Raw genomic sequence first — 144179 nt, 5'->3', positions numbered from 1 at the left:
AGAACTAGGAAAATTGGTTAGAAATATTACCAAGAGGGTTATTTGGGTTTGGCATAAGGAAAAACTTCCCAAACACTAGATTGCTTTGATAAACAATAGGCTCTCCATTTTAAAGGAAAGCTAGATAATTATTTAGAAGCTTTCTGTGTAGATATATTTTGAATTAGATAGCTGCTGAAATCATAGATCTCCGATTTAGAACAAAAAGGAATTTTTGAAGTGATCTAGCCTAGTTTCCTCATTTTATATATGAAGAAACTGAGATCCAAAGTCAATTAATTAACATTAATTAAGTACCTACTATGTGCCCAAGGTCAAACAGATAGTAGGAGGATTTGAACCGTGGCTCTCTCTGTCTCTAATTCTAGTACTCTTTCTTCTACCAATTTTACAACATTCTCTGACATTCTCTGACTCTGACATTCTGGATTCCATATTCAAATATTATCTGGTTCTCTTCAGTTCAAAAATTCATTAAAAAAACCCTATATGTTTCAGGTGAGATATACATTGCAGCCTCTAGTGGTGGAAGGTAACTTTTCTGTCCCTGTATCTTCTTCCCCAGGGCTCTGTCTGTAGTACATACCACTATTCTATTTCTGGACATCTATTCCATTTCCATCTTCAATTCTTGCAGCTGTCTTCCCACTGAAATTCCTGACAGCCACCCCCAAGTTATTCCCTGTCATCGAGTTCTTCTACCTCCCACTGACACTGACCTTATCATAAACTGCCCCCGTGATGTTCTTCCTTTTGGGCAAACACACCCACCTGGAACTTCCCCTCCTAAATGGGGAGGAGTGAGGTGACTCCTTTCCCTAGCTGGGTCCACCCAGGAAATGGGTAGGAGAGGGTGCTAGTGTCATGGAAAAATCTCTGGAGACCTGGACTTAAGTCATACTTCCCCCCTTGAATTGCTATATGATCTTGGAATATCACTTTGGCCTTCTGAATCTCATTTTCTTATCTATAAAATGAAATTAATAATGCTTACCTTGTTTTTCCTATAAATCAATCATGGGTAATGACCACTGCAACCTGTTAAAATTTCAGAAATGTGAAATTCTTCTTATCATTGTCATATCATTATTCCTCTACTAGCAAACAGAGACTAGAGCATTTCACACTGCATCCAGGAATGAGAGCCTGATCTAGATTCTCTAAAGGCAATAATAGATCCTCTTATGTTTCATCTTTCATAACAAATCCTCCTTCATCAGAGCAGGTATCATGAATGTGCCGCTAGAGATAAATTTCAGAGTGTGACCTTCATTAATTAAATTTTGTGCCAGGTTACTCTATTGGCTAATACTGGACTTGCAGCTAGTAAAGTTCCCAGGTCTTCTGCTGCTTTATAACTGAGGAGCAAGCATGAGAAAATGCATGAGCAAATTGAGTTTATGATCTTAAGGAGCTTATTTTATAGAAGGTGATGTTCATAGTTAGAACTAATAGAATAGACTAGTCATAGCCAGAAGAATGTCACAACTAGAAAAGACATTAGTGCATAGAATGTTAGATCATGGATAAAATAATGACAGAAATAGAAGGGACCTGAGAACACAGAACATACAATAGATGAAGTGAGAAGGGACCTTAGAACATAGAATCAGGGTTGAAACAGGATTAGAACATGGAACATAGACTATTAAAAATAAGTTGGAGTCAGCTGATTCAGACCAGTTCTAATGGTTTTGTGATTAAAAAGAGCCATTTGCACTTAAAGAAAGGACTGTGGGGACTGAATGTGGACTTCAATACAGTATTTTCACTTTTTTGTTGTTGTTTGCTTGCATTTTATTTTCTTTTTCTTTTTTCCCTTTTTTTTGATCCGATTTTTCTTGTGCAGCACGATAATTGTGGAAATATATATAGAAGAATTGCACATGTTTAACATATGTTGTATTACTTGCTGTCTAGAGGAGAGGGTGAGGGGAATGAGGGAAAATTTTTGGAATACAAGGTTTTAAAGGATGAATGTTGAAAATTATCTATGCATATATTTTGAAAATAAAATAAAAAGCTTTAATAAAAAATTAAACAAACAAAAACCAATAGAAAAAATTGGAACTTAGAAATGATCAAGTTTAGACTTGTCATTTTAAATGTAAAAGAAAACCGAATAAACATTTGTATAGCACCACTTTGTGCTAGTGTTTTATAATTACTCTTTCATTTGATCCTCTCAACAACCTTGCTCAGTAGATGCTATTATTACTCCAATTTTACAGTTGAGGAAACTGAGGCAAAGGCAGATTAAGAGACTTTTTTGGGACCACTCAGATAGTAAGTGTCTGAAATTAAATTTGAACTCAGTCTTCTTGATGCCAGTGAAGTACCCTGTGCCTCCAAATGCAGAGAGGTAACTTGTCAAGTAAGTCATAGCCAGGTTTCCTGACAAACAATCTAGAGGACTTAACTCTTTCATTTTTCTTCCTTTCATTAACATTTTAAATGATATTTTCTTTTCCCTCAATTACATGTAAAGTTTTTTACATTAATTAAAAAATGTTTTAGTTCCAATTTTTTTCCCCTCTATCCTTTTTCTTTTCCTTCCTTCAGATTATAAGCAAATTGAGATAGGGTATACATGTGCAATCATAAAAGGCAAATTTTCATATCAGTTATGTTATGAAGGAAAACAGACCAACCCCCCCAAATTCCCCCCAACAATAAACATACAAAATAAAGAAAGTGAAAAAATAGTATGCTTCAATCTGCATTCAGATGCCATCACTGAAATCATGAGTTCTTTGGAATTGGCTTAGAGCATTGTATTTTTTTTTAAGTTTTGCAAGACATTTTTCTTACCATTAGTAATTTTTATTTATCAGTATCTCAGGTAACTGACATGGTTTGAAAATATGGTTCTTAGAATTCTTTGTTTCATTTAAGTATTGAAAATGAATTAAAATACATGGGGTAATTAGGTTTATAATAACCTTTGGATCTAATCTGGTTTCTTATTCTTTGTATCACCCATTAAAATTTTAAACATGTTCAATAATTATTTTTGAAAGAATAAATGAATAAATAATATGTTGAGATCCTACAGAACCCTTTAATCTATGCATATTCATTTTGCTTTGTTATATATTTTAAAAATATAATACTTTACAAATAAAAATACTGCTTTTCTGATTTATTTACCTAAACATTACTTCTACTTACCTCTCATCTGACATCTCCAGCAGACTTTTATTTTTTTTTTATTTTTTTTAACTTTTTTTTTATTTAGATTTTTTTTTTATAATATTATCCCTTGTATTCATTTTTCCAAATTATCCCCCCCCTCTCTCCACTCCCTCCCCTTGATGACAGGCAATCCCATACATTTTACATGTGTTACAAGATAACCTAGATAAAATATATGTGTGTAAATACCATTTTCTTGTTGCATATTAAGTATTAGATTCCAAAGGTACAAGTAACCTGGGCAGATAGACAGTAGTGCTAACAATTTACATTCACTTCCCAGTGTTCCTTCTCTGGGTATAGTTATTTCTGTCCAGCAGACTTTTAAACAGCTTAAACTGGACATCTTCATTTAAGACTAGATCATTATGAATGATACATTTTAAATGCAATATATTCCCAAATGAGCACACTATTTTTTTCTCTTGAAACCCTTTTCTCTTTCTAACTTCCCTATTATTCTAATTATCATTATCATTATCAGGAGGCATTATCATCCTCCTGTTTACCCATACCTCTTACCTATGTGACATCAAGTTCTTGCTCTTACTTATCTCCCATTTACCATCTATTGTGAAGTCATGTTAATTCTATCTTACTCATATCTCCTCACCTTTTCTCCTCTGCTAGTACTCCCAAAGTCATACTGGTGGAGAACCATATTACCTCATGTCTGCACTATTGAAATAATCTCCCCATCTGCTATTTGGTCTTCTCACTTTAAATTTCTCCCCATTCTGGTCAATCATCTGTTTAATTACCAAAGTAGTCTTTTAAAAATATCTTATTCCCCTCCCATTACACAATAAAAACAATTTTAAACATTTAAATAATTTTTGAGTCCAAAATTCTCTATTGTCCTCCTTTTCCTCCCCTACAATCAATCTGATATGTTATACATGTTCAGTCATGCAAAACAAGTTTCCACATTTGCCATGTTGCAAAAGAAAACACAGACAAAAATCCCAAGAAAAATAAAAAAAAGAAAAGAAAAGAAAATCTGATCTGCATATAGACTCCACCAGTTCTTTGGAGATATATAATATTTTTCATCATAAGTCCTTGTATCATTGTATTACTGAGAATAGCTAAGTCATTCATAGTTCTTCATTGTATAGAGTAACAGCAATACTGTTATCTCCTGGTTCTCCTCACTTCACTCAGCATCTTTCCGGGTTTTTCTGAGAGCATCCTGCTCATCATTTCTTATGGCATAATATTATTCCATCACAATCATATGACAGCTTGTTCAGCCATTTCCCATTGATGAGCATCTCCTCAATATCCATTTATTTTTGACACCACAAAAAGAGCTGCCATAAATATTTTTGAACAAATAAGTTTTTTCCCTAATAGTTTTCTACTTTTCCAAATATATGCAAAGATAGTTTTCAGCATTCACCTTTGCAAAAATTCATGTTTCAAATTTTTCTTCCTCTCTCCTTTACTATCCCTCACAGAAACACAGCAAACAATTTGATAAGATTAAAACTGTATAATTATTCTAACATATTTCCATATTCATTGTGCTGTGCAAGAAAATCATATCAAAAGAAAAAAATGAGAAAGAAAAACAAAAACAAGCAAGCAAACAGCAACAAAACAAAAAGGTGAAGATACTATGCTTTGATCCACATTCACTCTCCATAGTCCTCTCTTTGGATGCAGATGGCACTTTCCCTCCCAAATCTATTGGGATTTCCTTATTGAAAAGAGCCAAGTCTATCATAGGTGATCATCACATAATCTTGTTGTTATTGTGTACAATGTTCTCTTGGTTTTGTTCCCTTTACTCAGCATCAGTTCATGTAAATCTTCCCAGGGTTTTCTGAAATCAGCCTGCAAATCATTTCTTTTTCTTTTCTTTTCTTTCTTTCTTTCTTTCTTTCTTTCTTTTCTTTTCTTTTCTTTTTTTTCCTCTGAGGCTGGGGTTAAGTGACTTGCCCAGGGTCACATAGCTAGGAAGTGTTAAGTGTCTGAGACCAGACTTGAACTCAGGTCCTCCTGAATTCAAGGCTGGTGCTCCTGCTCATCATTTCTTATGAAAGAATAATATTTCATTACTTTCATATACCATGACTTAACCAGCCATTCCCCAACTGATGGGCATCCACTAATTTTCCAGTTTCTTGACATTACAAAAAGGGCTTTCACAAACTTTTTCATATGTGGGTCTTTTCTACTCTTTTATAATCTCTTTGGAATCTTTTTGGGATTATAGCCTCAGTAGTGGTATTTCTGGATCAAAGGGTATGAAGTTTTATAATCCTTTGGGCATAGTTCCAAATTTCTCCCCAGAATAGTTGGATTAGTTCACAAATCTTTCAAGAGTATACTCCAATTTCCCACATTCTATCTAATTGTTATTTTTTTTCTGCCATATTAGGTAATTTGATAGGTATGATGTAGTATGTAAGAGTTGTTTTCATTTGCATTTCTCTAATCAATAGTGATTCAGAGCATTTTTGTATGATTATACATATCTCTGATTTTTTATTTGAAAACTGTTGATTCATATTCTTTATCAATTGTGGAATGACTTGTATTTTTATAAATTTAATTCAATTCTCTAAATATTTGAAAAATTAGGCTTTTATTAGATACTTTGCTGTAAAAGAAAATTCTCTCCCAGCTTTCTGTTTTTTTTTTTTTTTTTTCTGTCTGAACTTGTTTGTATTGGTTTGTTTGTACAAAACATTTTAAATGTAATAAAATCAAAATTGTCCATTTTTTATCTTCCAATGCTCTCTATTTTTTGTTTGGTCACAAATGCTTTTCTCCAAAGATATGATAGGTAAAGTATTTCTTTCTTATCTTATTTGTCTAAAGTATCACTCTTTATGTATGTCTTGTATCCATTTTGATCTTATCTGGGTATAAGAATCTGATACATACTGTTTTGCATTTTTCATAGCAGTTTTTTTTTATCAAATAGTGAGTTCTTGGCCCCCAAATTTGGATCTTTGGGTTTATCAATCACTAGATTGGTATGGCCATTTGCCAATGCATCTTACATATCTAATATATTCCATTGATCTGTCCCTCTATTTCTTAGCCAGTACCAGATTATTTTATGATTACTAAGACAGCTTGAAACCTAACACAGTTAGATCACCTTTCTTCACATTTAAAAAAAATTAATTCCTTTTACATTCTTTACCTTTTGTTTTTCTAGATGAATTTTGTTATTATTTTTTCTAAGATAATTTTTTTGTATGTTAATTGGAATGACTCTGGATAAGTAAATTAATTTAGGTAGAGCTGTCATTATTTCCTAGTTGTTTAGATCTGATTTTATTTGTGTGAAAGTATTTTGTAATTGTGCTTTTATAGTTTCTAGGATTGTCTTGGCAAGTATGTTTTCAAGTATTTTATATTTTTATGATTATTTTAAATGGAATTTCTCTTTTTATATCTAGCTGCTTATTTTGCTGATAATACATAAAAGTGCTGATGATTTGTGGTAGTATATTTTATATCCTACAACTTTGCTAAGATTGTTAATTATACTATCCTATTATCTTTAAATGATGACAATTTTATGTCCTCATTACCTATTTTAATTCTTTCAATTTCTTTTTCTTCTCTTATTCTTATAACTAACATTTCTTGTACAATATTGACTAGAAGTAGTGATATGAGGCATTCTTGCTTCATTCCTGATCTTATTGTGAAGGCTTTAACCTTATATAGTAAAATTACAAATCTTGTTTGCTAATGGTTTTAGATGGAAACTACTTATTGTTTTAAGAAAATGTCCACTTATTCCTTGCTGTTCAGTATTTTTAATTGGAATGGATGTAATACTCTGTCAAAATATTTTTTCTAAATCTATTGATATAATCATATGATTTCTATTGGTTTTGTTATTAATGTGATGAATTATATGAATTGTTTTCCTAACATGGAACCAGCTCTGCATTCCTGATATAAATCCCACCTGGTCATAGTATATGATCCTTGAGATATATTGCTATAATCTCCTTGATAGAATTTATTTAAAAATTTTAATCAAAATTCATAGGGAGAGTTTATAATTTTCTTTCTCTTCATAGTTTACCTATTTGCACCATATTTATAGTGTAAAAGGAATTTGGCAGGATTCCTTCTTTGCCTATTTTATATAGTTTATGTAGTATTAAAATTGTACTTTAAATGTTTAGTAGAATTAATTTGTGAATCTATCTAGCCCTAGAAATTTTCCTTTAGGGAATTAGTTTATTGATGACCTATTCAATTTCCTTTTCTAAGATGGGGGTTATTAAATTCTTCTATTTCTTCTTCTGTTAATCTGGCCAATTTGTATTATATTGTAACTATTCATGCATTTAACTCAGATTGTCAGATTTAGTAGCATAGAATTAGCTCCTAATAATTGCTTTGATTTCCTCTTCATTGATCGCGAATTTACCCTTTTCATTTTTGGTTAATTGGTTTTCTTTTTAATCACATTAATGAGTAGTTTATCTATTTCATTGTTTTTTCCCCATAGAACCAACTTCTAGTTTTATTTATTAGTTCAATAATTTTCTTACTTTTATTTATTAATTTCTCCTTTGATTTACAGGATTTCCATTTTGGTCTTTAACTGGCTATTTTTAATTTGCTTTTTTTCTAGTTTTTTTTTTTTTAATTGCATGCCTGATTCATTGAACTGCTCCTTTTTTATTTTATTGACATAAGCATTTAGAGATATAAATTTCTTCCTAAATGCTGCTTTGATTGCATCTCACAAATTTGGGTATATTGACTGTTTATTGCCATTCTCTTTAATGAAATTATTGGTTGTTTCTATCACTTGTTCTTTAGGATTAGATTATTTAGTTTCCAACTAATTTTTAGTCTATCTTTCCATGATCCCTTATTGAATATATTTTTTATTGTGTTATAATATGAAAATGATGCATATAATAGTTTTGCATTTGATTGTGAGATTTTCATGCCCTCATACATGATCAATTTTTATGTAGGTGTTATATAATATTGAAAAAAGGATGTATTTCTTTCTCTCCCCATTCAGTTTTCTTCAGAGGTCTAACATCTCTAACTTTTCTTTTCTTTTCTTTTTTTTTTTTTTTTTCCCCCCTGAGGCTGGGGTTAAGTGACTTGCCCAGGGTCACACAGCTAGGAAGTGTTAAGTGTCTGAGACCAGATTTGAACTCAGGTCCTCCTGAATTCAAGGCTAGTGCTCAATCCACTGCGTCATCTAGCTGCCCCCATGTCTAACTTTTCTATAATTCTATTCACCTCCTAAAATTCTTTCTTGTTTATTTTTTGGTTAGATATCATCTACCATGTTTGTGTTTCTATTTAACAGTCCTGTTTTCAGAAACATGAAAAGTATAATATGGGCAGCATTGGGGGAGGAAACACCCAGAATTACTCCAAAATGAAAATTATGAAAAGTTATATAATGTCTCCCTGAAGGAGGGACAGAATACGCAGGAAAATGAAGACCAGAAATCCTCTGCTCTCTCTCTTCCTTTTAGAAACTGTGAGTCTCTGATTTTAATAATCTGGTCGATATAGTGGGTGGCATCATATCTTTGCAGTACATAGATGGCATTGTGATGCATAGCAGTAATTATGTGCAAGTGCAGCATAAGAACATCCAGGCCACAGCATCAATTATGACACCTCTGGCTCAGTCAGTTATCTTCACCACAGGTCAGGGTCATCTGTTATAAGGTTGTTAAGAGGTTATTACCCTTGTGAGTTCAGTTTGCCTCAGGGCCAGGTGCAATTTCAAGAATTGTCCAATAATACCATTCATAGTTGCCTGTTCTACTAGTTAGGACCTTGCTCTTCATAGGATCTATGTTCTATATGGAAGGATTACAAATTTTCATCCCTTTAGAAGCTTCTGTGGAGGAATTGACTGTACTCTTTTTAAAAAAAAATTTTAATTACTAATTTTAACTGGTGCTGTATAGACAATTTCATCTTTCCCTTATTGCCAAAAATCAAGGCATCTTCCAACACTATGAACATTTAAGCTCTTCCTTGAGTCAATAAACATGTATTAAGTGCCTACTATGTGCCCGGGCACCATGCTAGGTGTTGAGGACACAAAGAAAAGCAAAAGAAAGTTCTTGGTCTCAAGGAGCTCTAATGGGAAGGGAGAAAACATGTGAACAATTATGTACAAATAAGATATATGCAAGATCAACTGCAATGTTTAATATGGGGAAGATACTATCATTAAGAGAGATCAGGAATGGCTTCTTATATAAGGTAGTATTGTAGCTGAAATTTAAAGGAAATAAGGACAACCATGATGGAGATGAGGAAGGAGAGAATTCACTTTCTTGGAAGTTGTCTAGTGATCACTATTGGTATTGGTAGGATTGGGGAAGGGTCTAATGAATTTTCCAGATTACATTAAGGAAAGTGTTTTCAGGGACTCTTCTTTTCCTTTGCTCATGTCAGGGACCATTTGGAATACTGCATAGCTGCCATAATACTAATAACATGACCTATACCATTACTTGTTTGGGCCCATGCTGCTGTTCACTCTCCTGTCTATGCACCTGATTCATGCTGCTAAGGGGTTCACTCTACAGCTTGCCATTGTGAGTACATCTGCTACTATCCATTTGGTTAGGAGTAGTTGAGCTAAGAAATATCCTTTTATGCCCAGGCCAAATTGTCCCTTGTGTTGTCTTGCTTGGTCCCTTCTTCTGGGCCAAGGCCTCCTATATGCATCCACCTATGCCGAAGCTTAGTCATTGATGAGGTATGAATACTATCCTAACTGTGTTGGATGAGAATTCTGGCCCCTTGTACTGACCCAGTACTTCTGGGACTGAGAGTTGCAAGCATTGATCCTGCTAAGTCTGAATGCTACAAATGATGCTTCCCTGTGCTGGGCTGAATACTTCCCTTGGATGCTGCTACTATCTCCTCCTCCATGCTAAAATCTAAAATGAGATCCACTTTCCAATGACCCCCTTCATTTATTTCTTATTATGAATGCCAAAAGAAAGTCACAGTTTACAGGAATGAGAGTATAAATTAGCTTTTTCCTTTTGGCTCTGTTTCTGACTCAGCTGCCTTCTCATCCTGAAACTTCCCTTAGAGTTGGAAGCCTCCCACCCTGAAATATCCTTGTTTTCCTAAAGCTTGTCACTGTGAAACATCTCTCAGATATACTGCCCCACCTTCATGCTTAATTTCATGGTGTCTTTGATTTTGGGGAGGACCTTCTTTTTCCTTCCTGTTCTCCTCCCTCACTTTCAATTCCCTTTTGTGTATTATCTTCAGATATCTTTTTGTATTATCTATCAGAACCTATTTCCTTGTGGACATGGACTGTCATTCTTTTTTTCTTTTGTTCATATCCCCAGTACTTAACACAGTTCCTGACATATTAATCTGTCCTTCAGTTGGTCAAACTATATGCCCCCATGTAGGCCTGGTAGTCTGTCTACTGACACACCTAGCTGCCCATCTGACAAATAGTAAGATCTTTCAGGGGTTCTCAAACTATGGCCCACAGGCCAGATGCAACTCGCTAAGGACATTTATGTGGCCCGCAGGGTTATGGCAAATGGGCTGAGGGGCCAAGATAGAGTGTGAGTTTTTGTTTTTACTATAGTCCGGCCCTCCTACAGTCTGAGGGACAGTGAACTGGCCCCTTATTTAAAAAGTTTGAGGACTACTGGATAAATGCTGGTTGTCTTACTGTGGCCCTCCCTTAAAACTTTAAAGCCAATGTGTAACTCCTCCTTTTTCCCATCAACCCAATTAAGAGGGATGTATTTAGCATATCTCTCTATAACCTCAATTCCACGAAGATAGCATGACCTGTGCTTGGTAAAACTAGAATGATTTCTTGATGTCTTCTCTCATTCTATGATGGATTAAGGGCTATGGCCTAATTCTGAGAGCATCAGGTTGGAGGTCAGTTGACACAGAATCTCTTCCTGGTTTATTCATTTATATGTCTGTATATATTGTATTCTTTACTAAACTCATAGGAATCTAAAGATAGAAAGGACCTTAAAGGTGATTTAGTCAAATAACTTCATTTTACATATTAGGAAGCTGAAATTTAGAGAATTTAAATGGCTCTCCTAATGTTATAAAGGAGTCAACAGGAGAGTTGAGATTGATTCCAAAACCATTGCTCTTGTCATTATATTTAGCTGTCTTCATTCTGTACTTTAAATGTTAAAGAAAAATAAGATCAACATTGAGAAGAAGAACATGAGATATTTAGGAGAAAGAGTACTTTATGAATTAGTTTTTTTGTTATGGATGTAAGAGTGTTGTAGGTGGGACACTAATATGTGGAAATGTAGAGATACACATCATTATTAAGTATGTGTGGTAGCTACAACCATGGGAGGTGGCCTAAAGGGATGAAAATAAATTTGTACTTGGAATGAAGAGATAGATTTTTGTTCTGGCTCTGACACTAACTTTGAAACTCAAACTTAAGCCAAGTTCCTTCTTTTCTTGTCATCCCAATTTCCACATTTGTACATTGAGGGCATTGAACCAAATAATTCTTAAGGTACCGTAAGGTGATGTTCTAATCCTAATGTCCTTCCTTATACTTTTTACATTCTGTGTTCTAGCATTCAAAAATGCTATTGATTTCTGTTGTCTATCTTCTACAAGCTCTTGAAGAGCAAATATTTTATGTTTTAAAGTCCCTTCCATCTTTGATATTCTCTGTTTTGTGCTCAAAGGTGTTCTCCCAACTCTAATAGTCTCTGTTTCATACTGTGAGATATTTCTCATCCCTGACATTTTATGTTCTATGTTCTAAGATCCTCCCCAGCTCACTTTCAAAGATCCTTCTCAGATCTCATATATTCATCTAGTTATAGATGAGGATTCATCTAGTTATAGATGAGGATTCATCTATTTATAACATTCTAGATTCTAGTTTCTAACCATTTCTATTTTAAAAGCCCATGACAGGGGCAGCTAGGTGGTGTAATAGATAGAGCACCATCCCTGAAATCAGGAGGACCTGAGTTCAAATTTGGCCTCAGACACTTAATACTAACCTAGCTGTGTGACCCTAGGCAAGTCACTTAACCCCAATTGCCTCAGGGGGGAAAAAAGCATGTGACAATCTAGAATTTTTCTGTCTTTGACATTCCATGTTCTAAGCCCTCTTCCATAATTTACATGCTATATTTTTCTTTCTAAGTCTCTTTTCACCTTTGATATTATTTTCTTTTCCCTATCTTCTATATTTTGAAATCCTTTCTAGTTCTGATAGTCTATGTTTTACATTCTGATAATTTATGCATTAATGATCTTAGGAGTTTAACAACCTGTGTTTTAAAATTCTTTCTGTCTTTTGATTCTTTAGGTTCTAAGCCCCCTTTAAGTTATTATAGTTAATTTTCTTTGGTCTAAGATTTCATTTTCTGTTATGGAATATTATTGCTCTGTAAGAAATGACCAGCAGGACAAATACAAAGAGGTTTGGAAAGACTTACATCAACTGATGCTGAGTGAAATGAACAGAACCAGAAGATCTCTGTACACATCAATGCTGTATGAAGATGTATTCTGATGGAAGTGGATATCTTCAACATAAAGAAGAGCCAACTCACTTCCAGTTGATTAATGCTGGACAGAAACAACTACACCCAGAGAAGGAACACTGGGACATGAATATAAATTGTTAGCACTACTGTCTATCTACCCAGGTTACTTATACCTTCGGAAGCTAATAATTAATGTGCAACAAGAAAATTGGATTTACACACATATATTGTATCTAGGTTATGCTGTAACACGTGTAAAATGTATGGGATTGCCTGTCATCTAGGGGAGGGAGTAGAGAGAAGGAGGGGATAATTTGGAAAAATGATTCCAAGGGATAATGTTATAAAAAATTAATCATGCATATATACTGTCAAAAATTTTATAATAAAGTGATTTTGTTTTCAATAAAAAAAATAAAGTTCAAAGCTCTGAGGGAAAAGAAAAAAAAAGATTTCATCTTCTAAGAGTGCTTATAACTATAATGCTCTATAATTTTATAATAATTAAATATATAATGTTTTTCTTTACCTTTATATCTTTGAGATAAAGCCTTATCACAGCTTCTAGTTCCTATTTGATCCTGGATAAGCAACTTCAAAGCTTGTTTGCATTGATAACATTATTCCACTGTTTCATTGACATTTGGTTCTCATTTATCTTATTCCTAAAAATGTGTTTAACTTCCAAGAGTCTTCTGAACATTAAGTTTCTGTGTGCATATCCTACCACAATTTCTTAGAATTAAAGTTTAGGGATTTTGACCTACATTAGTTTCTATGGGATGACAACAAAACCAGGAGAACACAGAGAGTTTACATGACAAGTCTAGGCAAATGGCATTTTATAATGAGATTGTGTAATTTTTTTTTCCTCCCCTCAGGCTGGCTCATTGTATTATAGACCCTCCCACCTCCAGAATTCTTCTTGCTTGAGTGAGAGATGTTACTCACTTGGGTCACAGTTCAGAATTGATTAACAAAGAAATAAAAAAGAGGACTCTTGTCTGTTTTGAAGATTTCTTCTATCTTTCTGTATTGTCATATTGCTTGGTTTTATGATGATCAACTCATATATTTGTAAAATGTTAAAGCTGAAAGGGACCTTCAGACTTAGCTGAACAGAGCTATAAACAGAACTGCAAAGAGCTTTAAAAACAGAATGTATTGGAAGAGTTCCTACAAAAATCAATAAATACCAGAGATCTAAAGGGTCTCAGAATATAGAATTTTTTCCTTTAGAATATAGAATGGTAGGGCTAGATGACTTAGAATTTTAGAATACAGAAGGTTAGAATTTGGAGGGACCTAAGAAATCATTAAGTCCAAATCCCTTATGATGTAGCAAAGATAACTGAATCCTAGGAAGAAAAGTGATTGATCCAAGATCATTGAGTGAATTAATAACACACCTAGGGCTAATGCTAATGAGGGAAGCCCGGAAACTCTTTCCCTTTTTCTCTCTCTCCGACTTGGGGGTGAGCCATGAGATAAAGCACTTGAGAAGCTTCTAGAAGGAGAGTTTATGCTCCAACCCTGCCTCTGTGAAAGACCCACCCCAGGGAATCAAGATAAAGTGGTTTATCTTGGTGGGACTAGTTGAAATAATCTCATGTAGCTGGAGATCTAGATTTCTATTGACCCCTATTGAGCTAAAAATTGGTTCAAAATCACTCCCACTCAGTGGTCTCATCTAGGCCTGGGGACAGTGATAGCATGGAGGGACTCAGATTTCCTTATAAAAATGGCAATTTTAAACCCATTTTTTTTGTAGAGGACCTAGCATGCCTTGCCAAGGAACCTCTCTCTCCCCTTGGCATGAGCTGCAACCCTCTGCCCACTGAAATGATATTCTCTTTGAGTGTTACTGGCTCTTTATCTCTCTCTCTCTCTCCTATTTCCCTAATAATCACCTCTCTATAGGGATTTCTCTGCTAGAAACACTCTCTTTCTCTCTCTCTGCCAGGACTCCTCCACTATAAATTTTATATCCCTCTGCTGGGACCTTGTCACCAAGGAATTCAGTCTTTCAAGCAAAGGATGACTTCCCAATGTCAATAATAAACTTCTTTTGCCACTCTAGCTTTTCGGGTTGGTAAATTCCTTTACAAAGGATCTCTGCACCAACCAAAGGGGTTCCCACAACTCCTTGACTTGTGCCGAACCTCATCATTTGGGGACACAACACTGAACCTCTTCATTTGGCTCTCTGATCACTGGAAATCAAGAGGCGCTGAACATCTTCAATGCCTCTCAGTCTCTTGCTCTTTTTACTAGAATAATCTAACTCCACTTACCCTACATAATGTAGTCTCATTCTTCTGAGAATCAAAGTATTTTCCTTCTAATGTTTGTATTTCTGTAATAATAATAATATATTATAATTATACTACATAATATACTATATACATAAATAAAATATACTATATAAAATAGTATAATAATAATATAATAATTGACACATATAGTATTTTGAAGTTTGCAAAATGCTTTATAAAAGTTATCTCATTTGAGTTTAATAATTACCCTGTTAGATAAATGTAACAGATTTATTTCCCCCATTTTGTAGATGACAAAGTGGAATCTAAGGAGAGGTGAAATGACTTGGTCATGGTCATATAATTGGTTTCAAAGGTAGGATTTAAATTACTCTCTTGACTCTAGATGCTTCTACACCACATACTGTACAACTGCACTATTTGCACAGTTATTCTTAATGGATTGACAGCCAGAAAAATGCTCTTCTAAAATCTTCCTTTTTATAGGCATATGGTGTGCAAAATATCTTATTTATAATAGTTACCTTTGATGCTTCCCAGATTTGGCTCCCATCTATTAGGGCCTGAGAAACTGTAAACTGGGAACCTGTCCTGTCAGGAGCTTGGAAGTTAGACACTGGGGAAAAGAAATTTAACATGAGAAAACAGAATGAGAATTTCCTGAAATAACTCTGAGCTGTGAATCCAGAGCACTGAATTCTAATAGAGAAATGCATCTAATTTGCTGTGTGAACTTGAGCAACTGATTTCTATATTCTGGGTTTTAGTTTTCTGTGATACTTCTGACCTATGAGTCCTTGGTCAAGACATTGACCTCCATTGCACCTCAGTAAAAAAAGGAGTTTTGATTATAGTCCATTCAATGGAATACACATTAATTAGATGTCTAAAATATGTATAAGGCACAGTGCTATGATGATACCAGCACAAAAAATAAATCATTCCTGACCTCAAGGAAATTCTACTTAGGGCTAGGGGATGGAAAGAAAGAGCTACAATATGTGCTGAAGTAAAGAAACTATATATATATATATTTCCTATATATCTATATCAAATTTCTATCAATCTACAAAGCAGCAAAAAGTGTTGTTAAGAGGGAAAGGTGGTTAATGACTAGGTAGATCAGAAGAAGCCTCATATAATTATGGGGAGGAAGTTAGGGATCCTAATCAATCAGCTGATAAGCACTTATTAAGTACCTATTATGTACCAGATACTCTGCTAGATTCTGGTGATACAAAGAAAGGCAAAAGATAGTCCCTGTCCTCAAGGAGCTTCTGATAGGCAGAGATGAAGATCTAGGCTTTTCTAAATATGGGGAGTGGGCCTTGTGCAAAAGTAGACAAGGAAGATGAAGTTTTATGTTCAGAGAATAGCAGGTCAGTTTGGAATGAGGAGTATGTGAGGGAGTAAAATAAAAGGGAACTGGACAATTTGGTGAAGACCATATTGTGGAAAGTTTTAAGTGAAAGGCTAAGGATTTTGTATTTAAGAATGATATCAGCATTAATTTAAAACTGAAATAGATCTTTGAGATCTGCTAGTTCAATTTCCTTATTTTACAGATGGAAAAAATGAGTCAGAAACTTGTCCAACAATACAAAGATAGAAAATTGCATAACCAGAATTTGAATTCAGTTCTTTCAATGCCAAACCCAAGTCTCTTTGTACTATAGTACCGCTTACCTAGAGGCAATTGAGAAGCACAGAAGAGTTTTTAGTAAAGAAATGGTGCAGTCAGTGTTGTGTTTTAGTAATAACAATATGGCAGCTGTGTGAGGAATAAATTGGAGAGGGAAAGACTGGAGGCAGAAAAGCCAATTATGAAGCTATTGCAATAGTCCAGGAAAGAGGTGATGAGGGCTTGAACTAGAGAAAAGGCCATGTCAGAGAAGAGAAGGAGACCAATATGAGAATTGTGGAGAGCCAGGCCCTAAAACTTGGTAAATTTTTAGATGTAGTAACTGAGAGAAACAGAGTCAAAGAAGATTATAATATTAGGAACCTGCATGAAAGAAAGGCTTATAATAAATAACCTCTTGCTTTCCTTTCAGTGATAGCTCTTTAATGCTATAATTTTTATTTTGGAAAAGGAGTGATTTTAAAACTGGGACAAATCAGAATTGCTAAGAGATGGAGTATTATTTTCACAAAATTACCTAAGAGACACTGAAGATTTTTGAAATATCATGGACTGTGATCAGATTTGTGTGTGATACTGTGTTTATGGTACTGTAGGTGAAGAAAGTTGGAATGCTTACAGATTAGAGGCAGGTTGATGAGGAAAGTAGACATTCATTGTTTATGCACATTTTACATATAGACAACCTTTTCAATTTCCCTAGTATTACAATTTTATTAATTTTCATTCCTTAAACACTTCACTGTTTATTTGTCCTCATCATGTACATTGTGGAAAGGAAATAAAGTTTTTTTTTTTTTTTTAAAGACTTTCATCAGAACATAAAGTATAGTAGTTCAATCTGAATTAGAAAGGCTTTGGATATGTTCCTGGTAGAAGGCTGTGTCTGTTATTCAAGATTAAGCTAAACACTAAGAGTCCTCTTTGTCTGTTTGTCTGTCTCTCTATCTGTCTTCAAAAAAATAGACTATCTGTTAAGGTATGGGGATGGGCTGGTGTTATTTTTGCCAGTAAAGAAATTGTGGATTTTTTTGGGTGTTTAAGAGTGTGAGTTCTGATGTTTAATATAAAGATTCACATTATCCTTCTTGTTAAATACTTCATAATTTTATGGTGTTGAGGACTAATAAAGAAGAAAAGGAGAATCTATAAGTAATAGGAAAATTTCTAGACTTGAATTCTAGACATATAGGTTTTTTGTTTTTGTTCTATAACTTATTAGCCATGTGACCTTGCTTAAGTCACTTTATTTTATGGAAATTCAATTTTTTAAATCTATAAAATGGAGTCATTCAGTACCATGATTAGTAATCAAATGTTGACGTTATGAAAATTTAAAAATGACAAAGCCCCTGTGATGACAGTGTACATTTTATTTTAGTAAGATATACAAAGATCATGTGATGTGATTTGAAATCACTTGTGTCTGAAATATATTTGAAATCAAAGAAACTGAGTTCCATTCTTGCTTCTTTTACTTACTATGTAACCTTGTTTTTCTAACTCCTGAAGATTATCTCATAAAAAAAAATGAAAAGATTTGGATAATATATTTTTGAATGTTTCTTCCTATGCAGCCAGATGGCACAGTGGATAGAGTGCTGGCCTTAGAATCAGGAGAACTCATTTTCTTGAATTCAAATCTGACCTCAGAAACTTACCAGTCATTTGACCCTGGGTAACTCAATTAATTCCCTTTGCCTCTGTTTCTGCATCTGTAAAATGAGCCAGAAAAAGAAATGGAAATTCCTTCAGTGTTTTGCCAACAAAACTCCAAATAGGATCACAAAGTGTTGAACATGACTGAAAAATAACTGAATAACAACAACAATGTTCCTTCTAGCTCTAAGTAAGGCTCATGATCCTATGAATCCTATAAAGGTTAGGAAAAATGATGAAGTATAACCAAAAGGTTAGAATGGCCTTTGAAATTTCATCCATGAAGTACATCCAAGGGGGTATAAAACTGCATGCCTTTTGGTCCAGCAATGCCACTACTGGGTCTGTGTCCTGAAGAAATTATAAAAGAGGGAAGAGAATCCACAACTGTAAAAAGGTTTGTAGCAGCTCTTTTTGCAGTGACAAGAAACTGAGAATTGAGTGGATGCACATAAATTGGGGAATGGATGAATGATTTACAGTATATTAATATAATAGAATATTATTGTTCTATCAAAATAATGAGCAACATGATTTCAAAAAAGCCTGGAAAGACTTACATGAACTGATGCTAAGTGAAATGAGCTTCAGAACTAAGAGAACATTTTACACAGTAACAGGAAGATTATGTGATAATCAACTGTGAAAGACTTGGCTCTTTTCAATAATGAGATGATTAAGACAATCCCAATAAATTTAGGATGGAAATTACCATCTGCATCCAGAGAGAACTATGGAGACTGAATGTAAATCTACACATGCTATGTTCACTTTTTTCTCTTTCTTTTTTTTTTGCCTTGTTAGTTTTCCCCTTTTGTTCTGATTTTTCTTTCCCAACATGATTCATCTGGAAATATGTAAAAAAATGAATGTACATGTATAACAAAAAATATTTCTTTACATGTAACTGGGGAAAATAAGAATTAAGAAAATTAAAAGGAAAAAATGTCATCCACGGATGTAAACTAGATAAGGGAATCAAGATAGTATTCAAGGAAAAAAAAAGATAGTATTTAAGGAAGAGCAGCCACCTAAATTGCCTGTAAAAGGAGGTAAAGGTTTAATCACGTGGAGATAAGGAGAGATTAGGGAAAAGTCATTTCTATTCACTAGAGAACTTGTAAAAAAAGAAAAAAGCACAATAAGATTGGGAAATGACAAATAGTTCAACTTTACTGTAATAAATAATCCTAAAAAACTAAATTGGGGCCAGATTTCTGATGGTCTTGAATTGTATGTAGATGAATTGTTGTTTTATACTATAAGAAATAGGAAGCTATAGAAAGTTTCTGAGCAGGTAGTCAAAGCTGTATATCATATGAAACATAATGTATATTATATTGAAATTTGGCAGAAATGAGTGCTGAATTTGAGTCAGAGGGCCTGAGATCAAATCAGAGGAAATCATTTAATTTCTTTAGATCTTCCTTAACTCATCTGTAAGATGAGAAGTTTGGACCAGCCATTCTACTTTTTGGATAGCTCTGTAATGAAGTTCTTATCCCTACTTCAATTCTTCACCACTTCCAAGTCATATTGTCTATCATGTTGTCTCCACTTCAGTCAAGCTTTTCATCAGTCTTTCATCAGAATTTAGCTATGATAAGTAAACTTTTGTCTTACTTTACACAAAACCAAACCATTATATTACTCCAAATCATGCTGCTACATATCTATATCTCTAGATGTAATTTCCTATACACCATTTCCCATCTTCTTCTTTCTCACTGTATGTGTTTTAGTCATTATTCAGTCATTTTTCAGCTGTCCAAGTTTCTGTAACCTCTTTCGGTCCTTTCTTGACAAAGATATTGGAGTAATTTGCCATTTTCTTCTCCCACTCATTTTACAGGTGAGGAAACTGAGGCAAATGGGATTAAATAATTTGCTCAGGGTCGCACAGCTAATAAGTATCAGAGGTCAGTTTTAAACTTAGGTTTTCCTGCCTTCAGAACTTTTACTCTATTCAAAGCATCACCATCATGCTATGATATTTGTAAACTTCATACGGATGTGTGGTACGGAAATGGTGAAGGGTCACCATTTAATAAAAAAGCTGGAGAGAGCTCTAGAGAAAAGCAAAGTTTATTGTACATTCTCGCGAGAAGGGCGTCCCACTCTTCGAGTAGACTATCGAAGAGAGGAAGGGCCTCCTGTGGGCAGGACAGCACCTTTAATCCCTAACGCAAAACACCCCCTCCCACCACTGACCCTCATCCTCATTGGCTGAGAGTCTTACATTCTAAACACGAGATCTACCCATGAAATTGAACTTGACCAATAAGTACATAGTTGCCCATATTTGGATGAAATAGGGAGATATCATAGGAGGGGAAGGCAATGCCCTTCAGAGTCCTTCAGGCCTACTCGAACTCTGAAGTAGATGAAGCCTTACTCAATTTTCACAACTGTCTTGAAAGATCTCACCTCATCTCATTCAGTCCCTCCTCTTATTTTGTACACTGAGATCTCTTCAAATTTTTGTAACATAATTTCACATTCCCTATTAATTCCTCACTTCCTTCTGGTTTCTGTTGGCCTTGGGCCACCGGCTCCACCCTTACCCTTTTAACAGCATCTATTTAACAGACCCTTCAGCTTTCTCTTCCAACCTGATCATTCCAGATGATGAGTTTTGGACAATTCTGGTTATTAATCTGATCAAACAAGGGATGTAGATAGGGAATAATATAACACCACTAAAAGCTATAAGGCCCAACCAAAGGAGCTGCTTCCACCAGCTTCCCAAACCAGGACCATCTAGAAGTATTGAACAGTGAGGTCCAAGTCTGTACAGGAACATGAGCAAGTTTCCTAATGTTCTTAGTGATTTCCTTCACTAGATTACCATTGTTACCAATCTTTATACAACATGTGGATAAATTTAGTTTAGCACAAACTCTCCCTTCCTCAGCCAACAAGTAATCCAGCACAAGTCTATGTTGAAAAATAGCCTCTCTGGTTTGAGTAGCTTCATCAGCCAAAAGATGTAGTGCCTCAGCTGTCTGATTGGTGATAATCTCTACAACTGCCTGAAGCCTAATTATCCTGTTCAACATGTATATTGGAGTTCTATATCCCCAACTTCCATCTTGAGCCCAGGTCGCTGGCCCATACTCTTTGATTATTCTTTCTGGAGGCCAGGCCTCACCCCAACCATTTGCATCTTCAGTCCAAGTGATGGAGTTATCTAAATTCCGTTTCTCCCTTCCCAAATTATCATACAACTGAATCCCTAAATATTGGTTTGCCTGTTCGGGAAGAAAGAAAACTTTTGGCCTTATTAGTCCAATATAACAATTCCCTGTCCAATTAAGAGGCAGATGAGTATAGGCAGTTAAACCACAGATCCAATAATGACCCTTTAGAGCAGGTTGTTCCCTTGGAAATATGTCTGAGCTATTCCTTGTAAAAGGGTAATATTGTTGGTCTCTCGTCCCTAGGGGGCTTCCCCCACAAAGGGGTCATATTGGCATTTCCATAAACCTTGCTCTTTTCTCCAACTACAATTGGCAACTGGCCACTGGCCTGTTAGATTAGAGGTACTCCAAAATGTGGAAAACAGAGTCCCATGTTGCCCGGGTGTCCCTGGGGTGACATTATACCAACCCAATTGGTAACTGTACCCAATGTATATGTTCCCTTTCCTCTTATTCTCTTTTATACATCTCAATACATCCCATTCTACTTCACTACACTCAGCAGTAGTGACTTGTTGATAGCAATATCCCTGCTCTCCTATTTCTGGGAGAACATCCAAGGTACAGTCTTTCTAGTCCTTCCCACACTTCAATTGAGGATTCCTCCCCGTATCCCGCCAATATTTAGACATTTTTGTACAGTCAATTGTCTTTGGCCTCAGGTCTGTTCTCGAATAGGTCCACTCACAAACACTATTTCCCAGCTTCAAACCTCGTCCTGTCTGATTTAAGCAGTATTTCCCTTTCCTATCTTTGGTCAATGACCACTGATGTTTCTCTTCTAAATTCCAGAAACCGGTCCCATTATGAATTTGGGATCTGTTGCTAAGGATCCAGGCTGGGCTTAGGGGGACAGGTACCCATGGCCATTGGTTCAATTGTTGGGATCCACCACAGATCCAACAATTTGATAAGTTAAATGTCCTCCCTATATTCTGCATGAGCAGGAGAAATTGGTTCTCATCTCTAGAAGGTCATAAGGAAATAGATAAACCCAAAGCTTAGGGAGAGCCTCATAATGTTCAACTATTATAACACCGTGAAGTTAAGGTGAACTTCCCAAAGGAAAATATATCAAATCACAAACAGGCAAAGAGACCCAAAGTAAGAAAAGTCATACAGTTACAATTCCCATTCAGTGGAGGTCCCCTCCTCTTATGTAATTGGAGGTCTCCCCTGTCTTCAACTGTCCACTCTGATAAAGGTGGCGCCACAGGTCCTTTTGTCCTGGTGTGGTGTGTCCAGCCTCGTTCCTGGGTGCGAATCGCAGTATCTGAAGTCAGTATCACTTGGTAGGGTCCGTCCCAGCACGGAGTCAGCTTCTCGTCCTTCCAGGAACGGATCAGCACCCAATCACCAACCTGAATTCTACGAACAGGGAAACCTAGAGGAGGAGTCTGAGCTATTAGCCCTTTTTGTTGAAGTCCTTGCAAATGTTCCAGCAATGATTTAACATATCTCTTAACAAACAAATCCTTAGTTTCTAAAATAGGGTCCCAGTCTCCCTTAGGATAAGCCTGGAAAGCATGACCATACAATAATTCATAAGGTGAAAGCCCAATATCTCTACGTGGCTTGGTCCTGATTCTAACCAGAGCGAGAGGAAGGCATTTCGTCCAAGGTAGTTGGGTCTCTAAAGAAAACTTAGTCAACTGCCGTTTTATTTCTTGGTTCATCCTTTCTCCGTTCCCAGAAGAGGGAGGATGCCAAGGGGTATGGAGATCCCAAGTGATTTCTAAGGCCCTAATCAGATTCTGCAATACCTGGGCAGAAAAATGTGTTCCCTGACCCGAGTCTATCCTCTCCACCATTCCGTACCCAGGAATAATTTGTTCTAGTAAGACCTTACTTACTGTCGAGGCAGTTGCTCGGCCTGACGGGAATGCCTCCACCCATGAGGTCAGATGGTCCACTATGACCAGCAAGAACTCGACCCACTGGTGGCAGCTCAGTAAAGTCCACCTGGATGCTTTGGAATAGTCTGATTCCAGGAGGTCGTCCCCCTTTTGGAAGCTGGCGTTGGGCAGCCCTGTTAGTCCTTCGACAAACAAGACAATCGTCCACCAGTTGTCGAGCCATAGTATATAGGCCGGGGGAAACATACCTTGTCAGTATAGCATCACACAGGTTTTGGACATCCCAATGGCTGCCCTGGTGCAGTTGCTGAAGGACTTGCCTCATACTTGCTTTGGTCAGTACCTCTCTGCCGTCAGGTAAGAGCCATCATCCTTCCGAGTTCTCAACTGCTCCGAGAGTTGAGGCTTTCTCTTTTTCCTCCTGAGTAAAACTAGGAGAGGGTAGACTAGGGGGAAGTACAGGTATCAAAGCCATTATATGAGAGATTTCCTGATCTCCGGCTCCCTTGGCCTCCCGGTCTGCTAATCTATTTCCCCTTACCTCAAAAGAATTTCCCATCTGATGTCTCTTTACATGTATTACTGCTATATTCCTAGGAGTCAGAATGTTTTCCAGTATCTCTCTGACTAGTGTATGATGAACCAGTTCTTTACCTTTACTGTTTACATATCCTCTTTCCTCCCAAATCCTCCCAAATACATGCACCACACCCCAGGCATATTTAGAATCAGTATATATATTCCCATCTTGGTCACACAATAATTTTAACGCTTGATTTAAAGCATACAATTCACAGCAATTCACAAGTTTGAGCAGACCAATGGGCAGGTAGACTGCCCTTGGTAACAGTGGAAGTTCTAACAAACCCATTTCTTTTCCCATTTACCATCCTAGAAGAACCATACATAAATTCTAAACAAATATTTATCATAACCTTGTGTTGATAACAATAAGGAATTTGTCCCAATGAGTTTATATCCAAGTAGATCTTTCATAAATGAACATTATTCATACAAATCAGTTTGTTTTTAAAAACATCCAATGCAAATACAATCATATACAGAATGTCTAATTCCACACAAGAGAATTCAAGAAGTTTTGATAATAGATTCCCATTAACTTGTAATGGGAGAGACATTCTGCTATTCTGAAACATAAGGTCTTATCAAGTATTCTGATAGAGGCAGGGGGGATTTTTTGCAGAACTAAGAGGCAAGGAAACTGAGGCAGGACTGAGTCAGGACAATAATTCAAAGTTAAAACATAAGCTAGCCAATCATAGTCTAGCAAATTTTCAGCTAGAGTCCCCTGTAAAGGCCTTTTGTCTCTGCAGCCTTCTCCAAACCCAGCATCTGCTCTATTTTCGAGGTCCTTCATCAGGGAACCAAAATGATGAGGTAAGCAAAGAGTAAGTAGTTTCCAATTAGGCCTGAACTGAAATAAGACATCAGTTTTTCCCAATTTTCTGACCAGTTGAAATCTCAGTTTCCCTCCCCCCCCCTGTTTACAGAAATTATCATATTATACACAACAGACTAGTAAATTTCCCAAAATAGCAATAGTCATACAGTTTTATACAGCAATAGTTCTGTTCTCCAGGGGACAAAAAGGAAGCAGGATTAAAATTTTTGCAAATAACCCTATCAAATTATCAGATCAGATTAAAATAATCTTTAAACAAGGAGACTATCACGCATGTAAATAAATATTGAATAACTTGTTTTCCAAAAACTTCAGTTCCAACTCCTTAGAACAGTTATAGACTTGAAAAATAAAAATAAAACATTCAGTTATTAACACCATATAAATGTAGGCTGTTCCTTTAAACAGTAGAAATAATTAATATCTAAATCAGCAAGGAGGTGCAGTTATTAAAAACAAACAAACAAAAAAAAAAACCCACTATACTTAATGGGAGGGACCTCTCCACGTGGTCACCTTTCCCCCACACCACCATGCTTCCCGACCCAATATATCATAGCTCCATTTAAACTATTAATTACTTTTACTGTCCCATCTTTAAGTAAATATATGTATATATTTTTAAACTTTACACTTCAATGTTCGCAAGTAACTGACCCAACTTTCATAAAACTTAATACATGCCCAACAGAGCTGACAAACACTTAAGGCATAGCTCAGTTACAAATTACCCAATACCTCTAGCAAACATACCATCTAAGTAGGGAGATACAACCACAACCTCCCCTAAGTAAGCTACCAGCATTGTTTTAAAAACCTATGTTTTAACTTAAAATCCCAATCACAGCTTTAATTCCCAATAATATAAAACTACTTTGCTATCATATTTAAAACAATGAACTTCACTAAATAGCGGTTTCTTTCCCCCGGCCCATGTGGCCCTGCTGCAGTCAGGACACGTGGGAGGAAGAGGAAGGAAGCCACCATCTTCACTGGCTCAATCCCACAAAATTCCCCGAGTACAGGGTTTCTGATCCCAAATGGGATCTACTAACAGCTATTTCTGGTCAGCTGGAAAGACCCCTGCTTCAAAAGACCTAGTTCTCCTCCCCGCCCGAAGGCCCCTGGAAGAGCTAATGGAATTAAATCCTCTCAGGTCCTTCCTTTCAGGTACCATTTAATCCTTTTGGCACCACCAGTCTGCAACAAAACAACAATACCTTATCATCTTTTTCTTGCTTTTTATTTTTCCTCATATTTTGGCAGTTTGTTCCAATTACTTAATTTATCTCCCAAGGGACTATCTACCGGTATTTTCTGATATTTTTCTCATTTCTCTCCGCGAGGGCTGGCTGGGACTGGGCCGCACCCATTGAATTTGGAAGGAGTTTAACAGACTCCTAAACGCCCAAACACGCTAACTGTCACCAGTTAACCCAGTCACCCAGGAAGGCCTAGCTCTCTTCCTGTCTACCGTCTACAGCCCCCTCCAGAACCTATAACTAGACTCAAGGGGCTTCACAGGACGCTTACCTCTGGGTTGCTGCACAACAAATTACTTGACTGATCTGTCCTCCACCAACCGGTTGGGATTTTCACCGTGGAGTTTCCGTTGCTTTTCTCTGAGTTTCTCCACTTCGGGTCCACTCTACGTCAGGGAGCAAGGAGAAGCCCCTGGAAGCTGGCGGGCTGCCTAAATCAAGGCAGGGCGCCATCCCACTAGCACCCAGGAGTTCACTTACTCACCGAGTAAAGGATCCCGGACGAGCCCCCAAACTGTGTGGTATGGAAATGGTGAAGGGTCACCATTTAATAAAAAAGCTGGAGAGAGCTCTAGAGAAAAGCAAAGTTTATTGTACATTCTCGCGAGAAGGGCGTCCCACTCTTCGAGTAGACTATCGAAGAGAGGAAGCGCCTCCTGTGGGCAGGACAGCACCTTTAATCCCTAACGCAAAACGCCCCCTCCCACCACTGACCCTCATCCTCATTGGCTGAGAGTCTTACATTCTAAACACGAGATCTACCCATGAAATTGAACTTGACCAATAAGTACATAGTTGCCCATATTTGGATGAAATAGGGAGATATCATAGGAGGGGAAGGCAATGCCCTTCAGAGTCCTTCAGGCCTACTCGAACTCTGAAGTAGATGAAGCCTTACTCAATTTTCACAACTGTCTTGAAAGATCTCACCTCATCTCATTCACGGACAAGGTATCTTTATTTTCCTGAATTTGTATCACTTGCACATAGAAGAATGATAGGCACATAAATGCTTTTTCATACATTCTTTGAGTTGAGATGTACCATTCTGGTTTTTTAATCATAGTTCCTTGTGGGACCATACAGAACAAGCCTAGTCAATCTGACACAAGATTATCTTTTAGACAGATATTTTAAGGTGGTGGTCATTATTATCAATATGTGCTGGAGTCAGCTTGAACCAGCTTGCTTGAGTCCATGATTAAATTTTCAGTCTGAGCATTTGTAGGTGGGAATCAGCAAATGCTATTATCCAGAGTTTCTATTGATTTGTTGATTGTAGAGAATTAGGAAAATAATGAAGAAAATGTTAAATTTAAAAATATGTCATAAGTACATTTTTTCTCCAAGCTGGTTCTTGGACATTTGCTACCACATTATTAATTATTATCTTGACTACTACTTCTATTCCCTCCTTTAAATTTTCTCTTCTCCACAATAAACATTCTCATTTACACCTAGTCATTCTGCTTTGAGCATCCTTTAGCTTGCCAACTCTTATTTAAAAATTGTTACTCTAGGAAACAATATATTTTAAATCAAATGTGGCATAACAGGACAGAGGATATCAGAAAGTTCCTTTCTTTAAAAAAGCATGCCTCTACCTATGCTTAAAGTCTCATGAAAAGTATTGTTACACAGACAGAGCTGATTTAGGAATCAGGAAGACTTGGGTCCAAGTCCTATCTCAAACATAGATTAGATAAGTTATTTAACTTCTCAGTGTTCCCAGATAACTCTCTAAGATTCAAAATTGCAGATCAATTGCAGATTATATTGGTAGATGAAATTTCCCCATTATCAGTGCCCTAAATCAGGATGATATAAAATGGGGTGATATAAAAACAAAAGATAATAATGGTAAAAAGGTGCATGTAAGTATATGTGAAAATTATCATATATATTAAATAAAAAAGGGAATAGATGCAAGAAATATTGCAGACATATAATCTTCAGGACTTGGTAAAGTTTGAATATAAGAAATGAGAAAGAAGCCAAAGAAAATCTCGAGTTTTGCAGTGTGGGAGACTAGATAAGTGGGAGGTATCACAAAAAAGAAACCATGAAATCAGATGAAAAAGCTAGAATGAGCATAATGTCAGATTTGAGCTGAATATTTGAATGTTGATTTTGAGGTGTCAGTGAGACATTCAGACTGAGAGAGTCTGCAGGCACTTGGAGGTTTATTCTGGAAGGGATAATAAGCTTAGAGAGGAAAAAAACTTAGACTGATCTGTAGAGAGTTAGTAATTAAATCACTCCACAAAATTTGTCAAGTACCTTCTATGTGCCAGGAACTGTGCTTGAACCTACTGATTCAAAACCAAAAATGGAACAGTGTTTGCACCCAAGATGTTTAAATTCTACTGGGGGGAAACTAGAGGTATATGGAAGAATAGGAAAGACTTCATATAGGAAGATGTTCCTGAACAAACCTTCGAAGGAAGCTAGAGCTTCCAGAAGGCAGTGATGACAAGGGAGAGTACTCCATGCATAAATGACAAACTTTGCAAGACCACAGAAATCTGACAGTCAAGAGTCAATCTTACTTTTTAATTAACAACTATCTACATCTCTCTATATCCCATCTGTACTCTTTCCCTGCTGGAACTCTATCTTTCCAGAAATCAGCAGGAGTCAGGACCACTAAATGTCTTTATTCTAGATCTTTACCGTCACCTCCAACGCCAGGTCACGAGTGCAAGTGAGCGTGAGTTCCACCACCCAATTTTCTCTTACTCCTCCCACACAAGTCACTTCCCTCTCTTTGTCCCACCAATCAAGTCAGCACAGAACAGCTGGGGAGGGTCAACCTTCAAACAAGTTAATAGGGAACCGTCCAATTGGCAATTAGTCTCACGTGCTTCATTATCCAAGTGCGTTGCTCAGTTCTAGCCCTTTACATTTCCCAGAAATAACAAAACACTCTGTAATAAATCTATGTAGTCAAGTCATAGTCCCATGTTGGCCATGACTCAAAATTTGTATCTCATTCTATGTATTTAGTCTATCATCTCTGTTATAGAAGAATAGTATTGATAGTTTGCATTTGTGATTATTTAACTGATGAGAGTTCACATTTACAATGTTTCAGTTATAATAGAAATTATTCTCCTGGTTCTGGACATTCATTCTACATCAGTTCAAAGTGAATTTTTTCATTTATATAAGACTTCTACTTTCTGATATGTGATATGTCTCCCCTCATTCTTCTCCCTTTCTTCCCTCATATATCTTCCTTTCCTTTCTCCTTTTAAGATAATCAAAACAACAAAAATCACTTCAAAGCCTTCTATCATTCTTTCTTCCATTTTGCAGTACATTCAAATATAATTTGATTTACTTTTTGTTACATCTTAAGTTCTGAACTGCCTTACTCTGTTCCCACCACATACTAGAGAAGGCTGAAAACTATTTAAAATAAATATATACAATATATGTATATATACACAGATAAAAATATAAATCTATATATGCTTTAATTTATCAGTTATTTCTCTGGAAGTGCATAGTATCTTCCTGCACAGGTCCTTTGTAAGTGATTTGAATATTTGTAATATTCAGGCACTTAGTCAGTTATTCTACAAACAATGTTCTGTTAGAGTATACAATGATTTTCTTGGTTCTGCTCATATCACTCTTCATTATTTCATTTAAGTTTTTCCATGTTTTTCTAAAATTGATCTGTTCAGTTTTTCTTACAACACAATAATATGCCACAACTTGTGTCGTCATTCCTAAACTAATTGGCATCCCTTCAATTTCCAGTTCTTTGCAACCACAGAGAACTGCTATAAATATTTCAGAATATAAAGAGTCTTTTCCTTTTCCTCCTTGTCATTTCAGGAAACAGACCTAATATTTCTGGGTCAAAGGGTATAAAAGGTTTTAAAATTCTTTGGACATAATTCAAGATTGTTTTCCAGAATGATTGTATCAGTTCATAGTTCTACCAACAGTGGATTGCTGTCCCACATTTTCCACAAATCCTCTAACACTTGTCATTTTCTCCTTCTATCATTTTAGCCAACCTAATACAAGTGATATTATATCTTAAAGCTGTTTTGGTTTGCATTGCTCTAATCAATAATTATTTAAAGCATTTTTTTTCATTTTCATACATAGTTTTGATTTCTTCATCAAAAAACTGCCTGTTTTATCTTTTGTCTATATTTATCAATTGGATAATGAAAGATTCTTAAAATTTTGAAAAAAAAAAGTTCTCCATATATTGGAGATATGGCTCCTTTGTCTGAGAAAATCTATAATATTTTTCTATATTTTTTGCTTTCCTTTTAGTCTTGGCTACATTGATTTTATTTGTACGAAATCTTTTAGACTAAATTTAATCAAAATCATCCATTTTGCATCTCATAATTCTCTCTACTTCTTGTTTATTCATAAAATTTTCCTTTATGCAAAAGTCTGATGGCTAATATATTCTGTGGTCTTCTAATTTACTTATATCACTTTTTATATCTAGACCATGTATCTATTTTGACTTTATCTTGTTAAATGCTGTAAGATAATGATGCATATCCAATTTCTCCCTGATTGCTTTCTAGTTTTCCCAACATTTTTTTCACAAAATGGTGAATTCTTATCCTACAAACTTAAATCTTTACAGTTGTCAAACAAAAGGTTACTATAACCATTTGCTCTTGTTAGTTGATTGGTTATTGGTTGTCCTTTATTCTCAAAGAGGACCAAAATGACATCACAATGTTAGAGTCAATTTGGTTTGCTGAACTGTGGCTGATCAGATCAATATGGAATGCTCTAACATAGGTTGGACACAAATATTCCCTATGAACATTTGGGATAGATTCTCTAATTTTATAGATCTTGCATTTCTTCTCATCTAATTCAATTCTGTTTTGTCCATAGAGCACAGCATCTTCTCTTATGAGAGCTCACCATATTAGGAAGTTCTGTGCTAGTGTCTACCATGTAAGCAATCAATTCTAAAGGTTTGATGAGAGACCTTGAGCGTTCTTGTATTAATTTTTCTGACCCCTTTGTGAGCACTTGCCCTTTGTGAGTTCTTTATAAATTAGTCTTTTGAGGAAGGATACATTTGGCATTCAAACAATGTGGCCAGCTCAATAGAGCTGTGTTCTCTGCAGTAGAGTTTGGATGCTTGATAGTTTATTTTGATAAATAACCTTAGTGTCTAGTATCTTTTTTTTTCTTAAAATTTTTTTATTACAAGAAAGATTTCCTCAGAACAGAAGAGGAAGAGATCTATTTAGAAATGAAGGCAATATGAAAACAAAAGGTATTTAAAAAAATTAGATCACTTACAAATTGCTATGGGTTTCCTTCTGCACCCTTTAGTGTTATCTCTGAACTCTTTTTTTTTTTTAATTATAATTTTTTATTGACAGAACATATGCATGGGTAATTTTTTTTACAACATTATCCCTTGCACTCACTTCTGTTCCGACTTTTCCCTTCCCTCCCTCCATCCCCTTCCCTAGATGGTAGGCAATCTTATACATGTTAAATATGCTATAGTATATCCTAGATACAATATATATGTGCAGAGCCGTACAGTTCTCTTGCTGCACAAGAAGAATTGAATTCAGAAGGTAAAAAATAACCTGGTAAGAAAAACAAAAATGCAAACAGTTCACACTCATTTCCCAGTGTTACTACTCTGGGTGTAGCTGATTCTGTCCATCACTGATTAATTGGAACTGAATTGAACTGAATCTTCTCTTTGTTGAAGATATCCACTTCCATCAGAATACATCTCATAGAGTATTGTTTTTTTTTTATTATAACTTTTTATTGACAGAACATATGCTTGGGTAATTTTTTACAACATTATCACTTACACTCACTTCTGTTCTGACTTTTCCCTTCCCTCCCTCCATCTCCTCCCCTAGATGGCAAGCAGTTTTATACATGTGAATTATGTTATAGTATATCTTAGATACAGTATATGTGTGAAGAATTGAAAAATTCTCTTGTTGCACAGGGAGAATTGCATTTAGAAGGTAAAAATAACCTGGGAAGAAACATAAAAGTGCAAACAGTTTACATTCATTTCCCAGTGTTCCTTTTCTGAGTGTGGCTGATTCTGTCCATCTTGATCAATTGGAACTCTTTGTTGAAGATATCCACTTCCATAAGAATACATCCTCATACAGTATTGTTGTTGAAGTGTATAATGATCTCCTGGTTCTGCTCAATTCACTCAGCATCAGTTCATGTCTCTCCAAGCCTCTCTCTATTCATTTCTTATAGAACAATAATATTCATATACCACAATTTACCCGACCATTCTCCAATTGATGGGCATCCATTCATTTTCTAGTTTCTAGCCACTACAAAAAGGGCTGCCACAAACATTTTTGGCACATACAGGTCCCTTTCCCTTCCTTAGTATTTCCTTGGGATATAAGCCCAGTAGTAGTACTGCTGGGTCAACGAGTATGCACAGTTTGATAATTTTTGGGGCATAATTACAGATTACTCTCCAGAATAGTTGGATTCGTTCACAACTCCATCAGCACTGCATCAGTGTCCCAGTTTTCCCACAGCCCCTCCAACATTCATCATTATTTTTTCCTCTCATCTTAGCCAACATGACAGGTGTGTAGTGGTATCTCAGAGTTGTCTTAACTTGCATTTCTCTGATCAATAATAATTTGAAACACTCTTTCATATGAGTGGAAATAGTTTCAATTTCATCATCTGAAAATTATTCATATCCTTTGACCAGTTATTACTTGGAGAATGGCTTGATTTCTTATAAATTAGAGTCAATTTTCTATCTATTTTGGAAATGAGGCCTTTATCAGAACCTTTAAGTGTAAAAATGTTTTCCCAGTTTTCCCTTCTAATTTTCTTTGCATTAGTTTTGTCTGTACAAAGGCTTTTTAATTTGATGTAATCAAAATTTTCTATTTTGTGATCAATAATGATCTCTAGTTCTTCTTTGGTTACAAATTCCTTCCTCCTCCACAAGTCTGAGAGGTGAACTATCCTATGTTCCTCTATTTATGATCTCGTTCTTTATGCCTAAATCATGCACCTATTTCAATCTTATCTTGGTATATGGTGTTAAGTGTAGGTACATGCCTAATTTTTGCTTATACTAACTTCCAATTTTCCCAGCAATTTTTGTCAAATAGTGAATTCTTATCCCAAAAGTTAGGATCTTCAGGTTTGTCAAACACTAGATTGCTATAGTTATTGACTATTTTGTCTTGTGATCCTAACTTATTCCATTGATCAACTAATCTATTTCTTAGCCAATACCAAATGGTTTTGGTAACTGCTGCTTTATAATATAGTTTTAGATCAGGTACATCTAGGCTACCTTCATTTGATTTTTTTTTCATTAATTCCCTTGAAATTCTCGACATTTTGTTCTTCCATATGAATTTTGTTGTTATTTTTCTAGGTCATTAAAATAGTTTCTTGGGAGTCTGATTGGTATGGCACTAAATAGATAGATTAGTTTAGGGGGTATTGTCATCTTTATTATATTTGCTCAGGCTATCCAAGATCACTTAATCTTTTTCCAATTATTTAAATCTGATTTTATTTGTGTGGCAAGTGTTTTGTAGTTTTGCTCATATAATTCCTGACTTTCCTTTGGTAGATAAATTCCCAAATATTTTATGCTATAGTACCCCCACTTTACCCTTTTCTGGGTACAATTTCCTTTCCACTTCTAGTTTCTAGAACTACATGTGTTCTTTATATATCTTTATAGCAGAAATATAGTTCCCAAGATTTCTTTTTACCTTTTTAGATTTCTCTCGAGTTCTATATTTGTAGATCAAACTTTTTGTTTAGATCCAGTTTTTTTCATCAAGAATAGCTGAAATTCACTTATTTCATTGAATGTCCATCTTCTTCCCTGGAAAAAAAGATGCTCATTTTTACTGGGTAAGTAATTTTTGGCTGCATACCAAATTCTCTAGCCTTTCAGAATATCATATTTCAGGTCCTTTGATCCTTTAATGTGGATTCTGCTAGATCCTGGGTAATCCTTATTGTGGCTCCTCCATATTTGAATTGATTTTTTCTAGTAGCTTGGAGTATTTTTTTCCTTTGTCTGATGGTTCTGGAATTTGGCCAGTATATTTCTTGGCGTTTTGATTTTAGGGTTCCTTTCAGTAGGTAATTGATAAATTCTATTTCATCCTCTGTTTCTAAAATATCTTGGCAGTTCTCTTTGATAATTTCCTGGAAAATAGTGTCCAGGCTCTTTTTTTTCATCATATTTTTCAGGGAGACCAATAATTCTCAGATTGTCTCTCCTAGATCTATTTTCCAGGTCTGTTGTTTTCCCAAGAAGGTATTTGACTTTTTTTTCCATTGTTTCATTTCTTTGGTTTTGCTTGACTGATTCTTGATGTCTCCTCAAGTCATTCAATTCTATTTGTTCTATTCTGATTTTCTTTCTTTCTTTCTTTCTTTTTTTTTTCTTAATAAACTTTTAATGAGTGTCACGGAACAATCCATGTAGTAAAAACTAAGTAAATGAAGAATTCCTAGGAAGCAGACTATACATTATATGCACTTAGATATGTTGCCCATTGAATTGTATGTTTATCTTGAACAGACACTGCAGAACTCATAGAGCATAGTTCAAACATGCCCCCAAAGTAGAGAATGGACCATACTTAATTTAGACAATTGTTAGGAATTTACATCAAGCTCTGTAAATCTGCTCCCTACAACAAAACCTCAATTTTTTTATACTAGTAATCTTCCTTTTTTATTAATTTTATAATTATAACATTTTTTTGACAGTACATATGAATAGGTAATTTTTTACAACTTTGTACCTTGTACTCCCTTCTGTTCCAAATTTTCCTCTCCTTCCCTCCATCCCCTCCCCTAGATGGCAGGCATTCCCATACATATTAAATATGTTATAGTATATCCTAGGTACAATATATATGTGCAGAATGGAATTTTGTTGTTGTTGTTATTGCTGCAAATGAAGAATTGGATTCGGAAGGTTAAAATAATCTAGGGAGAAAAAAATTGTAACAGTTTACATTCATTTCCTAGTGTTTCTTCTCTGAGTATAGCTGATTCTGTCCATCATTGATCAATTGGAATTGGATTAGCTCTTCTCTATGTTGAAGATATCCACTTCCATCAGAATACATCCTCGTATAGTATTGTTGTTGAAGTGTATAATGATCTCCTAGTTCTGCTCATTTCACTCAGCATCAGTTGATGTAAGTCTCTCCAAGCCTCTCTGTATTTATCCTGCTGGTCATTTCTTATAGAACAATAATATTCTATAACATTCATATACCACAATTTACCCATTCTCCAATTGATGGGCATCCATTCATTTTCCAGTTTCTAGCCGCTACAAAAAGGTCTTCCACAAACATTTTTTGCACATACAGGTCCCTTTCCCTTCTTTAGTATTTCCTTGTGATATAAGCCCAGTAGTAGCACTGCTGGATCAAAGGGCATGCACAATTTGATAACTGGGCATAATTCCAGATTGCTCTCCAGAATGGTTGGATTCGTTCACAACTCCACCAGCGTCCCAGTTTTCCCACATCTCCTTCAACAATCATCGTTATTTGTTCCTGTCATCTTATAGCCAATCTGACAGGTGTGTAGTGGTATCTCAGAGTTGTCTTAATTTGCATTTCTCTGATCAATAGTGATTTGGAACACTCTTTCATATGAGTGGAAATAGTTTCAATTTCATCATCTGAAAATTGTCTGTTCATATCCTTTGAGTGTTTAGTATCTTATACTGCCAGATGATCTTTAGAATTTTCCTAAGACAATTCAAATGGAAGCAATTCAGTTTTCTGGCTTGGCTCATAGACAGTAAAACATACTTTCCAGATTTCACAGGCATACAACAATGAATTCAGCACAATGGCTCTGTAGACCTTCAGTTTGATATTCAGTCTAATATCTCTCCTCTCCCACATGTTCCTGTGCAGTCTTCCAAACACTGAGCTAGCTCTGGCAATGCATATATCAACCTCATTATCAATGTGGATATCCCTCAAAAGTATACTGCCAAGATAAGTGAACATATCCACAACACTCAAAACTTTACCTTTTGTTGTAACTGATGGTTCCACATATGGATGGTATGGTGCTGGCTGATGGAATATTTGTGTTTTCTTAGTCTTAATTGTTATATCAAAATTAGCAAAAATGGGAGAAAACTGAGCCATACTTTATTGTATCTCAGCTTTGGAGAGTACATAATCATCTGCAAACAAAAAAATCATGCACTAACATTCCTTTCATTTTAGTTTTCACTTGTAGCCTTTTCAAGTTGAAGAATTTGCCATTAGTGTGGTAGTTGACTTTGAGGCCATGTTTGCCCTCAATGAAAGCACTTGACAACATGATTGAAATTATGCTAAATTATGCTAAAATGTCATGAGAGCAAGCACACAACTTCATTCCATTTCACTGATTATTAAGAAATCTTGAGAGCACTCTCCATTTTCTAGAACCACTTTATAATATTGTTTAAGATCGGATAATGCTAAACTTTCCTCCTTTACAATTAAAAAAATAACTCTTAATATTCTTAATTTTTTGTTCTTCCAAATGAATTTTGTTATTATTTTATTCAGCTTAATAAAATAATTTTTTGATAATTTTATTGGCACTGAATAAATTGATCAGTTTAGATAAATTCTCATTTTTGTGTAAATAACATTTTATTTTCCCAATTATATGCAAAGATAGTTTTAAACATTTACTTTTAAATAAGATTTTTGAGATCCTAATTTATTCCCTTTCTCTCTTTCCTCTCCTTTCCCAAGAGAGAAAGTAGTCTGATATATGTAATATATGTTCAGTCATTTTAAATATATTTCCCCATTAGTTTTGTTGTGAATGATGAAACAGAAAAAATTAAACCACAAAGAAAGTGAAAATAGTATGGTTTGATCTGCATTCAGATTCTATCACTTATTTCTTTGGATGTAGATAGTATTTTTCATTATGAGTCTTGGATCAAAGGGTTATAAATTTTTGAACACCCTTTTAACCTGCAATATCACTATGAAATCTGTATTCCAAAGAGAGCACAAAAAAGGGGGAAAGGATCTAATGTATACAAAAAGTCTTTTTGTAGTTGCAAAGAATTGGAAATTGAGGGAAAGTCCATCAACAGGAATAGCTGAGCAAGATTCTAATATGTAAATGCAATGAAATACTATTGTGCTGTAAGAAATGATGTGCATATGTATTTCAGAAAAATCTGGAAAGACTTGGATGAACTGATGCTTAATGAAATGAGTAGAACCAAATTACTTTAAAAGATGTATCTCTTACTATTTCTTGTTGCAGGATTTTGTTGATGATATGTAGAAATGATGGTTATTTTGTATTCTCCTACTTTATATTCTGCTATCTATTGCTACTATAGTTTATATTCTGCTACTTTAATAATTTAAACTAGCTTTTTAGTTGAATTTCTGTGATTATTCCAAATAGTCTATTTAATATTGGCATTGGTTGATTTTTAAATATTTGATAAAATTCACTTGTAAAACTATCTAGTCCTGATATTCTTAAGAATCTTATTTATGCTTGTTCAATTTCTTTTTTTTTAAATAGTTTATATATATATATTTATACATATATATATATATATATTCTATATCTTCTGTTAATTTAAGCATTTATATTTTTATAAAGATTCTTCTAGTGTATACGGAATAGGGAGTGAGGAGAAAGTTGGAGAAAAAAGGTTCAGAATAGACAGATTGGAGGAATTAATGGATAATTGAATGAAAAAGCATTTTAAACTACTTTTTTTGTGCCTGGCACTTCGCTAAATGTTTGGAATACAAAGAAAACAGATGAGGCAGTCACTGGGAAAGATAACACATCTAACTGGGAATGATAGCCGAGAAAGAATGCTTTGGTATGGGAAGTAACAGAGATGGTGAGTGGAACAATATTGCAGTCAATTAATTGATGGTTCTTTTATAGAATCAATTGTAACATTGATATTATTATATTTGCCAAAGCAAGAAGTAGGTGGAGAAGTTTAGAGAAGGTAACCAAGGTTAAATAAAACATGACTAGGGTAAAGAAGCATAGTTGGGTATGGGGTTGAATCAAGACAGTAAGACATGACCATGAGGTAAAATGGGAACCAAAAAAAGGGTATTGCTCTAGAGCCAGAGAACCTGGGTTTTTAATCTTCTGCGGACACTGTTTGATCTTGGCCAACTCACTTTACCTCTCTTAGTCTTATCTTTCTTATTTGTAAAATGAGGGGGTTGGACTAGAGGGATTCTGGGTTCCCTATCATCTTTGGACCTGTGAATCAATGAGTACGTGAGGATCAATCAATGAGTTTGGAGGTTAAAGTCCAGAGTGAAGACATATGTCTGTTTATGGGACAAGGGTGTTGATAAGGATAGAGTATATGTCAAACAATCCTGCTAAACTTATGGGTCATGAATTGGTGGTCAGTAAATTTAGTTCAATTTTGTGATTTTTGTGCATTGATATTCTTATCCATCCTGGAGATAGAGGTGGAGAAATCAAGTTGTAGGAAGTTATTCAGAGATAAGTATTTATAGGTAAGGAATAATGAAGATTAAAAAAGTTTAGGAAGGTGGTAGCTGGTAAAATAACAAAATGGCAGATAATAGAATTTAGGCTGGATAGAAAGTGAAGCCACAGGGCAGGTTGGAGAGGGAGAAGGATAGGAAGCTGTGTTTGAAGACTGAAATTTCAGATTTCCTGATCTTGGAGGAAACTTCTCTCATACTTCATGTATTCTTAGGTTTGATAGTGCCAATTGTTGCTAAATAGGAAAGAAGGGCAGAAGGGGGCAGAAAAAATTGATGAATTAGGTGATCAGGTTGTTATGGGTTTCTTCAGTATGAATACAGAAGGACTTGAAGATGAAGTAGGGCATCCTACTTCATTGAAATTGAAACATTTAGAAGTATATGATGATGATCCAAGGAGGTTAGCCAGTAAATAAGTATAAATAAAATTAAACTAGATGGTGAGTTCATCATATTTTGTTGTTCATGAATTGGTAACAAAGTAACAAATAAAAATATTTGGAACCAGTAAGTTAGGGAATATATAGGAGGAATTGAGAATACCCTTTCAGAAATATCAACTCAGTCACTGAGAAAGTGGGGAGAGTGAATTGGAGCATGGTAGATGACTACAACAGAAATAATGTGATCTTATATAAATGAATTGTATGGATTTCAAAAGAGGAAAGATGATTAGGGCATGGTAGCAGAATTGTGTTATAGAAGTGGTAATGGGAAGCAAAGAATATGCTTACTTTGCTTTCTGGAATTATTAGTTGGGGAAAGTAGAAAAAAGAGTGGCCTCCAGGAGATAGATTTATAAAGGGTGAGGTGATATTCTATTTTCTGTATTCTAATATCCTTTTCAGCTTTAACATTCTATACTCTTAGACCCTTTCTAACTCTGAAATTCTATGTTCTAAGTAAGATCTTTTCTTGCCATGAAATATATGATTCTAATCTCTTCTACATAATACATAGTACATAAATACATAAAGCATAACACATAAGGGATGAAGGGAGGAGAGGATGCCTGTGGAATGGTAGAAATTCCAGTCCTATTAGTGACAATAATACTGTGTCTGTCTGGGAGAGGCCTAGCAGCGTGGGAACTGGCTGTTGACTGTGGGAGTACTCTATCCTATAGCTTAATACTGAAAGGGAAGATGAGGGAGGCATTAGAGTGGGACTCTCTTTTGATGTGAAAGAGCATTTTCTGCACCCATTTTCTATTCCCTATCCCCCAATTGTAGGAAGGCTCCCCTTCCTAAAAAGGGGAGGGGAGAGGAGCATGCTTACAGTGCTGTGGCCCAATTCAGTTTCACCGTAGCACAACAATTAATTAGGCACTGAGACACTGGGGTGTGGTGATACTGGAGTCTAAGATTCCCCCACACCCTGAGTGAGCAGTGCTTGGACTTCTGCCTCTAACCACCCTAACAGCCCTGGCATCTCATATTGCAACCCCACCCATAAAACAATTTTGTCTCTATCTCTCTGTCACAGGATCTCTGTCTCTATATCTCTGTCTTTACCTCCTGTTCTTTTCTCCTCTCCTTTCCCCTCCTTCTCTCTCTCTCTCTCTCTCTCTCTCTCTCTCTCTCTCTCTCTCTCTCTCTCTCTCTCTCTCTCTCTCTCTCTCCTTCCTCTCTCTCCCCTTTTCCTTCTCCCTCTCTTTCTCTCTTTCCCTCTTTTCCCCCCTTTCCCTCTCAGCCTCTCCCTCTCCTTCTTTCTCTCCCTCTCCATAGCTCTCTCCCTTTGCCTCTTCCTTCCTCCTTCCCTTCTGCCTGCCTTCCTTCCTTCTCTCCCTCCCTCTTTCATCCTCCTCCTCCTCTTCCTCCTCCCTCTTCCTCTCTCTCTCTCTCTCTCTCTCTCTCTCTCTCTCTCTCTCTCTCTCTCTCTCTCTCTCTCCCCCACCCCCATCCCTTCATTTCTTCCCTTCCTCTCTTAGTTTTATTTTTTGTTTTTGTTTTTAAATCACAAATAAGAATTTGGCAGAGAGTTTTCCAACCAGGTTTGTTTCAGTTCCAGTTTCCATAGCAGAGTGAACTTGTCTGATGCTGGGAGAGTCCACAAGTTTATGTAGAGGAAGGTAGAAGGATGCAGAAGAATAAATATGTTCCAAATAAATATTGAGTTTAAAAAAATGCAACTATTTTAACATCAGGGGTTTAAAAAGAACTTGGGAAGAATCAGAATGGTTGATGAAAGGTGACATTATACAGTGGAAAAAACACTGTATTTGAAGTCATAAGTCCAGGATTTGGATACTGGCTCTCCAACTTAATGCCTATAGGATTTTGGGCAAATTAACTTTCCTGGACCTTAGTTTCCTCATCTGTTAAATTAGTGTGTTTCAAGTAGATAATCTTTAAGGTTCCTTCCAGAAAAAAATCTATGATTTATTCATGGGGAAGTTGGCATATTTGGGAGTCAGTATACTTCTTTTTGAATTTAAAGCCTATTACTATTTGTATAACTTTGGCTAAGTCTTTCTCTGTGGCCTAGTTTACTTGTCTGTAAGATGAAAAAATCGGACTAGATGATATCTAAAGTCCCTTTGTGCTCTAACATTGTGAGTCTATATTTTGGTCTGACTTGGAAAGAGGACAAAGAGACGATTACTCCTCTCACTCTTATGGCTACTTTATCTTTTAACACTGATGAAATCATGTTAGGTTTTTCTTGGCTATGGTGTCATTCTGTATACATTTATTATTTCTAAAAGTTAATAGCTCATATTTCTCATATATTTGAAGACTGACACAATGACTTCTGAGGGGATGTTTTCCATTTTTTTTTTACAGAAAAGGAAAACAAGGTGACGAACTTACTCATGATTTTAACTAAGTGATGGACCATGCACTGAGATTATGTCATTATTGTGTGGATGTCATGTTAGGGTTATCTGTGTATCTGCATATTGTAATTTGTTGTTACTGACAATGACATTTAATTTCTTCTCAAATCATTTTTGGAAACATCCAGGTCAGTTAGTCATCAATTAACATTATTAAGGGTTTACTATGTGTCAGGCATCATGGACACAAAGAAAAGGATAAATGCAGTTGCTGGCTTCAAGGAGCTCACATTCTAATGAGGGAGACAATATCTAAATAACTATATATTCAACCATATATATTCAAGAGATAGAAGGTAATGGGGATGGGGGAGAGGACAGGAAAAAATCTAAAAGAAGATAGAGCTTTAGTTGAGTGCTGAAGGAAGTTTAGGAAGCAAAGATCAGCAGAGCTGGATCACATGTAGGGAGAGAGTGACTGTAAGAAGACTGAAAAGGTAGGAAGGGGCAGGTTGTAAAGAGTTTTTGAAGTCAAACAATGGAGTTTATTGACTGGGACAGATTATGTGACATGGCTATACCTACGTTCTAGGAAAATAGTTTTGGTACCTAAGTGTGGTATGGATTAGAGTAAGGAAAGATTTAAGGTGGGAAGATCTACCAGAAGGCAATTTGCAATAGTATACTGAGAAGTAATATGGGAATTGATGAGATGTCTATGTGAACAGAGAGAAGGGAACATAGACAAGAGATACTGTAGAGCTATGTAAAAATAGCAAGATTTGATGACCCATCATTCAACAGCAATTATCCTGTTGGTAGCTTCTGGAAGAATTTTAAAGCAGTATAAATATATTATATTATCACATTAGAGGTTGACATATTTAGATCTCCTTTCCACTTGGTCCGCCAAATTAATGTCTCTAAAAATTAATCAGTGAAACTCTCCTCTTATGATTTCTTGCTATGATTAGTCATCTAATAAAAATAATAATAACCATAAATAGCTCTGGCCACACAATTAACAATTGTAATGCCATTCCATTCTATTCTAAGGGCAGCCCATGGGATTGCTTATCTCTGTAGCTTCTGGGCCTGTGTCACAAACACAATCTACTTTATAAGGAGGGGCAGAAGGATCAAGTTGTGAGAGGAGCATTACAAGGAGATGGTGGTAAAGCAAGATCTGGTCTACCCAGTGCTTTGCAAATGAGGAAACAAATTGTTACGTGCAAAGAAGAGAATAAAATCAACAGACTATATGAGTGGGAAGGGTCAATAAGTCCAAACCATTCCTGAGGAGGTACTCTTTTTGTCTACCTCTTTCTGGATAAGTTATAAAATCTCAACTTGAAAACTTTTGAATGAAAGTGAACCCACTACTTCTATTCCTTTTTGGAATGCCTCTGATTGTTCAGAAGATTTTTTTTTTTTTTATTGAACTAAAGGCTGTTTTTTTTCATGTCTCTATCCTGGACTCCTCTTGAGTCTCTCTCGTGAAGCCAAACAGAATAAGTTAAATCCTTTTCCCCTAAATACTACAAATTCTTGAAGATACCTATCTCTGTAGCTAATTCTCTTCTCTAAGCAAAACACCCTTAGTTTCTTCATTAGATACTTGTGTGGCAGTTTTATTTATTTATTTACTAGCTTAGTTATTCACTTCGGGCACAATCCAGTTTGTCTATGCCCTTATCAAAATACGTCATTCATTTTTGGACACAATATTTTATGCAACAGAAGATAGTGTGATAACTAATTCTCTGATTCTGCACATTCTGTTTTAATTAGCACAGCTTAATTCCCAGCACATTAGCTTTTGGGACTGCTGTGTCACACTGTTGAGTCAGTTGAGTTTATAGTTTATTGGAATACAATGATTTAAATGAATAGGAGAGGGAAGATATCAGAGGGGGAATAGAAGAAAGAAAACAGAATTGACAAACCATTTAAAGCTATGTTGTAAGCATAGCTTCTCTAGCTTTGATGGCTATGAAAGTAAAGAAAATCTCATCATCAAATCACAGAATCTCAGAGTTGAAAGGACTGCAGAGATCAACAATTACCTGAAAAGGAAATTCTCACCAGTAACAATTTACACTATCCTTCCCAAGACAGTTCATTTCATTTTAGGAAATTCTTAATTGTAAAATAACTTTTCCTTACATGAAATACAAATATGCATTTCTTTAGCTTCTACTCATGGTTTTATCTTCTAGGTCCTGACAAAAGAGGTCTTTTTCATCAGAGAGACTTTTAACATCTTCAAGATTTTCTTACCAAATCTCTTTTAATGTTGTTCCCTTTGTCTATATCAGAGAATTATTCATTCCCATGCTTGAGGTTTACAAAAATCTGGTTTGTTTGTTTGTATTTAGAATTGCCAAGATAGTAACTTCATATCTTTCTTTTGTGTTGAATTGGCTTATATTTTGTTTCTAATTTGGGACTATTTCATCTAAGATTGACATTTCTGAGGTAAATAAGATTGATAATGATGATGGTGATGATAGACATGAACATGTTTAACTGTTCAACTTTTCTTAAGCATATCTTCTGCTCAGGAGACTGTTTTCTTTTTCTTTTTTGACTGGGAATAACAACAATTCAATGGATAAATTCAATTGACTAACAACCATTCAATCAATTAATAATTATTTCTTAAGTGCTTACTACGTGCCAGGCACCAACAGCAGGAGGTTTGGAAAAAAATCTCCTGCAATAGGAGATACTTGACTAATGTCTTTAAAAAAGTAAGGAATTTTAGAGGTAGAAGTTAAGATGTAGAGCATTTCCGGTATTGGAAGCCAACCAATGCCAAGGCTTGGAGATAGAATATAGTACATAATGAGTGATGAACTCATTAAGTTATTATGATTAGACATTATAGTATGGGGAGTAGAGTAAAGTCTAATAAGCCCAGAAAGATAGAAAGGATCAAGATTGTGAAGATAAACTTATCACTGGAGATCTCCAAGTAGAGGTTCAGTAATGAATACTTGTTGAGAATTCTTTCTTTCATTCAACAAACACTTATTAGGCATCTACTCCAGGCAAGGCACAATGCTATCTTCTAGGAATAAAAAAATGTTTAAAATGTCATAATTCTTGCACTCAAGATGTTTATAATCTATTGTGGGATAGCTATGACATATTTCTAGATACATATCATACAAGTTTAGCAGTGATTGAGGCAAAAGAAAGATCTGGACAAAAGGTTTTTAAAAAATATAGGAGACAAAAATACTTTGTGTTGGAGGGGAACAGGAAAGACTTGATAGAAGAAGTGGTCATTGAGATGAACTTAGAGGAAAGGCAATAAATAAACAAACAAATGAATAAAATAAATAAGCAAATAAGCAAACACATAATAAGCAACCTTATTAGAGAACATCATAAAGAAATTTTAAAAATTCTTTAGAAGTACTTTTTGAACAAGTTGGTAACATTTCATTAAGAGAGAATGGGAATCTGATATTCGATTTATCAAATATAGTAGAAATTTTTTACATTCAGATGAAGTTTATAAAATGGCTACAATCCAATAATGGAAGGAAAAGGTCCTCTAAAGGTCCTCATGAACTGAGCCAACAATATGTCAACAAAGAAGCATCTAACCAGTGCCAAAGTCATGTGTATTTGTTTATGGAAATAGAATTTAGGATAGCAATTCAGAACCTGGTGATCAATGTAGGTTATGCAAGGAAATAAGAGAAACTAATATAATACTGCAGCCTATAAAATTTGGTATGTGCTAAATACACAGCAAAAATGATCAAATGGCTAGAATCATTTATCAATGTTGCTAACAATTTGGCTAATTATAGAACATAAGCAGGTCAGTAAGAGCAATAAGGTTGAAAAAGTAGCTCTTTGTTAATCTGTGGAGGGGTCTTTAAAAACCAAATTAATGATTTTGTGTTTTAACTAGGGGTAATAAAGATATGCTGAAAGTTTTTAATTAGAGCAATGATATGGTCAAACTGATGCCTTAGCAAATTATCTTAGCAGCTGTGTAAAGAAAAGAGATGAGAGACAAGGAGGTAAGCCTCCAATTAGGAGACTATAGCAATGATCCAGAAAAAAGGTAATAAGGGCCTAATAAGAGTGATAGCCATGTGAGATAAGAGAGAACATGTGAAAGATGAGGTAGTAGAATCAACAGGACTTTGCTTTCAATGAGACTTGAGAAGTGGAAGTAAGAAAAGAATTGATTACTTTGATTTTTGAATATAAATGACAAAAAAGATAGTAGTACCATCACCAGAAATAAAAAATGTGAAGGGAGGGACAGATTTTTTTTTTTCTTGTGAGGAAATAGGATATGGAAGAGATGATGATTTTAATTATGAAATTTTAGTTGAATTGGGTGGGGATGGTAGAAAAATCAAGTGGAGTTAGTAGTCAATTGGATATGTGGGTAACTGCAACTCAAATGAGACATTAGGGCTGGACATAATACGACATATATGTATATATACATCCAAAGCAAGACTCTGGGCTCAGTGCATGTAACCATTGTCCTGGAAGCAACTCTTCTGGATATGTGGCCTGTCAACCAGGCACATATATTTAAGATCCAGAAAAGAAAGTTCTTGTATCCAAAATCTTCTACTGTCAAATGGTCCATCAGAAACTGATATGATTTCATCAGTAGAAATGATATTAAAGGAGAAGCATTGCCATCTGCTTTGCTGCTACACCATAAGAACCATAAGACTTTTTCATAAGATTGGTAGTTAAAACCTTCCATATATGTTTTCTCCTCTTTTGGAATATGGGCTCTTTGAGAGCAGAGTATTCCATATTTTTTCCTTGTATCCTTAGTACTTAGCACTGTACTTTACACATCGTAAGTATTTTATATATATTATGTGTTTTTATATATTCATGTATATGTGTATTTATCCATATCTGGCCCCCATGATTTTGTAGAAGTGGTAAGTCATGTGTGGAATACAGTACCTCTTAATTCCCAACTTCAGAATTCCTCGTTTTCCCAAAATACATACATACATACATTTACACACACATATACACATATACATGAATATATGTATACATATATGCACATATACATATATACATACATGCACACAGATACATACACATGTATTTATGTATATACATATATATCTTTGATGGAGAAACAAAATATAGTCATTATACATATATATATATGCCATATATATACATATATATATATACACACATTTAGATAGATAGATAGATAGATAGATAGATAGATAGATAGACGAGGTTGAGATTTAACTGATTTAGGGAACTTCTGAATAAGGGAATCCCTCTCTACTGCTCTTATGCTGCATGTTGTCTTTTTTTGCAACTTACATCTTAGAGGATTGTTAAGAACATGAAAATATTGTTACTGACCTAGTGTCACTTAGCTAGTTTCTTTTAGAAGTAGGATTTGAACTTAGGTCTTCCTGGCTCCAAGATTATCTCTATCCATTTTAACATGCCTTCTTCTCCCTCCCCTCCTTCTCCTCTTCTAGGAATAGAAGGAAAGGTCATTTGCTGAGATACAAAGAATGGGGATAGAGTTGGAAGCCTAATCTATTGTAGAAAGCTTAATAGAATAACTCAAGAGATAAAAGGATTCCTACACAGCAATGAGGGTCCAGTTGAGATTGGACAATAAAAATTTGTAGTAGTCAACAAGTTCATGTCTTATCGAATTAAATCCATTGGTTCAGTAGTGGGGACAGGAGCAATTGGGATTGATCTGGGGTTGAGGAATAGTAAGGAGTGAACAGTAGGAAGAACAAAGGGGCAAGGGATTCAGAAGTGAAGGGTAAGATTATGGCATGGTACAACATAAAGATCACTGAATCTATAGTTAAAGGAAGGACCTCAATTTAAATACAGACCCTTCTATTTTCTACCTATGGAATTTTGGGAAAGTTTCTTAACTTCTCTGAGTGTCAGTTTTTTCCATTTTGTAAAGTGAAGGAGTTGTATTAGATAACTTTTTAGGTTCCTTTTAGCTATGATTCTGTGATTACAACCATGAATGAAGGAAGGCAAGATCAGAACAGGGGTGAATAGAGTAGAACACACAAACAGACTATGGAACCAGAGATCATGATGAAGTGTCAGAATTTTTGTAAAGAAGGGACCTATTCAAGTTAAGATTGTTATGTATCTTTGAAGATCCTCTGCCTTGAGTCAGTTCAGTTTTGTAATTTACCATTTTGTAAATCCCCTCTTTGATGAAGAAAGGGGGTCTTGCTTGGGTATCCTGACAGTTAACATCTGCCATGACTACTCCCTAAACCTGACCCTGATTTTGACCCTAACCACCTCCCAGTACTCCAGAGTCTCCATTCCATCCCTGGGATTTCCAGGCTCACAAAAAGATTAGCAGAGTACTGAGTGATTCAACTCTAGATCCACAGCATTCCAGAGCTAAAATGGAAAGAACCTCAGAAGTATGGTCAATCTGGCCATCCTTCTAATAGATAAATTTACTAACTATTCTCTCACATTCATTTCTCTGAGAAAAATCTTACTTTGGTCCATTTTAAAGCAATTTTTCTGCTTAATTTTCAAATTTAAAAGGCATTTACATCCTCTATTCCAGTCAGAAGAAAAGCAACTCCCACAATCTTTCCTCATAACTTAGATTCTTCACTCAGTCAATCATCTCACAGCCATTAGCTCTGCCCTTCTCTTAGAAATGGCTTCCCTCATTAGAAATGGATTGGTGTGAGCTACATCTTGGTGGTGGTGAAGAGGTTCTAAAGAGCAGATTCAACCAATCCCGACAAGAAAATGTCGTTTTATAAGCATTCAACAGCTAGCATTTAAGAAACAAAATATATTTGTTTTGCCAAGAGTCAGAAACTTTTGTCCAGGATTTAAAGTAGGGCTCCAGAATAAAGATTTGGATCAGGGTAAGGTGGTGTTTTAAGATTTAGAAAAAATAGATCAGGATGGTATAAAAGTAAAAACCATGTTGCTCCTTACCTACCAATTTCCAGAGTTGACTTCATCAGTGACTGAAAACTGGAAATGAACTTAGTGATTATACAAATGCAATTATAAAATACACATTGTCAGAGCTAGAAAATGTCTTGGGACATCACGTATGAGAGCTCAGAGATTTTTCAGAGATACTCTAAAAAATAGAATATCAGAGATTGAATCCTTCATTTTCAGTGGAAGACAAAGGAGGAAACAGAAATCCAGAAAGTAGACCTTGCTCCAGAATCCATGACTAAATTAATGGCAGAGATAGGACTCCAGTGTCCTGACTCCCAGACTAGAAAACTTTCCATTATACCAACTTGAGCTTCAACGGTGATTCCAATGGCATTCCTCAGTTACTAGTTTAGTGGAATCATAGGCTGGCAACAAAGTGAGAGTCTTATCACTTAGGCAATATCCTATTTAAGAAGGGCAAATTCAATTTTATGAGAGTACTTTTAAATGAAATAAAGTTGTATATTTTAAGAGAAAGACACCATAGAGTGGGAGAGAACTAGTTTTTGAATCTGGAGATTTGAATTCTAGTACTATACTTATTATGGTATTAACCTGAACATGTTTTTTCTTTTTGCTGACAATTATTTAATTACTAGGGCCATTTCTAGCTCTGATATCTTATATTGCTATTTCCTTTCAGAACTGACATTCTATGTTCTGAAGGTCTTTTTAGATATACCATTCTATGTTTTCATCTAGTGCTGACATTCTGTGTTCTAAGGCCTCTTCTAGTTGTGTTTAGTTTATATTCTCAGGTCCCTTATAGGTTTTACATTCTATGCTCAAAAGTCTCTTCCAACTCTGAAATTTGATGTTTTAAAGCTCCTTCCAGCTCTCACAATTCCAGCTCTCTAATTCTCACAATGAATGGTAGATAGAGTCAATGGCACACACTGAGTAACTTTATTCTTTTTCTTTCTTATTCTTTCTCTTAAATTCTGGGATTTTTTCTAGCCCAAAGTCAGACCCAAAACACCAGTACACAGGTGAAATGTAAGCCATGGGGCATCCCTTCATTTTAAATATGAGAAAATTGGATCTTCCAGAGTGGTTTGCTCTATTAACACTTGTCAAGTTGGTAGGAAATGTGGCATTAGAATGCAAGTCTCTGGACTCCCAGTTCAGGGTTCTTTCCTACTATATATTGTTCAATAGTACAAAATCCCTCCATTCTAGGGAAGTAACCACTATCTGTTTGGGATGTACTAATTGGTCATGATCTCAAATATGCCATGGAAACTGCTGTGCACATTCATCAGCACTGCTCTCAACAAACTGGTTTATATTGTTAATGATGGCTTTCAGAGGAAGGATGGTGCAACCTCAGGGGGGGGGTGGAGCTACTCTTGTATAAAATAATTGACTCCCCATCGGCCTTGTTTCCTGTCAGAGCATCCGGTTAGCGATGCAATGTGCCGAGTCGACTCATAGATGCTGTCTTGCAAGACCTGTCTTTACAATGAGAAGTTCAGCCCTGTGTGTTCTACTCATCCTGGTCTTGGGCTCCATCCCAGGTGAGTACTTAATTGCCTGCCACCTGTAGTTCTATCTACTCAAGATAGGGTTTCCATCTATAGGACCATTCAAAGAAATTTCTTTATTGTATCATAGAGCTGGGAAATATTAAACTTGTTGTGAAGATCCAGGGAGCTCATTCAACTTAATTGTTTTGCAAATCTTAAGGTGGCATATGAATGTAAGCAGCTGCTATTATTTGAGACACATCTAGTCAAGCCCCTTCATTTGACAGAAGATTTTCAGAGATCCAGGGAGAAGAGATTGTTGGTTGAACTGAATCACACAAGGTCACTTAGTTATCCAGCAACAAAGCCAGGCTTAGAATCTGAGTTATATTTTATCCTGTTCCACTGGATTATTCACTCTTTTAAGTTCATTGACTGGTCCTCCATAGCTTTTGTGGTTATTTTTCAGAATTGGCTACATCTTAAGTAAATATTAAATTTAATTCTATCAGAAACTGAGGGATTAAAATATGAGTAGTTTATATTTTTGTTCGATTGGCAGGGAAGGGGAAAGAGGAGATGTGGCAAGTAATTTTTTTTTCTTTTCTTTTCTTTTCTTTTCTTTTCTTTTCTTTTCTTTTCTTTTCTTCTCTTTCCTTTTCTTTCTATTTTCTTTGCCTTTCTCTTTTATTCCTTTCTTCTTTTTTCATTTCCATTTCCATATTCTTTTATTTCCATGGCAGAGGACTTATTTGAGATCATGCCCAAGTAGCACATCCCAAATAGATAGTGGCTTCTTCCCTAGAATGAAGGGGTTTTGTACTGTTGTGCAATATAAATAGAGTAGGAAAGAGTCCTCAACTGGGAGTCAGAAAACATGGGTTCTAGTTCCACATTTCTCTTTCATTCCTTCCTCTCCTCTCCTCTTTTCTACTTTTCCCTGTTCTCTGTTCTCTTCTGCTCTCTTCTCTTCTCCTTTCCTTTCTTCTCCTCTTCTCTGCTCTCCTTCCTCTTTTCTCTCCATTCTTTCTCTTCTCTTTTCTTCCCTTTCTATGATTTTCTTTGTATAAAATATTCTGCTTACTTTCAATCCCTTTTCAATATTTTTTAATGTTGTTATCTCTCTCCTTGGCTATCTTTTTCACCAACAGGAAAATAAAACATCATCAATTGGTTCTAGATAGGTCTGATATAGAGATTATTGGTGATCAGGAAGAAGATGTTGCCCATACCTTGAAGTAGATGCTAAATCATGCCCATTGATGTTACAGAAAATAGGGGGTAGGGTGGCAGCTATCCTTCTGAAAGATCATCCGGGGGTAGGAAAGATTGGTCTAAAGTAAAAAGGAATAGACAAAGTAGGATATGTCACAATTTTAAGCGCTCAGAAAATGTGAAGCATTGTGGTGAAATGATCCCTCTCCTGGGGCAGCATTACATTCTTCTATTCTGAAAAAAATGGAGGACCAAAGGAAAATATTGAATTTCTGACAATCTTTTAAAAATCAGATCAAATGCCATTAACTATCTTCAGACAATTCACTAGAGCTAGTAATACTAGTAACTTATATTGCTATAATACTTTAAAGGTTACAAAGTATTTTCTCTATCATTAATTCTGAAAAATGACTAGTGCAATTATTCTTTTGAAATGATGATCAGAATAATTGATTAAAGTACTAGGCTTGATATAATTCCAATATATAAATCTAGAAATGTAAAAATTATAATTACAGTTTATGGAATTCTCATAACAAAGTAGGATAAAACCTGGGAAACAAGCCAGTTCCTATTAAGGGGCTAGAGTGTCCTGAGAACACCTCTGCTTCCCTCATTTTGTATACCTTTTTTTCTTTTGAAGTTTTGTCCTCCTTGCCTTTTAAAATTTTCTTGCCAATGGGAACCCTAGTAGAGTTGAGTAAGTATGGTGTTAGGGCTCATCTGGAGAGCCTCGAAGCCCAATTGCTTGTGTTGAGATGTGGGACCAGATACCGCTATTCTGGTTCTGCTGTTCTTCCAAAGAAAGCCAAATTTCACCAGCCTAGCTAAAAGAGGACTGGACTAGAAGTTAAGACATCTGGGTTCTAGGAATGATGGTGATGATGATAACAAGTATTTTTGTAGTGCTTTAATATTTGCAAAGCAAAACTTTTGTTTACAAATATTATTTCATTTTATTTTCACAACAATTCTAAAAGGTAGGTATTATTATCTCCATTTTATAGTTGGGGAAACTGAGATAGACATAACTGAAGTGACAGACGATTCTGGCATATAGTCCTGATAATTTTATCCCTTACTAGCTTTGTAACTATAGTAAAAGCCTCTTAATAAAAAGGGGATATACCTATAAGGAGATATGAAAAAAAGTATTCTGTGAATCTTAAACTAAAACACTAAAGAAAGGAGAACTGGTATTATTATTCAAATTTTTTATATAAGCCAGAGCAGAAGAAAGGTACAATTTTCTCAAGGGAAAAACTAAGGCCCTGAGTTCGGGTAGTACTCACTTGTTCAAGGTCACTTAGTCCATAGTAAACTTAGAAAATAGAACTAGGTTTTTTAACTCCAAGTCTGACACACTTTACTCAAACAAAGGCCAAAGAAACCCAGTGCTTTGTAGTAGCCTTATTAATAATAACTCTTTATCTGGTATTTTAAGCTTTACAAGGCTTAATAATCCTGAAAAGTATATAGTACAAGTGTCATTATATACCTTTTATGGATCTGGAAATTAAATGTCTTTACTACATTTATTGGACTAGGAAGTTTATGAAAAAGGATTTGGACCCAGCATTGTTAACTCTGAGTCTTCTCCACTTTTCTCCATGTCACATTATTTGCTTAATAGTGGATAGATCTAGGGTTGATAAAACTTCAATTAGGAAACAGGTCTAGATGAATTTAGAATACATATTCAAATTAAAACAGGCTATCTTAAGTGTAGGTTTTGTTGTTCAGTTATGTCCAATTTTTCATGACCTTATTTGGTCTTGACTTTTTCTTGACTAAGATACTGGAGTAGTTTGCCATTTCCTTCTTTGGCTCATTTTACAGATAAATTAGCTGAGGTAATTGAGGTTAAAGGACCTTCACAGGTCACCCAGTTAGTGTCTGTGGCTGGATTTAAGCTCAGGAAGATGAGTCTTTCTGACTCCAGGCTCACCACTCTATCCTCTGTGTCATATGGCTGCCCTTTATGTTTAGGTAGAAAATAGATATTTGGAGTGACCTGTTAGCTTTGAGCCTACAGGCCAGTCATGTACTTTGAAAAACCAAAAAAAAAAAAAATGGTATAGTGGACAGAGCTCAGTATTAGAATTAAGAATGACTGGGTTGTATCTCAACTATGTATTATCTGTGTGATGTTAGTCAAGTCTTAGGAACATACATTTAGAGCTGGAATGGATTGTAGATATCTCTCTTACTTTATAGATGAGGAAAGTGGGGCCGAGAAGTTATGAGACTTGCTCAAAGTCAGAAAGTTAATAAATGACAGGAAAATAGATCCAAAATTGGTTACTTATTCTCCAAATGGGAGGCTCTTTCTACTATACTGTTAGACCATAGTTTTCTCCTTTGTTAAAGCAATAGCTTGAATGCATTGATCTACAAAGTCCTTTCCAAATCTAAGAATCTTTAAGTTGTTAAATAGTCTTAGGAATGAGACTAATCTGTGAGAATAGTGTTTATATTTTAAAGTTCATGGGAAAAGGGGCTTATACATTAAAAAAACATTTCTGTGCCATACATTTATTTAATTTTTTTAGCTACAAGACACTGCTCAATACCAAGGAAATATATACACACACACACACACACACACACACACACACATATATATATATATATATATATATATATGTATATATATATATATTTATACACACATCTATTAAGTATACAGTATATACACATACATATACTTATATACTTGTATGTGTACACCCATACATACACATTAAATTCCTCTCTGACTTCAGAAGATGACTCTGGAATTATTAAGATTTATAGAGAATTATCCTCATAATAACTTTGGAGAGAAGTGGAATAAATATCATCATAACTCTTTTACTAATGGGAAATGAGAAAAGGACTGACTTGTCAAGTTTATATAACTAGGAAGTGTCAAAGCTATCATTCAAACTCAAATCCTTTGTTCTCGGGGCTAGGGCTTCTTTACTTTGTAACATTGTTTCTTGTCTAAAATAGATAATTTAAAGTATGGATACAGATTTCTATGAATTTTGATTACAAAAATTGCTTAAGAAGAAGATTAAGTACTCTAAAGTCAAATAAGGAAAAAATTAAATAAGAGGGGGAGTTGGAAGGAGTTAGGAGAAGCAGCATTAAACTGGGCCTTGAAGGTCAGCTAGGTATAGTTTCAACAAGCAGAGGAAAGGGAGGGGCAAAGAATAGGAGGAAATGTTAAGGGATCATCTGAGAGTTCATTCCACAAAGCTCTAGTGGGCCCCACTGGCAACACTCACTTTGGGGGAGTGGTTGGCTGTATTCAGAAGCTATACTGTCTGTGAATTATATGCTTTTGATGATTTAATTACCTTATCTTTTGCATCTCTGCTTTTTTCCCAGATGTTGCCAGTGAAGATGTTATTCAGGTTAGTCCAGCTTTTCTGCTCTTCATTGATTCTATTCCCAGATCCCTGAAGACAGATGATTGGTGATGGACACCTGGGTGTTAACAATATTCATTCTACTGAGAGGTGCTTAATGGTCTGCGTCAGAAACATAAACACAGCTCCTTCATGAATGATTCATAAACAGACCTATACAAGGCATGTCAGATGTATGCAAGGGTTAGGTCACAGATCTTGAGAAGATAAAGTGTTAAAACTAGAACACAGTCAAAACGGGAACACAGAATCTAGAATACTAAAACTTGGATGGAAATTTATAATGCAGATAAGAATTTTGAGAGTAGGGTACAGCCTCAGGACACAAAGTACTAGAGGATCAAAGAAGAATAGCACATAGAATAGAAACAAAAAACTTCAAAGCTTATAAGGTCTTTAGAACATAGAATGTCACAGCTGAGAGGGATCTTAGAACATAGAATGATAGAGCTGGGAGGGATCTTAGAATATAAAATGTGAAAACTGGAAGGAATCTTAAGAAAAAAATGTCAGAGGTGGAAGGGACTTTGGACCATAGAACATAGAATGTTAGAATTGGAAGGAATCTTAGAACACAGCTACTTAGAGGTGGAAGGCATTTTAAAATACAACTTCCATTTTTTTAGTGATTTCAGGCTTATGTAATGATTTCTTTACAATGACCCTCTTGGGTAGATATTAGCATCTTCATTTTACATAAAAAAGAAGAGGTTCAGTTACTTGTTGGGATTATATAGTTTGTCAGTTTAAGAAGCAGGATTTGAATCAGCTTCTCTCTGCTGAGTCTGTCATTATTCTCCTTATATCACAAACCTTCTTAGAACATAAAATATCTTATCATGTAATCCAGAATGTTAAAATATAAAAGTATGTTAGAATCTTAAAAAGATATCAAACTATTAGACTTAACAGATATCTTTTGCTGAACTGAATTAGAATCCCTCCACTGAACATCTATATCAATCTCTTCATTTTACAAATGTAATAGTGTAATTACAAAATGTAAATGGTGTAATGATTTGCTCAAGGTTAAACAATGAGTGACAAAGATGAGATTCAAATCTAGTTTTTCAAATTCCCAATTAAAGTCTATTCCCACTCTGTAAGGTGAACCTGCTAAGTAAAAGATGTGAATTATCTTCATGGACTTTTTAAAAATTAGTTTTTCTTTATTGAAATCTTTGAGTCAATTTAGAATACAAACTTTAATCTTCATACTTTTTAGGTGATACTGTTAATAAATAAAGAAAATTTATGTATTAAATTTAACAAAAGCAAAAAAAAATCTAAGCATGTTATAGTAGAAAGATCACAAATCCTGCCTTAATCATATGCTACTTATCTGACCCCTGACAAACCACTCAAGGTGATGTATGAACCTGGACAATATTATTTCTCCTGTTCCATGTCTGCAAAGTCAGGATATTGGACTAGAGCCTTAAAAATTCTTTCTAGCTCCAAAGTGACAATTTTATGACCTTGTTAAGAAATGTTTTCTTTCTTTAAGACATAAGTATATGATCTGTAGATGACTATTTTCTTTCCTTAGAAGATAATAATGGTAGTAATAATGATAATAACACTAACATTTTGAGGTTTGCAAAGCACTCTCTTCACAACTATCCTGTCAGATTACTAGTGTTTTGCTTGAAGCCACATAGAAATTTTAAAGACACTGCTTAAATCCAAGTGTCTCCATTTTAATAAGATACTTTCTAAATATGGTGGAAAAGTTACAGTGGATATATTCTGGTTTCTCTTACAGGAATGCAGTAAATTTTAGGTCTTGGTGAAAAATTAAAAAAAAAATTCTGTCTAAAGGATTCTAATATTTTTCATAGCTCTGAAGGACTAACATACAGTTTCTTGATATACAGAATACAAATGAATATTGAAAGTTACAGATATACTGTTTTCTGAGCAACTAGTCAGAATAAGGATTGATAAGAGATTTTCTGCTTCTTGATTTTAGAAACTAAATAGGGAGACAGATTTGGATTCATGAAAAGGAAGAATTCAACAATTCAGGCTCCCTTCTCAATAATGACTTCTTTGGATGTATAAGTTTCTCTTCAGAGATGGATGACCCTTTTCAAAGCAACCAGAGAAACACTTTATTTAGTAAGAGACTAGACTAAAAGGCCAATTATGAGCATGTCCATCTTTGAGATTCCTAGATTCTAGGATTTTGTTAAATCAATAAATGGAAAACAATTCTGTAGTCTCCTAATTTATAGAAGTAGAACCTAGAGCCATAGAATCTCTGGCATTTTATTTCAATTCATATTTGAATAATCATTCTTAGCATGGTTTTCCTGACAAGTGTTCAGTAAGCCCATTCTGAAAACTTTCAGCTGGGAAGCCTACCCAAGATGGTCCAGGTCTATAGCCACAAAATTTGTCTTTGATATGTTGAACCTAGCTTAGTGAGGAAAGGTCCATCAGCTGAAGATTGCCTTTCAGAGGATTGTTATTATATTTTGGTTACAAAAAATCATAAAGACCATCTATTAAGACATGGAGACACCAATCTATTACCATAAAGTAGAGAAGAGATATTTTATTTAGGATGGGAGGAGTACTCTACGTTAGCAGGGAAGGTAGAATCAACTTTCTTGCTAAGCTCCCTAAGGTATCAAATGTTGATGAGACATTCCTTTACTTCTTTACTCCTTTTTTGTCATCTGATAAGTGGGTCTTCAGGGGAGGAAAGATAATTCTGAAAAAACTGACTCAAAAGGAATGGACCCTTAAATCTTAGAATAGTTGAGCTGGAGGAGTACTTAAATAGATATCTAATTTAATAGTGGCTTGGAACAGGGATTTTTCTGCAATATTTTGACCAGGTAAGTCATATAATCTCTATTAGAACACTTCTGGTGATAGGAACTCACTTCCTTTCAGGGACTTTTTTACCTTTTATTAGGCAGCTCTCTTTGTTAGGAAATCTTTTGTTAATAAGTTTTCTGCCTCCTTGTAACTTCTTCCTTTGCTACTAATTCTATCCACCAAGACAATGAGGAATAAGTTGAACTTCCTTTCCCCTTGACAGTCCTTCAGAAGAGGTCATTTAGATCTATCTTGAACACTTCTTATGAAAATGAGTTTGCTAAATTACAAATAAACTTGTTCTTCTCTTAGTTAGCTCCAATTGTTAGAATCCTCTAACACAAATCTATGTTCGTTCAACTTCCCTAACTTAGTCTCAGCTCTGCCTTCTGGAATCAAGCAGAATAAACTGAATCCCTCTAAACCAAGATAATCTTTCAGATATTTGAAGATATTAATTAGGTCTGTTCTTCATCCATTTTCAACCTTCATCTACCTTTCCTGATGGATCATTTCTTAGAGAAGATAGTAAATACGACTGTTTATTTTGAAGATAAAAAGCAAAAGCAATTTGCTTGTGACCCATGGAGCAGTCCATTCCTCTCATTGAGCTCACAGGCAAACACACATGGTAATGCATGAATGTCTAGATCACAGTTCCTTTGGTCTTTCTTTCAGAGAGGGAAAAGCCAAAGGCTAGAAATGGGGTAGCTAGGTAGAGAGAGATATTAACTCTCCTCCTTCTTTCAAAGCGAGATTATCTACCATAAATACAAAAGGATTCTCCTTTATTGGAAGCCTAAAATAGGTTTATTTTATCTCTTTTTATAGTATTCCTTTCTATCATGCTTTAAGATTTGCAAAATGCTTTCATTAGAACAGAACTATGACATAGATATTTATTTTTATTTCATAACAGAGGAAAATGATGCTCAAAAAGGCCAACTTATTTCTAGGGCAGTAGAGCTTAGAACTAAGGATGTAGTTGAGGACTAAGGAGCGGATGTAGTCCAACTCCTGAATGGTAAAAAGGAGGAAAAGGAAGTATCTAGAGAAAGAGACTGACTAGTCCAATTAGAATTAGATGGGTTCAATTAGGTTCAATTGGACAATTAGTAGCAGAGTTGGGACTGAAACCCTGGTTTTAAGATTTCAAATCCAGCGAGGTTTATAGTGTACTTCTGTCTGGGCTACAGAAAGTAAAGGTGTTTTCCTCCTCAGATATCCAGAAATTCTGCCCTGGTTAACAGGTAGATTGAGATAAAGAATAAAGACAAGTTCAGAAATGATGATATATAGGGGAGGAAGGTTCAGTTAGTAAGCAAGCATTTATTAAGCACTTATTATGTATCAGACACTCCATTAATCCAAGGGGATACAAAGTTCTCAAACTCAGGCCCTGTGCTCAATTACGCTCATTTAAATAGGAAGGGAATCATGAAGTGCAAGTAACTGTGCAAATAGAAAAGAGATGAATGCCATGTGTTAGGTCATTCATCTTGAAGAAGATCAAGGAAACCATTATAAAGGAAGTTGGCTCAAGCTAGACATGAAAGTAAGAAAATATTTTAACATGTGGAAGTTGAGAATTAGGGAGAATAACATGGAATGATACTGTGAATAGATGCATAGAGCTGGCAATCCATACAAGGCTGGGTAAAATGTGACAAGAACTGTCATAAGAAAGGGAAGCAGTGTGAGATCAGGCTAAAGAAGAAGGCTAGAACTAGATGTAGAATTTATAAATGCGAGATTCAGATTTATACTTGATTTGCTAGCCATGTGATAGATTTAGTAGCATGATTGCTGAATTGGGAATCAAAAGCCTTGACTCTGAACCTTGATTCTGCCACTTACTAGAATTGTGACTCTGAATAAATCCCTTTCCTTGTCTATATATGATAAAATGAACATGTGAGGCCAAATGAATCTTAAACTTCCTGATTAGTGAGGGACAGTGACACATTCTCTGACCTATCCATTATTAAGGTGACAGGTAGAATGTTTAGGATGTATTGAATGGTGTGTGTGTGTGTGTGTGTGTGTGTGTGTGTGTGTGTGTGTGTGTTGGGAAGAGGGATAAAGGCATATAGACACATTCAGAGCCTGTCAAAATAGTACAGGTAAGTGATAATAGAGTACATTTATTACACCCAGACTGCATTGTTAGAGCTGCATGTATAGTTCTGCCAATATGAGGAAGGAGTGGTATTTCTAGGAAGCCAAGAAAGGGGAAAGGGAGACCATCTAACCTAACCAGACATTCTGGCTGGATAGCTTTAGTCACTCCCATCTCTTTTCTAATGAACACAAAAAAGAGTCCAAGTCTGCCTTTACTACATGGAGAGAGTCCCACAAGTAAGCCCAATCTTGCTTTCAACCCCATGAGCTATAAATCCCACCCATTTTGAAATCTTCATAGTAGCTGGAGCCCTCTCTCTCTCTTTCTTCCATTCCTTGACTTCCTAGAAATGCTACTTCCTCCTCATATTGGCAGAACTCAACATGCAGCCCTAACAATGTAGCCTGGGTGTAATAAATACACCCATACAAGCATAGACACATGTACACATGCACATACAAGCATATATACAGACACTTGCTCCAGGACTGCTCTCACTTTTTTCTTTTAATAACAAAAATTCCCATTTTTGCGGTATCTTGAGTTGACTAAGAGCTTTCAATGAGGGAGTTTACCCAAATAAATCATAGAATATTAGCACTGACAGGAACCTTAGAGATCACAAAGTCCATCTTCCTAATTTTAAATCCCAGAGAGGTAAAATGACTTGCTGAAAGTCAGTTGGTAGATAGCAGGAGTGGGATTCAAACCCACATTTTCTATGGAATGTGCTTCCCCCATTGTCCTTCATTTCTCTCTCTTACTCACCCCATTCCTTATATTCTCTCCTCTCATCCTTCATCATCTATTGACGTCCCTGGTTCACTCCTTTAAATTCCTTTTAATTTCCATAACATATGACAATCCTGAGGATTAGAGATATTCAGAATTTTGCTTAATGTTATATAGTTAGTAAAGGTCCAAGTTGAGATTTGGTTTCAGGCTTTCTGGCTTAAGTAATCTAAAATGAGTAGTTGAGTTGAGTACCCTCAAACTATCATTTTCCATTAAAATGTTTCTTAGGAATGCCTCAGATGTCTCTGTTTCTATGAGATACTCATCTAAGACTTTGAACCCCTTAAGGGTAAAAACCTTTGCCTCCTCCTCAGCCCAAGGCTCTATCTGCACAGACAGAGCAGGTGTTCAGTAAATATTTGTTGAATTGGACTGATTGCATGTATCTTAGCCAGGTTTATTGAGTTCAACTTTTAAAACAATAGGTCTTTGATCTATATTTTCTATTTGATCTATATTTTCTACTATGCAATTCTGCTTCTAGCATCACAAATGGTGGTATGAAGGAAGAGTATCATAAGATTTAGAGATAGATAGGACTTTAGAAATCATCTGGCAATATATTCCCATATTATATAAAGGTAAACTGAGCCCAGAGAGGAGCAATGTACCTAAGATAACACAGGCTTGAAATAGTAGCGCCCAGGTACAAATCTAGGTATAATCTCTTTGGAATTTTCTTTTCCCACTTTAGATATCCTTAGATAATCAAAACACTGTAGCATTCATTTAAAAGGATGAAAATGATATCTTCAACAGTAACAGATTTTATGGGGACAGTTTTAATGGTTAGGTTATATAATCTGAGAAATCAAAGAAGAAAAAGGATCCATATATACAAAAATATTTAAGTTCTTTTTTGAATTCCTTTTGGCAAACAAGCAATAAGTAATAAACATTTACTAAGCATCTATTATGTGCTAGGTATTATGCTAATTGTTCAAAATACAAAAAGAAGAAAAATATAGTTTTCAAGTAGCTTACAATCAAGGGGGAAGGCAACATGAAAAGGAATAAAATAAAGCTATTAAATGAATACAACATAATTAACAGAGCAAAAATATTGGAATTAAGAGGGGTTGGGAAAGGCTTCATGTAGAAGGTGGGATTTTAGTTGGAGCTTAAAAGAAGCCAGGGAAGTCAGTAGTGGGAACAGAAGAGAAAGAACATTCTAGGCATGGGGAACAGCCAAAGAGAATGCCCTGCAGCCAAGAAATGGAATTATCTTGTTTATGGAATAGTGAAAAAGTCAGTATCACTGGACCAAAGAGTGCATACCAAGGAATAAGAAGGTTAGAAAGGGAAAAAGGGGACCAAGTTAAAAAAGGCTTTGAATGCTAAATAGAGCATTCTGTATTTGATTCTGAAAGAATTAGGAAGTCATTGGAGTTGAATAGGGAGCAGATATGATCAGATCTATGTTTTAGGAAAGTTATGGAATAGGTAATGCTTTAAGAAATAACGAATGGGATGGCTTCAGAGAATCCTGTGAGGATTTGTAAAAACTGATGCAGATAGAAGTGAACACAATTGGAAAACAATTTATACAATAATGTCATTTTAAAGAAAATTTCTTTCCGGAGAGGAGGAAAGTATATTTTCTACTAGGAGGTATTTTGAATAGTATTAACATAAGAGGAGGAGGCCAGAAAAGATTATTTTAAGTTAATTGAATGGAATCACATATAAATTAATATATTTCCCCAGTGTATAGAAATGTGGAGGGAATCAGACCTTGCTGATATTATATTCCTGGAGTCCAAGTTGTTCCTTAAGAAAAACTTAAGAGTAGAGCTGTTAAAGACTGCATTGGTTATTTAAGCACATTCCCAGCTTAAGGATCTTACATAGGAGATCAATCATTGGTTTGTTCATTCTTTTGGTCATGTAAACCAATCAAGTCATCTACTAAGCTCAGCAGATTTAGTGTCTGGCCTGAATTTAGGGGGAAAAAAAAACAACTTGATTCAATTTCAGCCTCAGATATTTCCGACTTTAAGCAAATTACTTGATCTTTGTTTTCTTCCATTTTCTCACGCATGAAATGGGAAAAAATAATGCCCTTATCTCTCAGGGTTGTTATGAGGATGAAATGCGATAATATTTATATAGAACTTTGCATACTTTAATGAAGTATGTAAATGCTAATATCTCCTGCTGCCACTGCCATAACAACAACAATAACTGTTACTACCACTACTATAACTATTACTACTACTACTACTACTACTACTACTACTACTACTACTACCACCACCAATAATAACAACTAGGAAGATGATGTTCTATGTGAATTAAAGGAGTCCCCACACAATTAAATCATTAAGTATTTTCAGGACTGGAATTACAGTACAGAATGGGACTTTTGAACATTGATTATTAGAACTGAATGTTAGAATGTTAGAACTGGAAGAGATATTAAGGCACAGAATACTGGAGGTTCATTTGATAAAAATCAATAGACAAGTTCAATATGGACTCCATGTTGATCCATATTCTTAGAACAGGAAAGAAAGTGTTTCCTTCATCTCTTATCAGTCAGAACTTATTTAGTGACCTCTGAAACAGTAGAAAAGATATAGGCTATATAGATAGGTAAGCTGAGTTCTAATCCAGGTGCTGCTACTGACATGGGAGTATATGTTGTCATAGTAACTTCTACCTACCCAAAACATACCAAAGTCAGTGACTCCAGGGAGCAATGCATGGGTGTGTCAATGTGTAGGCCTAGATCAACCTTTGTGATAGGTGGGTGGCATTCATGTGAACTTGGAACAATGGCCCACTTAGGACTCTGTGGGCAAGGGTGGAGTGGGGAGAAGGGTGATTTAGTGAGTGGTCCTGACTAAATGTACAGGATGTCCCTCCAACAAGACTGGGCCAGTACCAGGTCAATACTCACATCAGGGAAAATTAACAGTCAGAAAATTATTTGGAAAAAAATGGAAAATTCTAGCTTCTTTTAACTGAAAGTTCATATTTTTTAACATATTGCTTTGGATTGGAAGAGTCAGAAGACTGTATGTAATGTGGTTTCATAGGTCACAAAAGCTATTGCTCAGCATTTGGATATTGTAAAATTTACTCATCAGATATTTCCACAGAGCCAAGTTTTCTCTACCTCTTGTTGTTCTTGTCATAGTAGGAAAGGGACTTGGTTAGCTTTGTCTCATTAACCTTACAATTGTTCTTATGAAATGAGTCACCTATTACTATTGCCTTATATGAGGAAACTGAGTAGCAAAGAGTTTGACTAGTTTAGATTATGTTAAAATGAAGAGTAGAATCAACTGATAAACATTTATTAAGTACTACTATGTGTCAAGCACTGTGCTAGGCACTGGGAATAAAAAGACAAAAATTAAACAGTATCTGACTTCAAAGAATTTATATTCTATTGAAATAGAAACCAATCTCAAGGAGCTTCTGACTCCCTGTCCATCTGGCAAATATCACTGGTTCTCTATTGAATCTTAGATTTTCTCCCTTGAAAAATGAGGGACAAGATAGCCTGTAAGGTCCTATCAATCTCTGAACATTCATTGTTCAGTATTTTAAGATCTCCACCTGGTTTTGACACTTTGTGTTCTGTATTCTAATGTCCATTGCAACTCTGACATTCTGTATTAGAATTTGACTTCCAGTATAATATTCTTTGATTCCTATAACATGGTCTCTAAAAACACCAAAGAACTTTAAATGAGAAGGACTTTGCTTCTTTGTTATTTTTTATTTTTTTATATCTGTGCAGTCATACAAAATATATTTTGATATTAACAATACCATAAAAGAAAACAGAAAAAAGCCAAGAAAATAAAGGGAAAAAAGTATCCTTTGATCTCCATTCGATTCTATGATTTCTTTCTCTGGAGGTGGATAGCATTTTCATAAGTTCTTAACAATTTTTGTATCATTGTATTGTCTAGAATAGCTAAATGTTCATGATTGATCATTGTATAATATTGCTGTTATTGTGTATACTGTTCTCCTGCCTCTGCTTATTCATTTGCCTCAATTCATATAAGTCTTCTCAGATATTTCTGAAAATATCCTGCTTGTCATTTCTTATAGCACAATACTATTCCATCATAATCTTATGCCACAACTTGTTCAGCCATTCCCCAATTGATGAGCATTCCTTCAACTTCCAATTCTTTGCCACCACAAAAAGTGCTGCTATAAATATTTTTATACGTATAGGTCCTTTTCCTTGATCTCTTTGTGATAGAGACCTAGCCATGATATTGCTGAGTCAAATGGTATGCTTGGTTTTACAGTCCTTTGAGTATAATTCCAAATTGTTTTCCAAGATGGTTGGATGAGTTCACAACTTCCACCAAAAGTAAGTAAGGTGCCTCATATTTTCTTAGGTTGAAAGGACATGCTAAATAAAGCTGTCCCAGAGAGAGGCCACCCAAAGTAGAGGAAAAATTTACATGTGGAGGACTATATATGAGATGGATTTTCTGCAAGGAAAAACTTCCTAACTGGGAGTCAAGTAATCTGAATGCCAGTTTCAGTTTTGTCACTAAGCAGATATGTATCTTTGGACATGTCACCCTCCCCCTCACTAAGTCCCATTGTTCTCATCTCTATAATAGATGGAATTGTGCTAGATGATCTCTTAAGATTCCTTCTAGCCCTTAACAATGACAAAAAAAAAAACAAACAACCACCACCATCTTTTAATTACAAGTTTGACTACTCTGTAAATCAGAAAATCTGCGTTCTAGTTTCAGCTCCTTCACTTTCTGATTGTATGAATATGACCTTATACAAGATTCTTCCATCCCTTGGATATCATTTTTTTTTTTATCTACAAAATGAAAATAGTTTTTGAACTTCCTGTTACTAGGGCTTGCTGTGAGAAAAATCCTGAATAAATAATCCAGCAATCTAGAGTGTGTGTCCATTATTATGATTCAGTCTCTTTAGGGCATACTGGCCTTCTTCAAGAACTAGCAGTTTTTTCCCTTTCCTTTTCCTCCTTTAATGGGCATTGTAGAAGAAATAGCTCATTATATCATTTAGAATTTGAATGTGTTTTTTCCTACATTAAAAAAAAAAAAAACAATTGAGACTATTTGTGTTTGGATTGGGCAGTGTCTATTTGGCTCACCTAGGATCCCTATCATAGTATGAAAAATCTAACTCTGAGGAAGAGCAAGAAGAAATGACTCATGTTGTAGCCTGACCTCTTATGAGAGAAAAATTGAGGGCTCATTTATTTCACTTGAGGCTCTTTTAGAATTTGTTCTTAGCCTTGACTTTGTTTTATCTCTTACATTTTTTTAAACATTAATTTTCATTTCTTATGTTAGTTTTTACTCCTAAGTTTGTTCTAACTTTTGAGTTTCTTTGTTTCTCTTAATTTTTTTCCTTTCCTTTTCCAAAATCAGCACTTTCTTCTAGCCTATAGGTTTATTCTATTTTTTTGATTTGTTCTAAACTCTGGTTGTATTCTAGATTTTGACTAATTTTTGAGTTTGACTTTGCTCTACTCTTTTAATTTATTATAGCTCTTGACCTTGTTCTAACTCCTAGTTGTAGTCTACATTTTGTACTAAGATCTAAACTTGACTTTGTTCTATAGGTTTATACTAGATTTTTGTTTTTAATTCTTGTCTTTATATTAGAGCTCAGAATAGTTTTTGAGCCTGATTTTGTTCTAGCTGTTGAATTTATTTTAATTCTTGAATTTATTCTAGTTTTTTATTTTATTCCAAATCTTTGTTTTGTTTTTTCAGCTTGATTTTTTTCTAGCTTACTCTATTCCTTGGAGTTCAAAGAATTTGGAGATTGGTGGTTTAGTCGTCTCATGCAAGAAGATAATAAGTTTAATAAACTGTCATGATATCAAATCTACTTCTATTTTCCAGGATCCATGCAGTGATTTTCGGGAATTTGCAGGCAAAGATGGAAGGCTTGCCTGCACAAGAGAAAATGACCCAGTCCGTGGTCCTGATGGCAAAACCTATGGAAATAAATGTTCCATGTGTGCAGAACTTTTGTAAGTACAGAAGCAACTTTGAACTAAAAGTTATCATTTCTTTCAATTATAAATGTAAAAAACAAACCTTTATTTAAAGAAGGCATCCATTGATTTATCTCACTTCCAAAAAAGCCAAAAACACATGGTGTGCCATGAGCATTTTTTTTCCCCTTTGCTGAAGGGGTTTGATTGTGTTTCTACATAGACCATTTATTTCTCCATACAGCCTGAAAGAAGCTAAAGAGAAAGAAAAGGAAGATCACAATAGAACCCGCAGAAATGCTATAAAAGTAAGTCCTGCCATTTGTGGCATTTTACCATTTCTAAAGTACTTTGCTCATAACATTGTAGAGGTAGTACTCTTAGCTCTCCTTTGCAAATGAGGATCATTCAGAAAACAGAACTGTCATATATAGTCACAAATATCACAGCCTGGATTCACTTCAGGTTGACACCATGTCCAGTGCTCTTTCCACTGTCCTAGGCTGCTTCTCTCTCTCTCTCTCTCTTTTTTTTTTTGAATTAGTAAGAAAAGTTGAATATCTCTTAAGTCTGTGTCATGAACCAGATAAGTTCATTCATATATTTGTTTATAATCCATATCCTTCCCTTCATAGGTAAAATCATCCTGAAACCATTTCCAAAGAGTTACTAACTACATCTTGAGTTGTGAATATATTTTCCTCTTTAGGCTCCATATTTTGATTTACTTTCTTGACCTATTTGGCATATTTGACTGTATTTGAGACTATGTGTATATAACAATTCAATTCCCATCCCTGCCACTCTATTTGTATGTGACCTCACTTACAAAGTACATACATAATTTCACAGACTGTGAAAACTAGTATTCCAAAAATTACTTACACAAAAGGAAAATAGACATTTGCCCAAAGTCTGACGTTTAATAAGGTGGCAGACTCTGAGCTTAATGATGTAGGCTTCATACTTTCAGTTAGTAGCTTTTTCTATTGCACACATGCTTGGGTAATTTTTAAATTTAAGTTTATTTCTTCATCTATTTTTTCATCTATCCATCCATTTATTAACCATTCATTCATCTATTTATTCCTTAATTTATATATTTGTTTGTTTATTTAGAGTATTATTCCATTCTTTTAATAGAAAGAAATCAAAGAGATTTTCTCAGGCAGATGAGCATTTTAGTCTTTTTGTCCTTTTTCCTTATGAGTATTTAAGTTCCAATCCATTCAACAACCATTGATTAAGCACATAGTATTTATAGAACCATATGTTGGGGAATTAGAGGTGCTATAAATTTATAGATAATAAACTTTGTCTTAATGGATGTTAGTCTAGTTGGTGATATAAGACATCAATATGGATCATTGTAATTCATAATAATTCATAATAAGAATGTTAAGGATATGAAAACTAAGTATTATGTCAAGAAGCAGGGGAAGTAGATTATTGACTAAGGAAATTGCGTTGTTTTTGAATGAAGTAGAATTTTATTAGAGCTTTCAGAGATGATTAAGGAAGAAGATATCAGGTAAAGGGGCAACATAGGGGTCTTCAGAGTTAGAAAATAATGTAAGCAAAGCCATAGAGGTAGAATATTTCAGGGTATGTACGCATAGGAAACTCTGCCAAATTTTACTACAGCATAGATTATGTGGTAACAATACAAGATTGTAAAGTAGTAGAGTACTGTTAGGTTGCAGAGGAGAAACTTTACTTGGGAGGCAATAGAGAGTCACTGAAAATTTCTCTTAAGCAGAGATCTTACCAATGCTTGAGGTGGTAGGGAAGAAAGCATAGGGAAGCTTGTGGAAAACTTTTTTGATATTCCTTAATTAAGCTTTCCTCCAATGGTAGGTACATTGGAGATGCATGCTTTATATCTAATGGACATAAAAAATGAATAGGAAGTTAAAACCCAGGTATCTGTCTCCCTTCTGTAGGCCATATGCAATGAATTCCAGGATCAGATGAGGAATGGCATACTCTTTTGCACCAGAGAGAATGACCCTATCCAAGGCTTTGATGGCAAGCGTTATGGGAACAAGTGCTCCATGTGCAAAGCCTTTTTGTGAGTATGAAAAGGGGTAGCAGGAGGTTTGTTTGAGACTATTTAGAGGTTATCCCTTTGCATAAAATAAATCTTTATTCTCATTACCTCATTTCTCATTTTCTTTCCCTACATTGAATAATTTTCTTTACAGGCACATATTGGGATGTGAAAGTGAGGGCAATGTTTTTGTTCTCTTGCAGGATAGGACTATGAACTACTGTTCAATAAATAAATAAATAAATAAACAAACAAACAAACAAATAAATAAAGTTAGATGTTCAGACCTTTTGTCTTTTGTTTTAATTTGTATTGATAACTTTTAATTTTCAGCTATTCTCATTTTCATATTTAGATTTCTCACCTTCCTATCCCATTAGTCTAACCTTTGTCATTAAGAATAAAAACTAGAAAGGGACAATTTAATAAATAATAAATAAGCAATTTAATAAAACCAATCATCATTTGAGACTGACAGTACATGCAGTATTCTAAAGTCAAGCGTTGTAACTCCTGCAAAGATGGGAGGGAGGCAAATTTTCTATATACTAAGACCATGCTTCTTTGTCATCAAAATTACAGTAAAATTCAAAGTTGTTTCTTCTTGTTTGTTAGGTTTTTTTTTTTTTGCTTTTTATTGGGTTTTTTTTTTTTAATTACTTCATTGTAGAAATTATGTATATTTCTCAGTCCTATTGCCCTCATTTGGATTGGCTCTCACCAGGCTCTTCATGCTTCTCATATTCTGAGTATTAGTATTGAATACTTCCAGATTCACCGGCATCTACCCAGTGCCCACTCATATTGTATTTGGGGCTGTCACTTTCTTTCCTTTCTGTCTAATGGGGACTCAGAATTGTGCTTACTCAAGTCTATTTATACTTTGTAATCATAGGCTCAAACATTCCTACAGATGATTATCTTTAGATCCATGTTTTCCAGTCACTCTAGAAGCTACACCCAGGAATTATTCACCTGCATCTTGAGCTATCTTATTCTGTCCTAACTCTCATGTTTCCCTAAGCATGGAGTAAATAACAGATTCTGGGGAATTAGCCATTGGCTGAATGCAAACTACACACTATCTCAAATATTTGGCCTGAACTCATCCCCTCACATCCCACCCTAATCCTCCAGAGAACTGAGTAATTGAATGCTCTCTGAGACTTGCCTAGAGCATCACCTCTAGATGTATTCAACAGAAACCTATCCCCCCTCAAAGGTCATTACAAAGCTATATACATATTTGAGGGCTACCCACTTGGGAATCACACTCACAATAACACATCTGGAGTCTTTGTTGAATCCCTTCCTGGAAGCTGTCCCCACACCTAGTTTAACCACTTACACCTCAAATTCTAAGGTCCAAGAATTGTCCTGATACTTCTGTTATAATGCCAGGGGATTGGGGAGTTGAAGGTTTGGCTTCACTATACTAGTAGGTAGGAGCATATCTGGCCCAGACTTAAGTAGTACTTTACTGCCTCAGAACCATACAATCCTAAACACTTAGATTCTTTAGCAGTGAAGTCACAGAACCAAATCTTAATCCTTTAGAACCTTATACTCTCAGACCATTTAAATAGAATCTTGACCTTCTTAAACTCTTAGGACCATAGAATTTTAAATAGTTAATAATTTTAAATATTTCAAAAATTTACTCCTTGAATCTTAGCTTCTCAGAATTTTTGAGTCTCCAAACTTTAAATTTGTATAGGGGAAAGTGACCTTAGAATTAGTGAACCTTGAATTAGGTTGGAAATCACCCATGCACCGTCATTGACAGAGAATCATTCCTTTTCCTGATTAAATGCCTATAAGAACAGGAAATTAAGGATTGGTCAAGTAAATGATCGTGCAGGGCTTATTGCAAGGTGGCATTTGTATGATGCTCTAAGTTCTTCAAAGCACTTTATGTTTGTTAACTTATTGAATACTCAAAAGAATCCTATGAAGTAGGTACTCTTTTTAATCCCCATTTTACAGATGAAGAAACTAGCACATGGATGTTAAGTGACTTACTTGCTGAAAGCCACATAGCCAATACAACTTGATGTGGGCTTTACACACAGGTCTACCTGACTTCACACTCTGTATTCTTATTCATCATAACTTCTAGCTGCTATAAATAAGGTTGTGATACATTTGGTCGCCTATATCTTTTTGCCATTCCTCTTATGTTTGTCCTTTATGGAAGATGATTTTTTTGGGAGCAATGATCTAAAGAGAAAAAATGTCACACACAGTACTATCTCATTGGTGGCCTCACTGCTGAAAGATCCTACTGATCACCCCCTGAGGGATGAGGGCTGAAAAACAGTGGTGAAAAGAGAGGAAAAAAATTGTACTTCTATGCCTAATTGATTTCTTGTTCTTTCTCTCCCTTGCAGCCAAGCTGAAGTTGAAGAAAGGAAAAGAAATGAAGAGAAATTAAAGGATAAGACTACTTCAGCAAACACTACTTCGTTTGCAGTGAGTATCAGCAACCTACCTAGTTAGACCTCCCTAGGTTGTGGTTATGTTTTAGTCTTAAATGCAAATCACCTTGAGAGCGGGGTGAGTACCACACACATAATTCACATATATATCATTAAATGCACACAAAAAACATATATACATATATATATATATATATATATATATGGATAAAGAGATAAAGAGAGAGAAAGAGAAAACCATATGTAGACAAAAATGTGTTTATATATGTGCATATGTTTGTAAGTCACAGTGACTCAGGGTTTAGAGACAGCATGTACTTTATTATCCCTTTCGTTTTTACCTTTTTATTCTTCTCTTGAATCCTGTATTTAAAGATCAAATTTTCTGTTCAGTTCTGGTTTTTTAATAGAAAATAACTGAAAATGGGGCAGCTAGGTGGTGCAGAGGATAGCATACCAGCCCTGAAGTCAGGAGGATCTGAGTTCAAATTTGACCTCAGACACATAACACTTCCTAGCTGTGTGACCCTGAGCAAGTTAACCCCAATTAGTGCCTCAGCAAAAAACCCAAAACAAACAAAAACAAAAAATAAAAACAAACAAACAAAAAGAAAAACATGAAAATCCCCTATTTCATTGAATATCCATCTTTTCTCTGGAAAACAATTCTTAGTTTTGCTGGGTAGTTTATTCTTCGATGAAGTTAAAATTCTTTTGCCATCTGGAATATTATATTTCAGGCCCTTCAATTCTTTGGAAAGTTCCTAGGCTTTGGGTAATCCTGATTGTGGTTTCTCAATATTTGAACTGTTTCTTTCTGACTTCTTGCAGTATTTTCTCCTTGTTCTGTTAATTCTGGAATTTAGCTACTGTATTTCTTGGAGTTTTCATTTTGGGGTCTCTTTCAGGAGGTGATCTGTGGATGCTTTCAATAGCTATTTTACCCTCTGGTTCTAGGATATAAAGGCAGTTTTCCTTGGTGAGTTTTTGAACGATGTTTTTTAGGCTTTTTTGTCATCATGGTTTTCAGGTAGTCCAATGATTCTTAGATTGCCTCTCCTGGATCTGTTTCCCAGGTTACTTATTTTTCTGGTGAGGTATTATAAATTTTCTTCTATTATTTTTCCTTTTTTTTTTTTTTTTTTTTTTTTTTTGGTTTTGTTTGACTGATTCTTGATGTCTCATTGAATCACTTACTTCCATTTGTTCAATTCTAGGTTTTTAATCAGTGTTTTCTTCATTTAGCTTTTTTACATCCTTTTGCATTTGGCAAATGAGTTGTTTTGCTCATTTTTTTTTTCATTTAATTAAAATCTATTTTTTATGGACTTGTTCTCTTTTCCATTTCACCAATGCTGTTTTTCAAGGAATTGTTTTCTTCAGACAATTTCTGTGTTTCTTTTTTCCAAACTCTCCTGTAAAGCTTTCATTTTCTTTCCCCATTTTTTCTCTCTTTTAAGATCCTTTTAAAATTCTTCCATGTGAGTCTTTTGAGTTCATATCATTTAAAGCTTGCATCTGGAGGCCTTTTGTTCTCAGGGTCTGAGATCTGTTCTTTGTCTCCATAATAGCTATTTGTGATTTTTTTTTTTTTTTTGCACATTTTTTAAAGATTGTGGTCTACTTCTAGGACAAAGGGGAGGTTTCCCCAATCTTCCTCTTTAAGGCAGCAGGGATTTTACACTGCCCCACTGTTGGTGCTTTAGGCTTCCTTCTTGTTCTGGGTGGGTGTGGCCAAGTCCCTCTATTTATGCTGTGGTTTAGGGCTCATAATTTGCCTTTTGTAGTTGTGTTGGAGATCTCACAGCCAGTCTGCTGATCCACTTGCTTCTGAACCAGGACAGAGTAGCCAATGCAGCTTCATTTTGGCTAAGAACCTCCCACTAGAAACCCAGAGTCTCTTCACCCTGGGCCTTCCTGTGCTACATCTGTACTGGGCTGCTTATGCACCCTGCCTAATCAAGGCAGATTTTTTTCCCTGAAATCCTTTCAAAGTATCTTTTGCTAGAAATGTGTTGCATTATAAATGTTTGTGGGTTCTGTCATTTTAAAACCAATTCACAGGGTTAATGTGGTATTTATTCTGAGGGAAGCCAGGAAGGGCTCTGACAAAGACCTATTTACTCTCTGCAATCTTGGCTCCATGGACCTAGTTAATGATCTAGTTTAAATCTCTCACTTTAGAAATAAGAAAACAGAAGCTCAAAAAGGAAAAGGGACTCAAACAATGTCACATAATACTTCATACCAGATTCTCACCAGTATCACACAAGACAAGTTTCAAATTCAAGTCTTCTAATTCTGTACTCACAAAACTTTTCCATAACAACTTGTTTTCCTTTTGAATATTTGACAAACCTGATCATATGCCCTACATTTTAGTCCAACCAGACAATGGGGTAGGATTCCCCAAAACTGTCTTAAGGCTTCCAACCTTCCAGGCTTTCCTCTGCTTGTCACTAGCTCTAAAGGCCTTATAAAACCCTGATAAAACTCCCCTTCTACAATGAAGTCCTAGTCTCAAAGAGATCTTCCACTCCTGAATTATCATAGATTAGCTAGTCCAACATCCTTATGTTACAATGGAAGACATTGAGACCCAGAGGGGTATAGTTTCCACAGTCACAAAAACAATCAATCTTATTAGTTTATACACACACACACACACACACACACACACATAATATATATATATATATTTAAATTTTTAGCATTTTAAAACTAAAATAAACTTTTTTACAACAACCTTGAGAAGCAGATACTGAAAGTACCACTGTCTCACTTTTTCAACTGAGGAAATTGATTCTCAGAGAAATAAAGTGACTTATACATGGCCATGAAGCTAGCAACAGGCAGAAATGGTATGAAGTGCTTCTTTAAGCACTAGAACTAAATTAAAACTCTTTTCATTGCACAAAGCTAGCCTCCTCTCTTTTCTAATTTTTTATACCTAGAATTTCATTGGAGGAAGAATATAATTCTGAACCTGAAAGAATAATTTGACTTATGAGAGAGACACAGTTCAGGCCTAATTGAATTCCAAGTGATCTTGGAGATAATTCTTTAAGTATGGGTGAAGAGATTTCCCTACTGGTATGATACTTATTTTTTAGTCTCTCTTTAAGCTAAAAAAAGCTAGAGGGGAAGTATATAGGTAGGGAAACAAACAAAGAAAAATAAATATGTCAACTTCCATTTCTTTGTGTGGGTAGGAGCTGTGTAGTCCATATCGCAACTATATGAGAAATGGAAGAATGGCTTGCACGAGAGAAAATGACCCCATTCTGGGACCAGATGGCAAAATGCATGGCAACACGTGTTCTATGTGTGAAGTTTTCTTGTGAGTACAATAAGGGTGCTGAATGAGGTATGGGGCTGAATGAAGTGAAGGGCATAGGATTCACTGATGGCCATGGTCCTCCTTTGAGTTTTATTATTCTATTTGTAAAGAGGCTCTTAATTGACAATCAAGGAGGTGGGTTCATAAAATGACTTAATTTGGAGCCAACAAAATGCAAGAGGGAAATAAATGAAAATGTAGAGTGACATTAGGTGACCTCTCCAAATCTTTGCAGACATATCATATCCTCTCAACCTGCAATTTTGCTTGGCAGTTTTAGTTAAGTATGGTCTGGTTTTAGGGTTTTTAACCCAGGTTCCCCAGAGGTTCATGATTATTGTTGTTGTTTTTGAAGTATCTATGAATTTTCTATGATTGTGAAAAAATTACATTTCTGCCTAACCTTCTAACTAAAAATTAGCATTTCATTCTATATTAAATGTAAACAACAAAACATTATTTGAAAAAGGGATCCATTCATTTCACTTACTTTTTAAAAAGTCAAGAACCCATGGTCTGTCATCAGGATTTTCTTTTCTTTGCTTAAGGCATTTGGTTGGGTTTCTATTTAGACCACTTGTTTCTCCAAACAGCCAGAATGAAGCTAAAGAGAAAGAAAAGGAAGATCACAATAGACCCCGCAGAAATGCTGTAAAAGTGAGTCCTGCCATTTGTGGCATTTTACCATTTCTAAAGCTCCTTACTCATAGCTTTGGTAAGGTAAGGATTTACTTTAGCTCTTCTTTACAAGTGAAGAACATTCAAATAACTGAACTGTTATTATAGTCATATTGCTATCAAATATCAGCACCTGGATTCACTTCAGGTTAACTCTATATCCATTTGGAATTAGTAGCAAAAGTAGAATACCTCCTATGCCTGTGTCAAGAATTAGGCAATTGCATTCACAATTTTTAAAAAAAATCATTCATATCATCCTTCCCTTCAAAGGTGAAATCATCTTGAGACCATTTCCAGAAAGTTACTAATTAAATCTTGAATTGTGAATATATTTTCTTTTTCAGGCTCCATATTTTGTTTTGTTTTCTTGCCATTTTTATTCAGCAAGACTATATTTGAGATTTTGTATGTATAAAAATCAACTCAATTCCCTTCCCTATCTCTGTTTACATGAGAGCTCACTTACAAAGTATATAAGATAGCTTCATAGATCTTCAAAACCTAAAAGGAAACTTAGGGATCATTTAATTCAATTGCCTCATTGTACCAAAGAAAAACAGAAGACAAAAAAATGTGAGGGTTCATGTCTTGTTCTCTAACATTCTGTACTGAAATGTCCCCTGCAGTACTGCTATTTTATCTTGTATGTTCTTAGGCTGATATTCTGTATTCAAAGGATCCTCAGTTTTGGAATTCTATTTTCTAAAGTATAATAGTTTGGGTTCTAATTCTAAAATATTTTTATTTTCTGATATTCTATGCTTTATGTTTTGAGGCATTCTGTGTTTTATATTCTCAGGCCCCAAATTTTTTGTTCTGTGTTCTAACAACCTTCCAGCTCTGAGAGTCCATATTTCGTGTTCTAAGATTTGTGTTTAAAATGATTCTCTTGCTCTAAGAGTTATAGACTATGATATTTTTTTCTGCTTCCTTTTTCTTTATTTTTATTTTTGGAGGCTCCTTGGTTATTACAACCTTTATAAGGCATCCACAACTGATTATAAAGTGAGTTGTTTGGAGAATAACTTAATATCTGTTTAAAAAATTACATTGTCAGTGGCTTGGCCACAAAATATTTTAAAATGAATCCTGCCTTATAAAGGAAATTACAATTATTTCTCTGATGGGAACCAATGAACTTGGATGGATTGGGACACTCAGGTGATTGCATTATGCATAGGAACCTTCAATAAAGGAAACACAGCTAACACTTTCCAACAAAGAAGTCATTCTTAGGTCAGTTCAAGACAGTTTTACACCTGACCCTATTCATATAGTAAGATCTAGTATTACAGATAGTGTAGTCCTATTAGAGAATTAAATATTATTGGAAGTTGTAGATATCACTCCCAAAGTTAAGAATGGCAATATGGAGCAGTAGAAAGAGGCTTAGATTTCCAAGATGGAAGGCCTCTCTAAGATGACCTTTCTTCTTCTGCAGTATTTATGCTTTAGACTAAAAGTTTTATAAAATTATTTTCAGCTCTGATTTTCTATGATCTTATAGTATTGTGTTAGCTAATAAATTAGTGGAGACAATCCAGATACAAAATATTTTTTTTAACTGTTCAATTCTTGGCTACCAAGAAAAAAAAAAATCTACCAACCATGTACCAAGGAATCTAATATAGAAAACTTTCAAGTCTTTTTATTTGATTAGAAAAATTCAATAGTGTAAGAATAAATCAAGCTAGACAAATGTTTAAAATTAAAGACCCAGAAGTCTTACTGACTGCAAGTTTGACACAAATCAGCTATACAGCATGGCTAAATTATTCTTAGGCTGTTATGGTTCTCTTCTATTCTGGCCAGACTAGTATGTTTAATTTTGGTTTAATGTTTTAGAGTAAATATTGATTAACTAGTATATACCCTCTGAGGGTATCCAAGTTGTGGCAAGTATTTGAAACTGTGTTGCAAAAAGAATGGTTTTGGGAACTGGGGATATTTAGTCTGAAGCAGAGAAATTTTGAGTTATTTGATTCTTGTTTCAAAGGATTATCTAATGGAATAGTAAGGAGAAAAAAGATTTTAGAATAGATATTGATAAGCTAGTGTATATGGAGAGTAGGATAACCAGCTTGTGCAGATATTTGAAATTGTTATGGAAAAAAAGTGTGGTTTTGGAATAGTCTGAAGCAGAGAAAGCTTGTGGTTTATTTGATTCGTTTTTCAAAAGATTATGTAATGGAATAGGAAGAAGAACAAAGATTAATTGCAAGATGACCTAGGGAGGCAGATTTAAGCTTCTTAAATAGATGAACTTTCCAGCAAATTAGAACTAACCACAGAAAGGGATAGATTGCCTCCTTAGGTTAGGTAGTAGCTTTTGTATTATTAGAAAGGTCTATTCAGGAGCTAGGGAGGATCATCTTTTGGGTCTATTCCTTTGCATGTATTATTTTGCTTTAAATTCCTTCTGTTCATTCTTTAATTACATAATTAGATTCAGTTACATAGATAGATTCAATAGATAGAGTGCTGGGTCTATAACCAAGTAGATCTGAATTCAAATCCAGTCACAGAAACTTACTAGCTGTTCAAGTCATTTAACAACTTTGCCTCAATTTCCTCTTCTGTCAAATGAAAATTTAAAAAGAATCTACATCACGGGTTGTTATGAGGATCAAATGACCTAATAACTATAAAATGCTTAGTACAATGTAATTACTATATAGATGTTAGCTGTCATTATCATCATTAACTATGGTGTTTTATGGAATTAGAGTTTAGATAAGTTGACAGATCCTCTGTTTTGTATCTATGTGATGCAGACCAGATTGCTCCATACTCTGACCTTCAATGTTTTTATCTATAAAATGACAATGATGATAATTATTTTTCATGAATGTTTCTCAAATGGAAAGGATGTAAGCCTTTTAAAACCTTTTTTGAAGGAATATTGCAAAGAATATGAGCAGTATATGGTCAATGGAATGCTTCCCTGTTTTCGAGAGGATAACCCTGTCCAAGGCCCTGATGGAAACATGATTTTGAATAAGTGTATCTACTGTCAAGAATTTTTGTGAGTATGGAAATTATTATCTAAAACAACAAAAAATATGAGTATAGACACAAAGATAAATTATTTCTAGGTTAGTGTTTTTCCTTTAATTTTCCATACTTTCTCATATTTTAGGACTTTTTCTACCAATGTTTATTTTTCTGACATGTTCACTCAGCTCTAGTCTAAACACTATTTAGTCTATTAATGTATTCACATAAAAATAGTTTAGAGTCCCTTCTTCTGGACTTTCCAGGTTGCCAATGTCCTTTCCATGCACTAGGAATCCAAACTCTCTTTCTCATTCTCTTTATTCCTTTATTTTACTTATTTTTTTGATCTTAGATCATAGCCCATGAGTCTTTTTAGAGGGGTCATAGAACCCTCTCTAGCCTGAAGGTACAATACAAAAGCTTCTCTAGATAGCATTTTAGAAGCATAGTTCTTAGAAGTAAGTTTCATTATCAGATTATTGACTCAGTTTTTTGGGATGGATGGTGGGTCTCACAAAGGATTAGTGACCACTCTAAGTTCAGCTAGAAATCCTGTGTTTGAGCTATGACTAAGATCAAGACTACCTACATATAGACTAGATACTCTTTGAAAACTCATTCAGCTTTGAGATTCTCTAATTTTATAACTTTTTGAGGAAAGACATATAGACTTTTAGAGGGGACTTTAGGCACAGAATTTTAGTTCTAAAGGAAGATTAAAATATAGAATTCATTTTAGGTCACTTCATAAAACATTTCTTCTGGTCCATAGGGACCACTTGGTACTTGTTGAGGATACAGAGACAAAAAAAGTTGTTTGCTCCCCTGGGAACTTGCATTCTATATTCTCTACATCATAGAAAGGCAGAACTGAAGGGACCTTGAATGCAGATAATTTTTCTCATTATTTTATGGATGAAGAATCAAAGATCCAAGAGAATATGACCTGAAGTAGAGCACAAATACACTGGCCCTAAATAGATAGCCAATAAATTAAGCCATAACTTGCTATAGAAAAATCTCTCTAATTCAGAGAAAGAACTATGGAGTTTGAATGCAAAACAAAGCATTTTAATTTTAGTTTTAAAATTTTGTTTAGAGTTTCAAAATACTTTTTTCTTCACATGTGGCTCTCCAATTTTGGTCTTTGTATTTTGGTTCTGCCTTCCATTTGAGGTACACTCTCTTTTTAGCACCATCTCATTGGATTCTGCACACCCCAAGGACTCCCACAACAATACACTATAGTGTATCTTCACCCTTTATGTTTCCTTCAGCTGTTACTGTCATCCCTTCTTCCCTAACTACCTTGTAATCTATTGACCTTATATGTTTTATATATATCTAATCTGTATAAACTGTATGGACAGACTGTTTTTTTTTTTTTTTGTTTTTTTTTTTTTGAGCCCAGAATCTAGAGCATGGCATATGTTTAATGAATGCTTGTTGATCTATTGATTTAATGTTTTACATTAACATTTGTAACTTAATCTTGTACTCTCTTCTCTAGCAAAAAACAATATGAAAAGGAAAAGAAGAGACAGAATAGAGATCTTATAATGTCTGAAGAGAAGGCAAAATTTAAGAGAGATATTGAGGTGAGGTTAAATTTGTACATGTATCATTGCTTCAATTTAGAAAAAAAGATTTTTCAAAAGTTAGTGTTTTATTTTTTAAGGGAAAAGAACCCTGCACTATCAGTAGATCTGGAGTTTAGAACTGGCTCTTCCATCTTCCTGCCTGGTCTTCGTCAAGACTCTGCCTCTGTACTTATTATTTGTGTGACTGACAATCTGGGCCTCTAGGCTCTTTATGTGTTAAAAGCTAGAATTGGACTAAGTGGGTCTTTTTCACCTTTCAGTCTCTGATCCCTTGACTTAAATGACCTTGAATATGTCACTAACTTTTTTTTTTTTTTTTTGCTTCAGGTTTCTCATCATTTAAATAGATATAATAATTCCTGCCCTCTTTCCTTGCAAGGGAGTTAGAAAATAACAATGTGAGCTGTAGTAACTCCAAAGCTACTGGAAAATGCTGTCTCAATTCAAAGTGTTATATTCATTGTTAAGATTGTTAGTAATAATTGTCTGAGCATTGTTCTTAAAATGGTAGTATCAGTTATCTAGTCATAATCAAAATGACATTTCTATAAATGCATTCTAGCCTAACAATAAAAACACTAATAATAATAGCTAAATTTTCTATACTGCTTACTATGTGTCAGGTATTATGCCAAGTGCTTTATAATTATTACCTTATTTGAACTTCACAACAACCCTGAGAGGTAGGAGCTATCATTATTCACATTTTGCTGATGAGAAAACTGAAGCAAACAAAACTAAATTGACTTGCCCAAAATCACAAAACTGATAAGTATTTGAGGCTGGTTGTCAAGTAGGGTCTTTCTGACTCCACACCTAGAGTTATCTTTTGTAATTCTTCAATATCTATTCATAGGCATTCCAAACACTGATTACACAGAAAGAAGTAGATACTCAGAAAGGAGAAATTACTTGCCCAGAGTCTCATGGTTAATAAGGTGGCAGACTCTGGGCTTAATAACTTAGGCCTCATACTTTTAGTTAGTAGCTTTTTCCATTTCATGCTTGGGTACTCTTTTAATTTAAATTTATTTCTTCATCTATTTATCCAGATATATATTCATTCATCTGTTTATTCCATAATTTGTACATTTGTTTGTTTATTTAGAGTATTGTTCCATTCTTTTAATAGAAAGAAATCAAAGAGATTTTCTCTGTTGTAAATGAGCATTTTAGTCTTTAGTTCTTTTATCCTTATGATTATTTAAGTTCCAATACATTCAACAACCATTGATTAAGCACAAAGTATTTAGATCCATAAGTTGGGTAAACTAGGGGTGCTATAAATTTATAAATAAGAATATTTGTCTTAATGGAGATTAGTTTAGTTGATGATATAAAATATCAATATGGGTACTGTAATTCATATTAATTCATAATAAGAATGTTAAAGAGATGAAAACCAAGTACTATGTCAAGAAGCAGAGGAAGTAGATTATTGACTAAGGAAATTGGGTTGTTTTTGAATGAAGTAGAATTTTTATTTGATGAGATGATTGAGGAATAAAATATCAGGTAAAGGGGCAGCATAGGGGTCTTCAGAGTTAGGAAATAATGTAAACAAAGCCATAGAGGTAGAATATTTCAGGGTATATAGGCATATGAAACCCTGCCAAATTTTGCTATAGCATAGACTATGGGGTAACAACACAAGATTGTAAAATAGTAGAGTACTGTTAGGTTGTAGAGGAGCTTGACTGCCAAGCAGAAAATTCAAAACTTAGAAGGCAATAGAGAGCCACTAAAGATTTTTCTTAAGCAGAGATCTTACCAATACTTGAGGTGGTAGGGAAGAAAGCATAGGGAAGCTTGTGGAAAACTTGCTTGTGGAAAACTTTTTTGATATTCCTTAATGGTAAATACCTTGGAGATGCATGCTTTATATCTAATGGACATAATAAATGAATAGGAAGCTAAAATTCAGGTATCTGTTTCCCTTCTGTAGGCCATGTGCAATGAATTCCAGGATCAGATGAGGAATGGCATACTCTTTTGCACCAGAGAGAATGATCCTATCCAAGGCTTTGATGGCAAGCGTTATGGGAACAAGTGCTCCATGTGCAAAGCCTTTTTGTGAGTATGAAAAGGGGTAGCAGGAGGTTTGCTTGAGATTATTTAGAAGTTATCCCTTTGCATAAACCAAACCTTTATTCTCATTACCTCATTTCTCATTTTCCTTCCCTACATTGAATAATTTTCTTTACAGGCACATATTGGGATGTGAAAGTGAGGGCAATGTTTTTGTTCTCTTGCAGTATAGGACTATGAACTACTGTTCAATGAATATTAGAAAGTTAGATTCTTAGACCTTTTGTTTTAATTTGTATTGATAACTTGTCATTTTAAATCATCCTCATTTTCTCTTTTCTTCCTAGTCCATTAGTCATTAAGAATAAAAACTAGAAAGGAACATAAGCAATTTAATAAAACCAATTATCAATTGAGACTGACAGTACATGCAGTATTCTAAAGTCAAGCCTTGTCCTGCAAAGATGGGAGAGAGGCACATTTTCTAGATTCTTGCTTCTTTGTCATCAAAATTATAATAGAATTCAAAGTTGTTTCTTTTTGTTGGTTTTGTTTTTGCTTTTTATTGTTCTTTTCACTTACTTCATTGTAGAAAGTGTGTATGTTTCTCTTAGTCCCATTGCCCTCATTTGGATTGGCTCTCACCAAGTCCTTCATGCTTCTCAGATTCTGAGTATTAGTATTGAACACTTCCCAGATTCACCTGCACTCACTCAATGCCCACTACATTATATTTTGGGCTGTCACTCTCTTTTCTTTCTCTCTAATAGGGACCCAGAATTATGCTAACTCAAGTCTATGCCTATTCACACTTTGTAATCATAGGCTACAATATTCTCCCTAAATGATTATCTTTAGATCTATGTTTCTCAGTCACTCCGGCAGCTACACCTAGGAATTGTTCATCTGAATCTTGAGCTATCTTATTCTGTCCTAACTCTCATGTTTCCCTAAGCATGGAGTAAATAACAGATTCTGGGGAATTAGCCATTGGCAGAATGCAAACTACACATTATCTCAAATATTTGGCCTGAACTCATCCCCTCACATCCCACCCTAATCCTCCAGAGAACTGAGTAATTGAATGCTCTCTGAGACTTGCCTAGAGCACCACCTCTAGATGGATTCACACAGAAACCTATCTCTCCTCAAAGGTCATTACAAAGCTATATACATATTTGAGGGCTACCCTCTTGGGAAATTTTTCACACTCACAATAACACATCTGGAGTCTTTGTTGAATCCCTTCCTGGAAGCTGTCCCCACACCTAGTTTAACCACTTACACCTCAAATTCTAAGGTCCAAGAAATGTCCTGATACTTCTGTTATAATGCCAGGGGATGGGGGAGTTGAAAGGGGAATTGAAGGTTTGGTTTCACTTAATTAGCAGGTAGGAGCATATCTGGTCCAGCCTTCAGTAGAACTTTACTGTCTCAGCACCATACAATCTTAAAAACTTAGATTCTTTTTATGTATATTTTTATTATGGCTTTTTATTTACCAGATATATGCATGTAATTTTACAGCATTGACAATTGCCAAAACATTTGTTCCAATTTTTCCCCTCCCCCTCCTTCAGATGGCAGGTTGACCAATACATGTTAAATATGTTAAAGTATAAACTAAATAAAATATGTGTATTCATGTCCAAACCGTTATTTTGCTGCACAAAATGAATCAGACTTTGAAATAGTGTACAATTACCCTTTGAAGGAAATCAAAAATGCAGGTGGACAAAAAATAAAGGGATTGAGAATTCTATGTAGTGGTTCATAGTCATCTCCCAGAGTTCTTTCTCTGGGGTGTAGCTGGTTCTGTTCATTACTGCTCTATTGGAACTGATTTTGTTCATCTCATTGGTGAAGTTGGCCATGTCCATCAGAATTGATCATCATATAGTATTGTTGTTGAAGTATATAATGATCCTGCTCATTTCACTCAGCATCAGTTAATGTAAATCTCTCCAGGCCTTTCTAAAATCATTCTGCTGGTCATTTCTTACAGAACAATAATATCCCATAATATTCATATACCACAATTTATTCAGCCATTCTCCAATTGATGGGCGTCCATTCATTTTCCAGTTTCTGGCCACTACAAAGAGGCTGCCGCAAACATTCTTGCATATACAGGTCCCTTTTTAAAAATCTCTTTGGGATATAAGCCCAATAGTAACACTGCTGGGTCGAAGGGTATGAACATTTTGATAGCTCTTTGAGCATAGTTCCAAATTGCTCTCCAGAATGGCTGGATGTATTCACAATTCCACCAACAATGCATTAGTGTCCCTGAAAAACTTAGATTCTTTAGCACTGAAGTCACAGAATCAAATCTTAATCCTTTAGGACCTTATACTCTCAGGTCATTTAGATAGAATCTTTATCTTCTCAGACTCTTAGGACCATAGCATTTTAAATAGCTAATAATTTTAAATATTTCAAAAATTTACTCTTTGAATCTTAGATTCTCAGAACTTTAGAGTCTCCAAACCTCAAATTCTTACAGGGGAAAGAGACCTTAGAATTCAGTTAGCTTAATCTTGAATTAACTTGGAAATCACCTATGCACCATCATTGATCCTTTTCTGATTAAATACCCACAAGAAAAGGAAATTGAGGACTTGTCAATTAAGTGGTTGAACAGAGCTTATTGCAAGATAGTATTTGTATGATGCTCTAAGTTTTGCAAAGCACTTTATGTTTGTTAACTTATTGAATACTCAAAAGAATCCTATGAAGAAGGTGCTCTTATCACTCCTATTATACAGATGAAGAAATTAGAACATGAATATTAAGTGACTTACTTCCTGAAAGTCACATGACCAGTATGGATCTGAGGTGGAATTTGCTCTCAGGTCTTTCTGACCCCAAGTTCTGTACTTTTCTTCCTCATAACCCCAGTTGCTGTTTGTGGTTGTGATACATTTGGCTGCTTATATGTTTTTGCCATTGCTCTTAGGTTTGCCCTTCAGAGTCAAATTTCTTCTCTCTAGATTCTAGATGAATTTTTGAGAGCAATGATTTATGGAGAAATGCTGTCATTCATAGTAGTATCTCATTGGACACCTCATTGCTGAAAAGTCCTGCTGGTCTCCCTGCTGAGGGATGAAGGCTGGCATGCAGTGTTGAAGAGAGAGAGAAAAATTGTATTTTTATGCCTAATAGAGTTCTTCTTCTTTCCTTATAGCCAAGCCGAAGTTGAAGAAAGGAAAAAAAATGAAGAGAAATCAAGAGATAAGAGAGAACCAGCAAACACTGCATTATTTGCGGTAAGTAACCACAAGTCCCCCAGTTAGATCTCCTTGGGTTGTGGTCTTGTAGTCTTAAATGCAAATCACCTTGGGATCAGGGGTCAACACCACACACACACAATACACATGCACACATATAAATAGAAAGATTGAAATATATGCAGACACAATTGTTTATGTGTATGTGTAGCCATAATGTCACAGGATTTGGAGCCAGTATGGACCTTGTTAATCATCAAGTTTAAATTCCAGATTCACAAATCTGTTCCATAACACTTTACTTTCCCTTTGAGTATTTGGCAAATCTGATCATATACCCTACATTCCAGCCTAACCAGAGTTTGGGGTAGGGCTCCTCAAACCTGTCTCAAGGCCTCTAATCTTCCAGACATTTTTCTGCTTGTCACTAGCTCCAGAATCTTCATATACACTTTGATCAAATGCCCCTCTCTGCTATGATACCTTCCCAAGCACTAATCTCAGAGAGAAGATCCTTCCTTTCTCTCATGAATTATCATAGATCAGAAGAGCTATACCATAAAGAAGATTAGCTAGTCTTATCCCATCATTTTACGGTAGAAAATCCTGAGACCCAGAGGGATGGCTTGCAGAGTCATAAAAACAATTAATTTTAATAGTTTTGTATATATATATTAAAGTTTTTAGCATTTAAAAATTTTAGCATTTTCAAATTTAGTATTTCATTTTTTATTTTTAACATTTAAAAAATTTAAAATAATATAATTTTTTTCACTGTAACCTTGGGAATTTGATATTATAAGTATCACTGTCTTCCTATTACAACTAAGGAAATTGAATCTCAGAGAAATAAAGTAATTTATCCAAGGCTTTTTAGATTGTAATTGGCAAAAGATGGAATGGAAACAAAAAAGGACTAGAACTAAATTAAAACTCTTTTCATTGAAAACTGTTAGCCTCCTTTCCTTTTTATTTTTTATATCTAGAACTTCATTATAGTAAGAATACAACTTAAATGGATCCTTGAAAAATTAATTTGTCTTATGGTAGAGAAGATTTCAGGTCTAATTGAATTCAAGGTGATCTTGAAAATAATTCTCTAAGTTAGGGCCAAGAAGTCTCCCTACTGATATGAACCTTATTTTTTTTAAGTCTTTCATGAAATTAAAAAAAAGCTAGAGGGGAAGTGTATAGATAGGGGAAACAGATATACAAAAATAAATGTCACCATCCATCCCTTGGTATGGGCAGGAGCTGTGTAGTCCATATCGCAACTATATGAGAAATGGAAGAATGGCTTGCACCAGAGAGAATGACCCCATTTTGGGACCAGATGGCAAAATGCATGGCAACACGTGTTCTATGTGTGAGGTCTTCTTGTGAGTACAATGGGATTGCTGAACGAGGTGAAGGGCATAGGATTCACTGATAGCTAAGTTCTTCCTTTGAGATTTTATTATGAAATCATAATTTATGATTAAACAAGAGGCTCTTTATCATAAGAAGTTCCTTATTGACAATCAAAGAGGTGGGTTCATAAAATGCCTTAATTTGGAGCCAACAAAATCCAGATGAGAAATAAATAAAAATGGTTAGTGACATTAGGTAGCTTCGATAAAGCATTGCAACTATTAAGAGCTATAATTTTACCCATATTAGCCTGCAATGCTGCTTGCCCATTTTAATTAATTATGGTCTGCATTTAGGGATCTTAACCCAAGGTCCACAGACTCCCAGAAATCTGCTGAACAATTATTGTTGTTTTTGGAATATCCATGAATTTTCTATGAATATGAAAAAAAATCTATTTTCCCCCACAAATTTGAAACTAAAATTTATCATTTCATTCAACATTAAATGTAAAAACAATATATTATATGAAGACAGAATCTATGATTTCACTCACTTTTTTAAAAAAAGTCAAGAATCCATGGTCTGTCATCAGGATTTTCTTTTCTTTGCTGAAAACATTTAGTTGTGTTTCTACTTAGACCACTTATTTCTCCAAACAGCCAGAATGAAGCTAAAGAGAAAGAAAAGGAAGATCACAAGAGAAACCGCAGAGTTACTGTAGAAGTGAGTCCTGCCATTTGTGGCATATTTACCATTTCTAATGCACTTTGCTCATAACACTGGTAAGGGAGGAAGGTAGAGATGGTACTCAGTTTTCCTTTACAAATGAAGAACATTCAGAGAACAGAACAGTCATATATAATCACATTGCTATCAAATATCAGCTCCTGGATTCACTTCAGGTTATCTCTATATCCAATGCTTTTTCTTCTGTGACTGACTGTTTCTTTTGACCTTTTAGAATTAATAACAAAAGCAGAATATCTCCTATGCCTGTGTCATGAACTAGGCAATTGCATTCATATATATATACATACATACATATATATATATATATATATATATATATATATATATATATATAATCATGCATATCATCCTTCCCTTCATAGGTCAAATCATCCTGAGACTATTTCCAGTGAGTTATTAACTAAATTTTGAGTTGTGAATATATTTTCTTTTTTCAGTTTCCATATTTTGCTTTATTTTCTTGCCATTTTTATTCAGCAAGGTTATATTTGAGACTTCATATGTATAACAATCAACTCAATTCCCTTCCCTATCTCTGTTTCTATGAAAGCTCGCTTGCAATGTACATAAAATAATTTCATATATCTTCAAAACTGAAAAGGAAATTCAGGGATCATTTAATTAAATCCTTTCTTTGTACCAAAGAAGAAATAGAAGCCAAAACATGTAGGGGTTCATGTCGTGTTTGCTAACATTCTGCACTAAAATGTCCTTTTCAGTACTAATATTTTATCTTCTTTGTTCTTAGGCTGATATTCTGTATTCAAAAGATCATCAACTCTAGAATTCTATGTTTTAAAATCTAATACTTTAGGTTCTATTCTCTAAGACATACTTATTTTCTGACATTCTTATGCTCTATATTTAAGGACTGATATTCTATATTCAGTGTTCTAACAACCTTCCAGATGTGAGAGTTCATAGCTTGGGTTCCAAAATTTGTATTTGAAGGGATCCTCTTGCTTTAAGAGTTAAAGACTTTATATTTTTTCTGTACTCTTTTTCTTTATTTTTGGAGAGCTTCTTGCTTATTACCACCTTTATGAGGCAACCACAACTGATTATAACAAGTTGGTTGTATGGTGAATATTATATTACACAAATTTACAAAATTACATTGTCAGTGGGTTGGCCACAAAGTATTTTAGAATGAATCCTGCTTTTAAACAAGATTATGATTATTTCTCTGGTGGTGACCATGAATGCTGTGGCTGATTTTGGATATTCAGTTGATTGCATCATGCATAGGAACTTTCAATGAAGGAAGCACAGCTAGCATTTTCCAGCAGATAAGTCATTCTTAGGTCAGTTCAAGACAGTTTTACACCTGATGCTACTCAAATAGAAAGGTTTAGAATTACAGATGATGTAGCTTCTCTATTAGAGAGTTAAATATTTTTGGAGGGGGTAGGTATAATGCTCGAAAAATTAAGAGTGGCAAAAATAGAGCAGCAGAAAGAGCCTTACATTTCCAAGATGGAAAGGACCTGTCCTCTTTGAGATGAACTATCTTCTTCTGCAGCATTCATGGATTAGACTAAAGGTTCTTCAAAATTTCTTTCAATCTAATACTTTAGGTTCTATTCTCTAAGACATACTTATTTTCTGACATTCTATGCTCTATATTTAAGGACTGATATTCTATATTCAGTGTTCTAACAACCTTCCAGATGTGAGAATTCATAGCTTGGGTTCCAAAATTTGTATTTGAAGGGATCCTCTTGCTTTAAGAGTTAAAGACTTTATATTTTTTCTGTACTCTTTTTCTTTATTTTTGGAGGGCTTCTTGCTTATTACCACCTTTATGAGGCAACCACAACTGATTATAACAAGTTGGTTGTATGGTGAATATTATATTACACAAATTTCCACTGATCATACAATACCTATAATCTCACAGTATTCTATTAGCTAGTAAATCAGTGGAGATAATCCAGATGCAAAACAATTTTAATATCTATTCAATTTTTGGCTACCAAGAGAAAACCATCTACCAAAGAATCTAATATAGAAAAAATTTAGTGTTGTATTTGATTTAAAAAATTCCACAGTGTAAGAATATTATAGGCAAGACTGGCTAGATAAGTATTTAAAATAAAAGACCCAGGGATCTTACTGCCTGTAAGTTTAACATAAATCAGCAACATGGTATGGCAGCTAAAGATGCTAAAACATTCTTAGGTTGCATTGAAAATAGCTTGGTATTCAAAACAAAGGTTCTTCTCTGTACTAGACAGACCAGGGTGTGTAATTTTGATTGCAGTGTTTTAGAGTAGATATTGGTAAGCTAGAGTATATTAAGAGAAAGACATCATCTATTTGAAACTGTGTTGCAAAAAGAGTGGTTTTGGGAACTGTGGATATTTAGTTTGAAGCAGACAAAGCTTGAGGGTTACTTAATTCCTGTTATCTAAAGGAATAGAAAAGAGAACAAAGAATAATTGAGAGAAGTAATAGGGAGACAGTTTTAAGCTTCTTTAATAGAAGGACTTTCCAGCAAATTAGAACACTCACAGAATGGGATAGATTGCCTTTTAAGTTAGGCATTATTAGAATGACTAGAATGGTCTACCTAGAAGATAGAGAGATTTTTTTAGGTCTATTCCTTTGCATGTACTATTTGGACTAAATTCCTTCTGTTTATTCTTCAGCTAGGTAGATAGAATTCAGTGGATAGAGTGCTGGGCCTGTAGTCAGGCAGACCTGAGTTTAAATCTAGTCACAGATATCAACTGTGTGACTCTGTGCAAATCATTTAAAAATTGATTGCCTCAATTTTCTCATCCATCAAATGGAATTAAGTGCACCTAATCTTAAGATTTTTGTGAGAGTCAAATGACATAATAATTGTAAAATGCTTAGCACAATGCCTAATACGTTGTAAACAATATAAAAATATTAGATATCACCATCATCAACTATGATGTTCTATGTAGTTAGAAGAGCTGGAATTAATTGATGGATGTTCTGTTTTCTAACTGTGTGATACTGGCCAGATTGCTCCGTACTTTCTCCATACTCTGACCTTCAGTATCTTTATCTATAAAATGATAATGATGATAATTATTTTTCATGAATGTTCCTCAAATGGAAAGGACAATTGTACTCATGTAAGTCTTTTAAAAGCTGAAAAAAAAGAGACAGACTAGAGATCTTATAACATCTGAAGAGAAGGCAAAATTTAAAAAAGAAAGCAAGGTGTGGTCAAAATTGTACATGTGCCAACAAAAGTTGGGGTTTTGTTTTTTAAGGATAAAGAACCTGGGATAGCGATATATCTGAAGTTTAGAATTGGCTCTTCCATCTTACTGCCTGACCTTAGTCTCTGCATTTATTATTTGTGTGACTGAGATCTGGGCCTCAGGCTCTTTATATGTTATTTTTCAGCTCTCAATCTCTGATCCCATGACTTAAATGACCTTGAAAATATTACGTTCTTTTTCTTGGCTTGAGCATCCTTTCAACTCTAGTTTCTATGAAACATGTGAAACCAGACTGGAAGGCAGAGTGACTGATAAAGAGAAAAATAATTTGGGAAGGGGAGGAGGAGGGATCAAGGACAAACCTTCACCCCAGTAACATCCTTTGTTCTCACAGGATCTGTGCAGTGAATTCAGAGAACAAGTGAGAGATGGGAACCTCATTTGCACCCGGGAGAATTCACCTGTTCAAGGTCCTGATGGTAAAGTGCATGGCAACAAATGTTCCATGTGTGCCAGCATCTTGTGAGTATATATGTGACATTTCTCCTACTCCCTCCAAACAAAGGGCATGAGAGAAAACTCAAAATCCTTGCCTCGTGACTGATGGATCTAAACAAATTTGAGTAATATAGTGAAAGAGGAATCAAGAGTCAGGAGATCTGTTGCAGGTCTTGTTCTGTCCCAAAAGACAAGGAAAGATGGGGCTCAATCAATTGACCTTTAGTGTTTCTTCCTGTTCTGACTTTCTATGTTCTTTCAAAAAGAAGCAACAATGCTTTCAATGAGTTAATTTTTCCTAATCTTTATTTCCTAAAATATTATTTCTCTTTACCTCCCAGAGAATCATTTCTTATAGTAAAAAATAAAAATGAGGGGAAAATATTTTAGCAAAGCTAACCGACATGCCTTATGAACAATGTTCTTTCTCCATGTTCTGAAGACTGTTCAACACTGATATTCTTTCTTCTATGACTTCTTTTGACTTCCAACTCTGTAACTCAATATAGTGGGTAGGGCAAAACAATATAGAGCTATTAATGGCAAAACTTCTAAATGAACGTGAAAGTTAGTTCCAATAAAATAAGCTAAATCTGGGCTTCTTAAACTTTTTCCTCTAATGATCCCTTTTCACTCAAGAAATTTTTACAAGAACCTGTGTAATATAGATATGTAAAATAGGTATACAAATCAAACACTTATTGATAAGAAATCATAATTTTGTAATCCAGACATTCCATATGTGAAACCACATTGGCTCTCAAATCACAACTTAAGAAAGTTTAAGCTAAATTAAGAGCATAATATTTAAAATGAAAATGCTTTCATAGGAGGTCCATATTTTGTTGATTTACAAATTATTATAGAAACAATTGTTTTTCATAGTTATATAAAGAACAAGTAATACGTTTACAAATGTCAGCATGATCTGAAGTCATGAAGCATGAAGAAATATGGGAACTTTTCATCCTGTCAAGTATTATTGATCCATAAAGTAGAAAAAAAAGATAATCAAAGGCCATGTACAAGGAAAATTATTTAATTATATTTTAAAATTTATTTAAAGAAAAAATAAAATAAACTTACATGCATTCTATATTAAGGATTGGAGTGCACAAGCATGTATATATGTACATATATGTGTGTGTATGTGAATGCTAAAAATTAGAAAGTTCAAAGAAAAGAGAGATCAAGGGAAGTACAAGTTGGGTAAGAGGGTAAAAGTAGAAAAGTGAGGAAACAGAATCAAAAAGGGAATGAAAGACAGAGTTGGGGGGGAAGGAGGATAAGAAAGCAGAATAGATATGTGCAGAGAAAAAGTTTTGGTAGATTTTGAGATGGAGATTTTAATAATCTCTTCTTTGGATAGCATCATGTTCACTTTACATTTTAGTATTTTATTTTCTCCAGTTTCATATAAAATATTTTTTAAATACTTTAAAAAACTTTGTTTATAACATTTTGAGTTCCAGATTACCTCCTTACCTCCTCCCCGAAAGAGAAAGTACATGTGAAGTTATATAAAACATTTTCATAAAAAGGATTTTTAGACCTTTCCTAATTCTTGTTTTACAAAGGGAGAAATTGAGGTTCAAAGAGAAGAAATTCTTAATTCTATGTCATGTAGCATATATCAGAACTCAGAAGTCTGATTCCAAAACAGGACTCTTCCCACAGTGGTGCATTGTTTTCCAATTATTTCCACAAAATTAGCATAAAATGTGAATTAGCTTATTAAACATTCCTTATAGCTCTTCAAGAGTTTATCTTCAATCCTCTAGGATTGTTTTGACAAATAGAAAATGATTCTTACCTGTAATAGTGAGTATTCACCAGTATTACTACTTTAGTTAGAGGCAATTCAAAGATTGAGTCTTTCCTGAAATCAGTTAAGCAATCAACAAACATTTATGAATCACTTCATATGTTTAGACAGTTTTCAAAATCAAAGCAAAATAGTTCCTGCCCTCAAGAAGCTTACATTCTTAGGGGAAAAAGAGTTGTTTGCTCTGACTTTAGTTAATTTAATAACCAACAGTTTGGGGGATTCTCTTCCTCTGCTCTCCAACACATGGTGACATTCATTTTGGCCTCTGATTTTCTCTCCTACATGTAGCAAACAAGAAGAACAAGAGAAAAACAGAGAAGAGAAGAAGAAAGTGGAAGAAGAGAACAAAGTTAAGAGAGAAGCAGTGCAGGTAATTTGTTTCACACCCATTATCCCTTCAGTATATCCTGAAGTAGCCTCTTTTGGAAAGTAAGCATTTGAAACCTCAGGCCTCTTCCTTCTACTCTGGAATCTATCAAAAGAGTAAACATCCACACCTAAAAAATATGAAATTTTGAAATAATATTCCATTATAATGATGACAGAAAGTTATATAAGTCCTCCAAAAACAGAAATGGAAACCATTTTCAAATGTTCCACTCTTGCAGTTCTGTGTGGGTTGTTTAGTGGCTTGGGATTAGAAGGGAGCCTCTAAAATTAAATTCTCAATTTTGGGTTCTAGTATAGTTACTTGTTATAGTAAAATGAGAATTATTGCCATGTAAGGTCTATTTTTATGTGACTATTGGAAACCCTTTCTAAGCTTCAATTTCTTTATCTGTGAAATGAACATAATACTGCTAATTGCTGCTTCATGGTATAGTTATGAGAAATGTACTTTATAAACCTTAAATTCTATAGAAATAAAATTATTATTACCATTATTTTCCTATGACCAGGAGTTATGCAGTGAATACAGAAACTACATGAGGGATGGCCGCCTTGCCTGCACCAGAGAGAATGATCCCATCCTGGGCCTGGATGGCAAGATGCATGGCAACACATGTTCCATGTGTGAAGCCTTTCTGTGAGTATAAAAGTCAGGAGATGTCTGTGGAAGTTTGTAGAACTTGAGGAGTGGAGAAGGAGAGGAAGGAAAGTGGGAGATGATGATGGAAAGAAACTGTACTATTTGTTCCCTTTCCTGGGTACTTTTGCTTAGGATGGTCATTGTCTTTGGTTAAAAGAATTCAAGATGGGGAAACTCTGTAGATAATGGCCTTAAGTCTCTGTACAAAGTCTTACTTTTGGATATTTCTTCCTAGATTATAATAGATGCCTGTTTGTTTGCTGTGAATTTTACCTTAAGTAAAAGCTAGTAAAGTTCAGGTTTATGGACAAGAGCCCCTTTCCCCCCTTCAATATTAAACATACCATTGAGAAACCAGTCTTCTTCTATGACAGCAGTGTTGTACTTGAAATGATCCCCTTTTCTCTTTCTCTTAAAGGCAACAAGAAGCCAGAGAAAAGGCTGCTGTAGCAATCAGAACAATGAAGAAGAGAGGACTTACAAAGGTAGTTATCAAACAATGTTAAGCTGGCAATTACAGGCAAAGGCTTTGAGTTTTTTTTTTTTCTGTAATGAAACTTTATGGAAGTATAGAGCTAGAGAATATAAAATATTAGAATTTAGAATAATAAACAAAAGTCTTCTAGGGTTAGAAGGATCATATACTTAAAGTTCATCAGGTCAAATTTCTCATTTTATAGATGAAGAAACAGCCTCAGACCAATGAAATGACAGTAATGTAGACATTGTTGGATGTGGAGTGTGTAGAATTATAGACCTAGAGCTGGAAGAGGCCTCATGTCATCATATTGAATTCCCTCAGTTTATAATTGAGGAAAATGAAGTCCTAAGAAATCAGGTGACTTGCCCCAATTTATACAGGCAGTAGGATTACTAGTAGGATTTGCGTTCAGATCCTTTGACTCTAGAACTAACATTTTCCCCTTTGTAGCATGTTTCCTGAACTGGAAAAAAGCTTTCAAATTTTCAAGCAGAATATCAGAATTAAAAGTGAACTTAGACCTACAAACATGGACCATTGAAGATGAAAGGACCCTTAGAATATTTTAAAAAAGGGAAGATAGTTCCCTGTTGCCTACCAAATAAATGAGTTGTTAAAGGATTGTGACAATTAATCACCACCACTCAATCATTCTAGTTTTAACTCAATTTACTTCCTTTCCCTCATCTAAGCTAAAGAACTTCTTTCATTTTTCCTGAACAAATTATGTGTTAACTTCTCTCCATATCTTTAGTCATTTATTTCCCTTTTCTTTTCACTTGTTGGCTATTGAAACCATTCTTATAATTTGGAGTCCATCTGAAGTGCAACTTCACTATAGTGACATGTCCCTAGTCATTAACAATACTTTTCTCTTGGACTTCACATGACAATTTGCTTGCACCTAATGCAAATACTAATGCATTAAACTTTCCTTTCTATCTTATGCCTCTCCATTCTGCATTTTTTGAAGTATACTATAAGATGTGGAAGATGTGTGGGATACCAAGGAGATGATTCTGAATCAAATTGAATTCAGTGAGATAAAAATGAGTCATATGAGACAAGACTGAAAATGTTGGCTTTGTGGGGGTTTTGAATGTCAAGTTAAGGAGTCTGGCCTTTATCTTCTAGACAATGGAAGTCTTTGTAGGTTTCAGAGCATGGGGAGGGATATGATATAAGAGAAATATTCAATTTGCTCCTGCAGACAAAACAACTCTATTAAAACTCATTTCTAGGAAGAATGTCTACAAGTCTATGGGTATCAACTACAAAAGAGAGCTTGAAACTGTTTAAAACATTTATAAGGACAGCTTTTGCTATTGTATCACTTTTACTTCCATCCCCTCTCCAGAGAGCAAAGAGAGAGAAAACAAAGCAGTTTAATAAAATGAACTAATGCATCAGCTGAATTTATGAATTTCCTTATCTCTTTTCTCAGGTCAGGTGTGGTTTTTATAATTACCTGATGGCAAGCTTCAGGCTGTTGTGATTGTTTTTTCCTTTTATGCTTTGCAGTGAGTGAGGAGTCTAACAATTTTAAATTATTCTATGTGCAACACCCCTTCCCCACTTTTAAAACTTGTGAATGGAAGCATTGCCAATTTTATGCCACAGGTTTAGATAATAAAAATACTAAGCCTTCACTGCACCCTCACCCTCCTCCCTTAATAAAAGAACCAAACAAAAAACCTGGAGACAATTCCCTTCAGTAACTATGGAGGAAAGAATCACTTGGATTCACTAAGTTATGTACACACTGCACCAAATTTGACATTTCAGATCAATCCTGCAGCTATGAAGCACTTGAAAACTTATTAGAACTAAAAAATGGGGGGTTTGAACTCTGGTCCTCATTTTTCCAACAAACATTCTCATGGTCTTGGGCAGGTAACTTCTTTTCTGAGAAGTCTCAGAATTTTCCTTTGAAAAATTAAAAGTTGGAGCAGACTATCCTTTGAGTCCTTTTTAAAATAAATGACTGATCTTCTTCAAGTTCTGACATTCTGTTCCAATTCCCTGTGGATGCTGGCATTCTAAAGTCCTTTCAGAGACTCCATGTTTATGATCTAAGTTTTAAAGTTCTAGGAATTTCCGAAATACAAAAGTCACCATGATTCTCTTCTCTTTGTAGGATGCATGTGATGAATTTCGGAGTCTTGTGAATAATGGAAACCTTTTCTGTACCAGAGAAAATGATCCTGTCCGGGGCCCAGATGGAAAAACACATGGCAATAAGTGTGCCATGTGTAAAGCTTTATTGTGAGTAAACACAGTAAGGAACTTGAGGTGATTTTCTTTCCTAGACAAAACTCAATTACTCAACTAATTTGATACTAGCATTTTTTGTGATACTACTCCCTTACTAATAAACTCCTTTAGTAATCTTCAAGGAAATACCAAATAATAGAAAAAGTACATTATGTGTAGTATATCTATATCTAAATATCTGAACTGGGGATTTCCTGGATGTATGGTACTCTTCCTTTAATGTTGATTGACAATTCATCTATAATGTGCAATCTAAGAAAGTTTTGTGAATGGGACTGAATTTTGCCGATGGTCACACAACCAATATATGTCAGAAGTAGAACTTGAATTCAGGGCTTCTTGACTCTAAAGCAAGTTCTCTGTTCATCCTGCTATTTTGCTTTCAATTTTATTAATCTCACCTTTTATTTTTAGAATTTCAAGTTTTATGTTTGTCTGGGGGTTTTTAATTTGTTCCTTTTCTAGCAATTTTAGTTGTAAGCCCAATTTGTTGACCCTATCTTTCTCTATTTTATGCAAGTAGGCCTCTAGAGATCTAAAACTTCCCCTTATTACTGCTTTGGCTGTATCCCGCAAATTTTGGTATGATGTCTCATTATTGTCATTTTCTTGGGTGAAGTTATTAATTATGTCTATGATTTGCTGTTTTACCCAATCATTCTTTAGTATAAGATTATTTAGTTTCCAATTATTTTTGGTCTATTTCCCCCTGGCTTTTTGTTAAATATAATTTTGATTGCATTGTGGTCTGAAAAGGATGCATTTACTATTTCTGCCTTACTGCATTTGATTTTAAGGTTTTTATGCCCTAGTATATGATCAATTTTTGTATAGGTTCCATGAAGTGCTGAGAAGAAAGTATACTCCTTTCTGTCTCCATTTAGCTTTCACCAAAGATCTATCATATCAAACTTTTCTAGTATTCTATTTACCTCTTTGACATCTTTCTTATTTATTTTGTGGTTTGATTTATCTAATACTGAGAGTTCAAGGTTGAGATCTCCCACTATTATAGTTTTGTTGTCTATTTCTTCTTGCAGCTCTCTTAATTTCTCTTTTAAGAATTTAGATGCTGCACCACTTGGTGCGTATATGTTTAATATTGATACTGCTTTATTATCTATGCTATCCTTTAGCAGTCATCCTGCTATTTTGCATTTCAGAAATAATTATAAAGGTATGAGTTTTACAACCTGGATAGACAATGACTCATAATGGGAAAAATCACTGAATTTGGAGTCAAGGGACTGGAATTAGATTTTGTAGTTATCTGAGGCAAATGATATAACTCTGTAGGTCTCATTTTCCTTACTTATAAATTTTTAGATAGTCAATAAGAGTTTATTAAATGTTTTCTGGATTAGGCATTGTGCTAAGCCCTGGGAATACAAATAAAAACAAAAGGAAAAAACAGCCCTTGACTGTAAGGAGTGTACATTCTAAAGAGATAATATATCAGTGGCTAGGTATACACAAGATTATTCAGAATAAAGATAATATGAGAGAAATGTATATACATATATGTATATATGTACACACATACACACACACACACACACACACACACATATATATGTCAGCCAGCAGCTGACTCCTGCAGAAGGGGGAATTTGAACCAAGTCTTGAAGGAAACCAGATAAACTAAGAGGTCGAGGCAAAGAAGAAGGCATAAGGCATAGCCAATAATAAGGTGTGGAGACTCATGGATATTGAACCATAAGCTCTGTCAGTGTAGTTAGAACCTAGAGTGGTGGAGGAGTAAAATGTGAGAAAACTGGAAGACTGTAAATGAATCTTGAAATTTATATTCTCTAAGATCTCAAAGTTCTTAAGCCTGAGATAAGATAGAAAGTAAAGGAAAACTAATAAGGAAACTGAAAGTCTACAAGGGGAAATGACCCAAATCTTTCCTGGACTCAAATTTCCTCCATCTCATAGAGTGGCCATTAATCCTATTGTAGCCCAGAAAAACATAAATACAATTATTATAAAGTTACCCACTCAGACATATGTGACAACTATCTCCAATGCACATTTCCTACTTCGTAATCTCTTCCATTTTGTATTTTCCAGCCAGAAAGAAGATGAAGAGAAAAAAAGAAAGGAAGATGAAAATCAGAGAAATGCTGGAGGAAACAAGCAGGAAGGTGGTGGAGCAGGAAAACCCAAGGTGAGAAGCATCTTTCACCAAAGTGAATTCAGCTTTTTTGCATTCAATTGACTTAGCTGTATGAAAATATAATTCAGTTCAGAGCCTGCTGAGCAGGAATATAGGAAGCCTGGATTACTTATTCACTTATATAGTCATAGGATTAAAAGCTGGACACCATCATAATGATTATTTCAATCACATTTTATGGAGCAGATAATTGGTTATTTTTATAGAAGAGGAATTTGAAGTTCAGAATTTATCAAGGATCACATAGGGCAATTCACATACTTCCCTCAACACCAACTTGGATATTTCTTCCTAACCGCTGAGTTTAGCAAACTGATTAAAGAATACTGTCAGTCAAGTACTATAGTAGACTTAGCCTTTCTCTGCTCACTACTTCAGGACCAATGTGAAGAATTTCGGGAAGAATGGAAAAAAGGAGGTCTTAGTTGTACCCGTGAGAATGACCCTGTACGTGATGCTAGTGGCAAGTCCTATAATAACAAGTGTGCCATGTGTAAAGAAATCCTGTGAGTATTTGAACATGTTTTCAGCAGGGAGTTGGAGAGGGTGTAGGTGGGTGGGGGTACTTCTCTGGGCTCTGGTAGGCTATCTTTCCAGAACTTCACAGGTCTGATAAGTAAATAATCTGATTTTGGTTCATTCCAAGCAAATACTCCATAATTAGCAGAGCTCTCCTAAAATAAAATAGGCTGCTTTTAGAAGTTGTGATTTCCCTTCCCAGTTGGAATGGGTTAACTCATGAGACAATCAGCCCTCCGTTATAGGACTTAGATGTACCAGTGGAAGCTCAATAAGCCATTATCAGGATACCAGTCTTGAGAAAGTTGGGATATCACCATGGGGTGGGACAATGAACTAGATGACTTCTCAGATTTCCTCTCTATTTTGAGTCTTTGATGTTATACATTCCTTGAAAATGATCTGTTTTGTATTCACCAGATAGAACTTTCTCCCTTTCATTTTTTCTAGGGCTAAGGAAGATGAGGAGAACAAGAAAACTACTAATTTCAGGAACAACAATGGTAGCACCAATGGAAAGGTAGGTTATTCCTCTGATAGTGATAGGGCAAGACTTTGCATAAACTTCCATTTACCTTGAACTACCAGGTCAAGGATGCATTAAATAAGGCTGGCTAAAAAGGATGCTTTCCCTAGAAATTTAGGACCCAGAAAAGAGTTAATGTATATAGAAACCACATCAGGAACAGTGTCCTCCCAGAAATTTTCCTTAAAATTGAATCAAATAAATAAATTAAAATTAATCCACAAAGATTTATCTACAAAGCACCTATAATGTACCCAGACAATAGGGACACAAAGACAAGTCTCAAACATTCTTTACTCCCAAGAAACTTACATTTTATAAGGAGATATAATATAAGCACATCCAATTACAGAACATACACAAAAGAAATAAATTGTGAGAGGGAGGGCATTAGCATTTGGGATATCAGGAAAGGTTTTGCTTTGAAGGCAATAATAGGAATTAATGAAGGAAAGGATCTGGACTTCCTATTCCCAGAGTCACACAATCACAAATCTGATTCTTTAAAGGGAACTCATTATAGTCAATATAGTATATATTATTATAGTATATAGTATATATAATTATAGTATATAGTCAACCAAACGTTCCCTTCATGAAAGAAATCTCTGTGATGTTGGTCCATTGGTTATTTCAATTATAAAATGAAGTGGTTGGCTTATAAATTTTCCAAGGTATCTTTTAGCTTTGACATATTAGAATCCATCTAACTCTAAATACTCTGAGTGAAATACTTTAAGTGAAATGCTTACAATTTGGCAGTGTAAGATTAAATCTCTGCCCACTGACATAGCTGCCTTCCTTTAATTTCAAACTAAAAGCCCAGGAAGCTTTCTCCAACCTCTTGTATTTTTAGTTCTTTTCTTCTCTTATTTATTTCTTATTTATCCTGATTATAGCTTATTTGCACATATTTGTTTGCCTGCTATCTTTCCATTACAATGTGAACTCCTTAAGGATAGAGATTGTATTGTCTCTTTTTGTATTATCAGTCTTTAACGTATTAGTATAACACTTGGCACACAGTAGGTTCTTAATAAATTTTTATTGATTGCTTATTGACTAATTAAATTCATTCCTGATGTGAAATCTTTTCTGAAGATAACTGAGCATTTATCATCTATCTTTCTTTACAGCCCAACTGTGATGAATACCGGAGCCAGATGAAAAATGGGAAACTGATTTGTACTAGAGAAAGTGACCCAGTGCGAGGCCCTAATGGCAAGACCCATGGCAATAAGTGTGCCTTGTGTAAAGAAATGTTGTAAGTATGGCAAAGTGGTGACTTCTTGAAAAGAGAGGACTAAGGTGCCTATCATCTTGGAGCTGATTTTGAATAAAGACAAAGGGAGGGAATGAAATAACTCATTTCCATTCAATTTGGTCAATATTTCTGAAGGATCTATTATGTGTGAGGTCATGTGTTCAGTGTGAGGACACAAGCAAATTTAAAAACTCTGCTCTCAAGAAGCCTCCAATGAAATGGAAAAAAGAAGGAGAACCCAGATCCTGAGAAACAAGAAGAATGAGACAAATACACATTCAGACCAACTGCTGAGGGTCTACTCAAATGTAATATAGTGAATAAAATAACTGGTTTTAGAGAAAGAAGACAAATGCTCAAACTTATTAGTGACCCTTAGTAAATTGCTTTGTTTTTTAGAACTTCAGTTTTCTCTTTTGTCATGTGGACATGATAATAACTGTGCTACTTGTTTCACAGTGCTGTTCTAAATTTTAATTATGATAGAAATGGAAATTGTTAGAAACAATAGGGTTTTATTCCTCAGGGAACAAATCTTCATGATCTAATTGGGGGAATACATTGGGTATCTAGATAGCACAGTGAATAGAGTGCCTAGCCTAGAATTAGGAAGACTCATCTTCCTGAGTTCAAATCTGTCCTCAGACACTTACTAACTCTATGTCTCTGGGAAAGTTACTTTACCCTATTTGTCTTAGTTTCCTTATATGTAAAATGAGCTGGAGAAGGAAATGGCAAGCCATTCTAATATCTCTACTGAGAAAATCGCGGTGATATCACAAAGAGCTGTACAATAGTGAAAAAAAAAAACCATAAATACATCCATAAATAATAGCAACATAGACTATTTGGGATGAGTGCCAATAGTTACATACAAGCAAAGTAATGTGAGTTTAGAGGAGGACTAGATCAATCTTAACTGGAGTAAGATGGGTAAAGGCTTTTATGAGAGGATATCATTTAGTCAAGTCCTATAGGATCCACTTTTATCTTATAAGTCTTTACCAAGTGCCCTCTATGCATAAGGTATTATGTTAATTTCTGGAGTTACAAAAATATCTCTGCATTCAAAATATTATATTCTATTGGGAGAAAAACAAAATTTAAATAGATCAGTAGAGAAAATAATTTGATGTTGGGAAGGACCAATAACAAACCAGTATTTGTTTTGGAAAAATTTGTTTCAAAAAAGGCTTTAGGCAGAAATGAAGTTGAAAGGAAGATAGAGGTTCTACTAGGTGGAGGTGAAGAGGGAGTATATTAGAACAATCAGTGACTTCCCAGGAAAGGGAGAGGAAGCAACAGGTTGAAGAGAAAGTAGACTAGAGAGAAGGGATCTTAGGCAGAAGGGGTGGTATGAGTAAGTCATAAAGACTAGAAAGCACACACAATGTTCCAGGCCAGTAACCTAGCTTGATCTGAGCACAGTAATCAGAGGATATGGTCCAAAGTGGGTCAAGGTATAGAGATAACTTCATGGAGACAAGCTGGTGTCATGAAAAGAGTATGGGAGATTTGGAAAGTGTTTTTGATCCTTTATCTAAGATGATTGTTTGATTTATATCTAGAAAATACCTTAGAGATTATGAAATACATCCTCCCTCATTTTGTAAATGAGGAAACAGATTAATATAACTATATAACTAGTAAGTAATGGAACAGGAGTCTGATCCTAGATCCTTTGACTCCAGGACCAGTATTACAATCCTTCTGCCTTCATATATGATGATATTATGAGTGGGTAATACAATTAGAAATTAATTAAAACACTATAGAAAATAATTTCATTCATCCTGTGGGAAGCTCAAGAAATATTTGATCTAGAGCTGGAAAGGACTTTTGGTCAACTTCCGTATAGTTGTTAAGTGACTAACCCCATTGGCCACAGATGATTAGAAGGCCTAGGATTTGGACCCAGTCTTTTTCATCTCACAGTAAGGTCTTTTTTTCTCCTGTACCATCCTCCTCCATTTGCAGAAGCCAATGTCCCATTTTCCCTCTTTCTTATAGAGAAAAAGAAGCTCAAGAGAAGAGCTTGAATGAAGAAAAAAGCAACAAAGAGAAGGTAAGAGGCAATGCACATAATGATTTAGTAACTTAAGGACTTACAATTGAGAGTGACAACTATATTTTCACTCCATTTGTCTGGAAACAAGTTTCCTGTTTTAGGATTCTGTAGGATTGGCCAAGAGCTCATACAGACCCACTTCAATAATTCAGAGGTTGTAGTGTCCGAAGGAAAAAGGAGATAAATTCATTAGTTTGGGCTAAAATATTAGCTCTATCATTGGCAGCATCTAGAGACTAATTATTGGGATAAATTTATCATTAAAGAAAGCATCTGAAGATCTGACTTCCAGTTCTAATATTACTATGAACTTATCATAAGATTTTTGACTAGTGACTTCCCCCTTCTTACATAGTCAGAATTAAAGGAAACTTCAATGATTATTTTTTAGTTTTATTTCACAGATAAAGAAAGTGTGTCCCAGAGAGCAACATTGACTTGTCTCCAAGACTAATTAAGTAGAAGACTGGGTTTGAATTTGGCTCTGTCATTAAGTCCCATGATGATGATTTAGGCTGAATGTAAATACTCAGTCTCATTTTACCAAAGAGATGCTGGTATTATGGAGATAGCATCCCTTAAGCTATTTGGCTCTCTATAAAGTTAAGCAATAGTTACAGTAATGAGATAGCATGTTAAGTGAAAGAAATGAATTTGGAGTTTGAAACACTGAGTTGGAATCCTGATTTTATTGTTTGCTAATCATGTGATTTGGGGAAAATCCCTCCATCTCTTTGGATGTATTTCTCTGATGTAAAATGACTGGTTTGCACCAGATATGCACCAAGGTCACTTGTAAATTGAGTTAACAGAATGAAATCAGACTGAGGAATCTTTTTATTTAGGGCATTAGTGACATCTAGTGTTCATTATGAAGTAGAGCAAAGCAAGATTAGTTTGCATATGATAACTGTTGTATTAATATCAAATACTTCTGTAGTGCATTGAGGTTATAAAAGCACTGTCCCTTCAACAATATAGGCAGGTGAAGGGAAAATTTAGGATGTAAAAATATGTTATTTATGTTCAAATTATTGATGATATCATATGAAGATGGGGGCTTTCCCTAGGATTTACTTTATCCTATCAATAGAAAAGCCTGGAGTCCATTAGTCAACAAGGTGCAGTGGAAAGAACACTGAATGTCACATTGGGAGAATTGGGCTTTAGTTTCAGTCTTTCCACAAACTCCTCCCTGGAACAAGTCACTTCCCCTACCTATGAATTTTAGTTTTCTCATCCATAGCAAGTTCATGGTTCAGTAGATAGAGGATTGAATCTGAAATCAGGAAGAAATGAGTTCAAATTTGGCCTCAGATACTTAAAATATGACCCTGGAAAGTCCTTTAAGCTGTTTGTCTCAGTTTTCTCATCTATAACATGGGGATAATAATAGTGCCTACCTCCAAGGTTGTTGAGGTTACTTGAGATAATCCTTAGCATGGTTCCTGGCACATTGCAAGTGTGATATAAATGTTAGCTATTATTGTTATCATCATCATCCACATCATCATCAGGGATTTGGACTGAAAATTTTCAAGGTTGCTTTCGGTTAGGAAGCCATGTTTCCTACGCCCTAACATCATCTACTAGAAGCAGAAAAATATAGCCAGTGCTCCAGCTAATGAACTTGTCATTGGGAAAACTTGAATTCAAATCTTAGTCATATAACTATAAGCAAGTACCAACCTTTAGAACTTCAGAACCTTTTAGAACTTTTCCTTTTGAAAATCTTGATAATGATAATTCTAGAGGTACACTGAAGTATCATTATGGTTCTTGAATGAAATGATGCATGAAAAGTGATTTATATGGTTTAACTACTTTGTGATATGATAAGTGGTTATGCGTTTTTATGTAATGTATGTGTGTGCATACATACATACACACATATATACATATCTATTTTATCTATCAAAGATATTTTTATATACCTCTTTATCATCTATTGATCTTAACTTTTGGAAAAACCTGGAAGGGAGATATTTATATAGGTACCTATATCTCTATAGATATATTTCTCAAAGTGTCATATCCCTAAAATCTTGTGGGTAATCTTGGTTAATATCTTTCTAGGTAGATATATGCATGCATGTATATATGTATGTATGTATATATATGGGTGTGTGTGCATCTATCTTTCTCTCTCCAGGGTATGTATAGCTAAGTGTATTTATGTATTGATATATGACCCATGTATATATGTATATATGACCCATATATACTCTATTTGAAGCCATAATAATATGCATATATTTACATATACACATCTATATATAGGCTACATTATATACATATATTATTATTGCATGTTTTATATAGAATATATAGGTGGTATATGTTTTTATATTGTTATGATCTAAAACTAACTCAATCATATTTGAACAACTCAAACTCACCCAGAATGGTAATATGTTTTCTTTTACCAACAGGATCAATGTAGCGAGTACCGCAGTCTGATGAGTAATGAAAAATATGTTTGCACCAGAGAGAATGACCCTGTTCGGGGCCCAGATGGCAAAACCCATGTCAATAAATGTGCGATGTGCCAAGCTCTATTGTGAGTAATGGGGGTCTACCAATGGGCTGATAATACAGTCCCTAAGTTACTACCTTGGGCAATTTCCTGGGACTGGGTTAATGGATTATATTATCTACATTGATTTATTTACCATGAAAAATCCTTATTTTGAAGAAGTAAAAATGATCTTTGATAAATATGATGGGGAATTACTGGAAACTCCAATTGATAAATCCATTAACCCATTTGATATTGTCAACCTTTCTCCTGAAAACTTGAGCCTTGTTTTAGTGGGATTCCCAATAGGTAAGTGAAATTCAGTCTTCCACTACCCTGCTCAATATCCTTTTTTTCTTCTCATTTGTGAAAGAAATGTCCTCAAGCAAGGAGGGGATTCCCTTCCCAGCTGAAGCTTCATCTATATCCACTATTGTTTTCAAGGGTACCTCATACTTCTCAACTGATGTTAGAGTAGCATCACTCATTCTACCTCTACTTCCATATGTAAAAATTGCCCCCTAGTACTCCTCTGTAAGGAAGACAGCCTGAAGTCTCAGAAGGGAAAAAATGGGAGCAAAGAATCAGCAGAGATAGAATATACTGGAAAAATTTGCTTCTCTAATGGCACTCATAGAAAATCTGACTTCATATGATCAGTTCCATATTGACTTGGATTTGCCATATGTTGTCCAAGAGTCTGGAGAGACTCCAGGAATTTGAATCTGATAAAAAATTCACTTTTATAATTTTGGTCTAATTAAATTAAAAATAATCAGACATGCGTTCATTTTCTCTGAATTTACTGACCCTGAGTGAGGAGCAGGGATCTTGAAATCTCTTGAAATCTCTACTGGCTGACCACAAGCTCTGGTACACAATACCCACCTGGGAAGACTTTGATCAGGCCCAATGGGGTCTAAGGGCCAGCTGAAGTACATGCAGAGAGATGCACCAATACAGAGCTACAGTCACTACATGCTGATTTTTTTGGTGACAGCAACTCATGAAGACTGTTAACTGAGGCACAGATGGATTATGTTCTGTGTTGGGAGATGGAGTTTTCACATGGATAAAATCATAAATGGTAGTAGCATCATATATTTAAATCTACAAGGGACTGCAGAAACCATCTTGTCTGACTCCTTCATTTTATAAGATAAGAAAACCAGATACTAGAATAGCTAAGTATATGTTCATAGTCATGCCAGTGGTAGGTCAGAATATTTTTTAAAGTGTTAAAGATTCTATTTGCCTGGGATAAGGATGATGGAGAGGTTTGGTTAAATACACACAGACAGATGAAGACCATGCACACTCTTTTTTTTCCTGTTTTAGGGAGAGAGAAGCCAATGAAAGGAAAAGAATCACAGAAGAAAACAAGTCCAACGATAATAAAGCAGATAGCAACAAGGTATTTATATTCCATTTTACGAGATCAAAATTGGACCTTTCTGACTTCAGATTATATTATCTATAATACCACTGATTTTCTCCATTTCTTTTCATTCTAGGAATAGTTGATTCCTAGAGCATTTACTGATTACTCAATACTTTCCAGGAAATTTCCAGCCTTGTCTCCTCAATGAATACAAAACAAAAGTGATTCAATTCCTGCCCTTAAGAAATTTACAGTTGATAAGTGAGGAACATAAAATGTACATACATTTTATGCAAAAAAACACAGGATTTTTGGGAGCAAAAACTAGTAACTGGGAGTGGTAATCAGGAAGGTCTTCATGTGGAAGGTTGTGCTAAAACTGAATATATAAGAAGATATTAAGAAGGAATGCTTTCAGGGCAAGAGGGTTAGATTGTACAAAGGCAGAGGAGCAAGAGATGGAGTATAATACAAATAATATATATATATATATATATATATACATATATATATATATACATACATATATATGTAATATAATATAAAGAACTGTAAGCAAGTTAGTCTGGGTGGATCACAATTCGTATGAAGAGGAGTAACATGTAGTAGGGCTAGAAATTAATATGGGGTCAAGATATAAAAAGCTTTAAATATCAAACTGATTTTGTTCTTGGTGGTAATTGGGAACCAGTAGAGTATAGTGAAAAGGGGAGAAACATAGGCATAACTATGTTTAGAAATATTATTTTAGAATATTCACAGAGAATGGACTACAACAGAGAATTTTGAGGAAGGGAAACTAATAATATATCGTAATAGTTCAAGCAAAAAAATAGTGAAGACCTAGACATGGGTAGTGGCCATGCAGTATAGTAAGATGGGACAAAGAAGAGATGTGTAGAGATAGAAATGAGATTTTTCAACTGATTTGCCAATGAAAAAAGGCAATGATGGTACAAAAGCTAGGAATCTATCACTAAGAATGATGATAATTCTCGTGACATAAATGGATAATGTGGAAGAGAGGGGAAATTTGGGAAAGATGATTTTTTTGGACATGTTGAGTTTGTGATGCCTATTATATGTCCAGTTTGAATTGTCCACTAGGGTGTTAGTAATAAAAGTCTTGAATGAAAAAGAAAAATTAGAGCTGGACATTTAAATATGTTAATCTTCTACAATGAGAAGATAAATTAGCTTCAGATAGGCTGACCCATGATGAAATAGCAGTATCTAGACAAAGGAGAGGGCTCAAGAAGAGGAATTAGATCATAAAGTATATTTACATCCTGAAAATATAATTTGGATTACAGGTCAGAAAAGGATCCTAAGAAGGAGTGATAAGATAGGTAGGAGTAGAACCAATTGAACATAGTATTGCAAAAATCCAGAGATCCATCAGAGATCATCATATGTGCTTCCATCAATACATTTCTAACCCTGGAGCAGACAAGTGTAAACAATGATGTGCCTCCAAGATATTTATGTTGTAATCTCACAGGGAAGCCACTGTGGTGGGGAAGGTAGGAGTGGGAAGTGGGAATAGGAAAAATTTCTTACAGAAGGTGGAATTTGAAGAAATTTGAAAAAACTAGAGAAGCTGCTGGGAGGAAGTGGTGAGAAGGGAGAACATTCCAGGAATAAGAACTAGTCAATAATAAAAATGGACTGTGCTATATAAGGGACAACAAGAAAGCCAGTGTTGCTGTATTGTACAGTATATGGAGGGGAATAAAGTGTAAGGGAACTGAAAAAGTACGAAGTGTCCAAGCTGTGAAGAAATGTAAAAGCCAAACAGAGAATTTTATAATTGATCCTGATGGTAATAGGGAGTGACTCAAGTTTATTGAGTGGCACGATGACATGATCAGTACTTTGCTTCAGGAAGATGACTTTCACAGCTATCTGGATGAAGGACTGGCATTGGGAGGGACGATTTAGGCCAGGCACTAAGGTATTGCAATAGCCCAAGTATGACACAGTCTGGGTCTGCTCCAAAGAGTAGCTCTGAGGAGAAGGGCTGGGGACTGACACATAGGAGAGAGATTGTGAAAGCATAAATAATAAGACATAGTACTAGACTGAATATGTGGGGTCAATGCAAGTGAGGAGTTGAGGATGATCCCAAGGTTGTCAGACTGGGAGATTGGGAAGATTGTGGTGTCCTTGACAGTAATAAAGAAGTTCAGAAGAGGATCGAGTTTCTAGAGAAAAATAGACTTTGCTTTTGGACTTGGTGACTTTGAGGTACCTGCAAGCCATTTGCTGAATCTTAGAATTGGAAGGTACTTCAAAAGTGACCCAGCTTAACCTCTACCTGTACAATAATTCCCCTAAACAATAAATCTTCAATGTGTGATTATCCAACATTTGATAGAAGATCTCAAAGGAGGTGATTAGGGATTGGGGGAAGAGTTGGGCTAAGACTTCATAAGTCATCTCATTCCATTGGTGGCCAGGCTTAATCATATGACCTTTCTTCCTTTGATATTGAGATTGTATCTCTGTAAAAGTTCCCTGTTGCTCTTACTTCTGTCCTTTGGGTGAAAGAAGAGGCTTAATTTTTCTTACTCATGACAGTCCTTAAAATATTTGTAGATCTCTCCTTTCTCATACTTCTCATCTCCAGATTGAATATTTCTTGTTCCTTTAATGACTTCTCTAATGATATTTTTGAGGCCTTCTAACATTCCAGTTACTTGGAAACAATGGATTCTAGATGTGATCCGACTAGGGCAGAGGACTGTCAAATTTTCACCTGCTTTTTTCTAAATGCTACAGTGCTCCTGATGCAGCCTAACATTGCATGGGAAATGGAATGACCAAACTATTGTGTTAAAGTATTTCTTTGCTTTGACAGGAAAAATGTCAGGATGCCCAGAACCAGCAGAGCAATGGCAGTCATGGCTCTTCCAGCGTTGTTGACGCTGTTCATGTTCAAACTATGTGAGTAAAGGTTGTTATGCTGCTGTTATCATCCTGGAAAACAGTTTAGCAACTACTGTTATGGCCGGACACAATTGTTATGCTCTAGGGAGACTAATATTCACTTTTCTTCTTTTCTAATTAAAAGGAAAGAGAATTTTTCATTCTTAAAATGGCTATAGATATGGAAGTTGTTAATTTTTCTATGGGAATTAAAAAACAAAAACAAAATTGTAGAAAACAGGGGGGAAATGAACTGAAATATGGAGATAGTCATTCTTATAACGTAAATGTAAAATTCATGGTACTGGGAGATGCAGATGGACAAATGGATACTGAGTTTGCTAAATGACTCAGTTTAAGTGTGTAGCTGTAAGCCTTGAGCAGCCTGAACCAGGGCTCCACAACCAATATATAATCATCCATTAGCTATTCTGGAAGTCTAGTAGATCTGAAAAAAAAACACAAAAAACCTCCAGCCCCCAAAGATCATAGTTGAAGTCATCACTCCTATGTTTTCCACCTCATACCCCAAATTGCGATGCCACTGAGCAGGGAGAACTTCTTTCTTCTGCTCTCCTTAGCCACTTCATTTTCTACTTTAATATGAGGTGATAAAAAATGGAGGGAATGATAAAATCAACTAAGTTTGACTTGACTGGAATTTATCTGTTCTGGGTCCCTGACATTGCAAAGTACAAAACAACTCAAGAACAGAGGATATCTTCCCTTTGTCCAGACTTTTGACCAACTCTCCCTTAGTCATGTTCAAGATCAGGGATTAATTTTTGGGGGGAGAGGACTTCTGTTTTACAGCATTATAGATATAGGCAGGGTCCTATAGATCATCCTGATGACTTTTAAGGTTCCTCCCATTTATAAATCTATGATTTTATGACCTTTTAAGGCCCCAAGGACTTCTGAATTGTTGCAACTATTTTGAGCATTCCTAATGACTAAACTCTCTATCTCTTCCTTTCTCCTCTTTCTTTCTCTCTCATTCTCTCCCTCCCCCTCTCCTTCTCTCCTTTCTATCTCCCTCTCTCCTTGCTTCCCTCCCTCTCTCCTTCCATCCTTCCTTGTCTCTCTCTTTCCTTCCTTCTCCCCCTCCCTTTCTCTCTCTCTCTCTCTCTCTCTCTCTCTCTCTCTCTCTCTCTCTCTCTCTCTCTCTTTCTTATTCTTTATTTCTCTCACACACGTGTGGAATATGAATCAGAGTATCTGTTTAGAACACATGATTTTCTTCCTATTCTATAGTAAAGAAAAAGCTGATAAAAGAAATGAAAAACCATCTATCAGTTTTCTGGAAGAAGATAAAAACCAGAGTAAACCATTTTTTTCTGAGGTGAGTATATCTCCCTTTCTTCTCTTGAAAATACTAGGACTATATAGTAAGCTGCTGACTTTCCAGAGAGAATATAGGAGGGAATCTGAGTCAAACTAGTGGTATTTCCCTAGGTAGCTTTCAAAGGAATTGAGGAAGGAAAAGAAATTCCTTTGAGATTCTAGGATAATCTGCAAGTTGTATGTTTCTGTCTGTGCTGTCTTTAGATATAACTTGTCAAATTTACACAAAGTGTAGGTTTTGGATCTTTTAGAATGAACAGAAGTTCAGCATTTAATCTTGGATTACTGCCTTTCTAGGTCAAGAATTTTCTTTCTTTTTTCTTTCTTTTGCCTTTTAAGAGAGAGTTCAGAGACCATACTCCAACTCACAAGGAAGAAAATGGCAGACACAGACAGACAAGAACAATCTTTGTTCTAAGTCAAACATTCAAAGTCAGAAGTCCTGTTCCTTTCTGACACCCACAAAAGAAATGATATGCTTCTCTTCATCTTTTCTTTTAAGGGATTATTGAAAGAAAAGTCAAACAAACTCAACCTTTTGAAAGAGAGTGATTGTTTTCATTTGATTCATTTTCAGGAATCTGAGATGTGCCAGCAGTACAGAGTCATTCCTAGAGTGGGCTACCTGTGTCCAAAGAGCTTACATTATGTGTGTGGTGAAGATGGCAAGACATATAACCATCCCTGTTTGCTGTGTCATGAAAATCTGTAAGAACCTTAAAAGAACCTTAAGAATCTTTTAAACCTTAGGAAGGACTCAAAACCCTGCAACTTTTTACCGAGACTAGTTCTTCCTTTCCTTACCTTTTTCTTCCTTTCCCCTCCCTTTTCCTATTACTCTTCTTCCTTTTTTTTTTTTTTTTTTTTTTTTTTTTTTTTTTTGAGGTAATCTGGATTAAGTGACTTTTCCAGGATCACACAGCTAGTAAGTGTCTGAAACTGGATTTGAACTCAGCTCCTCCTGTCTTCAGGGCTGGTCTTTTCATTCTTCCCTCTCTTCTTCTCTACTGTAAGAAGTCAGATAGAGAATTTTACCTATCTTCACGTTTGAAACACGTTCACGCTCAGATTCTCAGGTGGTAAGCATTATATACTAATATAGGAGTCAAAAGACATATGAGATGATGTAGTCATTGTTTCATCATCACATTGGTATGTATCCTTGTGGACATGTCACTTCCTTTTTCTGAGACTTATTTCCCTCATTTGCTTCCTTCAAAAACTATACTGTTATGAAGATCAAATGAGTTGCTTAGACCAGAAGAATATAGTGAATTCAGAGATGGTTTTAAAATTATGAAGATCTAGGTCAAGTTCTGACTCTTGTCTTAAGTATGACACATGCTAATTATGTAGCACTAGGCAAATCACTTAACCTCCACATATCTCCAGACAGCTCTATTAGATTATAAACTACAGAATAAATGCTGACACATTGCGGTAAAAATAATTTCTGTAAGGGGAATTTCCCACATTAATTAAATAACGAGTCCAAAAGTATTGGGCAGGGGTACTAAAACATAAAATAAGTATAGTAAATATGCAGATAATGCCTGTATCTATATACATAGTTATATACATATGTGTACATATACAGTTTTATATAAATATATAGTCACATATATAGAGAAATATATACAAACATATAAATATATACATATGCAGATATATACACAAATGTAATTACATATTTACATACATATAGACATATATATACATATGCAGATATATGTGTACATATATACACATACATATACATATATATATATATATATATATACATAGACATTCTCTCTATGTAGAGAAAATGTGTGATGCATATAAGTTGTTTACATAGCCATGTATATACATATAGTGCACAACATATACATCATATACATATACTTATATATACTCACCCAATATACATATCTAGAATTATGTATAACTGTACACACATAAAAATACTATACATACCCATGACATACTTAATTGCTATAGATAAATCTACATATATGGTTACATGCTATACATGAACAGACACACAAAATCACTAAGATATAAAATCCTTGATTAATCATTTGATTCTTCTAGCATATCTAGCAGGGATAATAAAGCATTATGTAAATGTGATTTATAATTAATCATTAATATATTTTAGATGGCAGTTTTATTTTATGTATTTCACAGAAAAGAAAACTGAGGATTCCAGAAGTTGTTACTTATCTCAACTTATGGCAATTGCAAAACTGGAACTAGCATCTCAGTCATCTGACTCTTAGGACATTATATTACTAGGGACACTCAATAAAGTGTTCTAAGATCTTATTGGAAAGAGAGCAAACCAGGGTAGAGAAGAATGCATGAATTAGGTCAGTGAAGTTCTGACTAATTCACCTGTCACATTTCTTCCTGCCTTCTTCCACCCTTCTGTTATGTGGGCCTTTGAAAATACTGAGTTTAAATCTTAGCTCCTAGAGACTGACTTGCCTTCTTTTCCTCCCTCTTTTTCTCTCTCTCTCTGTCACTCTGTCTGTCTCTCTCTCTCTTTTTCCCTCTTTCTCTCATTCTCTCTGTCTTTCCCTTTCTCTTTCCCTCTCTCTCCTCCTTCTCCCTCTTTCCCTCTTTCTCCTCCTTCTCCCTCTTTCCCTCTCTCTCCTTTTCCCTTTCTCCCCCTCTCTCTTTCTCTATCTCTCTATATTTTCCTCTTTCTCTCTCTGTCTCTCTCTCATTCTCTGTCTCTCTCTCCCCTTCTCTCTCTTTCCCCCTCTTTCTCTTTCCCTCTTTCTCCCTCTCCCTTTCTCTCCTTCTCCCTTTCTCTCTCTCTCTCTTTTCCTTTGTCTCTTTCTCTGTCTCTGTCTTTTTCTTTCTTGTCTCTTTGTTTCAGGTTACATCAAACCAACATCCGAATGCTGAGGGAAGGGAGGTGTGAAGATGAATCTACAGGAATACTTCCACCAAATACATCAGGCAGTGTAAGTAGAAATATAGAAATTTAGGATTTAAAGCTGAAAGAGTACTTAGAATTCACCTTAGAATTGACCCCTTCGCTTTATAGAAAATTAAACTGAGATTCAGAGAGAACAAATGACTTTTTTGACAAGTTCACAAATATCAGATCTCTTTGTCCCTGCCTTGACCCTCAGCTTGGCCTTAGACACTTAAGAAACTAAAGCTGATCTCATTTAGAGGATATTCACAATTTTCTCCTCTCAGGAGAAATAAGAAGCCCAGATTTCAGTAGCAGCATATATCACTAGCCAGGCCAGAATAGAATTCTTTATAAAACAAGATCTTATATTGTAGAAGGTCAAAACTTAGAGGAGCCTTCTGGTCAACCACTCTCATTTTATAGTGGTAGAAATAGATTCAAAATGGGGATGGGCTTTATTTTCATTGATGTTCTATCATAAGACCCACTTACTAGTCCTGGTAACTCACTTTAAGATTTTGATTACATAATTTCCCTTCTCTAAGAAAGATTCAATACCTAAAGATTATGTCTAAATGATTTCCAAAGTACCTTCCAGGCCTTAGAGTTGTTTTTTTTTTTTTTTATAAATATACAAGACAGCAGTGAAAAAGCAGAATAGAAAATGGGACAGAGAGGAGACTGGCTAGATTATCTGTTGGCCTTACTCCTAAGTTTATAGTCTCTGGTCTTTGTCTTCTCTTCCAGAACAAATGAGTGATGAATCAATCGGAACCTTGAGAGAAAGGTTCAAATGCTCAGCCCTGGAAAGTTTGCCTTCACCCTTCTGTATATATATAAAGAACTCTTCTAAGCATGTATTATTTACAGTGCAGAGCAATCCTGAGCTACTGGGGAAAGGACATACTGATTTTTAGTCTTCCATCCTTCTCTTCCAGGACTCTATGATCCTGGCGCGGAGACACATGCTGCATTCAGTCAGTGCTCTGGGGCCTCTGGTCACGGTGCTGTCTGTCCATTTGCTTGTGCAATAAAAGTAAAATTAGCAAAATGGCCATCCTACTTTTTGTTTCTGATGAGATGTGATATCTAAAAATTATTATTCCTGCAAAGACTAAATAACTGCTTCTCTGATCTTTTGCTAAGAGAGAAACTTGTTGGGCAGACTATATAAGGTCATTTTCATCTCTATCACTTACAGACCCGGAGAGGCTCATTTGTCACTCACCTCTGTCCTAAATAGTCATGGATATCCACTTTTACCTCTATCCTTCACAGAAAAGGCTATATTCCTTCACATCAATTCCACAAAGACGGGGCTGTTCCTCTTTTACTTCTACTCCACCCAGAAAGGACCGACCGACCTCCTTCATGTCTATTCAAAAATAGGCAGGGCTAAACACTTTCATCTCTGTTTCATAAAAAGGACCATCATACATCTTTTTCTTATATACAACAAAAAATGGGCCTCTCCAAAAAGTCTCATGAAATGCTATATACTCAGGAGACAAAATGATGTTCACCAACTTCAATCCCACTTAGGTACAGCCAGACTCATTCTTTCCTTTTTCAGTATCCAATAATACTGTTAATATGGCCTCTAACTGCATTATATTTTATACTGCCTGATTCACATTTTGAAGAATTAATGAAATGTTTTTCTTTATGTTTTTTTTTTTCCTCCCTTATGCAAGCTATGTTGAGCAAGGATAAAAAGAGCTATTCTGGAAATATGCGTATATCCCTAATAAAAAGACAGAGAAGTAAAGGTCAGATAGAAAGGAAAGGTAGGAGGAGAATGAAGAAAGAATGATGTCTTTGAAGCTAAAGAGGAAAAGATAACGCAGTAGTAGTGAGTGGTCATCTTTCAGAAGGTAGATAAAGGTCAAGGAGAATAAAAATGAAAAAAAGTCATGTCAGCTAAGACATTGGAAATGAATAGGGCAATGGGGGTGGGAGAGTTGATAAATAAGTTGTCTTAGAGAAGATGGAAGGAAATGGGATAGAACAAAAGAATGATTTGTGTTTTTGCAGCATATTCTGGATTATCTGTCCTTTTGAGTTCTTGGAACTGAAGGTGTTTCAAAATTTCAAGTAAAAAATATGACAAAATTTAGAGCCAAAAATATGACAAAAAGTAGAATAAACTAAAATATGTGTGTGTGTGTATGTGTGTGTGTGAATGTAGAAGCTAACTATGTTCACTAAAATATATGCTTCTTCTCAAATTCAATCCAGTTTGAATCTATTTAATTCTAAACCCAATTCATTGTCCATAAACAACAATCTCTCCAAAACTGTATCTCCATAAGGTTCAGAATTTTCCTCTATTGCTCATTGAACTGATATTTTTTGAAGGACTACACCTTTTATTAAAAATTCTCAGCATTATCCTGGTCTTTATGTGATCCAACCAAAGAAATCATAAGCAGAGGCATATGGATATGCTCCATATATAAAATTCTTCCTTTTAGGCTCTGTAGGACGCCCTCTTTGTTGAATATCTTTGAAGAACATAGATCTTCCAGGTTGATGCTTTTCAGGGGATCACTGAAAAAAGTTTTCTGTACTTACATATTATAATCTCAATTCATTCTGGGGAGACATCTAGTTGGACAGAAATCTATAAAGGCACATTTTGTTTTAAATTTATTAAAAATCAGATGAAACCATATATTTTTCCTATTTCTTTCATTAATTGTGTGACTGGGAAGAAAAATAATCTACTATCAAATCATATATAGAGTTTAGGGTGGGGTATGTGTGACCTTAGAGATCGTTTACATCAGAGATGTCAAATATATGACCAATATACTTGTGCAGGCCACAATGCTCCCAACTGAATCAGATTAAAATGTATTGGGAATTATTTAATAAAATATATACAAATATAAAATATATAATGTAAAACAACATAGATAATAAGCATGGATAATACAGATAATATTCCATTTTAAAAGTAAGTCAATATGTGGTCTGTAAGGATAATTATATGAATAAGTTACTACCAGTTTCTATTTGAATTTGACACTATAGATCTAGACTCTCTGTTTCATTTTGCAGTTGATGAATATGAGGCTTTTAAAGTTCAAGTAATTTAGACAGCAAAACTGAGTTTAATCTTTCAGAGGGAAAATATATTTAATAAAATAGAGGACTTTAAAGTATTACTGATAAAAAGACCAACTGAATTTAAAAAATTGACTTTCCAATAGAAAACAAGAAAAACATAAAAAAGTAAAGATGAAATGGAAATCATATGGGATTCAGCAAAGTTAAGCTGTATACATTTCTCATGGGAAGATCATATTTATAAGAACCTTATCGTTATTAGAGTAGTTAGAAGAGTTAAATACATAAGCTATGGGCATCAGTTCATTATGATGGGATGATATAAAAACATTAAGAAGTGAAAAAGAGGGTTATACTAGAAAAGAAAGGAGAGGTGAAATGAAGAAAATTATCTCACATAGAAAAAAATACACAAAGAAGAGTTTTACAATAAGTAGGAAATAGAAGGTGGTGTGAGAAAATGCTTGAACCTCACTCTCATTGAATTTAGTTCAAAGAGGGAATAACATACACACTCAGTGGGGTATAAAGATGTATCTTATTGAACAGGAAAGTAGGAGAATGCTAAAGGAGGGATTGATAAAGAATGCTAAAGGAGGGATTGATAAAGAATGGCAGTGATCAGAAGGAAATTGATTTTTAAAGAGGTACAGAAGGGATAGGGAGAGAAAGGATGAGAAAGGAAAAGAAGGAGAGAGAGAGAAGAGGGAGAAAGAGAGAGAGAAATTGTGAATGTGAATGAATGAGAATGGAATGACTCATCCATAAAATGGAATGGATAGCAGACTGCCTTAGAAACCATAATCCAAAGCTTTTTTTTTTTATTCTTTTCCCAGAGGAAATATATATTTAGAATAGAGAAACACTCAAGAGTAAATAATGATCTACATTTGAATGCTTTAGGTGAGATAAAAAAAATAAGTTAATAATCATGATTTCAGACAAATCAAGGGCAAATTAAATCTAATTAAAAGAAATATGCAGGAAAATTATATTTAGCTAAAAGGTACTATAGACAATGGAGTAATATCAATACTAAACACATGTACTCAATAGTATAGCATCCAAAAGATGAGTTAAAGGAAGAAATAGACTACAATATTATGAGAGTAAAAAGCCTCAACATTCTTATATCTGAATTACTTCAATCTAAATTAAAAAAAGAAAGAATTTAAGGTAATTAATAGAATTTTATAAAAGTTAGATATGATATATCCCTAGAGAAAACTGAATAGAAATAGAAAGTAGCACATGTTTTTCTCAGCTGCATATGGTACATTCTTAAAAACTGATCTGGTATTAGAGCATAAAAACTTCACAACCAAATGTAAAAAACAAAAAATATATTAAATGTATCACATTCAGATCAATTTGCACTAAATATTATGTTCGATAAAGTTCTATGTAGGTGGATTAATTAAAATCTAAATAACTGAATCCTAAGAATGTCAAAGAAAAAATATCATATCAAAATTTAAATTAAAGAATTTGACAATAATGAGACAATATAACAAAATTAATGGAATTCAGTCAAAGCAATACTTAGGAAAAATTATATCTTTAAATTGAGATTTATTCAATTTAATTTAGAGCATTATTAATTGAGAGCAAATTAATTGAGAGCACATTAAAAAATGGAAAATGAGTAACTCTGATTACATTAAATTAAAAAAGATTTTGCACAACCAATGTAGCCAAGATTAGAAGAAAAGCAGGAAAAGGGGGAAATTTTTTCAGCAACTTTCTCTAATAAAGTTCTAGTTTCTCAAATATATAAGGAACTGACTCAAAAACTAAAAAAGTCAAAAGCAGTTTTCAGAAGAGGAAATCAAGGCTATCTATAATCACATAAGAAATGCTTTGAGTTAATATTCATTAGAGAAATACAAATTAAAGCAACTCTGAGGTATCACCTTACATCGGTTAATATGACAAAAAAGAACCGATTCAACAATTTTGGAGAATAATTTGGAACTAGGCTCAGAAGGCTATACAACTACATAACTTTTGATAAAACACTTCTATGATTAGGTTTGTATCCTAAAAAGATCAAAAAAAGAGATAAAATCCTAAGTATACAAAAATATTTATAGCAGCTTTTTTGTGAAGACAAAGTATTAGAAAATGAAAGAATGTCATCAATCAGAGAACATCTGAACAAGTTGTAGCAAATTATTATGATGAATGCTATTGTGCTATAAGAAATGATGAACAGGATGGGAAGAATTATATGAATTGATGCAAAATGAAACATGCTGAACCAGGAGATCCTTGAGCACAGTAATAGCAATATTATAAGATGATGTACTGTGAATGACAGCTATTTTCAGGAATAAAGTCATCAGAGACAATTCCAAAGAACTAATGATGAAAAATGTAATCTACCTCCAGAAGAAAAACTTATGGGTAAATGGAAATCAAAACATACTTCTTTTCCTTTCCTTCTTTATTTTTTATCTGTGTTATTTGCTAATTGGAGAAATATATTTTACATGATTGCAATATAAAGTCTATCTCAAAATCCAGGTCCTTTCAAGGAAGAAATTGGGAAAGAGAATTTGTAATGCAAAAGTTATGAAAAATGAATGTTTAAAAGTGCTTTTACAGATAATTGAGAAAACAAAATTTAAAAAAGGTTCAGAATATTAGAAAAGATTATCTTTCTAAAATACAGGTCTGAGCCATGTCATCTAACTACTTATTATCATCATAATAAAATATAAACATATCTGTTGGGCTTTTAAAGTCCTTTATTGGTCTGGGTTTTTACTTTTTTGTGGCATTGTTCTTGCTTGGTTCCATTTACTGCTGTCTGACCACATTGTCTTAGTTTTCTTTGTTAGAACATTATTGATGTTATACTCCCTAAGTGTGAGCTTATTCCCACCTTCTAGGAACATATTCATCTCTTCTCTATCTAGATGCTTTCTTTTGAAGATATCAGCCCACAAGAAACTAATGGTCATATCTATGGAAAACTTTTATCTACCCAGAATTCGTCTTTCCTCTGGGCTCAACTCTGGTATCACCAGCTGCCTATTGGATCATTCAAACTGGATGCACAGTATCTCAAACTGAACATGTCCAAAGTAGAATTCATCTTGCTCAAACTTTTGCCCTTCTTTTCACTTTTCACTTACGCCAAGGAAATCATAATCATTATAGGCATGAACATTACCACCTGTAGTGCCATTCTTTCTTCTCATCATTGGCCAATCAATTGACAAATTTTATCACTTCTATCTCTTTTACATATCTCCATCTCACTATTCACATAGCCTTCACCTTAGTTAAGGTCCTCCTAATCTCTTTTTTTTTTTTTTTTTTTTGCTATTTTTTAGTTTTAATTTTTTTAGTTTTGCTATTACTTGCTAGTTTCCTTTCCTCAAGATTCTGTCTTTTGAAGTCTATCTTAAGCACATATTTCAAAACTGTATTTCTAAGTTCAAGTTTGACTATGCCACCCCCTTTCTCTATATTCTCACTCTATATATTTCTCTATTATATTTCTCTACATATATTCTCTATATATTTCTCACTATATTCCATTATATACATACATATATGCACATATATACATTTATTCATCTATATACACATCTATCTAGAAAAATGTGCACAAAGACTGCATTAAGATTTTTGTTACAGAATATACTTGGGGGAGATATCTCCATCTATAGAAATATCCATAATCACTCTGGAGGGTGTAGATGAAATACATACATACATACATATAGATATAGATATTTCCCTACAATGTCTCCCAAAATTCAAGATAGATATATAGCAGAGATATATAGCTAGCTATAGATATAGATATATTTGAAATATACATATACATACATATATACATATATATATATACACACACATACATATTATATATAGATGTAGGTGTTTGAATACATACACAAACATGAACTATTTTCCAGATATCATTTCATTTTAGCCTTACAATAGTCCTGCCAGGTGGTTCTAGAAGTATTATCTTGATTTTAAAGAGAAAGAAATTGGGCTTCAGAAGATTGATACCTTGTTATTTGTTATACAGATGATAAGGATTAGAAATCAACACTTCTTGACAAGAAGTCCAGCACTTGGAACATTGTCTACATGTTTTCACTTCCAATAATCTAGGAAACAGGGTGTCTATAGGTTGTCTGATCCTTATAAATGAGGAAATTGAAGTTCAGAGAGGCAAAATGACTGGTTCCAGATCACAGGACAAGTTGGTGGAAGAATCAAAACTAGAATCCGATTTTCCCAATGCAGTATTTTTTCCATTATATCTTGGTGCTTGATGTATTACAGACTTTTCTGTTGACAGAATGAAGTATATTCTGGGGAATTCCCCGTCTTCCTATATTGGCATTAAGAAAATAAGACATTTTTACCTTAATTTCACACTTTGCCTGCCTGTATCATTTAAAGGAAAATGCTTTGGAACCTTAATGTTCTATAGAAACATCAGATGTTAACAATGCTTTTATAATCATACTGGCCAACCTTCGTTCTAATTAGTAATGAACACTAGATGTCGCTCATGCCTAGAATAAAAAGGCACCTCCTTCTCAAGATTGTTTCACCTTAATAGTCTTAAGGAGAACATCATAAGGACATTAGAGCTTGCATTTACTGCAACCCAGTCATGTTATATCAGAGGAAACTCAGGTCCAGAGAGATGAGGGCCCTTACTTCAGGTCATAAAGTAAACAGCAAGCCAATATTCTAACTCAGGGTCTCAGACTCCAAATTCATACCTTCTACTACAATGTGCTCTTTTAGACTTAATACTATCATAATTAATTATGCTTAAATTTATGAAGAGCTAACAAGTGCTATCTTCGTAACAATACTTTCACCATTGGTAAAATGAAGATAATGATATTTATATTCAGGCTAAATTATCATCATGACAAATGAATACTTATCTAAGATTTATTGATAGAGTCAAGACTCAAACATAGTTTTACATAGTTTCAGAATCTTAGGGACAAGTTTTTGTTTTTCTCTGAGTCTCATTTTCATTATTTATGAAATAAAACTATTAAACTAAATAATCCCCAAAGCCCTTTAAGCTTTGACTCCCTGAGAGAGGAGACTAGCAATCAAGCCAGAACTGAGTTCAGGTTTCCACAGCTTTCTTTAACGACACCAGCCTGTCCCAGTTATTAATGTCTCTGTGAGCTACCTAATAATGATAGAGCTAATACTTTGACCTAAGCTGTTGAATTTATTTCCCTTTTCCTTCAGATACAACCTCTGAGGCACTGAAGTAGATATGTACCAACCTTTGACAGGAAGCTTGTGTCCAAATAAATGGATTGAAGATTTTATATATATATATATATATATATACATATACATACTATATACTTGAGTGTTTTTAATATCGCTTTCAGGTTTTTCAACTCTTCATGTTTTATTTTGTTTTGTTTTGTTTTGGGCAAAGTCACTGAAGTGACTTGCCATTTCCTTCTCCACCTCATTTTACAGACGTGGAAACTGAGACAAATAGAGTTAATTAACTTGCCCAGGGTCACATAGTGAGTTTCTAAGGCTGCATTTAATTTCAGGAAGATGAAGCTTTTTGATTCTAAGCCCTGTGTTCTGTTATTACGTGTGTGTGTGTGTGTGTGTGTGTGTGTGTGTGTGTGTGTGTGTGTGTGTGTGGAGAGAGAGAGAGAGAGAGAGAGAGAGAGAGAGAGAGAGAGAGAGAGAGAGAGAGAGAGAGAGAGAGAGAGAGAGAGAGAGAGAGAGATCACAGTGGATTGCCTCTTACCTTCTCTTTGCTGCTTTTTCTTCATTACTTTTCTTATCTTGAGTTTCCTATTCTTGGTAAGAAAAACAGAGAGAAAAAATATTGACTCCTACAAACAGAGGAGTGTGGTACAGTACAAAAAGATCTCATCAAAAGAGATAGGTCTGAATCCCAGGCCTTCTTCTAACCATCTGTAATCAATGAGGCCAGTCACTTAACAATTCTGAGGAAGTTTGCCTAAAGTCCTTTCTAGTTGTAGATCAAGTATCTTGTATTTTACAATAGTTCAATCAAATTAATTTCTGTAGTGTTTTAATTAATTTCTAATGTAATTACCTACCTGTAATGTTATCATACATGAAGGCAGAAGGATTGTAATATTGGACCCAGAGTCAAAGAATCTATCAATTGCTTATATAGCTTTGAATGAGATGCCTTCTATTAGTCTGTTTCCTCATCTTTAAAATAAGGGAAGATGGTTTTTATGAACTCTAACATTTTTTCTAGATATAAATAGATCCTCTTAGATACTGGATCAAAAATACTTTCCCACTCTCTTATACTCTATACTCTTTTTCTGACACCAACTTGTCTCCATGGACCATATCCTTCTGATTAATGTGCTTAAACCAGGTTAGGCTAATGACCTGGAACATTGTGTGTGCTTTCTACCTTCTATGATTTTGCTCACATTTTTCCTTCTGCCGAGCAGCCCTTCTTTCTGGCCTACTTGCTCTTCCACCAACTGCCTCCTTCCCTTTTCCTGGGTTATTGCTGATTATTATAATATATTTACTTCTCACCTCCACTGGTAGAATCTCTAATTTCTTTTCCATTTCATTTCTGGTACAATCTCCTGCCTAAAACAAACTTTTAAAATAACAAATACTAGTTTGTTATTGGTCCTTTCTAATCTCAAATATTTTTGTGTGTACTGATCTCTGTAGATTTGCTTTTTCCTCCAATAGAATACAATTGCTGAGTATGCAGAGATTGTTTTCACTTTGATTTTGTAACTCCAGAAATTAACATAATAACTTATATAAATTTAGAGCACTTTATAAAAATTTATAGGATTGAAGTAGATCCTATAAATATAACTTTAATGATCTCCTCTCATACAAGTCTTTTCTCATCTTACTCCAGCTAAGATTGATCTTTTCTTCCTCCAAATCCACTTCACTTCTTTTGCACCCGGCTATTGGCATGCATCTTACATAGATTTGTATTATTTATGTATGTATCTTATTCCTCATTTAGGTATTCTTTACATGATGGACTCAAGAAAGAATCCTAAAAAGTTTCCATGTCTATAGTATTTAAACTTTACAAGAGCCCTGTGAAATAGGTGTCCCCATCTGAAAGATGAAAAAACTGAAGTTCTTAAAAAGAAGTGGCTTAACAAGGATCACATAGCTAGTTATATGGAACTAATACTTAACCATTTTTCTTCATGTACATTTTTCTTCCAAGCCCAGCTCCTTTATTCACCATATTACATTGCTTTGTTGTGCTTCCCTTCTTGGGAAAACAACAGACCTGGAAAATAGATATAGGAGAGACACTCTGACAAATATTGGTCTCCCTGAAAAATATGATGAAAAAAAAGAGCCTGGACACTATTATCCAGGAAAGTATCAAAGAGAACTGCCCAGATGTTTTAGAAATAGAGGGTAAAATATTAATTGAAAGACTTCATCAATCACATACTGAAAGGGACCCTAAAATCAAGACGCTAAGAAATATAGTGGCTAAATTCCAGAACCATCAGACAAAGCAAAAAATAGTGCAAGCTACTAGAAAAAAATTAACTCAAATATGGAGGAGCCACAATAAGCATTACCCAGGATCTAGCAGTGTCCACATTAGAGGATCGAAGTGCCTGGAATTTGATATTCCGAAAGGCTAGGGAACTTGGTATGCAGCCAAGAATAACTTACCCAGTAAAAATGAGCATCTTTTTTTCAGGGAAGAAGATGGACATTCAACAAAATAAGTGAATTCCATCTATTCTTGATGAAAAAACCAGATCTAAACAAAAAGTTTGATCTCCAAATATAGAACTAAAGAGATTTCTAAAAAGGTAAAAAGAAATCTTGAGAACTATATTTCTACCATAAAGATGTATAAGGAACACATGTATAATTTATTCTAGAAACTAGAGGTGGAAAGGAAATTATACCAGAAAAAAGGGCAAAGTGGTGGTACTACATCTCATGAGAGGCAAAGGTAACCTATTATATCTGAGAGAAAGAATGGAGGGGGATGAAAATAGTGTGTATAATATTCTCATCAGAATTGGCTTAAAGAGAAAAATATAGACATATTAGATTTATGGTGAAACTCCTTCAACTTCATTGAAAAGTGGGAGAGGAAAAGTGAAAAGGGAAGGAGTAAGCTAAGGGGAAGGGAATAAGGAAATTGTGAGGAAAAGGGGTAAAATGGGGGAGGAAGTCTAAAGTGGAGGAGGGATACTAAAAAGGGAGGGCTGTGAGAAGCAAATGGTGCTCACAAGTTTAATACTGGGGAAGGGGGGTAAGGAGGAAGGAAAGGAGAAAAGCATAAGCAGGGGTTAACAAGATGGCAAATAATACAGAATTAATCATTTTAACCATAAATGTGAATGGGGTAAACTCCCCCATAAAGAGGAAGTGGTTAGCAGACTGGATTACAAGCCAGAATCCTACAATATGTTGTTTACAGGAAACACACCTGAAACAGGGTGATACATACAGAGTAAAGGTAAAAGGTTGGAGCAGAATCTACTATGCTTCAGGTGAAACCAAAAAAGTAGGAGTAGCCATCATGATCTCAGATTAAGCAAAAGCAAAAACTGATCTAATTAAAAGAGATAAGGAAGGGCACTATATCTGCTAAATGGTAGCATAATGAAGCAAAATCAATATTAAACATATATCCACCAAGTGGTGTAGCATCTAAATTCTTAAAAGACAAATTAAGAGAGCTGCAAGAAAAAATAGACAGCAAACCATAATAGTGGCAACCTTGCACTCTCAGAATTAGATTAATCAAACCACAAAATAAATAAGAAACAAGTCAAAGAGGTAAATAGAATCCTAGAAAAGTTAGCAATGATAGATCTTTGGAGAAAACTAAATGGAGAAAGAAAGGAGTACACTTTCTTCTCAGCAGTTCATGGAACCTATACAAAAATTGACCATATATTAGGACATAAAAACCTCAAACTCAAATGCAGTAAAGCAGAAATAGTAAATGCATCCTTTTTAGACCTTGATACAATGAAAATTACATTCAATAAAAGTCAGGGGAAAAGAGACCAAAAATAATTAGAAACTAAATCTCATACTAAAGAATGATTGGGTGAAATGGAAAATCATAGATATAATTAATAACTTCACCCAAGAAAATGACAATAATGAGACCTTATACCAAAATGTGTGGGATGCAGCCAAAGCAGTAATAAGGGGAAATTTTATATCTCTTCAAGCCTACTTGCATAAAATAGAGAAAGAGAAGGTCAATGAATTGGGCCTGTAACTAAAAATGCTAGAAAAGGAACAAATTAAAAACCCCCAGACAACCACGAAACTTGAAATTCTAAAAATAAAAGGAGAGATTAATAAAACTGAAAGTTAAAAAAATTTTAATTAATTAATAAAACTAAGAGTTGGTTCTATGAAAAAAACAACAAAATAGACAAAACCTTAGTAAATCTGATTAAAAAAAGGAAAGAGGAAAATCAATTTGTCAGTCTTAAAAATGAAAAGGGAGAACTTGCCACTAATGAAGAGGAAATTAGAGCAATAATTAGGAGTTACTTTGCCCAACTTTATGCCAATAAGTTCGATAACTTAAATGAAATGGAAGAATACCTTCAAAAATATAGCTTGCCCAAATTAACAGAGGAAGAAGTAAATTGGTTAAACAGTCCCATCTTAGAGAAATAGAACAAGCTATTAACCATTTCCCTAAGAAAAAATCTTCAGGATTTACATGTGAATTCTACCAAACATTTAAAGAACAATTAACTCCAGTGTTATATAAACTATTTGAAAAAAATAGGGATTGAAGGAGTCCTGCCAAATTCCTTTTATGACACAGACATGGTACTGATACCTAAACCAGGTAGGTTGGAAACAGAGAAATAAAATTATAGATCAATCTCCCTAATGAATATTGATGCTAAAATCTTAAATAAAATATTAGCAAAAAGATTACCAAAAATCATGCCCAGGATAATATACTATGGCCAAGTAGGATTTATACCAGGAATGCAGGGCTGGTTCAATATTAGGAAAACTATTAGCATAATTTACTATATCAATAACCAAATTAACAAAAACCATATGATCATTTCAATAGATGCAGAAAAAGCATTTGACAAAATCCAACATCCATTCCTAATAAAAACATTTGAAAGTATATGAATAAATGGACTATTCCTTAAAATAGTCAAGAACATATATTCAAAATCATCAGCAAGCATCCTATGTAATGGGGATAAACTGGAACCTTTCCCAGTAAGATCAGGAGTGAAGCAAGATTGCCCACTAACACCATTACTATTCAATATTGTATTAAAAATTCAAGCCTCAGCAATAAGAGTCAAGAAAAAGATTACAAGAATTAGAGTAGGTAATGAGGAAACCAAACAATCACGCTTTGTAGATGATATGATGGTATACTTAAAGAACCCCAGATATTCTACTGAAAAGCTATTAGAAATAATTCATAACTTTAGCAAAGTTGCAAGATACAAAATAAATCCACATAAATTCTCAGCATTTTTATACATCACCAACAAAATCCAACAACAAGAGATAAAAAGAGAAATTCCATTCAAAATAATATCGATAGTATAAAATATTTGGGAATTTTATCTACCCAAAGGAAAGTCAGGAATTATATGGGAAAAATTACAAAACACTTTCTACACAAATAAAGTCAGATTTAAATAATTGGAAAAATATTGTGTTCTTGGATAGGTTGAATGTATTTAATAAATATGACAATACTCCCTAAACTAATCTATTTATTTAGTGCTATACCAATCAGATTCTCAAGAAACTATTTTAATTACCCAGAAAAAATAACAACAAAATTCATATGGAAGAACAAAAGATTGAGAATTTCAAAGGAATTAATAATAAAAAAAATCAAATGAAGGTGGCCTAGCTGTACCTGATCTAAAACTATATTATAAAGCAGCAGACACCAAAATCATTTGGTATCGGCTAAGAAATAGACTAGTTGATCAGTGGAATAGGTTAGGTTCATAGGACAAAATAGTGAATAACTATAACAATCTCGTGTTTGACAAACCCAAAGATCCCAACTTTTGGGATAAGAATTCATTATTTGACAAAAACTGCTGGGAAAACTGGAAATTAGCATAGCAGAAATTAGGCTTGGAGAGTCTTACATGTACTGATGCTGAGTGAAATAAGCAGAACCAGGAGATCATTATGCACTTCAACAACAATACTGTATGAGGATGTATTCTGATGGAAGTGGATATCTTCAACAAAGACAAGATCTAATTCAGTTCCAATTGATCAATGATGGACAGAATCAGCTACATGCAGAGAAGGAACATTGAAAAATGAGTATAAATTGTTTGTATTTTTATTTTTCTTCCTAGGTTATTTTTTACCTGAATCCAATTCTTCCTCTACAACAAGAAATTCAGTTCTGCACACATATATTGTATCTAGGATATACTATAACATATTTAACATGTATGGGACTGCCTGCCATCTAGGGGAGGGGGTAGAGGGAAGGAGGGGAAAATTCGGAACAGAAGTGAGTGCAATGGGATAATATTATAAAAAAAATTACCCATGCATATGTACTGTCAAAAAAGTTATAATTATAAAATTAATTTTAAAAATTAAAAAAATATGATATAGTTATAAAGAAGAGGCGTTGCCATAGGCTTTGTAATTACATGCTAAGTATTCTATGGTATTGTCCTATTCAGAAGTTTATGAATTGAGTAAAAATAGAGCAATGTGCTTATCAAATGTTCTGAGAATAAAAAGTTTGACAGGGTGGTTAGCAAATTGAATAGCACAGTAGGAACTAAAGAGATTCTGATAAGCTAGATAGAATTGAAATTTTAAGATAAAATTTATTAAGAGCTTTCTTTGTTTCATAAATGGATCTATCCTACTGTTTTTTTTTTCTGAAACAGGAAATGACCTTTGAAGGTGACAAAAGGCTCCTCTCCTAAAGTCCAAGAAAAATTTCCTCATATGTTTTAAAGACACAGGATACATCTGTGAACTAATTCTTGAAACTCTAAGCCCCATGTATCCTCCTCTTCTGCTCCCCCTCTCCTCAAAAAACTCTTTCCAGAAATCAGTCAATAAGAATTTATTAAGCACTTATTATATCTCTGTCATTAAGAATTGCAGATACAAAAAGATGCAAAAGACAATCATTGCCTCAAGTAGATCACAATGTAATAGAGAAGACAAAAATATAAAAAAACCTATATATAAGAAAAGTAAGGAATAATTAAAAGAGGGAAGGCATTAAAATTAGGAAAGACTTTTTGTAGGAAATGGAATTTTAGTTGGACATTGATGAAACTGAGGGAATGTAATAGCTAAAAACCAGGAAGGAAAGCATTCTAAATATGGTCCTTCATGCTAGAGAAGATACTCTGAACTGATAGATGAAGTGTCTTATTTGTGTATACCAGTATAACTTTATCAAAAGTATTTTCCAAGAGTAAGGTATTAAAAAGCCTAGAAAGGTTATCAATTAAGGGGTGCCTGGTTACCAAAAACTCTGAACACCAAATAATTTTGAATTTAAACTTAGAGTGGAGAGGGAGCCAGTGGATCTTTTTGAGTAGAGAGGTGAACTGGTTGGACCAATTCAAGGGGAAATCATTTTGGTAGATAATGGGGCATGAACTGAAGTGGGAAGAGACTTGAAGAAGGCAGATTTATAAGCAGAATATTGGAATAGTCCAGGTATATCAGAGGATAGAAGAAGGAATATATGAGACATTACAGAGGGAAAATCAAAGCCCCTGAAATGTCACAGGAAGAGATAGTGAGGAATTGAGGAGTTGAGGTTTTGGGTCTGGGGACTGTGATGATGTTGTTGATCTTGGTGATAATAAGGGAATTTGGAAAGGGGAGGTCTGAAGAGGAAAGAAGAAAGTCATAAGAGGTTTGAAGAAGAATGAAAAGGAATGGGAGAGCTACTATGGAGAATGGGATAAATAAAAAATAAAAGAATTGTCTATCAGCAGTGAGGGCTCAGTTGAGACTTTGCAACACAAATTATAAAAGATGTATGCTTTTGTCCACCTTACCCTGGAAGCACATTTGTAGAAGTAATGCTTGAAGATAGTAGGAATGACCCATGGGTAAGGCTTTGTAGATCACAATCAGTGATGTACTTAGGGGGATCAAGGACTCAGGAGGGGAGAGCAGTATAGAACTGAAATAGTTCGCCAATGAAGTAATGGGTTCCATTTTCTAAACTGGAAAATAAAAGGCTATCTCATGAAACAAAGATATTGAAGGATGATTTAGCAGTAAATTAGGAGTAGAGAAGGGGTTGAGATTGGGATTGGGAGAGAGATCAAATAATTGGAGATCATAATCCAGTCCAATAAATCCAATTTAAAAACATTTACCCAGTTTTTAGATGTTCCAAACACTGTGATAAGTGCTAGGACATGAAAAATGAAAGATAGTCCCTGTACCCAAGGATCTTATAATACAAAGAGGGAAATAACCAAAAAATGGCATAGGAGAAAGAGGATGAGAATGGGTTACTTTATGGACGACATCTTGTTCCATGATTTCAACTAGGCAAGACAGCATTTGCAAAGCAGAGTGACTTGAGAGTTCAGTTTTTGCTTTATATAATGAAAGGAGGAGTTTGGTACTCTGTCTTCTGATCAAAGAGAGAAGAGAAGAGATTGGGGGAAGTAGAGTCAGTCAAAGTTTGAGTTAGCATCATGGTGGTGAATTTAAAGTGATGAGTTATCCTGGGAGGGGAGTCTTGTTATATGGAGTTGAAACTTGGCAGAGCAGCAGATGCAGAGTGGAATAATGAATTGTGTCTTTATAACATGAATGAATGATAGGGCTTAGTAAGGAAAGGCAGAAAGACAAATCAAAAGACAATAGATTGTAGTCAAATAAAAGGATTTCAGAATTTTTGAATACAGAGGCAGTGTATTTATGGATTCTGAAGAGATCAAAGCTATGACCATCTTCATGTGTGATTCAAGTAGGGTAGAAGAGTAAGACCTGAGAACTGAGTATATTAAAAACCTGAATGAATGATTACTGTGATTTAGGAACTGTCACTGTAAATGATATGAGAGAAAAATCTGGAAGGAGAGAAAAATTTTGAGCCAGTTAGTGAACTTATTGAGCAAGAAAGGGGAATGACTTGGATGTCTGTAGACAATAGACAATAGTACCAGGATTTTGAGTGGTAAACATGGACTTCATTAATTAAGGAGAAGGGACTAACTGATAGAGATTAAGAGAAAAACTAAAAATAGCAATAGGGAGCAAGGAGTAGTCCAAGTTCTCTTTTTCAACCAATTAACTAAGAGCAATGGGTGAAAATGTAACTAGTAATGTATAGGATGGACAGGAAGATTGTGTCACCAAGAGGAACTAGATCTCAGTGACTGTTAGAAGGTGAAAGAAATAGGAGAGGAAAAATATTCAGGATGAAGTCAAATTTGTTACAGGTATTTCAGAGAATGCATTGGAAAGAATGGATAGCAGCTGAGTTGGGACTTCTGGGAGGGAGGGTTGAGGGGAATGAGAATAATGATTGTAATAGTGGAGGATAGAGAATAGGGTATAGGTGATAATCTAGAAGGGTTCATAATCACTGGGATGTGAATAAATTAATTTTTGGTTGAAAGACCATTAGTCTTCTTCCTGGTAGAGACTAGAAGTTAAGCAAGAGTAAATGATAGAATAAGAAGGAAGACACATGGTCAGATGAGAGACCTTATTTACTTCCTCTTTCCTTACAGTCTGGAGATTAGGTAGGAGATCAGCTTGCAGGAGATTGAAGCATTTTGCTTTAGGAGGGACATGAAGATCACAAAGTTCAAAACCTTCCTTTAACAAATAAAGATACTTATTTATCTATGAAAGATAAATAAATAATGGAACCTGAGATTTGAAGGCACGCTTCTTGTGATTCCAGCACTCTTTTATTCACCAAGATGTTATTTAGTAGCTGATTTAATTGGGAATATTCTTGGCAAAGATACTCTAGTGATTTGCTATTACCTTCTCCAGCTCATTTTGCAGATAGGGAAACTGAATCAAATAGGGTGACATGACTTGTCCAAGGTCACCCAGCTAAATATTGTCTGAGGCCAGATTTGAATTAAGGAAGCAGCATCTTCTTGACTCTTGACCTGCACTCTATTCACTGTATTTCCTAGCTGCTCTTCCAATATTTGGAGAGACCCAAAGCAAACCTGGAGGATGTATCATTGCAGTGCCTTCTCCTTGATACCTTCTTGGTTTGCAGAGTGCAAAGGAAAGCATGAGGACAACAATTACTAGCATTTCTATGGCCTTTCAAGCATTTATAAAGCACTATGCATTTTTTTGACTCTCACAGCAACTTTATGAGATAGGGGCTGGTTATTATACCCATTTTATGCATGACAGATATAAGACTGAGAGATCAAATGACTCATGCAGGGGTCATATAGCTAATAAATGTCTGAGACAGGATTTAACCCAAAGTATTTTTGACATCAAGTTCAGTTTTGAAGGAAACAGAGGGTGTTAAGTGGTAGAAATGAAGGTGAATCAGAATTCAAGTCATTAGCAAGCAATAGAGTCAGATTTAAAAGCTAGATCCTTTGACACCAAATCTAGCCTGTTTTTCACAATGCCATCTAGTCAGAGAAGGAAAGAGGGGACAAATATTTATTAATTCCTACTATGTGTCAAGAACTGTGCTAAATTCTTTATCAAAATTAATCTATCAACATTAATAATAGCATTATTTACCAATATTTACCAGTGAAATAATTGCTATTATAATAAGATGGCTGAGGAAATTCAGACAGGCTAAGTGACTAAGCAAAAATCACACTGCTCTCAAATGTTTGAAGTGGAATTTGAACTCAAGTTTTTTTGACTTTAGGCTCAGCTCTCTTACAAATGCAATGGATAAAACTTCCCTCTTCGAGTGATTCCTACATTCAGATATAGATCCTTATCAATTGATCAAGTAACTTAGTTGATGTTTCTCTCAGTTTGTTAATCTCTAAAATGGAAATTATTAAGTTTTGGAGTTTGTGATCTTCACAAAAGCAAAATACGATTTAATGCCTTTATTTCTTAAAAACATCTTAAAAGGAAAATAAAAAAGCAAAATCAGAGAGTTAAAAATTATTAGGATAATAATTTCATGGAGAAACAATGTAGTGGAAATGGTAAAAATAAAATTGTCTAATAGTCATAAGACCTGTGTTTGAGTCCTGGCTGAAAGTATCTCAGTTAAGTTGACTTTCTGTCTTTGGCTTCAATTTTCCTCCATATCATATACATATGTATTTATATATGTTATATATACATATTTCTCTATATATACACACACATATATGATAAAAAAATATAAATGAGAAAGGAAAGGCAACAGCATTAAGCAGAATGAGGAATTTCTTATCATTGCCACTGTTCTCAGCTATCTCAAAAATAGGACATATCACTAATGGTCAATGCTTTAGCTTGTTAATATGAAAAATAAAACACTCTTGAGGAAATAATAACATGAATTCTTGCCCTACACATGTGTCTAATTCAGCCATGTGTCTGGGCTTCACATTGCCAGTAGCCTTTTAATGAAATAACTTCCAAGTTACCCTGAAAATAAATACTCATGAAACTAACCACACAAATATTTGTCTAATTCATTGGCAATAACATAATGTAGAGCTTTGACAACTATTTAGGAAACCTTAAGTGACATCATTCTATTCTGGACACTCTTATACACCAATTTGTCCCTAGTTATCATTAGCAATGATTCCACAATCTTTGTCTGAAATGTTTTCCTTCTCCCATAATATTTAGACTGTTTCCTACAAGCTCCTTCACAGGACTGCTGAGAAGACAATATGAAGTAATTTAAATACTCCCAAGATTATATTAAATTTCTTAAAACCTATTTGGATTAATCATTTATTCCACTGGTATCCCAAATTGGGACTACATTCAGTTGGAGAACAGGAAAAATATATAGCTGAAAAAATTTCCTTAGTATGTCTCCGTTCTTAGCATATCTGATTTCTGGCATTAGCAATGCTTTTTTTTCCCCCAGAGCAGCAGCATTAGTTGCTATCTTTCCTGTCCTTCTCTTTCTCCCTCCACGGACTGGACAGGCTGAATGATACAGGACTGTAGTGGTCTGATTAGCACCAGCGCCTACTAAGTGTAGTGAAGACAGATATCACCAACAAGGCTGTTGACATCAAAACAGTGATTTTGATATTCAGGATCCAATGAGATGACTATTAGGAATAATCAGGTCAGGATGCTAGAGTCAATGGGATAGTGAAAGGTAAAAGTCAATTTATGAATCAGCAAGCATTCATTAAATATTTCTTGCATGTCAGACAATGTGATAGGCTTCAGGGATACAAAAAACATCCATGAAATGTAGTCCCTGGTCTCATGGAGTTTATAGGAGATGACATTTCCTGTGAAGCTTGATATGCATTTCTGACCTGAGATATATGCTAAAGACCCCTTGCTAAATAATTTGCATAATTTCTGAAGATGGGTATAAAAATTTAAAATTATGAATGATTGAGTCAAGAGTAGCAGTCCACAGTTGTCTGTAATTTCAGCAAATAGAGAGATTCCAGAATCTTTTTTGAAGTAGCTTTTTTTTGGAGTAGAAACACAGTCAATTTCAAGTTTTCCTTGGGGATTTTCCAGTGGACAGGGAAGAGGATTTCTCCATCCTTCTTCCCCTGAGAACTCATGGCTACATGCTTTTGGCAATGAAAACACTTTTTTTCCTAATATATTTTGAAGTAGGACTTTAAATCCTTAGCTGTTTTTCATGCTTGGTATGTGTGTGTGTGTGTGTGTGTGTGTGTGTGTGTGTGTGTTTTCTGCTCAATAACAGTTAGTTGAATATTAATCCTGAGAGACAGATGTTTCCAAACGCAATTTGAAAATTCTTGAATCACATCCTTGTTGCCCACCTCAAATATTTTGTAAAATATTCTTCATTGGTTCCTTTGAAATATAACACTTAATTAAAAAAAAAAAAAACTGAATCTGTAACTTTATAGATATAGGTTACTTTTCCATACCATTACAGTTGATAATGGACTATGCAACTTATAGGAGCATAATGGTGTTTCTAGAGTCATTTAGCTATATAGACTTGTACCTGAGTGTTACTGATTTTAACTCCCTATATGCTATACTATACACACTCTCAACTTTTCTGAATTTTTCATATTTATAACTTCTTTCTACGTTGTAATGATTTTACTGATATAGATATATGTGTGTATATATGCATAAATCATAATTGTTTAGTCATTGACAGACACATTTTGTTTCCAGTTCTTTGCTGTTACCAAAACTCCATCTAGAATACATTGGTGTGTATGGTAACTTTTTCTTTGAGTTCCTTAGAATACATATCTAATAGATTGCTGAATCAATAGTCACAGATATAATGATTATATCATTCTTATATATTACATATATAATGATTATGTATTTCTTAAGTGTAACTGGAAATTGCATTCCAGGATGGTTAGACCAATTCTCAGCTCTATCTACAGTGTATAAGTGTGCCAGGAAGCATGACTATAAAGTGCTTTAAGGAAGTAACTAGAGAGCTAAGGAGAAACCAGTTCAAATATTGATATTTATGTAAGAGAACAGCAGCAGTTCAGTTTCAATAGAAGTGCCTAAAGCTTATCTATAATTTTGCCAGCTACTTGAGACAGTTTCCTTTTCCTTCTCTCTTCCCACTAATCTCTCATAATTGATGGCACTTCTAAAGATAATTAATCAAATTATTTCCCATATAATTTTAGCTCCAAGGCAACCCTGTTCCATGTAAGCTTACTCTTTGTACATTAAAGTCCTCATTTCACAGACAAAGAAACTATGCCCCATTAACTCAAAGCCAAAGACTAAATCCTACATCATACTCTCCACAATCAGTTTAAAAAGCATACCACACAGTTTTATGCAAAAATAAGTGAAATTTAGATATTTGCCTTATCTAGGAAAAAAAACAACAAGAAATATTTAACTAGTCTCTTTTTAAAAGTAAGGGAATAGGCAGCTAGGTAGCACAGTGGATAGAGCACTGGCTCAAAAGCCAGATCCAAATGCAGCCTTGGAGAATTGACATTTACTAGCTGTGTGGTCCCAGGCAAGTCACTTAACCCCAATTGCCTCACAAAACAAACAAAAATAAAAGTATATGATTTAGATATATAGTGAAACTATAAGCAAATTAGAAGAACAAAGGATAGTTTACCTCTCAGATCTGTGGAGAAGGAGGGCATTTGTGGCCAAAGAAAAATTAGAGTAAAATATAGGATACAAAATGGAAATTTTTGACTATATTAAGTTAAAAAGGTTTCATAAAAACAAAATCAATGCAGACAAGATTAAAAGGGAAGTAGTAAACTGGGAAAAAGTTTTATATCCAAAGTTTCTGATAAAGGCCTCATTTCTAAAATATATAGATAATTGACTCAAATTTTTAAGATAACAAGCCATTCTTCAATTGATAAATGGGGAAAGGATATGAAAACATGCTCTAAATCACTATTGATCAGAGAAATGCAATTTAAGACAAGTGTGCAGTACCACTACCCACCTCTCAGATTGGCTAAGATGGTAGGAAATAATGATAAATGTTGCCTTCAACATTTATCATTAACTTTTCCTGTCATCTTAGCTAATGGGAAAACTGGGACATTAATACATTTTTGCTGGAGCTATGAACTGATCCAACCATTATGGAGAGCAATGGAACTATGCCCAAAAGGCTATCAAACTGTGCATACCCTTTGATCCAACAATGTCTCTACTGGATCATTATCTCAAAGATATCATAAAAATGAGAAAAGGATCCATATGTACAAAAATGTTTGTAGCAGCCCTTTTTTGTAGTGGCAAGGTACTGGAAATTAGGTGATAATCATCAGTTGGAGAATGACTGAATACGTTATTGTATATGAATTTTATGAAATATAATTCTTCTGTAAGAAACAATCAGCATGATGATTTCAGAAAGGCCTAAAGAGACTTACATGAACTGATGCCAAGTGAAGTGAGTAGAATAAGAGAACATTGTACACAGCAACAGCAAAATTATAAGTTGATCAATTCTGATGGATGTGGTTTTTTTCAATAGCAAAATGATTCAGGCCAGTTCCAACAATCTTGTGAGGGAGATAGTCATCTGCCTCCAAAGAGAGAACTTTGGGGACTGAATGTGGATAACAACATAGTAGTTTCACTTTTGATGTTGCTGTTTGTTTGAATTTTGTTTCCTTATTTTTCCCTTTTTGATCTCATTTTTCCTTGTGCAGCATGATAATTGTAGAATTATGTTTACAAGAATTGTACATTTTTAACATATATTAGATTATTTGCCATATAGGGGGAAGGATGGGGAAAAGAAAGGGAGAAAAAAATTGGAATAAAAGATTTGGCAAGAGTGCATATTGAAAACTATGCATATGTTTTGAAAATAAAAAAAAAAACACTTAAAACAATGTATTTTTCCCCTTTCCAATTGGAGATGTCCCAATATTTTAAGCAAATTCTTCTCTTTCCACATACTTGTCATAACTTTATATTTGTTCACTCTCCAAAATGAGTCCAGAGGAGACAAACTCCTCTAAGAAAGTTCTTTCAAGGTAGGTGGGAACAGAGGAGCAAGTCATAAAAGTCTATTTACATGTACTACCTTCCAATTGTCCTAAGTTTTTAGGACCATAGAATTTCAGAACTTATATATACTTCCATAGAACATGAATCATGGATTATAGAATAAAATATAAAATAGGAAAAGAAACATGGAAACAATCTACACCAAAGAGTTTTAACCTTTTTTTGGATGTGTATCATACATCTCTCTGGGAAGTCTGGTGAAGAATATTGACTTTTCCAAATAATGTTCATAAGCATATAAAATAAAATGCAAAGGATCACAAACAAATTATATTTAAATAAAATAATTTACATTTTCTAATTCAAGTTTACAGATCCCAAGTTAATAACCCTGATCTCCTCTTTGATTTTTATAGAGAACTAGGGAGAACCAAGATAAGGGAAATCCTGAGTATCATCATTGAGATTGAATGAATGACTTGATAAAGGTCACACACTGAGGTAGTACTCAAGCTAAGATTTAAATCCCATGTATCCTTTTTTGCGCTATTGATATAGAGGTCACCTTGTCTAAATATGATTAAGAACTTTCTTCTTCATGCTATAAAACGAGTATTTTGCATTATATGATCTTTTAATAAATAATATTCTATATTTTGTGTGTACATACTTTCCTATTAAAGTTCTTATCAACTTTTCTCAACCTCTTATCATCTATGCAATTACCTTTCATACCAGGGTCTTTTTTTCCTTTTGCCTACATTTTTTTCATTAGTCCTCCATTTTCTTTATGCTCTCTTTCTCTCTCTTCTCTCTCTCTCTCTCTCTCTCTCTCTCTCTCTCTCTCTCTCTGTCTTTCATTTTCTCTCTGTCTCTCTTTATCTCTCTGTCTGTCTCTGTCTCTCTGTCTCTGTCTGTCTTTCTCTCTCTTTCTCTCTTCTTCACTCTTTCCTTCCTTTCACCCCTTTACTTTGAATCAGGTCTTATAAAGGCTTTCATATCTACCTGGATCAATATTGTGGAATGTATAACTTAGGGGCCTAGGCCTATTGGAATTAGGCTCTTAATCCACTTTGGGATATGAATCAATGTACAGCATGCAACATTGTAGAAAATTGCAACATTTTCTATCATACCACTACAGAGACAGAGAGATGGAGTGAGACAGAGAGACAGATAGACAAAGAGAAAGAGAGAGAATGAGAGAGAGAGAGAAAGAAAGAAAGAAAGAAAAAGAAAGAAAGAAAGAAAGAAAGAAAGAAAGAAAGAAAGAAAGAAAGAAAGAAAGAAAGAAAGAAAGAAAGAAAGAAAGAAAGAAAGAAAGAAAGAAAGAAAGAAAGAAAGAAAGCACATGAGGAAAAGGGAGGACTAATGAAATAAATGTAGGGAAAAGGGAAAAGGACCTTGGTATGAAAGGTCATTGCAAGAGATTGATAAGGGTCGATAAGTTGAGCTTCAGAAACCATTGTTTTTCCTATAGAGTTTTACATATAATAAAATCCTATATCTTTTCTGTAAGAAGTGATGAATTGCTAGAGGAAAGGCATCATTTGCATATAGACAGACTTTGGAATGAAGTACACCCTACCAGTTTGTTAGCTTTGGTTGGATTCATTTTGACCTTATACACCCTCATTCCTGGTCATAACTACAAGTAATTTGCTGCCAATGAAAGCATGAAAGGATGTTGGAAAGAGCACTGACCTATAATGCCAGCAGAACTGACTTTTTCATCCTGCCATTGAATTCCCACGTTATGCTAGACAAGTTATTCATAGTCAGAGCCTCTGATTATCATGACTTCTAAAGCTGGAATGAACATCTGAGTACATCCAACCCAAATCATGCGTATTTTTTAGCGGGGGGAGCAGTGACAGGGGAAGGTCCAGAGAGGAAATATCAGTTTGCCAGGCCACACAGTTAATTTAATTCAAACAGGGTATTTCTCTCCCCCTCTATTTTTTTAAATTAAATATACTACATTTAAAAATATCTCTACTTAACCAATAGTTCAAAATGTTCCATATTATTACTGTCACTAAAAATAAAAATGTTTTATCAAAAGCCATATTTCTTTTTCCTTGGGCCACCTTCCTGTATTTTTTGGATTTGAGGTAATCATTTGTTTAAATTGTTGCAATGATGCTATCTTTCTTTTTGAGAGAAGAATATAAATTTATCAGCATACAAATTTTAATGTAATTTTGGTGAATAATTTTCTGATTAGACATAGAAGAAACATGGTCTGTATCCATCTTTACTATGTATACTGAACAACTAGAAGAATCAGAGATCAAATCAGAAATTGTCCCTAAAGATTATCTTTTTAATAATGTTGCTATAATTTTATACTGCCTTCTAAGTTCCAGGCACTGTGGTAATCATTTTAAAAAATTTACCTTATTTGATTCTTACAACAATTCTGAAAGTAATAGTACCTATTATTAGTATTGCCATATTATAGATGAGGAAACTTGGGCAAACCAGTTAGTGACATGGCCAGTGTCACATAGCTATTTAGTATCTGAGATTAGATTTGAACTCAAGTTTTCTTGACCCCAGGCCAAGTAGTCCATCTGTTATTTGGGTGATGAAACGTCAATATGCTCTTCTGTTGTATCTACAAAACAGAATTGTTGAAAGTAATCAACTACATAGGTAAAAATAAATACTATATGGAAATCTGTTGCCCTGTTTTTAATATCTTTACATCTCTCTTAGTTGGAGAATATCTTCCTTTTGAAATAATTTCTCCCTTTGGCATTCTCTTCCTTCTACATTTGTGTATTATCTTTTGGTGGACATTTTAAACTCTTTACAATGTGGCCTGAATATATTTTTTCAAGATTTACTATTATTTTCCTTAAAGTACTCTTAAGTCTGACAATACTAGTTTTCTAACTATTCCCCATAAAAGACATGAAGCAATCACTGGATTACACTGTATTTCCTCTGTGCCTAGAATGTGCTCTTTTTTTCTAATTAATTTCATAGCATCTTTGCTGTTGAATTCTCTAAGCTGGTCTGACTCTTCATGACTCCAATTTTAGGGTTAAATTGTATAAGCACTAAAGTGGTTTGCCATTTCCTTCTCTAGCTCACTTTACTGTTAAGGAACTGAGGCAAACAGGGTCAAGTGACTTGCCCATAGTCACAGAGATGGTATGTTCTGGAGGCTGGGTTTCAACTTGTGAAGATGAGTTTTTCTGAATATAAGCAATGTCCTGCCCACTGTGCCATCTAGCATTCTCATTTACCTCCAAAGCTCAGCTCAAGCACCATCTTCTATGTGAAATCTGATTTCAGACAGAAGTGATTCATGTTTTTTCTCATTTCTCATTTCTTTCTCATTTCTACCAATTCTGGTATGATTCATGTTTGGAGTTACCAAGATCCTTTATAGAATAGTTACTTGAGATGGAAACAAAATATCAAAGAAAAGTCTGAAACTCTCCAAAATTCTCCTCCAAATAACTTTAAAATAATGTCTCAAAATAAATTCTAAAGTGGCAAAACTCACAAAAAGATGGCATGAAACAATTTTCTAGTTCATGACAACATAGAAGTTTGGCAGGAAATGTCTATTATACTGGGGAGAGTGAAGTATAATACAGTGCAGGCTGAACTGGAGCTGCCCAGATCTCAGCAAACCAGGTGCAGGTCTTAGGAATGGCTGAACATACCATTAGCAATCAAGTAAGGGCATCAGAAAATTGGTTAGAAGACAATTACAGAGATTCTTTTACTGGAACTGGGGGCAAAACTATTTTATTGCCAAAGATGAAGCTGGGTTACCTTACTTAGTAGCAGTCCTATCCAGGAGGAAACAAACACACTTGGACTTGCAGAGGGGAACTGGGGCCCTGGTCTCAGTTCTAGGACAAAAAAAGAGTGCTTATGTTTACTTATGGAGCAGAAAATGGCCAAAAGAATAGCAAACATACCCCTCATACCTTGGAGATTCTGAAAGCTTACCGACTTCCAGAACTAGCTTAGAAAGCAGCTGCCAAAAATGCTTAAATCTTGGGAAAATGCACTTTCCACCCTGCAAGCAAAGCAAAACTAGAACATAGAATTAAAAGGCAAGATGCAGGTTGGAAAAATAATAAAAACCATTAAAATTTCTGATTATAAAAAGTGACAAAAAATAAAAACAAATACTCTCAGAAGAAGACAACAAAGTAAACTCCTTACATAAAAAGCATCAAAGACAATTAAAAATCGGTCTCAAGCCATGGAAGAGCTCAAAAAAAGATTTTAAAAATCAAGTAAGAAAGGCAGAGGAAAAATTGGAAATAGAAATTAGAGTGATGCAAGAAAATCATGAAAAAATCAACAACTCTGTGAAGAAGGCCCAATAAAAACTGAAGAAAATATCACTTTAAACCCCAAAATAAATCAGTTGGTAAAAGAAGCACAAAAATCCAATGAAGAAAAAAATACCTTAAAAATAATTGACCAATGGAAAACAATACACAAAAATTGACTGAAAAGAACTCTTTAAAAATAGAGTTGGTCAAATGGAAAAGGAGGTACAAAAGCTCACTAAAAAAAAATTCTTAAAACTTAGAATTGGGCAAGTGGGAGTTATTGACATTACAAGATATCAAGGAACAATAAGACAAAATGAAAATAATGAAAAAAATAAGGGAAAATGTCATTGATAAAACAACTGTTCTGGAAAATAGATCCAGGAGTCATAACTTAGAATTTATTGGATTACTTGAAATGTATGATCAAAGAAAAATTTAAACATCATCTTTCAAGAAATTATCGAAGAAAGTTTCCCTGATATTCTAGAATCAGAAAGTCAAATAGAAATCAAAATAATTCACTGATTGCCTCCTGAAAGAGATTCCCAAAATAAACACTTCCTGGAATGTTCTATCTAAATTCTAGAGCTCTCAGGTCAAAGAGACAATACTTCAAACAGCTAAAAAGAAACAATCCAAATGTCATGGATTTGTATCCATCAGTAAGTTGTATCATCCACAGTAAGAATAACATATGACTTAAGATTTTCTACATTAAAAGACCAGAGGGCTTAGAATATGATATTCCAGAAGGCAAACTGCTAGGATTGCAACCAAGAACCACATACTAAGAAAAACTGAGCATAATCTTTCAAAGGAAAAATGGATCTTCAATGAAATAGAAGATTTTCAAATATTCATAATGAAAAGACCAAACCTGAATAGAAATGTTGACTTTCAAAAACAAAATTCAATAGAAGCATAAGAAGTTAAAGAGGAAAGAGAGATTATAAGATTTTGAATAAGATTGAGTTGTTTTCATGCCCACATGGGAAAATGATTCTTGTCACTACTAAAAACTGGTTAACTACTAGAATTTTATAAAATGTATACAGCAGAAAGCACAGGTATGAATTGAATATGATTGAATGATCATCTAATGAAAATAAAATAAGGGCATGAGAAAGATGAATATACTTGGAAAAAGGGGAAATAAGCATAATTGGATAATTCATCTTGTATAAACAGGGAATGAAATAGCTTTTACAATGTAAAGGAAGATGGGGGAGGTGAGAAAGAGTGCTTGAACCTTATTCTCGATGGAATTGGCTCAAAAAGAGAATAACATACATATCCACTTAGGTATAGAAATCTATCTTATGCTATACAAAAGTAAGAGGAGAAGAATGCAATGATAAAAGAGAGGGCAGATTGGGGTAAAAGACAGAGGCATAAAATTTTTTGGACAAGATGAAAGGTGAGAGAAAGAAAAGTGGGAAAAAATAAATAAGATGGAGGGAAATACATAGAAATAAGTGTAAAAAGAAAATTTACAGCAAGTTTCTCTAGTAAAGACCTCATTTCTCAAGTATGTAGAGAAATGAGTCAAATTTATAGAAATGAGAGCCATTCCTCAATTGATAAATGATCAAAGCATATGAAAAGTCATGTGAAAAATGCTCTAATAATAACAGAGTTCATCTGGAAGGTCAAGAATTTCAAGGCAACAAATGAAAAAAAGTGCAAGTGAAAGTGGCCTCACTATGCCAAACCTAAAACTACATTATAAAGCAGCAATCATCAAAACTATTTAGTTCTGGCTAAGAAATAAAGTAGTCAATCAGTGGAATAGGTTAGGTTCACAGAACAAAACAGTCAATGACTATAGAAATCTAGTATTTGACAAACCCAGACATCTCAGCTAGGAAAATTGGAAACTAGTATGACAGAAACTAAGCATTGACCCACACCTAACACCATATACCAAGATAAGGTCAAAATGGGTTCATGATTTAGACATAAAGAGTGATGTTATAAGCAAATTAGAAAAACAAAAGACAGCTTATCTCTTAGAACTATGGAGAAGGAAGGAATTTGTGACTAAAGAAGAAACAAGGATCATTATTGAATACAAAAGATATAATTTTGATTATATTAAGTTAAAAAGTTTTTGTACAAACAAAATTAATACAGACAAGATTAGAAGGGAAGCAATAAACTGGGAAAACTTTTTTTTTCCATTCAAGGATTCTGATAAACATCTCATTTCTAAAATATATAGATAATTTATTTAAATTTATAACAATTCAAGCCCTTCTCCAATTTACAAATGGTCAAAGGATATGAACAGTTTTCAGATGAAGACATTGAAATCATTTCTAGTCATATGAAAAGGGGTTCTAAATAACTCTTGATCAGAGAAATTCAATTTAAGACAACTCTGCAGTACCACTACCCATCTCTCAGTTGGCTAAGATAACAGAAAAATATAATGACAAATGTTGGAGGTGAGGTGGGAAAACTGAAATGCTAATACATTAATTAGGTGGAACTGTGAACTGATCCAAATGTTCTGGAGAGTAATTTGGAACTGTCCAAA

The 144179-nt window shown here is 34.7% G+C and overlaps 1 protein-coding gene across 3 annotated transcripts; it reads left to right on the top strand.

The window, feature by feature from the left end:
* The first annotated feature begins 49752 nt into the window (after nucleotides 1-49752).
* On the top strand, nucleotides 49753-114657 carry SPINK5 (serine peptidase inhibitor Kazal type 5). Of its 3 annotated transcripts, none has more exons than XM_074292154.1 (31): nucleotides 49753-49883; nucleotides 54426-54451; nucleotides 66092-66222; nucleotides 66431-66494; nucleotides 68130-68257; nucleotides 70627-70708; nucleotides 73887-74014; nucleotides 74608-74671; nucleotides 77593-77720; nucleotides 79203-79290; nucleotides 81239-81366; nucleotides 84509-84590; nucleotides 85803-85930; nucleotides 86564-86627; nucleotides 90252-90379; nucleotides 92472-92553; nucleotides 93083-93210; nucleotides 93632-93698; nucleotides 95832-95959; nucleotides 98042-98138; nucleotides 98526-98653; nucleotides 99117-99186; nucleotides 100329-100456; nucleotides 102467-102521; nucleotides 104957-105084; nucleotides 106381-106456; nucleotides 109284-109369; nucleotides 110606-110693; nucleotides 111273-111403; nucleotides 113562-113649; nucleotides 114545-114657. In XM_074292154.1, exons 1-31 carry the CDS (start codon nucleotides 49775-49777, stop codon nucleotides 114638-114640), a joined length of 3054 nt encoding a protein of 1017 aa, XP_074148255.1. In that variant the 5' UTR covers nucleotides 49753-49774; the 3' UTR covers nucleotides 114641-114657. The 3 variants fall into 3 exon arrangements, with proteins under 3 accessions (XP_074148255.1, XP_074148256.1, XP_074148257.1); XM_074292155.1 differs by having other exon boundaries at nucleotides 114354-114657; XM_074292156.1 differs by lacking the exons at nucleotides 85803-85930; nucleotides 86564-86627.
* The last annotated feature ends 29522 nt before the right edge of the window (nucleotides 114658-144179 follow it).

The sequence above is a fragment of the Sminthopsis crassicaudata genome, chromosome 2 (genome assembly GCF_048593235.1).
Source record: "Sminthopsis crassicaudata isolate SCR6 chromosome 2, ASM4859323v1, whole genome shotgun sequence".
NCBI lineage: Eukaryota > Metazoa > Chordata > Mammalia > Dasyuromorphia > Dasyuridae > Sminthopsis > Sminthopsis crassicaudata.
The sequence above is the reverse complement of the archived record's forward strand: the minus strand, read 5'-3'. Positions and strand labels throughout refer to the sequence as shown.

Excerpts from the sequence above, each read along its gene's own strand:
- SPINK5 (XM_074292154.1), top strand. The coding sequence starts at position 49,775 with ATGCAATGTGCCGAGTCGACTCATAGATGCTGTCTTGCAAGACCTGTC. Across the intron at positions 90,380-92,471 it reads TCCATGTGTGCCAGCATCTT|CAAACAAGAAGAACAAGAGA; the intron begins GTGAGTATATAT and ends TCCTACATGTAG. Across the intron at positions 105,085-106,380 it reads GCGATGTGCCAAGCTCTATT|GGAGAGAGAAGCCAATGAAA; the intron begins GTGAGTAATGGG and ends TTCCTGTTTTAG.